The sequence below is a fragment of the Mytilus galloprovincialis genome, chromosome 10, assembly GCF_965363235.1.
Source record: "Mytilus galloprovincialis chromosome 10, xbMytGall1.hap1.1, whole genome shotgun sequence".
Taxonomy (NCBI): domain Eukaryota; kingdom Metazoa; phylum Mollusca; class Bivalvia; order Mytilida; family Mytilidae; genus Mytilus; species Mytilus galloprovincialis.
The window spans coordinates 30,600,785-30,744,963 of NC_134847.1; the positions used below are offsets into that span (position 1 = coordinate 30,600,785).

Sequence of the window (144,179 nt, forward strand, 5' to 3'; positions counted from 1 at the left end):
AATTCTGTGGTATTAAGTCTTTAGGTATAATGCCTTATTTCAGTTAAAACACAAACTTAACATTATAAATGATACATGAAAATAATGTCATGGTCACAAAAATGCTGTCAGATGGACACATTATAAACTAAAGTAATTTTCACTCAAAATATATTGACCTATTTATTATAGTATCAGAGTAACAGACATAACCACGAAACATTGTTGACAAAAGTACCATGAAAATGAGGTGAAAGTCAGATGAACTCTGTGAGACAGATACATGTATCTATTATCATTTTATTCACCAAATATAATTGATAAGGAATAGTTAATGGTATAATGATTGTAATACATGTATACCACATATATATTCATGATATTAATCAACAATACTAAAAAAATAATGTCATATATAAATAAAATGTATGAAAATGAGGTCAATGACGAGAAATATTCAAGATGTGTAAACCTCTCATTTATCATATACATGTATAATACATAGGATTTTAAACACTTCCAACTTCTGAAGCAGGACAAAAAACATTAAAGGTACCAATGTTGGTGCACCAGAATGTCTTCTCATTGAATCTTGAGGCAAAAATATTTGAAAGACAAAAGCTTATTACAAAAATGAAGAGCTTATAAACCATAAAGGACAAAAGGTATATCTAAATTCGGCATAGAAGTTTTATATGAAAAGGATTAGGTTGACTCAACTGACTCAGGGTAAGCAGTCTGTCTCTATGTTTCTCAATATGGGAATTTAAAAAAAAAAAAAATTCTTGGCAAATAAATTTCCATACTAATCCCAGTGCATTTAAAACAAATAAAAGGTATCATATAAGACCTCAAACTGAATTAAGGACAGTAATATTTTGCTTGCATCTTCAAGGATGTCTTAATGAGTCTATTGTTCAATATCAAGAAATTTTAATTTAACGTAGGAAAAAAAACAAGTGTGCACATTGTGAAATGTCTTGCCTGTTTTACTGATCACTAATTTTATGTTGAAAATATCATATGAACTTAATATTTTCAAAGATCCACGAATATATAAAGGTAATGGTAATTAAGATAAATCCTTAGACAGACACGTACACCTTACAATTATTCTGTAATCCAAATATAGTTGATCTATTGATTATAATTGAATAACAAACCAACACTTTGACCAATGAACTATGAAAATGAGGTCAAGGTCAGATGAAACCTGCCAGACTGATATGTACCCCTTATAATCATTCAATACACTACATATACTTGAACTGACCTAATCTCAAAATTTTAACCTTTATCATTGATCCAGGATTTGAGGTTGAGGTCAGGTGAACAATATCTGACAAAACATGTAGACATAGTAAGGAACCCATATACCAAATATAGTTATCCTCATTATAAGGAAGAAATTCACATGACAAAAATAATATTTTAAGCAGTCACTAAACTTTAGAATGAGGTCAAGGACAATAAACATATAACAGACAGGAACTTTGTAACATCAAGTATCTGCATACAAGGTATGAAGCATCCAGGACTTCTTTCTTTTGGTCTAAATTGCCACCACTACAGGATAAAAATAAATATTTATTATTTCTAACTGCTTATTTCGTAATAAGAAGCCCCTAAAAATGAAAGGCAACACCTTGCATAGGCTAGCCCAAATATAATTTAGATGTAAATTAGTAATAAACATGTCTCTGTAACTGTGACTTTCGTAATAAGAAGCCCCTCATAATGAAAGGCAACACCTTACAAAGACTAGCACATACATAATTTGGAAGTAATCCTACAGATTAAATTAAATATCAAGATATCCATGTATAACCTTCTTTTTCACAAGTTAATTCATGTATACAGGTAAGTCTGTCTGCTATACATTGTTTACTGAAAAATGAATCATACATTTCATCCTCCATTAAAAACGACCGTCTGCAATTTTCAAAGATATTTTCATCACCAGCTGGACATTTGACATTAAATGGCTGAGAAGGTTCATGTGTATTGAAAGTCAAACTAAAGTCCTGATTTTGAGTCCGATGTAAGAGAGATGATATGGTTTGTACGTGATGTGGAAGAACTGGCCCCGCCACCTCTAAAATGTGGACTTGTCGTATATTGCCATCAACATCTGGTTGTCTGGCTATGGAATGTTTAACCTAAAAGGTATAAAAGTTCATGAATTGATTATAAAACAAAAATCATTGGTATGTAATGTATCATAAAAGTTTGCATAGAAATAAAAAAAAAATTGCAATATATATTCTGAGAGAGCTTGATTTACTAATCAAATGCTCAGCTTTGGGAAATGACAGATACTGTAAATTCATAAATAATTGCAAGGCTTTTATTATTGCGAAAAATGCAACTGTGTGATAATAGCAATAATATAAATTTGCATTCTGTTATCTGATATATATAAGTGTATGCAGATTTTCTTGAAATTACAATAATCAATCTCACATTTTTGTCTTTTCTTCAAAAATCACAATATTGAAGATGCAATAATTACATTAGATGTATGTTTCATTATAATACGTTATTCTGATTGGCTAACTGCACATCACGTGTTATTCCTTAAGCAAATTGCATTACACAATAAAATCTATCATTCATGATGACACGAGGTCCCACAATAAAGTGCACAGGTGAATTAAATAAAAAAAAATGATAAAAATCGTGTTTTCATGATCCTAGCTAAAAAAATGTAATTATAAGTATTGAATGCTTCTTTTTGTAACTTTATAGGGTTGTAAAAGCGTTGACCGTGCGCACATTTTTAGAATGAAGCGCTTCTACGCTTCATACAAAATGTACTTCGATCAAAGCTTTTACACCCCAATAAATTTACAAAAAGATGCATTTAATTCTTAAATAAATTTCACACTTCCCTTTTGTAACAAATGGTTTGATTAATATTTCGGTTTTCCTTTTAATCATTAAATTTTAAATTTGATATGGACAATGTTTAACATCTTTGTCATTTTGGTCTGTGATGGATTGTTGTTTGATTTACAATCATACCTGATCTCCTTATTTCATATTGATATATAAAAATGTATGTATTTACAACAAAGATGAATATCTTGACTAAAAGACTGTCATGAAATTTGTATACTAGGAATACATTTGTTTTCTTGGCAACCACTTTTGCTGGATTAATGAAAACAAAATATAATTTTGGTGGATATTTGATTTCTTGGTATGGTCAAAGTCGGCATACAAATATGTCAAATATTTGTACTTTGTTGAACATTTAAATTCAACTCTTCCCACAAAATTGGGATCATAAATAATAATGAATCCACATTAACCAATGTTTGATTTACAACAGCATATATATAAGTAAAACAAAGATACTTTGACTAGAAAGGCCTTCAAGAAATTTATAAAATTAAAGGCGGTTCCATTTAAACATGCATAGTACAGTACCCAGGGAAGACACTTTCAAAAAAGTTAGGCCACTCTCTGTGTAAATAAACATCAATCCATAGAGGAGATTTTTAAGTGCCTACCCCAGGTCAATTTCATGTTTTTATGGAACAGCCCTAAGCAAAATTGATATTCAATACTTACATGCTAATTAAGTTTAAAACAACAAGTAGCTACTATATATCGTGGAAAGTCATATCAGCCTTTAACATGTTTAAAACAGATTTAGTATTACTTTAAGACTATTCTCACCTTATGAGACTTTAGAGCAGCTCCTTTAAATGATGAAGGTGACAGTATGGATGGTGGTACTCCTGCTTGTGGACCACTTGTTGCTATGCAACTACGACAGTTCAGCAGAAAATTAAATAGTCCATGCACACTGGTTCCTTCAACATAAACTAAGGATTCTGGACGATTATCTATCACTCTAAAACCTTCTCTTTGTCTGAGTTTCAGTTAAGGTACATTTTTAATATAAATATGGAAAAACATGTAGATTTTGTTGAATTCATTTTATGAAACTCACTTGGCAACAAACTATATACATGTATGTATTTCAATTTTGATAAAAAAAAACAGTATTCAAAATAACACATGTACAGACCTGTGTAGTATTCATTTAAATCGTAGTTCCTTCAAATTTCTCAACATACCTGTCAAAACATTCATAAAGTAACTGAAAAACATTTAAATGTAAAGTAACGCATATTTTTTATCAATATCAGGTTTTTTAAACTGGACTTGGTCCAATTTGGAGCTTGAAACATGGTATAGAGGCTTGTTTTTGTTGATAGCACATTTTGTCCTTTACATGTCTTTTCTTTTTTTTTCTTCTCCTGTTTTATAGTATTACTGTTACATTCTTGTATACAACAAAACCACAAAAGTTAATTCATGATATGTAACGATGATAATTTCTGGTTTTTTTTAACTCATTAGTGACATGCTAGATGTTAAGATACCAGAAATACCATCTAATTTGACATGATTGATTTTTCAGAGTGTTGATTTGCATGGCGGGTGAAAAATGCACAGCCGGAGACATTTACCCTGTCAACACACCCAGTCTCACTCCATTTAGAGTCCAAGGGATTATGTTTGTTATCTAGATTTGTCTACTTAATTGATACCAAGATTTGAGCATCTCTAAAGGGCAGTTGCCTAACCTAATGTTGGCTAAAGTCTGTTTACAATCATTATTTTATCTAGAAGTTATGATATTGACTACAGGATACATTTTCACTTTGTTTGGATCAAGTGATGGAAAAGATTTCTTGTCTAAGCCGATACTTTCTAACCAGACATGTGCACCTTCATCTGTATCTATTAAATCTTCATCTTCTTCTTCCTCATCTTTAGGGTAAGGTGTACTTTTAGATCTGAATCAATAAAATGTTTTTATAAGCAAATTCAGAAATGAGGTTTCATTTATGCAACTGGCTAAATATCGCAATAATAAAAACTCACATTTTAAAATCTGATGCATATATCTCATATGGCGGTTTGCAGCTATTTCTAAAATCACAATAATTAATTTTCTCATTTTTTCCCATACATTTTTGCAATGATAAATGCAAGCAATAATTTTTGAATGTACTGTATTTACATATCATAAAGCATACAAATGCATTGGTTTTGTTGTTTTTTAAAATTGTATAAATTTGCATTTTTTAGGGCTATACCATTAACACTACCAGTCTTTGCTCTTATTCAGAAATGCTGTGTGCTTGAAATGGAGATAAAAATAACCAATATTTGGCCTTTGGTGTGGTTGGTATAAAGGCTTTGGATCAATCCTTACAAGTGCATCCGACAATTTTTGTGGGATTGCTAAATTAAGACTATCAAATCATTTTTTTCTGCTTCATAATTTCTGAAGTTGTTATTTCTTATCTATTTCCATTAAATGAGATTTTTTTCTCTCAAAATCAAAGTAATAGGGATTATTTCTTTTTTTAAATAACACCAATAAAGAAGTTTTACTACCTTGGTTGATTATCCATTGGAATATTTTTATCAACAACATGTATATGCAGGTTTTTTTAATTAATTTCTCTATTTTTTTCTATATTTTCAGATTCCCCAAAGGATTGTGAAAAAATTGTTCTCCTCACTAGATGTCTAGTGAAATATCTATTTTGTGCATATGATAAGTCGAAAATTAATTATGAGCTCAAATTTTCTTTGCTGATCTCAATTTCCTATTAATTTGTAAAGTCCTATAAAAACTGACCATGCCTGCCAAAGTCAAATTTAAAGAATACAACTTTCAGCAAATCTTTGAAAAAAGATTAGAGAAATAGATTCTACCACTATAACTCATGTATCACAATATTTCTCAACTTTCAACTGTTCAATCTTAATGATCTAAAAAGCTCAGCAAGCTTCTTGTTTTGAATATTTAAAAAATTTAACTGTTTTGAGTGAAGAAATTTTGCAATACACTTGTTGCAGTGGTTTAATCTATGTATCAACAATGTTGTAAGTGCTAGAAATACACATTTCATTACATACTTATCAGTTATTTCTTGATTTTCTTTCTCAAGTTCTAACAAACTTTCTGCTGATTTTCTCTTTTTATTATCTAAAACTGGCATAGAAAACTCAATATCTGAAACATAAAGAAGGATAAAATTCAAATAAATGTTCCTGAGAATGTTAGTCTAAAAAAAAAGGAATTAGTGGAGAAAATTACTATAAATAATTTTATTTATTAAATTGTAAGTTTTACCCCCTATAGTGTGTGATAACATTTTGTGAGGTACATGTAATTCAAGGTTTGCCATATATATATACCATTGTCGACTCCAAAGCATTTAATGAAAATACCTCTATATCATTCAGAACAAAATTTTTTGCTGTGTTTTAAGAAATAATTTTACTTTGAAGTCACATATTATATGTGAAACATTTAATGTGAGTATAAAGTTAATGTTTTTTTTATTTCAGCAACATCGCCTGTTAAAAAGTTCATTAATATTAACATTACAAAAACAAACAAAGCGAGAGTTAAAAGTCTTATATGCTGGTGAAATATCTAAAGAAAACCTCTGTTAATTTATATCAAATACATTTAAAAACTATTTGTTTTCGAAAGAAAATCACCTATTTTTGTGATATTAAAATAAGGTGATTCTGTTAAAAAAAAAAAGAAAAAAAAAAGTAAAAGTTTGCTTATCTCCCCTTTAATATGTTTGACCTGTATTGTTTTCCTTTCATGCACATCATTCTTAGTCAGTTTTCTGCTAGTGTGTGAAATTTTTCAACAACATAACAGCCATAAGAGGAGTTTCACTTACAAGGCACATGGAGAGAAGGAGGACAAACAGACGGATTCTGATATACAACCTCCCTTCAACCCTTCCCCTCCAAAAAATGATTATGTAGCCTGTAAATATAAAATTAGCAGCAAAATAATTTCAGCTGAATGAAATTTTACTGAGGGGCAAAATTACAGAAAAGAATGATATGATCTTGAAAGTTTTTGTTATTTTGTTGAAAAATTTCCTGCCATAAAATATATGGAAATGCAACAAAAATATTTCTTTTGTCTAAAATATAAGATAATACATACCTTCATTCTTCAGTGATTCTCTCAACCCTCTTGTAGTTGGTGTGAGAAAAGCACACATAGAGGAACTTCCTGCTATTCCCTTAGCTCTAAACAATACTGAAAATTGATGTGTGCACACATAAAAATACGGACATTGCTGAGCTCTCATTTGGTGAAAAGCTGAAGAAAAACTCTCCGTCCTGAAAACAACAGAATATAATTGAGATAATCTGTAATGTATTTCACGCTTATTTGGCAGCAACATCTGGGGATATTATGATAAAATATAATGTATCAAGGACCCTCACAGTTATTGAAGCCCTTCTGCTGATTACTTCTTTACATATTGATGTAAAAGAGAACATTTCATAATAATTCATTTACAGCAAATCTTTCTTTAAATAATCTACCAGTCCTTTGCTGATAAACCAATACAACGAATCTACAGCGAAAAAAATTTTAACCATGGATTTCAATTTCGAGATATTAGTAGAAAAGTCATATGATTGATTACAAATTTCCTGATTCCATGTGACAAAGACACTTGAAGACGTACAGGAAATTGAACAAGTTTTCAATTATAAAGGGATGTAACTCTAGAACAGTAAAAGCAACGCAAACATAAGTTGAAGTTGATCACTGTTTGGTGCTATAAGTTTGATAACATTTGGTTGAGGCAAACTTAATTTAAAGGGCACAAAAGAAAATTTAGAAATTATCCATTTATAAAGGGACATAACTCATAAACTGTAAAAAATAAATGTGAAAAATGTATTACTTGTGATTTGAAATACCTGTATAAAATTCATTGTAAGGCATGTAAGTTATCAAAATTTTGGCTTGATTATATTATGTACATGGTTGATTACTAGCAAAATGGATAGAAAAATAAATTTTAAGAGTATAAGGTAATTTTAATGTGACACATCATATTTACAATGTCACGAAAATAAAAAATGTATTCACAATATACATGTATTATCAGATTATTACATGGCATTTTTCATATCGCATGTATTATCAGCCCTAGGTTCAATATCAGCCCAAGAGCCGCATGGCTCGAGGGCTGATATTGACCGAGGGCTGATAATACATGCGATATGAAAAATGACATGTTATGATCTTTTTATCATATGCTTCAACAGTAGAGAAAAATAACAGATTCATATATTGATCCTTCTACGTGGTTCCCGAAAAGAAGTTGAAAGAGTAAAAAGTTCACGGACGTTGGACCCAAAATTTGATACATTCAATATGAAATCTTTCTATCATATGCCTCAACTGAGGAAAAAAAAATCATTTAAATATTGACGAATCGACAAAAAATAATTCAACAACATACATAATGAACATTGTTTGGAAAAGTCAACTTTTTTTAAAGTAACTTTCTAAATTATGTTTCAGAAAAACTTAAAAACTGCATTTATTTAATATTTTTTTTTTTTTTTTTTAATTTAATTTAATCATTTTACACAATATATTTTCCACTATTCAAATAATTGTTTTGTACACTACTTTGAAATGTTTTTCACTGAAAACGTAGCATTGAGGTGTATTTTCCGGAATTTGCCGAGTATCACCGGAATGCCATGTGATAACGTTACGGAAAGGCATGTGATAACAATCGAAGCATGTGATAAACTTTTCATATCAGCCCGCTAAGCACCAATTCGGAAAATATGGAAAATACTTTAATTTAATGCTATTATCATACGGTAAAAATCATATGTTATTTAGTCTAAGTATATGATAATCAAATTTATCTGACCTCCTATACATTCAAATTTCAAATGCAGATCCAATACACAATACACCTACCATTCATTCTGAAGTGATTTCTGAACATCATCTTGTAACAAATCTATTGATGATCTTCTGAAAATAAAAAAATTGAAAGAAGGTTAACTTTTCATTAGACTTTTACAAAAAAAAACCATAAAAACATAAATTTTAGAATGTATTAATATTCTTATATTGCAAAAGTCATATATTCAGTCTGCCTCAGGGATGGGCACAATTACTGACAAATGTAATCGATTAATAATCGATTACATGAAGGATTTTTGTGCAATCGATTAATAATCAATTACACTTGTTTTTGTATGTAATCGATTACAAGCGATTACTTTATCAAAAGTAATTACATTACTTTTCAATTACTGTCGATTACACGCTTTAAAATAATGAACAAGGTTTAAACACAATTATGTTGCTCAACTTATTTAGAGTGGAGATTTAGAACATTACAAAAACAGCTTTAAAAGCATGGTTTATAAAATGTTATTTTGACAGTTGTTTTGGAAGCTCTTTCAGAGGGTTTAAACTATTTAAAAAATCATAAGTGAGTGATGATCAACATCAATTCTCTTAATATTGCAGGTAATTTTCACAATGATTTGCAAATTTTTACTGTTATACTGACTTCAGTTTGGTATAATAATAACTTATTATCATCAGATATATTTGAATAAAATTCAATCTTGGCAATGAGAGAGGTTTTCCTCCACTGAAAAAAAAATATAATTTTTTTTTTTTAAATTTAAAAGATGGAAATTTATAATTTATAATAACATGAATGGATTCATCCCTTTGTTTGGATAATCCCCATAATTACACCTGATAAAACTGTCAATGGAGAATAATTTATAACCTAGGGCCATATAGTGAATAAATCTCTCACTTATAATTAATTAGACTTAATTGATATCAAAACAAAGTCTGTGTCTCCTTGATTAGAAGTCTTTGATCATCTCATTAGTAAAAACATGGAAGTATTATATTGACAGGAACTACTACGACCCGACTTCAAACGTTTCATCTGCGATGCCACGCTCAATTTAATGACATGTTAATTAGCTTGAAACATGGCACGTTATTTACATACCAGCGTGTGGTGCCCTTCAATATTGTCATTCTCGGTTGCTTTCGGGACTACGGAAATAAACGAAGAAATCAAAAGTTGTGATCAATTTTTAGGAAACAGCAATCCGCAAACCTCGGCAGATTCCGTTACCTAACTGTGCCGATTGAGTGATTGATGGATTAATGCGAGTCATCATTAATTCTATAGAAAAACACATTGACAATGGAAATTTGTACCAAATTATTGAATAAATGCCTCATTTTTATTGATTTATTTTTTCGGTAGAAAGTGCACTATATGTAATATATATCGCAAGTTGTGATTATATAATAACTACTGTTTACTCCATTGAGTGGCACACATTTCCTGCATATTTAAGACAATTGTAAATGATCGTTCTGATAAAATCAAAAGATCAAAGAGATTTTTAATAAATGTTGGAATTATTAAGCTTCGCTCTAAATCCAGGGTAAGATCATTGGTTGGTATATATACGACTGTTCAGCTGAACCCCGATGCGTTGAAATATTTTTTAGTACTGCGACTCATATCTTTTCTACAGGGCTACCCGGGTTATAAATAAATGCTAATTAATCGTTGTAGTTCCTGTTAATATAATACATCCATGGTAAAAACAAGAAGGTTGTTGAGATTTCAAAATCATAAACAATATACATTTTAGTGGCAAAATTTGAATACATGTATCTATTACTGAATAAAACTTTCAATGCATTGGTTGATTATCAAAATGATTTTGTATTCTTTCCTTAAGATCCACACTGATTTGTACCACAATCGACTGTTTATGAAAATTTGTCTATACTTTAAAAGTTTACAAATATCTTAAAGATTCATACTAATTCAAGTATAAACACTAATATATAACTTCATTTGATGTCATACCATTATGACGAATCAATGGTTATCTATTCTAAGATAAATTGATTGATTAATTGTTGGTTGCTTTTCGCCGCATTAGCACAAAAAGGCTATATCATGGCGATAAGATAAATTGTAACTCTTATTGAAAATTTAGCTTTAAGGAATTTTATAACAATTACACTTACTACTTCAAAGCAGTACATAACTAAACTTAAGACTACATGTAGTTTCCTATTTTGAATTTATTTTTCTTATTTTTAACTTTTTTGTTTATTATATAAAAGGTCTAGAAGTATTGACAAACATCAAAAGTCTTTTATTTCAAATGCTGGAAATATAGTAAATTTTGTAAGAAGATCTGGTTAATCTTATGAACTCTCAAGTACACTCTATTTTATCAGTACTATAAAATGATGAATACATGAAGTTGTCTATTTTCCTTTCAATTATAGGTTTTATTTTATTAAACTATTTTACTAAAGTAATCGAAATGTAATCGAAAGTAATTGATGATTACATCATAATTTTTGCTGTAATCGATTAAATTACGATTACATGTAATCAAAAATATGGTCGATTACAAATTACTGTCGTTTACTTGAAAAAATGTAATCAATTACAATCGATTACGATTACAGATTACGATTACCCCATCCCTGGTCTGCCTCCAGTTGCAAATCAGATGTACTGATGTAAGGTGGTCTATCCTGCATTGTTCAAAGGTGTGCTGTAGTGACACAAAGTCTTGAAAGTTTTAAATGTAGTTCCAACACATCTTTGTATAACACAGATTTAAGATCTGATTAAACTGAAGACAAATGAACTGTATTTCAAGGTGTAAGCTGTCACTTAAGTTTACAAAACTAAACTTTGGCTTCATTTTTTTTGTGGGTATCAATTTTGGTTGATACAGGAAATCTCTATTTTCCTGAATATTTGATTTCATTGCTTACAAATTTCTGCATACAAACCAAGGGTCCGGAAACGGTCATATATGCCAGTCTTGACCTAAACTGAAAGTATTTTGTCCTAAATGAGTAATTGGGATTTAGGACAAATTTTATTTTTATACAGAAACAATTTCGGTCATTTAATGTCATTTCGTTGAGATCGAGTTTCTAACATTGTCTAAATCGCCATTTTGAACTAATTTTTTTGTTTGTTATCCTTTTCCTGTTATATAACTGCCACTCCAGTAAAGTGTTATAATCCTGAGGGCCCTCCTAAAACTATAGTAATGCCTCGGGGAAATATCGGCTAATGATCGCTAATCTCTTTACCTGTGTTTCTAATTAAATTTTCTATTGATCACAAGCTCAAAACTAATTTTTTAAAGAAATTAAAAGTTCATAACAACTGTCTGCATTATTTAATCATTTTCTCAGCTTAGACAATTGTCAATTCTGATTTAAAATTAAATTAAAATTAAATTAATTTACGTAGAACAAAATATTGTTTCACTTCAAACACACGTGCTTTGTTTACTAATACGAATGCTTGAAATGCTCTTCAGAAAATTAGACACTAAATCGTAAATTCAAAATGATTTCATGCTAAATTAAACAAGTCCAACTATTATAATTAATATTCAAACACTATTAAAGGTAAAACAGTTAAAAAGCCGACGATTTCCTGTGAATTTGATAAACAAAACTAATCCCGGAAATGAGTCCGGAATTGGTCGTTTTACTATTGTCGTAAAACATCCGGTTATAATTTTGTCTTAAAAAATGGAAAGAAACGTAAGCGAAGTTTGAGAAATTTACCGTTTTGAACTGTTGCCTTCCTTTTATTGCTCAAGATCGATTTTAAGGAAAATGGTAGGGAAATTTCTGAAGTAAATGCGATGCAACAGTTAAACAAGTTCGTTGATGCTACCAGAGACATATAATACAAAATTGTATTATATGTCTCTGATGCTACGAGTATGACTGTATGAGCATAATACACACAATCTTTGTTTGAAAAAGGGAACCAACTTTTAAGTTATCCGAAAATGACCGAAATTAGGTGAAAAAATTTCCGGATCCTTGATACAAACCCTATAGAAAATGTGTTATTCCTTAAATATTTAAAGGAGTAGGTCCAGTAAGGACGATTTTGGCATCAATTCAGATTCATTTGTTGAAAAGTTTGGGTCACTTTTTTAACTATTTATCTACTTAGGTCGATTCAATAAGTTTATGTGACAGATTTGAACTGATTTTATCAACTGTTTTTTTTTTTCAATGAATTTGTATTTTATACTGGTTTATGTATGATAACTTTGTATTTTGGATTGTATTTACTTTATGTTATTATCTGGTACTATTCTTGGGAACATTTTCATCCATGGAAAGCTTGGATAGATCCAGTAAAGGCAGCAGCTCTGGAACTCTGACTTATCATTGCCAGTAACCTGAAAAAACAATATAAAACAAGTGAATCTGTAAGCTACTCCTCACTAATGATACCCCTGCCCCGCTAAAAGCATGAAGAGTATAAGGTAAACAATAGGTTGCTAAATGATGAATCTGAAAACGCATTTGACGGTATAGCTAACTCATATATACCCTGAAACCAAATTTTAGAAATCTTTGTAATCTAGTTCCAGAGTCTGAGTAAGATGCAATGAAAACTATTCATGGTGTGGTGGGACGGACGGACGGACAGAGGTGAAACAGAATACCCCCTTTTTTTAAAGTGTGGGTAATAAATACTGTTGATTCATTATTATTTGTGTGATACCAATTTCATGGATTTTGTGATAACAGGTGTATCAGGAATTTAAATGTTCAAAAAATATTTTGTTTTTTATAGGCTTGTAGTATGCAAGCATTGGCAAAAACAGGAAATCAAATATCTAGGAAAATACAAAGTTTCTCCACTACACGAAAATAAATGTATCCACAGTATGACACAAAACAAACTAAATATAGCTTATATCTGTGCAATATAAATCTTCATTAATCATGTTGGTATTTCATTATGTTTATGATTATTGTGATATTATGCTTCATGTCAATCTAAAAAGTTACATCATCAAAAATACAAGTCAAATAAAAATCAGTAAATAACCTATTTTGTGTCATGTGTGACAGAGTTCCTATTAATATTTTTTTCTGTGTAACTAGTGTTTTGGGCACTTTTTCTGTATGCTCTTCAATTAAGGACTATATTTGCTATTTTTAACTTTTTTTCATAGCACGTCACTGATAAGTTTGTAGATGAGTTTGGTTTGTTTTCTCAAATGTTCGACGGTGTTGTCAGTCTTTCAAAAATTTTTTTTTTTTTATTTAACTTTGTTGTTTTTCCATTTTTTATGAACATTTATAAATTCAATTATCTCCCCTTGGAAATTAAACTGAATTGAATTGGCAAGGGGAGATAATTTAATTTATGAATGTTCATGATTTTTTTATACAAGTGTTAATGTCAACAAGGTTATTCTTAAGAATCCAAGAATTAAACATGGAAATTCCTTTATAAAATGGCAAAATCAAAAGCTCTAACACCTCTAATGAATGGAAAACAATTGTCATATATATACTCAACTTGGTACAGGTATTTCTTTTATATGGGTCATTTTCAAAAAATGTCGAATTTTGAAATTGAAAAAAATATTAAAAGTTACTTATTCAAACAACCCTCTACATAAGCAAATGAAAACAAACAGTACTTTAAGAACAACATATTAAAAGATGCAATCTTAATGATGTCATACAAAAATATGTTGAAACATTTTTTGATCAGTGGTACATTATTTTGTCTATCCTGTTACCATTTTCAAAAGAAATTTTGGGTTATTAAGAAAAGGTTAAGATAAAATGTTAAGCTTGTTTTACGTAGACAATTAGATGGTTTTCAAGAGAATAAACTTCTATATATATTCATTCTGTAATATGATAGACTATTTGCCAATTTTCCAGGTTGTACTGAAAAATGCCTCTAAAAATTAGTTTTCAAAGGTTGTAAAAATTACCACCAGTAATGCAAGTCTAAGATAGCAATTTATATTGTTCGGCATTTTTTCACCCTTTCAAATAAACCCAACATCAAGTAAATCCCTCATAAGTTAGTTTACTTTTCTCTATATTTCATTGGTAACAGGAACGTACGTTTCTGATATATTACTATATAAAAGTCTATCCTGTTACCTTTTTGTCTATCCTGTTACCGATATCAGTATTGCACCTGCGAATGCTTAATTGGGAAGATTAAGACGTTATAACATTAAGATGACTTCAAACAACGAAATATTTCATTCGTTTTGCACCTATATGTTAAGATAAAAAAATTAACGACGTTTTTGTCTACAATTGTCTATCCTGTTACTGTAACCATAGCAACCATAGTAACAGGATAGACATAACAGGATAGACAAATTTCTTCGTTTTTGATTGCTGTTGTGAAATAACTACTCCCTTTGGTGAAGTGATTATGTTTTTCTATTGTGAATTTGGTTTCCAACACGTTATTACACTTTTTACAGGTATACTGTTGGTGTATTTAATAAAAATTGGTGGTAACAGCATAGACATGAAAAAAAGTACGCTATATTTTTTTCACTAAATGTCTTGAAATTTCTTTTCTCTACACTGTCGTTCAAGAAACGAGGCGTTTTAAATGTAAAGATTACTTTGTACTTTTGAGATCAACACTGACTGATTCAATATTCATAGGGAGAATAATTTAACGGCTGATTTAAGTAGCGGTAACAGGAAAGACATGAACCTCCTGTACGCAGATTCGATTTAGTTTGTAGATAATATGTTACATACAATGATATAGAAGCTACGATTTTTCGTTAAAGTAATATTTAACGTTCTTAAAAAGTCCCTTTTGCAGATATCAAGCCGATCAGAAAATCGCAAAAAAATCATTTGAAATGTGTTTTTCTGACACTGTACGCAGACAAATACCCCCAAAATGGCTCTTAAATGCAGTTTAATCTTATCAAAATAGATGTAAGGTGTGTTTATTATTAATGTTCTGAATCACAAATCTGACAAGCTTTCATTTAAACCATTACAACTGAAATTTCCATTAGAAATAAAAAAGTTAGCATGGGTGTACTGAAAATTCGACATTTTTTGAAAACGACCCATATGAAGAAAATGGTGAATTAAACCTGGTTTTATAGCTAGCCTAACCTTTCACTTGTATGATTGTGCCATATAATTCTATTATATTGCCAATGTGTGAACAAAACAATATCACACATATAGGTAACAAAATTTTGGGTACAACAGTCAGTATTGTAATGTAAATAAATGAATGCCTTTTTTGGATTATGATTTACATGTATATCACATTAATACATGTTTATATAATTACCTGTTTTTGACCAGTAGTAAACTGTGTTACGCCAACTGCCTCCTCCATCGTCTTCAGTTGTGTACACCATGTCAGTGGGGTTGATGAAACCACTCTCATTTTGACCTTTAAACTCCAGTCTACTGGAAAAGTTGACGTACAGACTGGTTCTTCTTTCTTTACTTCTTTCTTACTGACTGGGACAGGTTTCTTATATGAAAGATAAAAAAAACACATTTGATTTGATGAAGGTTTCATGTAGTGATTCTTGGATTCTTCTGTCTTTTAATAAAATTTATTCATGGCTGTGAATTTTCAATGAATGCTGGTTAATAACTCTCAAATTCTGCCTCATAATTCAACAGCTTGGATGACCTTATATAATTACTTGTCTCAGACTATTATTATATTACCGCCGGGTCATTTAATTTTTTTTACATAAAAAAAAATTAATTAAAATTTTTTTTTATTTTCTTTAATGATTAATGCATGTACCCTAAAATATACATTACAGTTTAACACTAATGCAGTCAATAAAAATTATATAAAATCTACAAGAAATGCTTAAAAACAGTTCGAAATAAGTGAGTCTTGATTTGCAACCATTCCAAGTTGAAGGAGGGATGTGTGTTGTATATTTTGTTAACTTTGGGAACAAGTTCATTGAATTCCAATGCACAGATAATTATGCATGGTTACAAAAAAAAAAACCAAAAGCCTGCCTGCTGGGTCTTAAAAATTTTCCCATGTTAGGGGAAACCAACAATTAATTTTCCATGGCCTAAGCACCCCATGTCCACCCAATGTAAATATCTGTGTAAATATTTTAAAACCATATATCCCAAGTGGGAGTGCTCTGATATATATTATACAACAGAGGAAATTACCTGAACAAAACAGACATGATCAACTTGAGTTAATACATTATGTTGGACAGTATATAAATATATATTTTAAATACATTTTGTAGAATACAATCAAAAAGAGTACAACTAGTGCACAGATTGAAATGTCATGCCTGCTTTAATGATCAATATTGAATATGTGTGGAAAACCCTAATAGAAAAAGGTATTACATCCAATTATTTTATAAAATTTACATTATCAATGATCCATGTAAAATTATATGGTCAAGGTCAGATGAACCCTGTCAGACAGACACATAGCTATAGGCCTGATAAATGATAAAAATTAACAATGAAAATGAGGACAAGGTTGAAAGATGAACCTTGTCAAAAGAAAATTATTCATTCCTACTATCAGTTGTACATTGTTATAGGTACCTTATTTTTGTTCGCACTGAAAATCTTTTCAATGAAGGCAAACTGAGACTGACTGTCCTCTTCCTCTCTTAGAAAAACTGGAGTTGGTGTCTTCTCTATTTCAATACCTTTTTCTGCTGACACTGCGCTCGTATTATTCTAGAAATAAAATGATATATTTGTTGATTTACATGCACTATGTTAAAAACTTGTTTTTATCAATACATGCAATATATGTTGAAGGCCATACGATGACCTATAGTTGTTAATGTCTGTGTCATTTTGGTCTTTTGTAGATAATCGTCTCATTGGCAATCATACCACATCTTCTTTTTTATAATATATGTCTTTTTGATGGAGTTAAGCCATTTCAATTGATATTTTATAGTGTATCTTTCTATGTTGTAATGTTAAGCTTCTATTTCAGGTTAGGGTGAATGTTGTCTAGAGACTGTTAAAATGTTTAAACCCACTGCATAATTTTGCATCTGTCTTGAACTTAAGTCAGTAACCTGTTGTTTTCAGTTGTTGTTTGGTGATGTGGTTCATAAGTGTTTTCTTGTTTTTTATATAGATTTATAGACCCCTTGGTTTTGGAGTGTTACACTTCATTTTAAAGTCCTTTTTAGCTTGCTGTTAGGTGTGAGCCAAGACCACACTTACTTAGACCTTTAATTGTTTACTTTTTACAGATCGTGACTTGGATGGAGAATTGTCTCATTGGAACTCAAACCACATCTTTCCCCCAATTACAGATTACAAAAATGTATCTATGATTCTCCTTATAGTCTGATATGAACTCACAAAACATATTACAATTATACTTTTGTTTATGTCACAAGTATAATGTTACTTATATGACAAATAAAGATTATTATTATATAACAAGCTTTGCATTTTAGTTGAAAAGTAAAACATAAAGAATATTTCATACTTCATGTACTTCTCCTATTTGTAGTGATTGCTTCAACACTTTTTTAAAAATAATAAACTATTGTTTACACTATTAAATGTACATGTATATCAGTCAGGGGTACTACTTGTACAAGTGTATTTTATTTACTTGAAGAAGTGAAAAAAAAATATACAAAATAAGTAAATAAATAATGTTTGAATAATCTCCCCTTAATTTTCTGAAAAATTTACTTGTATAAGTAAATTTTTCTTACAATCCCCAAAAAATCCTCAAGTTTTGAGATGTAAAATCATGCCTTTAATGATTTTTCCCAGGTTTGCTCAAATTTTTTCATTAAAGTTCAATGTTTCATCTCATTAATTCATCAAAGAAACTGATTGAGCAAAGATCTTGTATATTTGCGCAAGGCATTCAAAAATTGCTCCTTTGGGGCTTGTAAATGAGCAGTGTTAAGAAGATAACAGCCAAATGGGACTTTCATTGTCCATGAAATTACACTTAAATGATAAGTAAAGACATCTGCAAAGGGTACACAATTTAAAATTCTATTAGAGCAAAGAAATCTTAAGAATTCAAGAAAAGAAGAAAGGATGATTTTTTTACTTATACAAGTAAAAAATTCTGAATGCCTAAAGGACTAAGCCAAATTTTTTTTTACCTATACAAGTAAATAAAATTCACTTGTATAAGTATCCTACAAATTTACTTATATGTGTATATTTTTTTTTACTTCTTCAAGTAAATAAAATACACTTGTACAAGTAGTACCCCTGACTGTATATAAAAGCGAAAATTATCAATTTTATAATATACATGTAAACAAAATTGATTTTAAACCATGATAACATGCAGGGATAGAACTTAAGACTTTGGCAATGGTAGCCCACAGCTTAAATTTTGTAGCCATATATATAGTCCTATACAAGAAAAGCAGAAATTTCAGTAGCCCACATCAAATTTTAGCGGTCCAACGATTTACAGAAAAGAACCGAAAAGAACCGAAAAGGACCAAAAAGAACCGAAAAGGACCGAAAAGAACCGAAAAGAGCATACATATAAATTATTATTTAATATATATACACCAATTTTTTCCCCTCGTAATAAAGGAATGTATAGTTCAAATTTATTTTGAACATTTATAGGGATATGTAGACTTACAAAAAAAGTTAGATTTCCCTGTATCAGATTAAGGCATTCAAATATTTAAAAAAAATTATAAATGTTGTGCACATCACAGTCATTTCATTTCGTCTTTCAGGAAATATAGATAAATGAATAGCGCCAGAGCTCCAGATAAGAATTCACAAATTGGGTTTTTTACCCACCATTTTCTTATACAATTGGGTGATAAAGTTTTTTAATTGCATTATCAATTCATATTCACCCCTCATATTAATATCAAATTGGGTTTTTCACCACCAAGCTCCTTAATGTATTGGGTTTTTTCATCAACACAATATTGAATATTTAGGGAATATCAACCCCAGATTTTTTTCCATCTTAAATATGTTTTCATTATCACTGGACTAGTATATATTTGTTTAGGGGCCAGCTGAAGGACGCCTCCGGGTGCGGGAATTTCTCGCTACATTGAAGACCTGTTGGTTACCCTCTGCTGTTGTTTTTTATTTGGTCGGGTTGTTGTCTCTTTGACACATTCCCCATTTCCATTCTCAATTTTATTCTTTCGTTGTTTATCTGTTTTACTTGGTTGAGGGTTAGGGTCATTTGCTAGCTGTTTCATTTGGTTTATTCACTGAGGAGCAATTGTAGGTTTAATTTGTGTTCCGTTTCAAACCGTCTGCCAGTTTTGTATTTTCTCATATAAACTGATACAAAACGGATATGTGTATTCACAGGCACTCGTCTTATACCTTTATATAATAAATTCTGAGACCAGTGCCTGTGTGTGTATTCATTAATTAACCGTAAAATGAAAAAAAAAAAAAATACTATCTAAACTCTAATTATACTTGAATGTTTTTGTTTTTAATATTCCAATTTTCATAAATCTGGGTTTAGTTGTCTTTTATTAGAACTTTTGGTTTCTGATGCTTTATCATGTCATAATTGATTTGGCCTTTCACTTTTTCCAACTGATTTCGTTTTTGAGGAAACCCCGTTTTCATCAGCAATGTTCTCGTTAAGATACGCACACACACCCGTGTGTTCAATGGACGCTTCCTCAAAACACTGACTGAGTCTTGTTATCATCATAACTCTCCCTCAGCTTTTCAAAAGAAGCAGAAAACATGCTTCTATTCAATATTTTTACCGGACATTCGCTTTCGTTTTAATTCAATGTATGTTATGATAAATCCCGAGCTATGCGAAAAAAATTTGACTACATGACACACGCTAATTGGATAAACGCCGAGAAGATCGAAATGTTTTCAAAAACGTGTACCTGTTTATGTAATATATACGTGTTTCTCGTTTCTCGTTTTGTTTATATAGATTAGACCGTTGGTTTTCCCGTTTGAATGGTTTTACACTAGTAATTTTGGGGCCCTTTATAGCTTGTTGTTCGGTGTGAGCTAAGGCTCCGTGTTGAAGGCCGTACTTTAACCTATAATGGTTTACTTTTTAAATTGTTATCTGTATGGAGAGTTGTCTCATTGGCACTCACACCACATCTTCCTATATCTACCTATTGAGCAACGGAAAACTCTAACAGGGACCATTTCAGTTACTTGATGCAGGGATCTATTTTTAGAACGAAAGGAAATTTCCAATTATGAATATTATAAAAATAGTTTACGCGACGACTGTAAACAGATAAGGGTAAATAACGCAAATGGTAGCCAATAAAAGGGTTGAGAACTCGTGGTTTTGGCATATAATTGGGTTTTCCTTTGAATTAATTGGGTTATTGAACCCTGCAATGTGCAATTGAATTGGGTTTTTTATTATTTGTATTGCGTGATCACGCAAATACGCAGCTTATCTGGAGCTCTGATAGCGCACCCGCTTTCGGTATAATTGATAACTGTTTACTCTTTTATAGGTATAGATTAAAGGGTGTGAAAAAGTTAATGGCCTGTTGATTTCTAATAATTTTATCTTATAAACCATTTAAAACAGCTATGTACATTAGCGAAACGATGTCAGATGGTGATAAAATAAATGTTGGCCTGTGCTAGTATATGTATCTATAGAGAAACTTGTGCATGGAGATAGCGGGACTTTTCCTTGAAGAATTCAAATCCTTGACAGGTTTAACGTGTCAAAGTAACAATTAATGTGTTTTCATTTAACATGTAAGATCAGGGTAGGAATGGGGGTACCTTAATGACGTATAACGGTAAAAATTCTAACCAAAGACGTTAACGATAATTTTTAGTGAATGACGATAACATGTACACTTTCTTTTAGACGATAAAAAAAAATCAGCTGAATTTGACGAATCACGCTATTTTTTCCCAAAAATAACGGTAACGATAATTATTTAAGACATCGGACTAATCACGATAAGGATATTTTGACGAATCACGGTAAAAAATTATACATTTGACGCTTACGGTAGCAGAAAATGACCGTTTGACGCCTGACGGTAAAGGGCATTACCTCCCTCATGTAATACACATACACAAACACAAAAAAAGGACGAAATATTCGTATTTATTCAATAACTACTGTAAAGTTTTCCGTCACGGTATTTTGTTTTATTTTGTTTTTTGTTTGATTGTACGAATGTCCGTGTTATTATATATTCACTGATGAATGGAATATATATACACATTCCAAAAAAATATATATAAGGAACTGTTGTAATGTTCGAAATGAATTAGCGAGATTGGACAAAATAATGACACTTAGCTTATAAATACAATTAATGTGGAACGATTGTTTGACAGTAATGAATAAATATCTTATATGTTCTTTTCTGTTCTATGTTTTCTATTCCATAAGTTAGGCATCCGACCCTACCTATAATTTTTCACATGTACAGTAAGTTATTATATGTAGTCCTGTCGCAGTATAAGGTTTAAAAACCTAATGATAAACTTTTGTCAAAAACATCCTTTCGCTGTTTAATAGACTTAAATAATTTGCAATTTGCTAATTTTCTTCGATTACAAAAAACGTTGATCTCCTTTTCGGTTCTCTTTGGTCCTTTTCGGTTCTTTTCTGTAAATCGTTGCTCTTTTCTGTAAGTCGTCGAATCCAATTTTAGGGGCCATTGGCCTGTGGGCCCCTGCTAATTTCATACCCTGACATGCTTACATAGCATCATGCCATGCAGACTATGCGAAATACGTCGGACCGTCGGACAAATCCGGTGAATAATGGATCGGTCTGGTAAAATTTTGTTGAATTCCGGTCCGAATGTCCGGTGTTTTTTTTTATGGAACATTCTAGCAAAATTGCCAAACGATCTCAAATTCATTTTCATCTTTATTATTCACCACAGCGATGTTTGTTTTGTTCAACCGCTAGCTTTATGCCGAACATCGACAACCAGTAATGTGTAAATCCGGGTAAAAACATATCTGACTGTCAAAAACAACAATGGATGCCATCATTGGCACAACCGGAAATGTAAATAAAACCGGATCAGATTCTGGGAACGGATAAGGATAATTCCGGGTTTGCCGATTTAAATACAATAAATGAATAAAAATCCAAGCAGATCACAAAATTTAGCTATGAAATATAACCACAAGAATTGAAAAATTGAAAGATATATGAAAAAGAAAGAAGAAACAGGAAATAATATTTTATACAGAAACTCTAAATTATGTTTAGTTCACAAACATTGTCAAAATCCAATAAAATGGGACATTACTCTTCACTGAAATGCATTCAAGCAATTGTGCACAACTTTCATAACAATATCCCCTCTTGTTACATCATTTTGTTTTAATTTTTGCATTTCGGGGAGGAGTAGGGCACAACAAAGTCATACATATGTTTGTTGTTTTTTGTCGGATAATATACAATTAGATGTAAAAAAAAATTGGTCTGGTAAAATTTCATTCGGTCTGGTAAAGCTAGGATGCTTACCAGACCGAATGTCCTGTAAAAATAAAATTCATTCGCATAGTCTGGCCATGCATAGTACAATAATGTACATTTAGTGGCAGTGCCTATTCTAATTCATGATAAATTTACTGACTATAGGTGTATGCTGAGACAGTTGCTTTGAGCGACTCTTAAGTTATAGTGAGGCTGTTCAAATTTTAATTGTGTTTTTTTTTGTGGAAAACAAATTGTTGGCGTGTTTGTGTTCTGGAGGAAGGAAATTGGTATGAGTGTGTGTGTGCATATTCTAGGACTGTCTGTGGAGTTGTATTAGTCTGTCTGTTATTGTGATTGCAATGAGATATTATGTGAATTGTGATTAAAATTGAATTTTATAAAACATGACAAGGCGGTGATGTTCATACCGATTCATTAAACATTTTAAAGAAAGAAATCTGATCAACTGAATCATTATGTGGGTCTTCATCGACTGACTTCCTTGGTCGTTTAGAGGATGGTTGTGTATCATCTGATGTGTCTTTTGAAAAGGGGTTACGTCTTTTTGGTTGTGAAGAAGTGTTTGTCATGTCCCCGAAAACTGGATTCGAAAATGAATCATTTGATGGAACTCTTTGCAAGGAAATTCTTTTCTTCTTTCTCATATTCTTCATTATATCTGAAGGTTTCTTCCATTGTGGCGATTCTGCCATTCTTAATATAAATAATAGCGACAAAGAAAGCTCTAAATTCAACAACAAATATTGTATTTGGCGCTTTCAAACCGGACGTTGAATTGATCTTCTAATTTAAACCAATGACGGATTAGTAATGCTACTTTCCGGGTGCAGTTTTCACTTTGGCTTTTTCTCAGGCCTCCTTTATTTATGTCTTTTCCTTTCAGTTTATTACATTAAATCAAACACAATTCCCTGAATGCTGACAGTTTTGCCAATATTTTAGTTCAAAGGGTGTGGAACAGTTACACACCAGCTTGCCTTACTCACTAATCACATTTTAACGGTCATAATATGTTATTTAGTTAGGCAAGGATTTACCATGATACTTGGTTGTTATGTCACTTAAACAAGATATATATACACTATAGTTTGGTTTACCGATTAAGTAGCCATATCAATTTGACTCACCAGAAATTTACTTGTCCTTAATGTAACCAAGGATTTGTATAGTAAGTCTTACTATAATACAAATCCTTGATGTAACAACATCAAAGTCGATATTTTTCTGAAATATCAATTTTCCATATGCAACTATTCCAGTTATCTTGAAAAATATTATCAAATTTTCTGAAAATAGCATATTTTCAAATCAATTTGGAAGGGACATAATAAAAAAGTAAACTATTGTATATACGATATTTCAAATATTTATGAATATAGTAATAAGCACATATGTCCACAATTTTTCCATCTGTTTTGTATAAAATACAATTTTATGTTAAACATGACAGAAAATCCAATATTTATCGAAGTTGTATGATTTAACAGTGTGAACTATCGAGGCAACAAGACACTTTTTCAAAAGCATTTGGAAGGGAGAAGACCAAAATTTAAACTTTTCCAAAAGGCATAAATATATTTCTAAATATATGAAGAATTACTATATATGTCCACACTTTTTGTATCATGATCTAAAAGAAATTTATTTAATCGATTTCCGAAAGTCTGGTTATTTCTATACATTTTACTTGGGCATGATACGGCGGTGATGCGTGACGTCGTCAAAGTCACGCGATGACTGCTAAAGTTGGATATGATCAGGCTAAATATATCTGAGACAATATCTGAAAAAGTCTAATTTTTGGCAATAAGAAAAAATAAAAAAAAAGTCTTTAGACCGCGGTATTATAATACATGTAGTACAAATCGAAGAACACACATTGGGGATCTAGGAACTGTTTTCTGTAATTCAAACAATTGTTAAATGTGGTAACAATTGCAATTTCACAAATGGTACAAAATAATTCCAGTTCTTTCCTGTTACCAAAATGAGTCAATTTTTAAAAAGTTTCTAATGAGAATAAGGAATAAGTTTAAGACACTATTTGTGGTTTACTAGTACATCCTGCAATAGTTTAGTAAATGCCAATTATTGATTTAAGCATTTGTATTACAAAAGGTTTAGAAATATACAAGAATATAGTCAGAGATGCCCGCGGTAACATGAAACAATCTTGAGTAACAGGACAACGGTTACAGGACAAAGTTGGTAACAGAAAGGATTTTTTTCTCCAAAAAATGCTTTATTTTATAGTTTAAGAAAAATACATCATTTCAGATTGGTCACAATTGGAGGATAACAGCATATATATACAATGTCATTTATCCTTTGAAACTGTATTTGCCAGATGAAAAATCTGACTAGGTAATGGAAAATTCTAAAATAAATTCCTTTCTGTTACTATCTATATACTATACTAGAATTGCACAATGTTCTCTGCTGTTATCAAAAGCAAAAAACCTATCTTTTTATTCAATATACTGTATATTACTTTGAAATTTATTTAATATGGTGAAGATAACTTAAATTAAATGAAATGGTTGACATATAGTAGATTAACTTTTTGATTCATCAGTGAAATTGTCTTGAAAATCCTTCCTGTTACTGATTATGGTTATGCTGTTACTTTTTATCAGGTAACATGGCAGAACGTAACAGAAAGGAATTTACGCAGTCATGACTTTTTGTTCATTTACTCGAATTGTGTAGAAGTTTACTTTCATCTACATATCAATTTGATAAGATACTATAAAAACACATGTTCTGTTATGGTGCTGATAATGAAATATTCTCAGAAGGTACACAAAAAGGCTGTAACAGGAGAGAACAACAAAATTATTTTTCTCCAAATTCTGATCTTTGGAGAGTTCAGTTTTTTTAAACTGGCTGCTATTCACCTAAACAAATAGATTCATACATACAGGAAATGATGCTCTTCACATTAGTTTTCAAACGTGTCCATAGGTGGAAAAAACCTAATGGTAACAGGAAGGAAAGTACCCCTGGGGACAACATTCAAAAGACCCTAAAAATGCAAAATTTTCTTACATGCTTTAGTTATAACAAAATAAGACCAGTAATGGAGAAATATATTATATAATCTATCAGATTTGTGAAAATCGGAAGGCTGTTTACTTAATTTATATATTCTTTGAATGATTTAATTTTCAGAAAATGACAGGGGAACATGATTTTTTGGGGGTTGACCATTTAAATATTAGATGAAATATTAAAAAGAATGTTTAATTGGTTGCAGTTGGATCATTATATACTCGAGTTAATACTGAAACTTAAAATTTTCCAAAAAGATGCCTGAATAAAAAAAATAATTGCTCACGGGTGAAAGGCGGGACATTGAAATTATACTTTTTCATATATTGTCTCATCTATAGAATAAGAAGAGGCGGTATGATGGCCAACAACCGGGACACTGGAATGCAACAAAAACAACCGCCAACACACATGTACATAGAAACGAACTATTTGATAACAACTGCTATATTCCTGACTAGGTACAGGACATTCAAAAAATAATAGTGGGTTGAACCTGGTGTAATGGCTGGCCAATCTTCCCGCTTTATGACACTGTTCATGAAAACAAAAATATCGCGGAAATGACAACACTACGTGACAGAAACACAACACAAGTTATAACATTCACAAGAACATTCATCACAGAGTAACGCACAAATAACAACATATCAAAGTCGATACCACATACAAACTGCAGAGCAACAACAAACATGATCTTAAATGACAAAAAAGGTCATGAACATGATCATTTCACTATTAGAATTTAATCTAAAGAAACAGCTGTAATTAAATCTGAGAGAACCAAATAAGTGTTTGTTGTATTTAAATCAAGACATCAACAAGATATAATACAGTGGCGGATCCAGGTGGAGGGGGGTCCGGGGGTTGGAACCTCCCCTTTTTTGGTCGATCAATGCATTTGAATGGGGACATATAGTTGGACCCCCCCCCTTTTTTGTCCTGGGTTAGGAACCACCTTTTTAAAATGGCTGGATCCGCTACTGTATAATATGGAAATGTAGTATGATCTCCAATGAGACAACTCCCCAACAAGAAACCCGCGAAATCGACGTTACAACTAACAACTGTATAGTTCATACAACAGTCTTCAACAATAAACACTGCATGCATATCATATAGCTGTAAGCAGCGACATGACAAAAATGTGAAAAAATGAGTCGAACGAGAAAATCAACAGCCTGATCAGTCGTGTACAAACAAACGCATTTAAAATCATATTTAAATAATTAGAAATATAAATTAACAAACGACTACCACTGAATTACAGGCTTTGTATTTGGGACAAACCGTGACATACGTTTTGGCCGGCTAACATGTTAACGGTAGAGGCCTATAGCTAGCCATCCTATAACATAGGACAGTACGTGATGTAACAGCAAAACATAAAAACAAACTATTAAACTAGTTTAAAGGGGTTTGACTCAATAGATCGATACAAAGCACACACACACACACACACACAAAATAACAAGAAGACCTCGCAGTACGTTACTGAAAGTTATTTGAAATCAAATAACAACTGATACATGAGGGCCCTCATGGGGTTTTTGATTATGTGATTACTTGGCCGTTTTTTTAATGATTATTTGATTATTAAGCCAAATATTTCATGATTATTTGATTACCTAGGACTGTATTTTTAGTTTATGATTATTTGATTACTAAAGATAAGCAAATATTTAATGATTATGTGATTATATTGGCAAAAAAATGGTGATTATGTGATTACTAGGACCCCCCATGAGGGGCCTCATACATGTTATAACAAATTCCTAAAAAATGCCACTAAATCCTGTGTCTCACCTGCTATTGGTGTTATCAATGTAAAGGTCTATAAATTATATATTTACTGTAAAAAGTATCAGTAAAATACATATATTTTTGTTTAATCAAATTTTCTATCTTCATATGCCATTTCTTGATCTTGTAGATCATATATTATATATCATGTAGCTTCGGCTTGTCGCCGGAAGTTTCTTAACAATCGGAATCCATGAATGTTTATACAAATTCATCATTTATAATGTCATACTGTCCAGCAGAAGTTAATTGTCAAAACGAAAAATCCAACTATTAGTAAAATAACAAAACAAAATGAAGCAAAAAAACATGTTGCTGTATATATAGACATTACCATGATTAAGCTAGCCTAGGGTTAGTCTAAAAAAGGCGTAAAAATGGGTTTTGTCAAAGTTTCATAGATTGTATGAAAGTTTGAAACATTAATTAAGTAATTGATGCAAACAAACTGTAATGCCAGACTGTCACCATGGTCACTTTACATGTCAAACTTTTTCATAAGAACACGTAAAATGAGAAATACATTTTTTTTTAATCCTTTTGCTCTGGAGACGAATTTACCTTTGTTTCACTTTTAACGTTGACATTCCGAGTTGTCCTTTCGTGAAATAACCGTGAACACGCACGATTCTTGCGTTATACATCTCTAGCTAAGGGGTTAAATTGAAGCCCACATGGATACGGATTCAAAACCGAATCATATTTCACTTTCATAAATGATTGAACAAACCAAAAAAAAATCATATTTTAGATTTGTTAATACTTGTATATCTCTTAGCTAGTGCCCCTTTAACAGTATATTTGACTTGGATTCCTCTACGAGGGGGTTCAATAATGGCACATTTGTCAGATGCGGATCCAGGAATTTGAAAAGGTGCATGCCATGGGGGCCTTGTTAGGGGACGACCATTTGATATTCTGAGGGGTGAGGGGGAGGGGGGCAGGAGGATTTTTTTTTATCGGTTATTTTTTTTTGTAAACTAAGAGGACAGATTATTCTTTTTCTGCACTATTGAAGCAAGAATTTGTATTTTCATCAAAGCAAGGGACTGATTATTCATTTTCACAACTATATTTATGATGCTCGAAAACATACAATTTTTAAATGATTTGTTTATCATAAATAATACATGTATAGTCAAGTCATTATGCACCATTTAATCAGAATGAATCCTCCTCCTTTGCAAAAATGAATCTTTTTATATTCCAAATTGCGTATTGCATACACACATAGTATTAAAGTTTGTTAGTAACTAAATGCGTCTTTTAAAAGTGTTGGAAATCATATTATTTCACCGAGCGGAGCAAGGCAAATTTTGTTTGAAGGGTTTTGGAGCCACTGATGGCCCAAGAAGCTTTAGAACAAATGATGCAAAATCATGCTTTCTGGGTGTTCCGAAGACCCTTTCTTAATCTGAAAATGCAAGTTTTGTTTTAATAATTTTTTGACAATATTTGGGTTTAAGCGTGACGCGGGATTGTAGAATTTTTGTAAGCGTGACACGTGAAAGTCAAATTATTGTGTGGTGAAAACGGGAAATAAGGTCTAAAAATGTATAAATTCAGCTATGGTTTTTTTTTTCTGTACAAACTTTTTTTTTTGCCTGCGGCGAAAAACAAACTATTTTTTTCACGACAAGTCGAAAACAATTTTTTTCTTTCAATTTTAGCATTACATATAGTGGCAGCTGAGGGTGTAACAAACAATTTTTTTTTTCAGAATTCAAAACAAATTATTTTTTTCTCCAAAAACTGGAAACAAACTTTTTTTTCCCAAAAAAAAACCATAGCCCCCCCCCCCCCCCCCCCCCCCCCGAAAATCAAATGGTTGCTGACTAAGCGTGACACGTGAAAGTCAAATTATTGTGTGGTGAAAACGGGAAATAAGGTCTTGCGGGACCCGGGAAATGACAAAAAATGAGAATTGCTTACGTACATAGGGATACGGGAATCTGACAAAACAGTAAGCGGGATCCGGGATCGGAACCCCCCCCCAATGAGACCCCCATGCAACACTTACAGAATACATAAGGTCAATCAATGAACAAAAGACATATAAATAAGACACATTGATCCCGAAAAATCAAGGCTACGTCTGAGGGAAAACAGAACTTGCTTCTTGCTAGGCACTCGCTGTGAACACAATTTGATCACATTTGATATGGAGACAAGCGTTTGGTTTTGAAATTTCCTACATGAGGCATTTGCCTCTATGTAGTTACGGCCATGTTAATTAAAATAAAAGTGAGGTAAGGTTTCCTGAGACAATATACCTCAAGTTAAATGAATCCAATTTTCAGACATTTAAAGTATATTTAAATAATATTTATACTTTTATTGTTAAGAAAATTGGGAAGTGTTTCCAATTTTTTTTGGGAAAAAAGATGAATTTATGAAGAATCTGGTGCCATCTCATACTTTCGACTCTGCTGAGTTATTTATTTCAGTCAATACATTGCAAGTCAGGTAATTTATTTTCAAACTACCGCAGAATAAACCATTTATTTTTGTTATTATCAAGGCTGAGTTATTTATTACGTATACAAAAAAAAAATCCGGAAACATTTCATGGTTATGCGGACTATTTGTTCTGAAACTTAAGATTCCCCAATGTTTACGTTCGAGTTTTACCTGAACAGGTAAACTATGTTAGTTGACATTTCGCCAGAATTTGGATATGTTATTCTAGTCGCATCATCAACATGGTTTTTAATGAATTGGTTAGAAATGAGGACCCTTTTAGCTCGCTCCGAATATGGAGTTCCGGTAAGTATGCCCTTTCAACTTTGACCTATATGTTGTTTACAATAATCCTATCCTCGTTCAAGATTTAGAACGTCGAGTCAGCATAACTTGATACAAGAAAATCATGGCAGTAACTTTCGCTCTTTCCGCAGATTTTGGATATGTTATCCTTACATCTATTGCTTCTATTTTTGTTTTGATGTGGAAGGGTTTTAAGGTCGGTGAAGCAAGGAAAAAGTATGAAGTGCCGGTAAGTTGATACTCCTACGGATTTGTATAGTAAGACTTTACAAATCCTTGATACTCCTTACTTCATAGAGACCCACCCATTCATTTAATATGACAAATAATCGTGCTTTGCTCATGTTGCTGCATTGCAATGAGACAATTAGTCTTTATTGAAAAAATCCAGAAATAGCCCGCTCCAGTCAGTGCTTCAGTGATTCCCTATATAATCAACAAAATTTTCCCACAAAAGGGGGGGGGGGCTGGGTCCTCCTCCGAAATCCGCCTCTGCTTATTTTTACGCAATTATAAAAAAAAAGAAGATGTGGTATATGATCATACATGTGATGGACTGTGAATCTCAGATCAGGAGATTTGGAAATTTTGGTCAGGAGATTAGGACTCAGATCAGGAGGTTTTTTATCGACATAATTGATAAATTTTGTCGTAAATGTAACCGTATGATGTTGAAATGGTGTTTTTCTTCAAATTTCCATCAAATTGTAATATGTTTATAGTACCCTTATTGCCTTTCTATTTGAATGAAAATAAAATATTAAGAAGAATCTGTTTCTTGTTTTGTTTTGTTTTGTTTTTGATAATTGAGTATTCACTGCTTGCAAATAAATCATTATATTTATTTATCTTATCTGTATAGATTTGTATAGAATGGTACTTACATGTATATTTGCAACATGATAAATTAATAAGAAAAATAACAAACACTAACAATAGTATTGCATGGTTTTTAAGCATTATGAAAGTCATATTTCTAGAAAACTTAAAAGACTCAAACAGTGTAAAATGTTTTGCTATCTTAGCTAATCAATTAAATCTTATATACTGAAATAAACAATTCTCTATCTCAAGGTTTTACTAGGAATTAATTAACCTATTTAGGATTTTTATTTATTAAATATAAAATAAAATATAAGATAAAATGTATATATTGAGAATTCATATCACAATTTTTGTAGAGAGACTTACTATATAAACTATAATTTAATCCTTGAAAAGAAGTCTAGATTGCTAAAATAATTTATAAATTTATATTTTTTTATTTGTCCCAAAACATTTAAATTCATTTAATTACCATCCTTTTATGATAATTTGATTAAAATATTATTCATTTATAGTCTTTTTACAATTTACATTTTTAATAGCAAAATAACTTAAAACAGGATAAATCAAAGGAAAGTAACCAAATACACATACACAGTTTTTTATAACACAACGGCAGTTAGCCAGAGGTAAACATCGTTGATTATCAGTATGTTTGACCACAGGCGCTTGGGTCTATGATACAGATTTTTTTTTTTTTTTTTTTTTTTTTTTTTATTAAAATATTCAATTTTCTATATTTATAATACATATCTATCACTTCTGTGCATGTCTCACCTAGTTTCGAGTGATTTAAACAACCCAGAGAAAATACCCAATTTTACTATCCATACTAAGAAAAAAAATTCTTAGTATGGATAGTAAAATTGGGTATTTTCTCTGGGTCGTTTAAACCACTCGAAACTAGGTGAGACATGCACAGAAGTGATAGATATGTATTATAAATATAGAAAATTGAATATTTTAATAAAAAAAAAAAAAAAAAAAAAAAAAAAAAAAAATCTGTATCATAGACCCAAGCGCCTGTGATTGTACTCCCGTCGGGAGGTTCACATGTATGTATGATTGCCAATGACAGCTCTCCACAAGTGACCAACATGACCAAAATATCACAGAAATTAACAGCTATAGGTTACTGTACGGCCTTCAACAATGAGCAAAGTTAAGTTAAACAAAGTATTAACAAAAACATGAATCAACAAATTCATGATTTATTTGATGGAAACATGCATCTGCTGTAAAGTATGAATTATAAGTAAAACATATTATCTGGGACTATTATACTAATATTATTATTAATTAATTAGTATAATAGTCGTAGATATTATGTCATATACATGAAACATACATAATCATGATAATATGGCTTCAGTACATTTGTAAAGTAACATGCAACTTAGTAAAAAAAAAGTCATTACAGAAATACATGTACATTTAGTGTCAGCCACATGGTAAACAGGGACGGATTTAGTCATTTTAAAAAGGGTTCCAAGGGGGTCTCATTGGGGGGTTCCGATCCCGGATCCCGCTTACTGTTTTGTCAGATTCCCGTATCCCGCTTACACTATGTACGTAAGCAATTCTCATTTTTTTGTCATTTCCCGGATCCCGCAAGACCTCATTTCCCGTTTTCACGACACAATAATTTGACTTTCACGTGTCACGCTTACAAAAAATCGGCAATCCCGAGTCACGCTTAGACCCCAATGAGACCCACTTCCAACCCAGGATAACGGGAGGGTTCCAACCATATCTCATGTATGTCTCTATTCAAAAGCAATTAATGATCCTAAAAAAAGGGGGATTCCAGACCCCACCCTGGATTTGCCACTGATAAATTTTATGAATTAGCATGGAAAAGCTTACAAACTAAAGGTAAAGAAGCATACACCAATGTCATGAATTTACAATATATTCATATTTGTCTATGTTGAATATCATACATTTTGTCATTCATTTAAATTGACAAATGTCAATGGTTGACCGCAATGTCCTGTAAACCAACTTATTTTCTTTTCGCGAGCGATTAATTTTCACGAGTATGAAAATAACACGAATATAAATCGTAGCGAATATGTGAAACTTAGATCTTTTCTTATTAAACTACATTAAATAAAGTAGAAAATTGCCAAATTATATAGCCGCGAAGTGAACGAGAAAAGATCGAACTCGAAATAAAGTATCTGCGAAAATAAGTTGTTTTACAGTATGTCTTTTAGTTGCTTTCCCATTGAAGTAATTACATCAAATTCTTTCATAATATTGCATATGTTTATGTAAGATATTTTTAAATTGATATAATTTATTTTACAGTATCCAAAGATGTACAGCGATGATGATAGATTTAACTGTGTACAAAGAGCTCATCAAAATACGTAAGTCAGCAGAAATTAAAAAAAAAAATCAGTATTACTATCAGTACTTTAAATATTACTGTTGTACATGTTGTAAATATACTGCTCTATGGACCAGGCAGTCCCTATCAATGAGGTAAGTGGCCATTTTCCAAAGTATTTGTCTAACTCATCATAGATCAGTTTTAATTGCATAACAAACATGACAAATATACATTGTTCAAAGAAGTGGAACTGAAAATAATAGAGTTTTTGAAATCAACTTGGATTTGAATATCAACATGTGCAAAAAATTTAGACAGTCTATTGAACTGAGGACAGGGGACTCTTGAAATATTTACTTTTATTATGGAACTTAATGATCTTGTTGTTATTTTTTATTTTCATTTTGTTATGTTGTGTCACATACATGTACTATAAATATGTAGTTTTATGGCAATAAAGATTTGAATATAATGCATTGATAATATATTCCAACATTTTTTTTTTCTTTTTCATGTTTTTTATAATTTTTGTGAAGATCAAAGTGGAGTTGCAGAAACTTTTATAAAACAGCCCTGGTGTAAACTATGTTGAATCTACTGCCTGTCTTTATTGAAAGTGTTTTTGTGAAGAAACATATTGAATATTATTCATATTGTAAAATTTGCTTAAATTTGCTATACACTCGGTGCAACATGAAAATTAATCTTTAAATACCAACTGTGTAAATTGTTATTCAAAAGGTATATTTTGTTTACTTCATCATTGTTCATTGTGTATCATTCATTTCTAAAATAATCCTTTTTATTACAGGCTTGAAAACTATCCACAGTTTCTGATCTTGTTGGTGTTTGCGGGTTTGACATTTCCAGTAAGTAAAACAGATAACAAATTGCTACAAAACATTAAAAGTTTTGACAATAAAAGTTAATTGCCATGCAATATATTAATTCTGATAAATAGTTCATGATATTAACTTGAAATTCTTCCAACTAATAATCCAATGGTTAGGCCTAAAAAAAAATAATGTTGTGTTTCCAATCACCCCCTTGAAATTTTGAAGGGACGGTAGGTAGGGATTTTTTTTTTTTTTTTTTTTTTTAATAATATTATGCTTCATTGCTGTCTCGGTTTTGTTTAAAGGCATGGACACTAGTTTGGGATTTAATAGAAAGAGATTGATTACCCACTTTAAAAATCTCCCTGAGATAATTTTTAGTTTACCCTTTTTAAAATCCCCCTGAAATAACTTAGTTTACCCCCTTTTAAAATACCCCTGAAAAAAAAATAAGTCCAAACCTAAAAAAAATTTGGGCAGCACTTCCCCTAGGAAATTAGCTTTTTAAACCCAATTCCCCTATTTCAGGACCAAAAGTTTGGGATTGTCAGAGAAAGAAATTGAGCAGATGTGGGGCAGATTCATTTATAGGAACATGAACCAAACATCATCCCAAACCTACAGATAGACAAATATATTATATACACTGTACCTGGCAGGACACTTTCTTTTGGCAAAGCATCTGTGGCTTTTCATCAGAATGTCTAAAGTGTTGATTGGCTGACCAGTTTCAGATGGATTAATATCATGTTCATTTTGAAGAAGGGTCTGGCATGAAAATTTGATAAATTTAATTCCAAAAGATTGCATTGTTCCAACAGTTGTGTTATTGTCATCAATCCCCAGTCATTTTTGCCGGTGGCCGAGCACAAAATTTGTGTTGTGTATTTTTTTTCATCGATGTTAGACATTGGATGAATTTCATTGCTAATGTCAAAAAAGGTGTTACTTTCTGTAAAATTTAGAAATATTTTTTTCTCCGCGAAATGGTCACACTTTCCGCGTTCAACATGAATAGGACGCGTTGTGTTGCCATGTTCAAACACTGACAAACGAAAATAACTACTGCGCATGCTCCCGCATATATAATTAGCCAAGAAGATTCCACTTTCCAGTACATTCTAAAAATAAGCCTCGAGTTTAAAATTAGCGTTGTTTTCTTTTGGGGCGATAAAAAGATCGAGGGACTTAGATTTTTTTATTTTCTTTCAGAAAAATCGGTCGGTAGGTATACAAATTATTTTTTTTCCCACATCAGCTTTAAAAACTTTTGAGTCGGGGGTCTGAAGGACGGTCGGTCAGGTGACCGGAAACACAACATTTTTTTTTTAGGCCTTAGCCTAGCTTTCCATCTTAAAAATACTACATGTAAATGTTTATTTTTTAAGATAATCAGATATCATTTCTGCATGTCACAAGATTTTCTAAAAGCTTAAGTGTAAATTTGTTCATATATATCTCTTTTTAATTGTTTAATTTCATTTAAATTATAAATATCTGAATGAATAAATAAAACCTTTGCATTTATGACCTTTGGTACAACTGTCATTTGACTGCAGCAATTATTTTTAAATTTGAATTATCTCCCCTTTTCTATTTCAACCACATGCTTCACTACCCATATACTTATTTCTGTACAGGAAAGTCAAAAGGTTTTAAGTCAAAATAGCTCAAAGGGTTTCTTCTACATGGTCTATGTCTTCTGATATGGAAGAAATTTTTGAAAATTTCAAGGAAAAACTTAGTCTAAAGAATAATTTTGACGTCTTTAAAGGCTTTTTTTTTATTGAACGACTTTAAGCTTCTTTTCAGTGACACCTCCCTGCTCCCTGCATAGAAGGATTGTGTCACAGAAAAAAAATTGTAATAGTCTTTCAAGATGCAAAAAGAGTGAATGGAAACTTTGCCTAATGATGTTTGGCTAAATGTACAGTGGCGGATCCAGAACTTTTCATAAGGGGGGGCCCGCTCCAGTCATGCTTCAATGATTCCCTATATAATCAACCAGATTTTTCCCACGAAAGGGGGGGGGGGGGCGGGCCCCCAGGGTCCCCCCCCTGGATCCGCCTATGATGTATTTTACATTTCAAAAAGGTGTTCTTGATTAACATGCCTAAAATATTTGCTTAATTCACAATTTAATGATTTACATATACTTTTAGAAATTATCAGCTGCAGCAGGAATGGTTTGGATTGTTGGACGTGTTTTCTACGCATTGGGATACTACAGCGGAGGTAACAAATTGACATATTTAATATTACTATCACTTTTTTGTGTTTAAAGTTTTGAAATCTGGACCGTGTTTTGCTGATGTCAAGTCAATGTGAGGTGATAGGAAAATGTGATTTTTAAAAACAAAAGTCAATTTCTTTTTACAGCTTAATTTTGAACAAATAAAGTCTGAGGCAGATATAAGTATACTTTTAATTATAATGTTGCACACATTGAATGATACAAAATGAAAAATGGACAAAAAATATACTTATAGAATACATGGTTTGCAATTTAATTTAATTTGGTGTGTTTCAACTTCATGCCCTTCTGTAAGGTATGGTCTTTACAAACTCTTTGTATTTTCTCCTTGTTTTACTTTGGCATAGCAATTGGGTGATCATGTTTTCATTTTATTAAAGTTATGTTTCCTTACTTGTTCATTGTTGATAAGACAACAAATTTTTATGGACACTCAGGGTGTATAAATTCAGTATAAATGTTATTTTTTTCTCTGATTTTGTTTTCCTTTTTGCAGATCCCAAGAAAAGAATGAGAGGTGTTTTTGCATATATTGGTCTCCTGACACTCCTGGTTTGTTCCATTATTACAGCATTGAAAATGCTTGGATTTGTCAACTTTGTTTAAACAACATGAACAACCATTACTCTGAATTTGTTATACATTGAATAATTACTCATTTAAACATTTAAGATTTATTTGCTTTTTATGTATCATAACTTTTCATGACAGTACAAAGTGATGTAACATTTTTTTTATAAAAGTAATAAATTTGCAAGTTAACAATTTATGTGTTTTTGAATATACATTTTTTGTGAATATGTATATATATCTACGAGTCTCAATTGAAAACTACATTCAAACCTATGATTGCGTTGGATAAAAACCGCAATTTTTATACGTGTTCATGTAAAACAAATTTCGTTGTAGAAGGGTCTAAAAACAGCACAAACAACATTTTCCAAAAGACCAAAAAAGTGAAAAAGTATATTTAAACAAAACGCTTTATATATATCTATATATATGTCTAACATATTGAACAATAAAAAAATACTTATATTTATAAAGTTGCTTTGATTGATGGACCTGATTAAAGAACAAAATAATACAGCAACAAACAACCACTGAATAACAGGCTCCTCACCTGGGACAGGCACATACAGAATGTGGCAGAGTTAAACATGTTAGGGGCCATAGGGGGTGTTGCCTACCCTCCCCTATCTTGGACAGTGCAAGTGGTGTAACAGTGCAGATGAACAAACTAAAAATAATCAGTTAATAAGGGCTTTACTCATCAGATCGATACTAAGCAAAAACAAGTAATAAAACACATAGAGGACGTTGCAGGGTACTTAAACAAAATGTACAACCCCACAACACAAAGACACAAAGTTTAAATCTGAGAGTACTCACAGTTACTGATAACTAGTTCAAAGCCAATATCAACAAACAAAAAAAAAAATCATACTTCTAATATAAAAAAGAAGATGTGGTATGATTGCCAATGAGACAACTGTCCACAAGAGACCAAAATGACACAGAAATTGACAACTATGGGTCACCGTACGGCCTTCAACAATGAGCAAAGCCCAAACCGCATAGTCAGCTATAAAAGGCTCCAAAATGACAATCTAAAACAATTCAAACCAGAAAACTAACAGCCTAATTTATTTAAAACTATATCAATCAGAACACATATAACATCCAATGGATTAAGTTAAATATGTTATTATGAGTCAAGAGATATATGACCATGTACCACAGGTATCACAAGTGGTACTTGGGGACAGGACACATTTTGTTTAGCACTTCCTTTTTTTCCAAAATCTGTAATTTTTTGTTTTCTACTAATTTGAATAATTTCACATTTTTCTGTGTTATAAGAACATAAATATAATCAAACAACTTTTATTTGCTTTTAACTATCAATTCCAAGTTTAGGGAGATCCTAATAAAGAAAAAGACAGGACTAAATAGAGCGATGCAAAATAAAAACTCAGGACAGAGACTACAACTAAGAAAATGCAGATTTTTTTTCATCCTAGAATACATACCTTTCTCATTTGAGAAGAATGCTTTTAATGAGTTGCAGCAAATATATTTGCATTCAGATTTACCAAACGACCATTTAATTAGATAGAAAAAGTTGTGCGGAGGTGTAGTGTAAAGAGTTGAAAAGCCAAAACTGTCAACAGAATCAAAAGGACCACTAAAAGCACGTAGTTTGTCTAAAACATCTAAAGAATAATTAGGTTAGTTTAAGCGGAACCATTTGAGATAAGCCCGTGATGTTTGGTATGCGGTTGTATTAGTATTGACATATCTCATTTCCACGGATATTATAAGGCCCTGAACCATAATGATTGTTCATTAAAAAGATGTGTTTGAATACTTTACATGCTAAAGTATTGACATTTCAGTCCCCAAGTCTATCACGGTGAAAATTCAATGGTATGCGAGACACATTATTCTCTGTGCACGTCAACAAGAATTAATTGGTTCAACTCTTTGTGTGTGGGGGGCAAAGGGTGGTCTTAATTATCAGAAAGACTACATCATTCTGGAATAGTGACTGTTATACTAGCTTTTGGGCTCTCCTTGCTTTCTGACATCATTTGGAGCTAATAACGTCACTGACGTTCATTCGTCGTCTTACACGGTCAACTGTTTAAACTTTTCACATTTTATCATTTGAAACCACAGGCCGTCTTCTGACATCACTGGTATTAACTAAACCTCGGATTAATGATCCCTAAATTATCTGCATTTAGTGATCTTGCAAAACATCTGATATCGCTAACATGAATAAAACAAATAAGCGGAAATGAAAATCATTTTACTAGTAGCTATATTGTGATGTTACACTATTGTTTCAGGAAACGGTGACGGTTGGTACCTATTACAACGTTTCAACCCGATGCATTTGTTGGCACCTGTTTTAAGTAAGATACCTGATGTTCAGTAGTTGTCATTTGTTGGTGTGGTTCTAATTAAGCGTTTCTCGTTATTTATATATAGATTGGCCCGTTGACACTCATACCACATCTTCTTATATCGACAGATCGAAAAGTTATATGTGTTGGTTCTTCTAACGAGCAGATAAGTTAAAGGACACCAGAGTGTGTCCGTATTCTGATCGGAGGTAGCTGTTTAGCAAAACTGATGCTCGTTGTTTTTGTTAATATAACCATTAAAGTAAATATTTTGATATATCACGGCTGGTAATCTACACACGCAGAACATTTGGTTCTGCAATGAAAACCGTGAGAGGATTTTCCGGTTGTGCTTGAGTGGAGTAATTGTCACCGCTTCAAAAGGTATGTACATTTCTAAATCTCAATTTTTTTATTCAACTGATCAAAATATTGAAAATCAAAGAATGCTATGCTGTGGTGAATACTTCAACGAAGAGATACATGTATCATTTACTGTTGTACGTAGAGTTGAACTGCTACAAAATCAGTTGCCCCACGAGAAATTGCCTAAAAAAGTGACATTTCAATTTTGAAATGGTTTTATTTACAGACCTACATGTTCAAATTTAGTTTTTTTAGGGCAATTGGTATGAATGTTGTTTTTGGCGGCGTGTACGCTGTCCGGTGTTGATAGACGTCTTCATAATTCCAAAAACTACATTTTTTCATTAAATCATGCGTGAGTGGATCGGTTCTGATTGAGGACATCGTGAATGCGTGAGGGGAAGTACAAACATTTTTTTTAATCTTTGGCTTTGTGACTTTTGTTGACTCAATAAATGTGACCAATGCTGATTAAAAGCTTAGATTTATCCTTATACATGTACTTTAATAGATAAAAACTGATCACTGATTCAATGAAATCAAACTATTAATTGTTTGTTCAATTTCAGAAAATGTCATTGTTCAAAGGAAAAAGAAAATGAGGACTGAAATTGACTGTCTACAAAAAGCCATGGAGATACAAGTTATCCCTGCCCTCGAAGCGAACTAATCCCTCTGGGAGTAGTCCTGTCGTCAAATATACGTCACAGAGATCACCACATATATTTAAGAAAAGTATATCGCCGATCAAAACTTCAACACCTATATACTATTATACTAGACGTAATCTGTTCACCCAAAATCACGAAATTTTCGAAACAAAAATGGCAGATATACAGAATTTACTATTCACGAACATCGATGAAAGCCAAGATAATCTCGAGGAAGACCATAAGGAAGAGCATGTATTAGACAACGAAGAAGATATAGAAGAAGACATAGAAGAAGATCACGTAGTAGACCACGAGAAAGACCACATGGAAGACCTTGAGAAAGAATATAAAGTTTTTCAAAGTGCTTTAGATAAACTCTCAGACGTAGGGAAAAGGGAAAGATTTTTGATTTTTTTTTATTAGTACAGAGGTGACGTTTTCCTTTTAAATAACATTGCATTAGACCTGTTTTTGGACATTGTTGAGTAGTTTGAAAAGGACGAATCCAGATGAATGAGATACTCACCAACATCTCTGCAGTATTTTTGGTTATCGTTGACAACATTTTTTCTTTTTATTCTTCGTGAAACATTATTAAACCTAGGTTCCCACAATTTATTTCAAAATTCAAATTCAAATATTTTATTGGACAAAGCACATATGATACAATGCGTATTCCAAGATACAAACACATTAAACATGACAATTTATGCAAATACAACATAAAGAAACATTTCAAGTACTTATTATATATATAATATCACAGTATTACTCAGTATTATACTTATGGTAGACCAACTGACATTAGATTTTTATTACGAAGTTCAAAAGCTTGACTTAAATAATTACATATTTGTCTGGTGTCAACCAGATTTACTGGGTTAAGTAAATAAATCGTTGATTTAATATCATCATCATTATTAAGGTTATTGAAAATATCAAACTTCTCTCGAAGGTCTTTATATAGAGGACAATATAAAAGAAAATGAACTTCATCTTCCACTTTATCTTTACAAAGTTTGCAGTATCTTTCACTTGCTAAAATTTTTGGTTTGCTATATCTCCCAGTTTCAATTGCAAGTGAATGTGCACTTATTCTAATTTTTGTAAGCAGTGATCTATCATATTTCTTAATATCAAATCTTAAGTAAGCTTTTAAGTCAAAAGATGAGCACATTTTACTATAAAATCTTAGTTTACCTGTGTTATTAGATTTGATATGCTGAAGTTGACCCAAAATCTTGCATTTATAAAAGTTTTTTAGTGAGTCCTCAAACACATTATGTGATATTTGAAGTGAATCAAAGTTGATTAACTTTTTTAGTTTATGTAATGATTGTACCCAGCAAGAGCTCTTTTGTGTATACAATTTTTTATCTTCAATGAATGCAGATTTTAATAAATCAAATTTTGGGTTGTTTCCAACTTCAATGTCAGTTAATCTAGCATAGTATTTAAACATTAGTTTATATGATATAAAACACACTGGATATAGCTCAAGTTCTGTACGTAAAGCTAAATTGGAAGCCTTACCATGAACACCAAGAATATTTTTCATAATCATATTCTGAACCTTTTCAAATGGCAGTTTATCAGCAGTTTCAAGATTTATATTAAAATCTGAGATCCAAATTTCAGATCCATAAGTCATAATTGGTGAAATTAATGAGTTGAAAAGTCTTACCCATTTTTCCACTGCAATACAATTAGAATATGGTAATTTTGATTTCAAGGCGAAATATGCCTTACGTGCTTTATCAGCAAGATTTTCAGCTGCTATATTAAGTTTACCTCTATTGTTGAAGACTATACCTAAGTATTTATATTCTTTAGCAGATTCTAATGGTTGGGGACCAAAATAAAAATAATGTTTATCTAATAAAGATCTATTTTTACTATTTGATAAAATCATAGTTTGGGTTTTCTTGGTGTTCACATTTAGGCCCCAATCAATACAAAAAGATTGTAAGGCATCCACACAGTGCTGCAAGCCATTAGGTGTTTCTGAAATTAAGATTAAATCATCTGCATAAAGAAGATGACTAAAGTTATTCCAGGGCCGTAACTACATGGAGGCAAATGAGGCAAATGCCTCATGTTGGAAATTTAAAAAAAAAAAAAAAAATTGAATCAAAAGCTTGTCTTCCTATTTAATTGTTTTCCCGGCAAGTGTCTTGCAAGAAGCAAGCTTTCTTCACCCCTGCATGTTTTTCGTGATCCTTGACAAGTTGTTTCTATTTTACTTTTAGTTTTTAGTGTTGATGTCATTATTTGTACCCGGGTTTGTCTTTTGTTCATTTATTGTCCTAGTTTATGACTATTGTCTAAGTGTTGACTTTCATTTGTAAATGTGCGGTTTGGCAATGTTGCATGTCCACCGATGTTCAGACATTGTGCGAGATACGAGATAGTGAACACAGAAAAAATATTCGTTTCTTCAAGGAGAATTGAACTTAATATCAAAGAATACTAAACTGGCTCTTTTTTATAGTTAAAACTAGATAGCTGACGTGGTTTTAACTAAAGTAAAACCACCAATCTGACGGTATCAAATCATTTAAAAACAACAACAATGTTTTGCCATATGATCTTTTACATTGAACAGGGACTTTCTATACTAGGTATAGACTGTCCCTGCATTGAAGGGTTAAACTTGCATTAAGTCATGTTCAGACCCTGTAACAAAAAATCACAGTGCAGAAAATAAAGGAATATGGAGTAAACGTGCACGAAACCTAATCGCACACAAAGTCAATGCATAGAAAAAATACAAATTATCAATGGTCAGGGTTTTCATAATAGTCACTGGAGGGTCTTCAACAATGCAAGAATCATTAATACCATTACACAAGGTCAAGATTGTCCCTAGTATCGACTTAAGCAGTACTAGTACTTAAAAGTATAATACTGCACTGTCAATATATATAAATCCAGTCATAGAAAAATCACCAAAGTCTAAACACAAAACAAGACAAGAACAGACAGCTTCGGTATTAATGATTATGAGAATAACGATGTTTGCTTTATCCTATATATCGACCTTTTGATGTTGTCCCTAAAACCTAAAAGTTTTAAATTACAATCAATCTATACATTTGCTTTGAGACCAGAATTTGTCGAAAAAAATAGCTAAAAGATAATTGCGTTTCAATGTAAGAAAGAGTCCGGGAAACGCTCAGAATGCACGATTTTGCTTTCTTTTTCTCAGAGCTTCTGGGGGCCTTGAGCGGCCCCCAGACCCCTCGCCGAAAATTTTTTATATTTTGCCTCACTTTTAAAAGAGGCTAGTTACGGCCCTGTATTCTGATTTAAATTAACTGGATCAGACAAAACGGGGTTGAAATAGGAATCGATGTCATCAACAAAAATATTAAAAAGGGTGGGGCTAAGACTGTCCCCCTGTTTCACCCCTAAATTAGCATGGAATGATTCACTAATAAATCCATCTGTTTTACAACAATATAATGTATTACTATACATATGTTTTAACAAGTCATAAAATTTCCCACCTATTCCCTTTTTGAGCAATTTATGTAGTAATGCCTTTCTTACAACACTGTCGAATGCCTTTTTAAAGTCCACAAAACAAATGTAAAGATTTTTCTTACACTTATTTAAATATTTATTAATTAAAGTTTTCATTATGAATATATGGTCACTTGTTCTATATCCTTCACGAAAACCACCCTGCTTGGCACTCAACAAGTCTTTAGACTCTATGAACACAGTTAATCTGTTTTGCAGTAATGAAGTAAATAATTTACCTAAACAGCTAGAGACACATATACCTCTATAGTTATTGCAATCATTTGGATCACCTGATTTAAAAATTGAAGAAATATATGACAGATTCCATGATTTTGGAAATTTTCCACATTGTAGTATTTTATTAAAAAGTTTTACTATAACTAGTACCATGGATGAGGCACTACATTTAATAAACTCATTCAATATCAAATCAGGGCCACCAGACTTACCAGATTTAAGTCTAGTGATACCCTTTTTAACTTCATTACAAGTAAATGGGTAATCCAGAGAGCAATGATTGTCCTTTGATGTTTCAAGATCATCAGGAAAATTAAGTTCTGAATCAGAGTTTAATAAGGATTTGTAATGTTCTACCCATTCCTGCTTTGATAATGGACTGGGCGCCTGTTGGTGGTTATTTTTTAGATTGTTAATAGATTTCCAAAAGGACTTAGAGTCTTTGTGTTCTAGGCTATTCAATTTACTAATAAATGTCCTATAAAATTCTGCTTTTAAGCTCTTTTTTTGTTTATTATAATGTTTTACACAATTAGAATATGTTTGGCGCAGGTTAGCATTATTTTTATCCTTTTGGAGTCTTTTACCAAGAAACCTTACTTCTTTCCTCAGCAAAAGACAATCATTGGACATCCATGCTTTTTTTGGTTTAGCTCTTTTTCTCTTATTAGATGGACGAGAACTTTTCTTTTTTAATACTAAAGTTTTTGATGCTGCATTTACATAAATTTTATTAACTGATGAGACAAGAAAATCAATATCATCACAGTTTTCATCATCAATATTGTTCATTAGATCTAATATATCATTTACAGACTCTTTATGTAATAAAGCATCATGATAATTGTCTGACATGGAATGTTCCCATTGAAATTTACCAACATCAGAAAGAGACTCAAGAGTTGTCTCTCTTTGAGTACATGATTTAAAGCATACAGATAATAAACAGTGGTCAGACAATTCCACTGGAGATCTAACAATAAAATGCTGTACACAATAGAATAAATTAGGTGTTGCTAACATATAATCAACTGTGCTTTGGCCATTAGAATTATAAAAAGTAAAAAATCCTAAGGAATCGCCTAGAAATCTCCCATTAAGAAGTCTCAACTGCAAATCTTTACAAAGGGACATAAGAAGAGTGCCATGTATGTTTTTTTCTCTATCCATTTGACGTCTTACTAAGGGAATATCAGGGGAGTAATTAATAGGGACAGGACAATCAATGAAATTTTCATTTCCATCATCATTTTGAATGTAGTCCTGCAGTCTTCCTGTTCGGGCATTAAAGTCACCACAGATTAGAATTTCTCCCTGATGTTTAAACTGCATGATTTCATTTTGAAGCTGTGTAAATATCAATTCTGAATCATCTTTATTCATATATGGTTTTATATAACAAAAACACAAATAAACTGTATAAGGTAGTCCAAGTATTTGCTTATCCAGCTTTAACCAAAGTGAAAATTTTGATCTTTTTATCTCTTTTACTCCCTTTCTGATATGCGGTTTGCAGTATACTGCTATACCACCTGATGCCCTTCCCTTTCTTTTGCGTTTAATAGGTTTTACAGTAAAAGGCATAGAAAAATCTGGGAGATTTCCAGGTGAGTCAGATACTAAAGTTTCAACAAAACCAACTATCTCAAAACTATTTACACAAGTAACAAAATCTACATCTTCAATTTTGTGACTATTTAGGCCATGAGTATTCCAAAAACCTATATTAAGCTTACTCATTTTTTCAAAAAGATATATGTGAGAATAAAAGGGTTATCATAAAATCGATAACTTTGGATTGAATCAATCCGATAGACCTGGTTTGACATCTTTGTTTACTTGTCGACGTCATGTATATACATTGTATGTGTAGAACAAAAATTTTTGGGTTTTTTTTTTGTTTTTTTTTTGTTGTTTTTTCAGTTTTAAGAACTGAATTAATAATTTTAACTTTAATTGAAAATGAAATAATCATTACATTAAAATTGAAAAAAGAAATCAATCTAAATCCTGAAGCTAATCAAAACTGAGGGGGCTATATTTCTCTAAGAAAAAGACAAAAAAGGGGGGGGGGGGCAAATTGAATTACAGTAAAACTATTTTAATATCAATTTTTTGATTTTTTTTCTCATCTTTTTCATTAGGAAGAAATTTTTTTTTTACCATTAGCTGCATTTTGTACATTAGTATTTCAAAAATAACAATTAAACATGTTGGTCCATCTGACCAAAATACAAGCTCAAGTTGCTAGTTATCTTTTACTGAGTCTGTGGGCCATACCTTTTACTTTTTCAAAAATAGGGGGGTTTAAATTACATAAAAGTAATAAAAAGTCTTTATTTTCCTAAAAAGACATAAAATATGATCATTCTAAATAATAAAATAAATTTATAAAAATTAATGTTTATAATTAGGCTACAGTACATTTGTATTTCGAAAATTACAGTTTAACTAGCAAGTTGTAACAGCTGTTGGACTAGCTTGTTGATTTCAAATTCTTTGTTCTTATTTCCATGATAACCAGTGAATTTTCCCTTTTCTGAGTTTTGTTTTGTCACTTTTGATTGTTGAAAAGATCTGTTTTTCTGTGGACGGAAGTAGTCCTCATATGGCTTAAGACCAATGTGCGGGTTAAGATGGGCCTTGATTATTCGCACTAAACTTTTCTTTCCAGTATTACTGAAGTGAATACCATCTGAGAACAGTGATGGATCTAGCGATGATATTAATTTGTTTTCAATGAATTCACACTTTTCATTTTGTGAGCAAAACCATTTAATTTCTGCATTAAAATCTGCACATTTTGAGTTGAAAGTCGCTTTGTTAACCCTTTCAAATGCAGGTAAAACATGGATGGTTGTATCCTTATTCTTTTGAAGAAATGTAAGAATAAAGTACTTTATGTCTGCAATACATGTATCAGTGGGTTTCTTTTCTAAATCATTGTTTCCTACCCCTATAACAAGATGTGTAGGGGAGCTGTGTGAATCACAGTAGTTTTTTGCTCCATTTATGGTTTTTTCTCCTTTTCCCAATATAATTAGTTCTGCGTCTTTGTTTTTATAAATTCTTTTTGGATCTATCCCATTTCCATGGGAATCCATAACAAATCTAATTTCACAATGATGTTGATTAGAGATTGGAGCTTTAAGCTCTGTTTCTTTTTCGTCATTGCTTATGTTGTTATTATGGTCCGCAAGTAAGGAGAATGAATTTGAGGTTGATACCTGTGGGATAACGTCTTGTGTTTTGTGTTCCATTAAGGATTGAATTTTCTCCTCTAACATTTTCAAATTTGATTTCAAGGTCATATTTTCTGACTGCAGCAATTGGTTGTCAGAAATCAGTTGAGAATCTTTGTTTTGAGAAAATTGTGATTCTGGTTGTTTCTCTTTTGGTTGTACAAATGTTGCATGTTCGCACTTTTCTTGAAATATTTCAAACTTGTTTTCAAATTCCAATACTTTCTCTTCTATTTCAGAGTATGTCTTTGTTTCTTGTTTTATTTCTGTTACCTTTAAGTTGACGTAATCAACAATTTTGTTCTCTAAAACATTTAGCCTTTGTTCAAGAGCTGCTGATTGATTGTTTTCGAATTCAAATACTTTCTCTTCTATTTTAGGATATGTCTTTATTTCTTGTTTTATTTCTGTTACCTTTGAGTTTATGTAATCAAAAATTTTGTTTTCTAAGACTTGTAGCCTTTGTTCAACATCTGCTGGTTGATTGTCACTTTTTAATGTCAAGTCTTGTATCAATTGTTCACATTTACTGAGTTTTTCAATTTTTGAATTAATATTGTCTAAATGGGAATCTAGACTTGTTGACATACTACAAATTTTTTCTTCCATTTTCTGAATGGAAAAACAAATGCTCTCATTGTCAGTATGAATCTTTGACTGCGATTTTGGTACAATAATTCGAGGCGAAGAGGCGACTTTGAGATTTGTTTCACTTACGTCATTCTTTGATTCAAGCATTGTAACAAAATGAAGATAGTTATTATCACTGCTGTCAAGGTCATGTGTTAAAAAGTTTTCTGACGGTACAATGCAGTCAGCATCTACGATAGATTTCATATATTTGAATTCATTTTCTGCCCACACAGAGTGAAGGTTACCCTGCACAGTTATGACAAATGTTGTAGGATAAAGGTGGAATGTTAAAAGTTTATTGGATTCAATTTTTGTCTCTTGTTCTGTTCCTTGAAAAATCTGAATAAAAATTTCAACTATTGGACCAGTATCATTGTTTACTTTGTCTACCCAGATACAAGTGTGATCACTCAGTTCCCCTAGTTGTAAATGATATCGATATGCAAATGTTTTTATCCAGGATAAAAATCTTTCAGTGGATCTCACTCGAAACGCTGTCATTCTTGCCCCTGGTATATATAGGTCACCACTACATGTATTGGCATCTTCATATTGTGCATGTAGGGCTTTGCCAGTAGGCTGCTTGGGTAGTCTGGGTAGTTTATATTTGGAGATATCATTTTGTTTTTTCCAAAAAGGAGAGGACAGAACTTGTTCTGGATCTAGCTTCTCTAATTTCGTAAACACCGGATCCATATTTATCATGGCCACGTGGGTCTTCAAACAATGTTATTAATATAAATATCGATAATAGAACACCTTATTCTGATTTTTATGATTACAAATCAGTCATATTGTCTTTCTACAAATTCCATTTTACTCTCACAAATCATTATTTAGCAATCTATGCTTTTGTTTCGACTGCTGTTTTCTTTCCGTCCGTTCATGGCGGGACCGGAAGTAATATTTCATAATTCAGTCTCATAAATTTTTCTAAGCACACATTAATAATTATTATATGTTTTTTCATGAACAATCTATGTAGCCTTATTTAGGTAAGGTTCAACGACTCATAGCTTGAATATAAAGATATGATTAGTACTACTACTTCCCCTCACGCATTCACGATGTCCCCAATCAGAACCGATCCCCTCACGCATGACTTAATGAAAAAATGTAGTTTTGGGAATTATTAAGACGTCTATCAACACAAAACAGCGTACACGCCGCCAAAAACAACATTCATACCAGTTGCCCTAAAAAAACTAAATTTGAACTTGTAGGTCTGTAAATAAAACCATTTCAAAATTGAAATGTCACTTTTTTAGGCAATTTCTCGTGGGGCAAGTGATTTTGTAGGAGTTCAACTCTATGTACAACAGTAAATGATACATGTATCTCTTCGTTTAAGTATTCACCACAGCATAGCATTCTCTGATTTTCAATATTTTGATCAGTTGAATAAGAAAATTGAGATTTAGAAATGTACATACCTTTTGAAGCGGTGACAATTACTCCACTCAAGCACAACCGGAAAATCCTCTCACGGTTTTCATTGCAGAACCAAATGTTCTGCGTGTGTAGATTACCAGCCGTGTATATGGTATTTGAAAATCACAATGATGTTCTCTGCTCATTAAAATCTTTTATGAATATCATACACGTAATTCAAGTAGAAATGTCACATTCCGGCCTTTATAAGACTATACTTGTTTAATCGAGCTCACTTGACAAAAAGCACCTGACATTTGACAAACAGGAAACCAGCAGATTCATATCGGTAACTATTTGTTAATGGTATGGTCTTTGCTCATTGTTGAAGGCCGTACGGTGACCTATAGTTGTTAATTTCTGTGTCATTATGGTCTATTGTGGAGAGTTGTCTAATTGGCAATCATACCACATCTTCTTTTTTATATATATTTAGATGGCTTTGCACTAGCTGTCCGTAACTGGCAGTACTCTCAGATCTGTACTGGGTGTCTTTTGTTTTTGGGATGTATAAGTACATGTGCACATATAAAAAAGAAGATGTGGTATGATTGCAAATGAGACAACTGTCCACAAGAGACCAAAATGACACAGACATTAACAACTATAGGTCACCTTACGGCCTTCAGCAAGGAGCAAAGCCCATACCGCATAGTCAGCTATAAAAGGCCCCGATATGACAATGTTTTTTTTCATTTGAAATAGAGTACAAGAAGTTTCTATAAAGTTTATTTCAATGCAACGATGTCTGGGTATTGAGATTCAGATTATAAAAAATCCTTATGCAGTATTATTTCAATTTCTGAAAAATAACATTTTCAACCCGACTTTATATACCCAAAATTATGCAGTCAATCAAACGCGTGACAATCTTTACAAGTAAGCTTGAAATTTTATTATACAATGTAAATATAAACATTTTTAACAAATACATTTTATTTCACAATCTCATACATTATTTACATGCAAACTTTTTCTCTCTTTATTGTAATAAACTACAACTGTCTCTATAACTAATGATATTTCAAGACACGCGTGTCAACCCTTTTTCAATGACTGGTCTCTTATTCTGTTGATGGCTTTCTCAGCAACTCTCTATAAAATAATATTTTTTTTTTAGTCTAAATACATTACAAGGATATAAAACCAGGATATGACGGTCTTCATGTGGGATCCTTCATTTCTTTTTTTTTTGTATAACTTTTTTCCTATTCTTTATTCGTAATGCCTATTCGTCTCTTTTCTTTATATTTAAGCACTCCGGGTTATTCTCTTTTCTTTCTTTTTTTGCGTATTTTTTCTCTATATTGAAATGTATTGTGTCCCCTTTAATTAGCATATTTTGCCCATAGATGATTATTGTCTATTCTGTCAACCCCATTCAGACCTTCAGATATTTCAGAGATATATCATAAGGGGGAGATTTCCAATCACCCGACACCTCCTGGGTCCGTCAATGTTCTATGATAGCCTTTTTTAAAGATTTTAGAAAATATTTGTTATAGTTAAAACAATTTTTTTTTGTTGCATTGTCTCAAATAAATGCACTACGAAATAACTGTGTTCTCAGGCATATTAATGTTGTTGTCTTCTTTTTTTTTACATTTGAAGAATACAAAGATTACCCATATTTCAAGAAACTAAGCTTATTTCTTGAAATAACAATACAACAAGCACATTTGGATAATAAATATATAACGTCGTTACAAAAAAGATTACCCATATTTATTGATCATTGACTTGATCCCCTGTCCCATCTTGACTCTGTCATTTCCATCAAAGTATTTCTGATTATCAAGCGTTATTTTTGTTACCATTTCATCTGTAAGCTTTCTTCTTGCATCCATCTGCGTTAATGTATAAACCTACAAAATGAAGTCACGTGTTATTAGTTTGATTGTTGTTTTGGTTATTTTTTCATAAATATGGCTGTCCTTAACTTTGGCCAAGAGGAAAAATCTGTGACCTGTCACCAGTCCAAAAAAAAAAAATATTACCGTTTTTCAAAGGCAGAACATGCAAACTAGACATTTAAACTAATAGTTCGAATACAAACTGACAACGCTATAGCAAAAACGAAACATGGTCGAAAGAAAAATAACGGACGAACACAACTAAAACTGCATGGTGTTAATTTCAGGTGCCCGGAAGGATAAACAGATCCTGCTACCAGATTTAACATCCATTTGAATTGGTGATGTAAGTACATGTCGGTGATTATATTCTAATTCGAAGAAAAGAGGACGGGATTTTGAACACGCGCCGTAACCCTTGATTTGAAAGCATCTTTGTTAGCACCAACCCGCAATGAAGGAAATCAAGGCAGGAATTGCAAGCTCTGAAATGTTGTATCAAAAAATGGGAGATAACATATATGTTCTCCATTTACAGACGAGGTTGAAATATTGCTATACATATATAATTATCTTTTTAGTATAAGACCATTATAACTGTAGTAGGAGGTATTTGTTAGTCTGTGATTACAATATACAGCTTTATTAAAATGTATATAACCATACCACACCATCATCTCTTGAAATCAACAACAAGACCAATTGCTTGCAGGTAGCAAAAGATCCCCAGTACATACTTAGATAATAGGAATACACCCTGGCATCTTGTATTATATCTGACATGCTATTTGATGCACTGAAATATAAAATATATTTAGTAAAATTAAATATGTAATGCACTATATATAGGCATTTGAATAATCGATTATTGTTATTAATGACGTCCAGCGGCAAATATTTCAGATGGGGTAAATGCGTTTTTATCTGACAGCAAGACCTGAATAAATTGTCAATCATTAAAGACATTTCAGCATATGTTAACTGAAGATGAACATCAATAATAAAAATGTCGTTACTTTATATTTTATTTTTCCAAATTTTATTGTTTTGCTTTTATATGTATCCATTATAATTGTCTCTTGACAGTTTTGAGTAACATTACACAAATGACTACAAGAGGGCAGTTCTTTTTTTTTTAAATTCAACATCCTTCATTGCAAAAAGTTCTACACTACTTTAATATCTCTAAAAATAGAGAACTATTTTCATTTGAAAAACAAGATGTAATTTACACAAAAATAAATATTTTCATGAATAATATAAACTGTACAGATTAGCAGAGTTCTCGAAATACCCCCCCCCCCTGATGGTCCATGAAGAACATTTGCTGGTTCTTACTTTTATTTCAAAAATGTGTTGGTCCATGCGAATTTTGGTGGTCAAAAGCTTTCGAGAACCATAGTAACGATTTGATGAATTTGTAAAAAGTGAGGCTCCTCATGGGGTTATCCAAATAATCACATAATCACAATGTTTGCCAATATAGTTGTTACATAGTCATTAAGATTGTTTTTTTTTGAAAGATAATCAAATAATCAAAAAGACAGTCCTAGATTATCAAACAATCAAAAATTCAGGAAATATTTGGTCTGATAATCGAATAATCACTATAAAAACAGCCACATAATAATGATAATCACATAATCAAAAAAACCACGAAGAGGCTCAAAAGTGTTCATACTTGATAATCCTATACATTTTGGGCATAATGGCAACCATGACAACATATCCGGTTCTGTTATTGATGCACATTGCGCAGTTACATCTGGAATTGGTATAGATCTCAACAAGCTTGTCGCTGATATCATTAACTGTAACGAAAATCATCTGACTGATTAAATAAATCCTAATTCTGTACTGACTGTTAACATATATATCTGTCAATAAATCAAATAAAAATCATATGTCTTTCGTATCCTTTTTTTTTTGTAAAATCTACGTGTAGAAAAAGTGTTTGTATACATTACATTGCTGGACCCATGGTCGGTCTAGCTTTGAAAATCTGTGGATTCATTACTATTCGTGAACAGACATCAAATATCCACAAAAATGGATGAAAATTTTGTCCTGCATTTGTTTAAGTTGTAATCTCTTCCTTGCTTCTTTTTATTAGTTTATCCTGACTTTTTCCTACATAAATTGTCATCCTTCCTTTCTTTTGCAAAGTGTTCCATCCTGTCCATTTTTTTCACCCAAAACTCCTGTCTTGTAGTTTTTTTTTTAAAACATCCTAGCCAACGCCCCCACAGCCAACCCCACTAGTCCCTATTACAAATCAAATGGTAGCTCCCTTAAGATTATTTATTACTATCATGCCCTCTCTGATTAAGTGGTACCCTGTCTACACGTTAAACAAGCCTGATGAAAACTTTTTGAATGGCATTTAAAAGGCCTGTTACAATGCAAAATATCTATCCATATGCAACGATTTGTTTCTATTGACTATCTAAATTTCTAGCCCTGCCTTCTTGTCTACTAAGCTAGACTTTGCATATTAATGAACCAAACACCCCGACCCCAACTAGTCATATATATATATAAGGGCCGTCAGACGTCAGAACAATCTGGAACTACATTTGTGTAAATCTAAGAAGACAACAATGGAAGATGACCAATAACGATAATTTTTATTGATTTGGATAGTTTCTAAGTATTCGTTAAAAAAAACTATCAAAACGAAAAGTTAAAACCAAAATGCCAAAATGGGGAAAGAGCAGTGAGATTCGGTTCCAAATTTATGGAAAATTTGTACACTCAGTCTTAGGTAAATAATTGTATCAAACATTTGATTTTGCTTATAATATATGCTATGATGTTCATATTCCCGTAGCATGAGCATATAACAACTTTCTGGGTTGGACCCCGTGGGTGAAAAAAATGTAACCATGCATTATACTTTGTACGTCTATATGAAAATATACAAATATTCGTGATCGACCACATATCGTAAAGATATTTGAATATCGGACGTTTTGCTTTCTATAGCAAGTTTCTTTAAAATGCTTACCATGATATCAAATTGGTTTAGCCAATCAAATTCAAGATGTAAATATACAACTGACTTGTTGTTATGAAGATCGAGCATACTCGTGGTTTCTCGTGTTTTCGGTAAATTGATTTTACGAGTAGCAAAGCTTACCGTCTTGCTCTGATATTACTTTGTTTGGATCACATATCCATGATTTTTCAACATCTGCCGACCTTCCGCAATCTTCGACTTGATATATTGGGTTTGGGAATTCTTGAACTTTCCACTGATTTTCTATACCGCTACAAACGGACAATAAACTGACCACCAAGAGAATGCAGTTTGTATACATCTCTGTTATCTAAAACAATTAAGGAAAAAAAAAAAAATTTAAAAGACAATTATAATAGTATTTTAAGGTTAATGATTTGACATTTCAAGACCCCCCCCAGCAAAAAAAAAAAGACACTGAACAGGAATACAATGTTTTATTGAAGATACCTTTAAAAGTCAGTAAATATCAAAAGACAATTTTAAGGCCATGCTAGTAATATTTGAAAAAAAAACCACAAAGTTTTGTGCACTTTTACATTTAAGATACTAGCTACAAATGACGTGAAACATGAAAAAATGTATTTTTCATGTGCATTCACCATGCAAATGCTTTGCACTCTTCAAAGTCACGTGTACATATAAGGAGATATGGTATATTGGAAGTGAACACATCCCGCTTCAAATGTTTGCACCCGTCCTAAGTCAGGAATCTGATGTACAGTAGTTGTCGTTTGTTTATGTAATTTATACTTGTTTCTCGTTTCTCGTTTTTTATATAGATTAGACCGTTGGTTTTCCCGTTTGAATGGTTTTACACTAGTAATTTAGGGGCCCTTTATAACTTGTTGTTCGGTGTGAGCCAAGGCTCCGTGTTGAAGGCCGTACATTGACCTATAATAGTTTACTTTTTTTTAAATTGTTATTTGGATGGAGAGTTGTCTCATTGGCACTCACACCACATCTTCCCATATCTAACAACTGTCATTTAAGAAAGCAATTATGTATAGGCCATTGCTAGTGTAGAAAGATATCAATTTCCGACCTTCTTTCATGTGTTTTTATATATATTTTTCATCAAAACTATCTACTTCACATGTTTCACTCATCTAGTTGATTTAATTGCCTGATTGTATGTAGCGCCTCTTTCAGTACAATTATAGCGGTCAGTTTTTATGGATAGAGAGAATCAGAGCTGTCCGGTGAAAACCACCGACATTCAGATGATATAATTTGGAGACGATCTAACAACGGTGAACCTCAGTGTTGACAGGCTAATGACTACTCTAGATGAACTATCAAGACAATTCGATCAGCCACAAGTGACCTCTCATCTAGTTAAGTTAATTAAGTCCCGTTTGAATGGTTTTTCACTTGTCATTTTTGTGGCCCTTTATTGCTTGCTATTCGGTGTGAGCCAAAGCTTCGTGTTGAAGACCGTACTTCTCATTGTCACTCATATCATATCTTCATATATTTAAGTACCACAGCAAAGCAAACTCAATACTAAACATATACATTTAACATAATGTCATGTTCTATAACCTCTTTGTTTGTTTTTGTTTGTCCTTTTTACGTCTGTTTTGTTTTGTCTTTTCAAGAATTTGCCGTTGATGACAGATTTTTTGTGTGTGCATTTCTGGATAACTGTCAAATATATGATTACCTCACAGATATAACTATTTGCACCTTAAGTTTATTGCCCTGGTTATACATTTTGTTTTGGCACTGCATGCGCCCTTTGTACGTGAAAACGATTGACACTTTCATTATGTCGAGAACATATATACCAAAAATGATTATGTGGTTTTTGATGTTTGTTCTTGCTCTAGATCTGTAAACAGGTTGCAGAAAAAATAACATTAATCGCGGAAAATGATATTTGCAAGGCGTAGCTTTTAACCATCAATTCGTGTACATGTATACTTATTCCGATAAAGATCAATTGAAGACTGTCTTGCATGACTGTCTTAGATTTATATCAGTTTAGGAACATACTTTCATTGTCTTTGGTAAGTACTTTTTGCATAGATCTCGTAAAAAAGCACTGAAGAGAGGACTTTTTGTTAAACAACATGAACACTCATCAACGTATTAATTATTGTGCAGCCTGCACATATCTAATAAATGATAAAACCGGTCATTCAAAGCGACACTTAATCATTTAATAAAATGTATATGTTACATACACTGGTATATTTGAATGAATTTTTTACATTTACTTTTCTCTTTGTCACATTTGAAGTTAATGAATAAAGAAAAAAATTTTGCATATTTTGTTTCTGATATGTTTTCTAAAATAAAGATTTCTTACACTCTAAAGACTTTTAAAAGCTGACATTTTTTTTTTAATTTTAATTTCTAATCCTCGATTCCTCTCTTTTGAAAAAACCGTCAATCTGTATACTGATGGTTGGAATAAAAACTAACCTAGTATATACCTGTGTGGGAGGAGCATAATATGTAATTAATCAGTGATTGTTGTTTGTTGCTGTGTTACATATTTGTTTTTCGTTCATTATTTTGTAAATATTAGTTAGTAAGTTAGTTTTCTCGTTTTAATTGTTTAACATTTGTCTTTTCGGGCATATTATGATATTCCTCATTGTTTAAGGCCGCACGGTGACCTATAGTTATTAATTTCTGTGTCATTTTGTCTCTTGTGAAGAGTTGTCTCATTGGCAATCATACCACATCTTCTATTTTTATATATGTACATGTATATGATGGAATAAATGATAAAAATGGCGTAATTAGTGTACGTATGACTTCAACCCAATCGGAGTATAACTGTGCATTATTCAATAAACATTAATATATCAACATTATATGAGTATCCTTCAAACTAACTTTAAAATTGAATATAATAATTTGATTAAATAACTTACCATTCAAGATTGGCTAAAATCCTTCACTTCATACAGAACGATGTACTAATACTAACTAAATAAGTGTATCAAGGGGCGGAAATTACAGTACAAGTACTAAAAGTATGCAACTATAAGTACTATAACATGTGGAATGTATATAGAAAACACTCTAGACGTTTGTACTAATTAGTAGTTGCATCCATTGTACTGTAAATATACAATCAAAGGCAGGAAGCTGAGCTGGGGTAATTGAGTCACAGCACGTCCTTTGTGCATCTGCTATTGTATTAACTATTCTTAACTGTGAATTAATGACTCGGTATGAAATACCTAAACGTTTATTATAACTTCAAACAACAAAAAAATAAACAATCAAAAAGTACAAAAGTCATGTTATCAAAATACGAGAAAAAAAAAAAAAAAGAAACACAGAAAAAATAAAATTTTTACGTAAATACATGTTATAAGTTATTAAAATAAACAAAAAAAAACAAAAAACAAAAAAAGAAATGCGAATCATTAATGCATTTACGTAAACATTTGATTTGTCAGTACACAAAATAGAATCACATGTTGTTAAGAATTCTAAAACTAGAAAGTACCTCAGGCAAATGAGAATTAGTGCCAGCTATTGAGCAGGATCGTTATAGAAAGATTGAAAAAGATTAAATTAATTTGAAGGAGTTGTAAATTTTGTTCTTTAAATTCAATTGAAAATGAAATTCATTTTCTGATGGAATGTCCAGCATTCGAACAGCAACGATATGTTAGGTTAAATTCTGCGTTTAATATAATGTAATGCTAAATATTTTTTTTTACAGAAAAAGATTTATTTGGATTCGTTCTAGTGAACATGTATTCTTTTCGAACGAGCCTGATTAGGTTGTGTTACATCTTATAAAGTCTATCTAAATCATTCTTATAAAGATCCATCCAAGCCGTTGCTAGGGGCCGTCTTAAACTTGCAGTTTGGTGAGATTTTTTTTTTGCTTTTTGTTGAAGGCTTCACTTTGACTTTGAGATAAAGAACATTTATAAAAACGCTATGACTTTGCTCTTTTGTGGTTTCTTTTTTGCTGCGCATGTATACAGATTTCGACCAGTCAAGGAACAGTAAGACAAATTTTGTACATGATGACGAAAAAGGTGTACCGATAGATGAAATGAGCACCAACAGTTTTGAGTAAAAGCCAATCTTTACAGAACATACCGTTGAACTTAAAAGCACGCAAGATTTTATTATAATAAAAAAACATTAATTGAACATAGTTTTGGTAAGTTATCTTTTAATTGAATCCGTAATCATTCTCAGGCGCGTATCCGGGATTTGATATTGGGGGGAAAGGGGGAGGGGGGGGGGGTGGCGATTTAGAGGACATATTTTGACTTACATATGATGCTTTTTTATGGGAGGTGGAGGGGGACGCCGGATGCACTACATTTGAATTCACGATTGATTCTAAAATTAAAATTGAGAATGGAAATGGGTAATGTGTCAAAGCGATAACAACACGACCATAGATCAAACAGCAGCCGAAGGCCACCAATGAGTCCTCAATGTAGCGAGAAACTCTGTGGTTTTAAAAATCAACATGTAACAAGTAAACGTTGAAGAACAAGGAAATATGGAGCAATATTTCCTTTTAATTCAATATATAATCGAGGTAAATATATGTCCGATGGTGGCTTCATAGTTCCCAGTTTTATGATAAAGGTTATAATAGATCTATGTAAACCAAAATCTGAATGTGCTTAGCATCAATGTTATGCCACTTCATAATGTTTATAGACAAGGTCAACGCAATTTTTGCGTTACGTAACACAAGCTAGAGATTGAGGTATGCGAAATGATTCAAGTATGTAGATATATAACCCTTGATCAAGGTCAAATCTCTTAAATTTGGACTAACAGTATCGTATCTTCATCTTAAAGTGTCAAAAGACTGGACAATAAAGAAGCTAATTAAATGACGAGGATGCCTAGAGTAGAAATGGCATGCATAAGCTAGGATAGAGAAACTGGAAACATATCTTGGAAAAAATGAACCCGAATGACATACCAGACCCTGAAACACTACAAGAAAATACTGATAGTTTCTTTAACAGTTTAGTTGCGGGACCAGTAGATGACAAAAATGCAGTCAAAAAGAAGAGCAACGGACAAACAGTTATGGATAACACAGATACTAACAGTTTAGTTGCGGGAACAGTCGAACACGAAAATGTAGTCGAAAAGAAGTGGAGCGAGCAAGGGGATAATTTAGTTATGATCAGTAATAAAGATATAAACGCTGACGGAGAAAAATTGCATACAACTAGCAGTTATATTCACAGCCCTGACTTAGTTGTGAATGAGAAAATCATTCTTTCAATGAAAGATGGTGACAATTTTTTTACTCAAAAGTCAAATACCGATGCACCAGTAGTCGACAGTGACAGTGCCGAACTAAAGGATTCCGTAATTCATAAGTCTGGGGAAAATAATGCAGCATTAGAACACGATGACGACAGAGTTTTTCCAACAGACGATGGGAACAAACAAGGTTTTGATTCCGAGAAAAAGTCAAATATTTCAGAAAATACCGAAGAATTTAAAAGCCCGTCAGATTGTATAAATGATGTCCCATCAAATGGGCACATTAATGGTGAGTTTTTGACGATTTGCAAAATACATTTAATATATAAAATCGCTAGTCGTTTATATTTCTAATTTAAAAGAGAGTATAATCAAATATCTGCAATCAACATCTAATACTGTTAACCAAATATTTCCCATTATTGTTACGATTTTCACGAGAAAAAAATAACGAGAAATAAATCGTCGCCAATATGTGATAAAAATATACCCTTATATTTAGACGTTTCAATGAAGTTAGAAAATCGCAAGAAAGTAAAATGTCGCGAACTCCAAACAGATAAACACGAACAAGTTTTCTTGACAATTAGTTAAAACTTCTTTTTGGTGGAAGCACACATAATATTTTGTTGTGACCACAACCCTGTCATCTTTCCGATGAATTTGGCATCCCCGACTGAAAATTAACACCAAATTTGTACATACAGAAGCAACACGACGGATGCCAAATGTGGAGCAGTATTATGATGTTAACCAATTCGGAGAACCTGAGATAACCACCGCTTTTTGGTGGGGTTCATGTTGCTCAGTTTTTAAGTTTTCCATTTTGTGTTTCTATACTATTTCATGTCTTTTCGTCAGTCGTTTTACTTTTTCCCGGCATGCATTGCATTGTCAGTTTGTCTTCGACAAAGGAGTTTTAACAACATTATAGTATCTTCCGCTTATAAAATATATTACAATTGGAACATTGATTGGCTAATGGCTATACAAATCTTGTTCCAATAATTGAGTTTCAGTGAAATATCTGAAAAAATAATGGAATATTCTAATTCTTTATATACCGTACGTTCAGAAAAGTTAATTTTAAATTACAATCTCAGATTACAACTGTTTGCGTACCTTTGGTTCAACTAAATTGTTAGCATACAATCATTCATGTTAATTTTATATTTTTAAAGTTCAAAGAAGAGGTTAAATTGTAATATACAACATGTGAAGTTTGAAAGTTTTGTGTTTTGTTCTGTAAGATAACAAATACATACGTGTACTTCATATGTAGATCAATGTAAGAAAATTGGGGGTGTCCTTAATTTCTGTATATTCCTTAATGTATTTAGATCATTTAAATTTAGCGTATAAAAAAAAGAATTCTTTTAAATTCTCAAGAAAATGAGTTTACTATTAAATTTTTCTGTCATAATACATGTAATATACTACGTTCTAGTAATTTCTTTATTCTGTACATCGTTTATCTCTGTATTATATGACCTTATTCTTTTATTTTCCATCATTTTTTTTTATACTTTAGCAGCTATTATTCTCTATTTTTTTGTATTTTTTGCTAAATGTTCTCAAGGCATTCTCTGTTCCGGACCCTCTTGTATGCATTTGAACAAAGAAAGATAACTCAATATGTCACATTTATTTGTTTCTTTCTAACCATTGAATATTAATATAATTTACTACGACGGCCGCGACAGTAAAAAATGAATAAGTATTCATTTATATTATACTTCTGAATGGAAATGGGATGTCATATTTGTTTGAAAAACAGCTTACAGTTGCAACTGCTTGACAGCGTTGCATTTAACTTATACTACGTATTTAAACAGTATAAGTTATTTTATACTGTATTAAATTCAAAATGCATTTTTAAAAAGGATATACGTGACCAGATTAAATGGACACTGAATAAAATTTAAATGATTAAAGTATTTAATTCTGCATTGACACACTAACGCGGATGTAGGTTGTATCGAACTCCTATTGGAAATCTAAATACACAGCAGCGAGGTCAATGAACGCGTTGCCAATGTTTACAATTGTAAAATGGCTACCACTACGTATCTTTAGACTAGCAGTCGATTCCAATCTGTGATACGTTTCAACAGAAAATGGAGGATGATGAAAATATATAGAGTATTGCAGTAGATTTTTCATATATTTGAAGACTGTTATAATATATAATTAATCAAAATGAGTTCTCATTCAGGAATGCTAGGTAAGAAAAACTTTATATATGAAATTATACTCATATACGTTATGTTTATCTTCAAATAGAAATTAATTATTAGTATACATGGTATATGCATTTTTACTTTCTTTCATTATTTTTTTAAGATAGTGTTTTTAAATATAAACATGCATTGAAATTGATTAAAAATAGATTGACATCACAAGTTGCGACCCGTTGCTAATTTTAAATTTAAAAACTTGTACTTTGAACTGTAAAATGACAGAAAACTATAATACATATGATTGTCTCAATGGGGGTCTTCAGTTTTCTATTTTATTTAATGTCTCACCTATGGGCATTATGTGTTCTTGTCTGTGCGTCCGTTCGTCCGTTCGTCGACACGTTCGTGCGTCCGTCTGTTCCGCTTCAGGTTAAAGTTTTTGGTCAATGTAGTTTTTGATGAAGTACACATGCATGTTCCTATGGTATGATCTTTCTAATTTTAATGTCAAATTACAGTTTTGAAATCAATTTCCGTGACGGTCCATGGCCTCTGAACATAGAAAAGGATAGTGCGAGCGGGGCATCCGTGTACTATAGACAAATTCTTGTTAAAACCTATTTTTCTCTTTTCTTTTCTTTATTTCCTTTACTCATTTTCTCTTTTCTTTATCTCTACCTCCCCCTTTTCTCTCTGTATTCATTGCTATAATGCTATTTTCCTGTGATAATTGCATGGTCCATTTTCTGTTCTGCAAACTGCATACAGGCCCTCATATACCTTGGTGCTTAGTCTGATTGATGTTCCACTATTTTGTCATATTCAGCAGGTACAATTTGTGTATTATGTAATGTTGATTAATACTATAAAATGAAAAAACAGGAAAATATTCGTAGTTTTATGCAAATTAACACATGCACATATACATGCAATTATCGTCGGACTCCATTGTAATAAATTAGGTCGACATACTTCGTCGGTGTCTCAGACATCACTTAAGTTTTTGTGCATTTGTCTGTCAAATAAAATAAACAAAGAAGGATCAATATTTTAAACTAAAATATAAAGATGTATAAATATGTCTAATTATATACATGCAATTATATTTCGTAGTCAAAAAAAATTCGGTCGAAGTACTTCGTCTGTGTATCAGCTATCACTGGTTTTTGTGCATGTTTCTGTCAAATAAAATAAACACAGGCGGATCAATATTTTAAACTAAAATACAAAGCTGTATAAATATGTCTAATAAATCTGCCATCCTGGTGTTATATTATTTATAGGGTCATCGATCTGTACTAAGACTCGCTTGGTTTTTTTTTTGTATCATCGATTGAAAGCTTATCCTAAAGAATCCAGTCGCAATATTCCGGTCACGCATATCACTCGTTGACAATTAACACGAGAAACGGTATTTCGTAGACGGATAGATAGATTGATTGATTGATTTTTGGTTGCTTAACGTCCAGTGGCAAATATTACATGTAGAATCAAGACGAGAACTATAAGTACAAATAGATATAGGTCACGTAATAGAGGTTTTCCGGGATAAGGTCGAAGACATTTAGACTGCCACTCCAATATGAGGTTACATTGGAAAGGGACAACAATTTTCATTGCAACAGGCGATTTACGGATCCCGTTTAGAGTTGTTTCAACCGTTCTCAAGGTACAGAGAGCATATGGCAATCTTTTTACACGAGTTATCGGAATAAACGTCTACTTTCTAACAGGACGTGACTGCGTACATGAAAAACTTGCTGCGACAACCAAACGGTAATGCATGGTACTTTTATTGCATGGACTGTGAACAAGACAAGGGTTCGGAAACCGAGGGTGACCTATAAACAGTGGCGGATCCAGAAATGTTCATAACAGGGGAGAGGGGCACTGACTGCGAAAGAGGGGCCCGCTCCAGTCATGATTTAGTGATTCCCATTTATAATCAACCATTTTGTTTGCACAAAAGGGGGGGGGGGGCAACGGAACTCCCCCTTTAATTCCGCCTCTGATAAAGTGTTAATATTGAGGGAAAGTGTAGTTGAGGTTCAAAAATATGAAGAAATTGTCAAACTTTGTTTTTGAAGAATCTTAAATGACAGAAACAATTAAAAATGCAGAAATGAAGGACCCTCATAATACGAATAAACAAAAAAGACAGACAATGTTTTTAGTACACGGTATAAACATTGTATAAACTATGTCATAATACAAAAATGTACTAGTTAGCTATAGGAACATTGTGTTCGAATGGACTTTGAACCTCACAGACGACTACCTTCATACTGATTTCAACGCTGATTATATTATGGCATTGTTTGTAGTATAACTGTGAATGTAGACCAACCATTGTGTACATTTCAATATCTGTCTGTTAAAATAAAATAGAGATACTTCGATTAATTTATATTGAATTTTAACATGAGACTTATTATTGAATTAATAAAATTAACCATTTTAACATATGTTACGTATTTACGTAAAAAAATAGCATTTTAAAAAATGATTTTTTTTACAATTTAGTTAAAACATATCATAAGTCCAAGTTCATGTGGTAAGAAACTTGCAAATACTTTTTAAGGATTTCCTCTTTTATAGCTTAGTTGTTTAATTATATCGATATTTACATTAATAATAAGAATAGTATTTTTCCTTTTTTACTTCTATAAATTATGATAGAGCACAAAATAATTCAAATTAGAGAAATGATTCAAAGATATTTATTAAAGATCAAAATGAATCTGGTTTTTCTTTATTATTTCAAACTAAAATAATTGACGTTTAGTAAGCATACTAGTGCTTTGTAAGTTTTACCGTTCAAAAACGTTTCTAATGAACAATTGAGTGAAAATGCACGCACCTTTAGCATGTTTAGGAGAATAGAAAGAAAAGAATAGCAGGAGACAGTATGTTCTTTTGATCGCGCACTTTTGTTCTATTATTATCCAAACATATATACAGCGAACAATATCTTATTCAATGGACTTTGTACCTTCTTATTATAAATTCAGTGCAGATTATATTTCATGTATATTATCTAACACATGAGGGTATGGACTGGAGGGAGCCTTCATTTCTGTATTTTTTTTTATTTTAAAAATATTTTATGTAATTTTTCTCTATACTTTATATTTGTTTCCATTTTTTCTCTATTTTCTATTTGTATATCTATTATTTATCTGTCTATTCAATTGTTTTGATTCATTACTGTAGCATTGGCCAATCCATATCGTCTCCCATGATGTTTTAACAACGTTGTGTATGTTAACCTCCGTATTAAAATAATTTGTGTTGATGAAAATAGAAATAAAAAATACAAAATATAATTTCAGAATTCGGTTAACATGGTTAACACGTTTTGCATTGTAAATATTTTCACTTGTATACACAGGTACTTTAATATGCGCACTTTCAATTGCTTAAAACGGTTATAGATATTCTAGTGCTTTTTTCCGTACTTCAAACATGTCAAAATTATAGTAAAATTTCATAGTATTGGATTGGCACTTGAACATTTTGAAATCGAACGTATCGGTTTCATACTTTTAAAGTGAAGTAAAAGTAAATTTAATGTACATGGTTTTGGTTCATGACCATATATTATTGAATTTTCAAAAAAAAAACCATAGCCCCCCCAGAAAATCAAATGGTTACTGCCTAATTAGTTTATCTTCATAGAACTATTTAACGAAGGTTCACATCTAGTACTTCATATTTTGCAGTACAAATCTAGTACTTGTAATAAATTTCAGAAGTACTATATCATCTCTATATTATTTTGTTAGTTCATAAAACTATAAACTAATAGCACTTGAAGAAAACATATGCACAAGAAGCTGCGTAGTTGAGTACTATCGTTGTATTGAGGCCTGGACTACATGTATATAACAAAGGTACACATTTGATAAAAATGTATGATTCTCGATTTAATTTCTCATCTCTCGCGATCGGAAGTTAAGAGAGCCAAAACATAAAATGTTTGAACAAACCGCCAAACAGTTGTGACGTTGATACTGGTTCGAATTAAAAAAAAATATAATAAAGTTATAACAGCTGAATGGCATATACCAAACAAAGAAAGCCATCTTTGGTAATTTAATTTAATCTAAACCTATGTATTTTTAGTGGATTGGAAAACCGGTTTTGCAACTTATATTTAATTTAATTCCTTTCCACTTTGACGATGCGAGTGCTGCCTTGTAGGGGCATTAGCCTGCTCCTTTTCGAAATCTACAAGGGTGTCTTTAACGTGCAAGAGATATGACTCTCTCTCTTAACACGGGTCAGCCATTTATCATCCCCTTCCGACGGACTATCATAGTTTCCTCAAGACCATACTCGCAAATGGTGTCAAGGGAGAGCCGAAAATTCAGTTCCTGAAATATTTTCATCCCGGAATGGGAATCGAACCAGGAACCTTTGAGTTATAAAGTCTGATGCACTAACCACTACACCACGGCTCTCATTCACCTTTTAAAAGATATACACATGTTACTATATTTTTAAGTATTAAGTTGATGTAAATTTTTAACAGACGGTCGGACATTTTTGAGCTTAAGTATAAAATGTAGAGCTCGTCGAGAGGAACATTTTATTCTCAGTATGTATGCAGCAAACTCTTATCGTTTTCTTAATATGCAAGCTTGAAATTGCAGCGTAATTTTGTTTGGCACTCGGTGACCTTTGACCTTGGGTGCAAATTAAAGGTCACATGAACTTAAGATTATTGGTGTAGGTCCCAAGACACTACGGCTTCTGATTCTCGAAATACATTTTTTTTTAAATTGTGTATATTTTTTCAAAGGAAATAACTCCTTATAAGGACTACAACACGGCTCTCTACTGGTTATCGTTTGATAAAACAAGCACACACAAATTTAAATCAAGCCAATGCAATAGTCAAATTAACTTGCATAAAAACAGAAATCCTATTGAAACAGTATAAATCTTTTATATGAATTGCTTTTTAAAAATCAGTACACATGACTTTAGAGGTCAAAAGTTTAATGTACTTACATTTTATTTCAACTTTATAAATATAAATGTATCAATCAGTGATGCAAATATCACAAAGGACAAGTCGCTGACACTAAACACTAAATTTAAATTAGAATGTCAGAGTAAAAACATGACATATAACACTATAATCATGATAAACTAGCCAACATTCGGAAGTAACTTGTTTTGTAGCTTTTTTGTATACTGTAACAGTTGTAAAGTTGTTTTTCAATTATATGGTAAGTCTTGGAAATTATCTTATTGGCAAGCACAGGACGTGTCCTTATTTTTGTATCATATGATGAATAAATGACAATTTATTAATCAATATTATGATATTATTTTTGTGAACAAAGACGGCAAGTGAACACCCGATTTCAGCTCTACACATTGCTTTCAAATATAAACCCTTTAAGAGGATTCTAAAACTGTCATTAAATGAAATTAATTTGCTGAACATAATATGAAGCTAAAATGATTGCATTCGCCTCAGTGTAACCATCAGTATGTTGTTTGTATAAGAAATGTAGGACTTATCATGTTTAAGATCCCAAATAAACAAACACAGAATGATAAATTTTGTTGGAATATTAACAAACGATTGTATAACTTCTGTAAGATTTATCTGTTTTTATCTAAACACAAACAGATCCATTGACCTAAAGACGGTGAACCTTTATCAGTTATCTGACCAAAAGAAAACATTAGATATACTCAATCGGCCAAGGTCTTAACAATTTTGCTTTTCTTTTAGGTAAAGCGTTGAGTCGCAGCGGCGATTTAGCAACAATGGAAGTCCAAGCGAAACCAATTCTTCCTACAACAGAAAAAGACCCATCTGATTTGGATCAGCAACCACGTGTTTACAAGAGACGATGGATGATTGTGTTTTTGTTCGCCTTCTACTCTCTCAGTAACGCATACCAGTGGATACATCTAAACATTATAGGCGATGTGATATTAAAATATTACAATGCTAGCATGCCAGAGGATCAATTTCAAAGGGAAACCACACTAGACTGGTTATCTATGGTTTATATGCTAGCATATATACCGTTGATATTTCCCGCCACGTGGCTACTTAACAAAAAGGGCCTCCGCGTTGTTGCGATTTGTGGTTGTTTTCTTAATGCACTTGGGGCATGGCTCAAAGTAGCATGTGTGAGTCCAGACAGATTCCCAGTACTTATGTTTGCTCAAACAATATGTGCCATTGCTCAAATATTTATACTTGGACTTCCAGCTAGGTTAGCGGCAGTGTGGTTTGGACCGAATGAGGTGTCAACAGCGACATCTATTGGGGTTTTCGGAAATCAGGTGAGGCTTTGTTTATCTTTTTTTCGCGATACATTAATATGTGGAATAACAACGAGATTTTTTCGTTTTCATTCTATTTATTCGTTAGAGGCATTTGGGATATGTTCCGTATTTGTAGCAAATAATAATAATACGACAAGTCAACTTTCCAGCGAGATGCGTATGCCTATTGCTTAGAACATGAGGCAACTTGAAGAGGGTGGTAAAGGCTTATTTTCGTGCAACGTGTTTTGCCATTTTTATTTCACGTACAGCCGATAAAAAGGTTAGTTATTCACCGTGTTTCGTGAAATTGGTAAAAAGATCAACGTGAAAGACATTTCTAATTGCTTGTTCATCGTGAAATGGCAATTTTATTTCGCGTTCTTCCGTATAGATACCCCCCTTTACGCCCCTCCTTGAAAATGAGATGATTCTAATTAATGAACATGAGACAAACTATCGTATCTATTATAAACTTTATCCAAAAAGATGACAAAATTATTGGTATTTTATGCTGAAACCAGGTTCGGTAAACATTTGCAAACGATTACTTTATAATTATTTCTCTATTCTATACTTTCAGGTCGGATGTGCCGTTGGTTTTCTGTTGCCTCCAGTATTAGTACCTTATAGTGAAGATTTAAACCAGATAGGAAAAGATATGGGTACCATGTTCTATATGGGAGCTGGTGTAACTACGTTCTTCTTCATAATGGTTATATTAAGTAAGTCTAGCTTACACCCATAAAATTCACATATAGCTGTGTTTATCAAAACTTTCGGAAATTTCGGACCTTTAAGCAGTTTCGTTCTTATTTTGGCATATCAATTTGTTTACCCGATTGTCGCTGATACGTCTTTTGAAGACGAAACTACCGTCTGGTGTCCAACATTATACGCCTGCTATCTTCGATGATAATTTGTTTGATGAATACACTAGTTGTAAATCTTTTTTTTAAAATACAAAATTCCATGGACAATTCAAAAAGGTAAAAGTCCATGAAACTTAAGAATTAAAATAATTCAATATTCATGGAAAGATATAAATAATGAATGAGAATATTTCTGACAACACATATTAATATTTCGTCACAATATATCACATCATTGTATCACATAAAAAATGAGAATGGATGACATTGTTCTTTATTCAGAAACAAATGAAATTTTCTTGATCGTAACTGCAATGTAAGTCCACAAACACATAATTCTACTATCTATAACTTTTGTTTTTGATTACTACTGGACTACATGTGTAAACTACTACACTTGAGGAATAATACGCGTTTTAATGGCGATAGATTCACAAGGGTGCACAAGTATTGACAAAGATGAAGACCATTGAAAACTAACCATTCAAAATGGTTGTGTCAAATCTCGCGAATGCAAGTAAAATTTTGCATAAAATGTTTATTAATCTACAAGTATGTATTGGCAAAGTGATAACGTTACAGTTAACAATAATGTAACTTTTATATACAGTCAATAAAAAATCTACCACTGGAAAAACTAATCGAAGACACTAGGCTAACAGTTAAATACACCAGTTGCACGATCCTTCTAAATAAACTCATTAGCGACATGTACTCTAATTTTAAAAAAGGATTGGAAGGCCGAAACACTCACGAATGAAAGCACATTCTAAGCCAACAATTCCGAAAAGTTTTTTCAAATCTGGCTTAGGCCATCTGTGCCTGACGGTTTACATACCTTGATGTTTTGAATGATAAACAGAAAATTTACTTAACTATCCCCATGTCAAAATAGTTCTCGTTAAAACAGGGGCACTAACTACTGTGCTGATAAAACCCAAGGGATCTAAACGTTCATCGGCAGTGATCATGACATATACCCAGTGGTTAAAAAACTCACCAAAGATTATAATGCGCGCAAGTTATCTATATAAATAGATAGCAGAGATATCTGGTTTAAACTTCTGTACAGTACGCCAGACTTGTGTTTCGTCTACAAACGACATATTCGTGATTCTCGAATAAAAAATGTTAGAAATGCATAATAAAGTAAGAAGTTGAAGAGCATTGCAGACTAAAATCTATAAGATTCCCCAGAAGTTGGAATCAAAAACCAATTAACGAACTTGATATGAATGGCAAACCATATGAAAGAAGTATAAAATCATCTTTTTCTTATTAAAAATTGAAACAAATAAACTTACAGCGAAGATTACTTGAACTGCAAACGGAAGAACATATCTTATTGCAACATGGTTACAATATCTTTCAAAATGGACCAATAACCAGATTTTGTAAACACTGATTCGGTAAACACTTAAAGTGTAAAGGCTTTTTCTTCAGTTTGTCTTTTATTTTTGCTTATGTGCTTTGTATATATGCCCTTTTGTGTTTCTTTTTTACATATTTGTTTGATTTTATAGGCAGATTATAACACAATGTTGACTGTTGTACTCCTATTTTGACATTTTTACCTATTATGCGTGTTTGTTTTGTTTACACATCGTTTTCAAAATAATGAAATTGTTTGCGACTGTCATCCAAGTAAGAGGTTTAGATAGCTACAAAACCAGATTTAATCCACCATTTACTACATAAGAAAATATCTGTACCAAGTCAGGAGTATGAATATTTTATCCATTCATTTGACGTGTTCGAGCTTTTGATTTTGCCATTTGATGAAGAGACTTTCCATCTTGAATTTTTCGCAGAGTACGGTATTTCTGTGATTTTCATTTTTAGTAGAATTATGAACATGAAAATGAAAAGACTTGATTAGAAAATGAACACAACGATCCATTAACATCAAGCTTTATATTTCAAAAATACAATAATAAGTCAATAATGCATACAACAATTTGGTATATCGATGTTTTACACAGTGACATATAAAATTGAAGAACCTAGGCAAAGAGAACGTTAAAACGGCATCACTGAACGCATACAATTTTATATGAAATATTTAAAAACAACATGGAGCCGAACTCTTTAGTTTATTAACAAGACACATTTACAAATTGGTAACAATAAAGATGTGTCAATGGATAGGATTGATGGCGATCATTGTATAAGATACCAGATATCTAAACGAGTTTAAATAAAGTGTTTGTGCACGATGATAACGGGAGAAAAATGTATTTCATATCGGTAGTAAAGATATAAAATGTCCTTCAACACAACAGATGGTGTGGGGGTGATACCAATAGGTGTTAAATTTTTTTTGTTAGTTTTAAAAGCAATGTAACATCTTTTGAATAATTACGCCTACCCTCAGTATCAGAAAAGGATACGGTATCCAATCAATTCAAGTGCATGTCCTGTCATAGCGTAATGTATACGCTAGTCAACCTGGTAGGAGTACTGAAACTTTCCCAACGATATTATTTTTTATTTGGAATCGATGCGAAAACAAATGCAACGCATGCAATTGACTGCATAACTGAACTGAAAATTTAGTTACCAATTATCTTGAATATTATGGTAATAGATACATATAACGTCTGATGTAGAAATTGTAAGCATAATGAGCTTTTTAGAACCACGTGCACTTGGTCAATGACATTAATAGTCTTTCACACCCCAGTGGTATTTTTTGTTGCTAGACATAAAAAAGATATGAAACTATTTTAATTTTCTTCAAATTAACTTTTCATTATTATTATAATCACTCGAAAAATATTTTTATTTGCACAAGTGCTTTGACTTTTCTTTGTGATTTTGCCCAGTACATTTTTACAAAAGAAGATATCTGCCAGTCTTGTTATAATCCTGGCATATGTGATTAGTTTTATTCACTTTAGGTGCAATACCACCAATTAAAAGTCCCTATCTGTTCAACCAACTTTTGCAATTTTCACAGCTTTCTAAATATTTTACCTTAAGTTTAACTTCATAGGAACCAGGTATATCCTGAATTGTACATGTATCAGCTTTCTACATTCCAATTTTCACCATACCTTTAAAGCCTTCTAACAAAATAATTGACCTTCGAACAGAGGTACTCCAAAAATAACCCCTGGTTTTCTGGAAATCGTAAATTAGTATACTATGGAGCGCATTAATCCTCAATTTTTAATGCAAACTCATAGACAAGTAAATTTTTAATCAAAATGGTCTAGATATATTTCTCTTTCACCAAAAGTATCATTTCTGCCAATTTGTTGGTTAGTTTAAGTAAACAACGACATCAAATGCACTATTTTTTGTCCTAGTAGGCCTACTTTCATTTAAATCGGAGGAAGTAATTGGTGGTGTGACACCGAAAAGGTATAACAGATCTTGAATATAGGCGAATTTACCTAAATAAGCAATCAGTGTTTTTGTCAAAACTATATACATTTGTTGAGTAATTGTCATTATGTTTAAAGTTCAAGAATACCACGGTGGCTATGTCTTGTAAGGTTGTGACAGAGTTATCAGGTTGTAATTGGTACTGATAGGAAATGTACACTTAATATATTTTAATGTTCAATATTCCTCTGTTTACATAATTTATAACATACCTTTCTCAATTTTATAACATACCTTTCTCAATTTTATAACATCCCTTTCTCAATTTTATAACATACCTTTCTCAAATTCGCTGGCATAATGCTACTATATGTATTCCAGTATTTGCTCATCCTTGAATTCATCAGATGGTTAAAATGTAAGGTGTTTGCTATAAGTAATCTACTAATAATTGATAGATTTGAAACATTACTCATGCCTAATCGTTGCATTTGTATATGTACCTTCATATCAAACGATCCACACACTGAGTGTTACTTCCGCCTTTGTTCACCGGTCACTCGTTTCTTATGACTTAAAAAATCTGTAGAACCAAGCGTCTTTGATAAGGCATTTGTAGACAATACGTCTGGCATACACAATTTAAAGGCTGGTACATATTCATTGGTATCAAATTAGTTTTAGGGAACTCTAATTAAACTTTGAAGGGGGGGGGGTAAAAAAACAATTCTGATCCCAAATTTGATGAAAAAAATATTCTGGTCAAGCAGATTACAATAAAAAATATTCTTAATGTAGGCTTCCCCCATATCGTATTGTCAGTAATTAAAAAAAACAAAAAAAAAAACATAATGACAGCGTTAAAAAAAAATCTAAATAAAAAAAAGTCCATTACCCCTCCTCCTTGTTGAAGTTATAACGGTTGCTCTTTTTGTAATAATTAAACCTGTGTATCGATATGGTGCTATGCAAAAATAGAAATTTTGATAATTATTTAATATACATGTTAAGATATATATTTATCACCAAATAAGAATTTGACTGTATACGAATTAATGGTTTTTTTTTCAGTTTTCAAAAATGCTCCACCTATGCCACCGAGCAAGGCACAGATGTTGTCAGTTCAAAATGCATCGAATGAACACTATGGACAATCGTTACTTCGGTTGGTCAAAAATAGAGGTTTTATACTGCTGACATTAACTTATGGTAAGTACAAGATTAAGTGATTGGTAGTTAGACTTAAATGTTAAATTATATATAACGGGGTAAACCTTAGTAAAAGTACACAAGACATTTATGGCATTTTTTCATAAAATAAATCTTATAAGGAACCCATATTTTTGTTATGTTACGTATTTTCGATTTTTACACCAAAACGCGGAACAAATTAGATAATAAAGTTGCAATGTTGAGGCTATATGGCTTCAATAATGTATGTATTCATGTATGTACCATTACCTTCATAATTGCACTGTACTTGATGTTGTGACAGTCTTATATTGGAAGTAAGAACCAGACCCGTTACCCTTCATTGAAGTCCCTTAAATGACTAAGCGCTATGAATATTTATTTGTTTGTTTTTTGTATTTAGTTGATGACTAGAATTACTACACTATATATATTTCGCTTAATTATGCTTCATTTATGGGACATGCTTTCTGGTCTGTGCGTCCGTTCGTCCGATCGTCTGTTCTTCTTCAGGTTAAAGTTTTTGATCAAGTGAGTTTTTCATGAACCTGAAGTTCAATCAACTGGCCATATGTTCCCTATGATATGATCTTTCTAATTCTAATGTCAAATTAGAGTTTTGACCCCCAAGTTCACAGTCCACTGAACATAGAAAATAATAGTGCGAGTGGACATCCGTGTACTATAAACACATTGTTTTTGTTTTAAATATGCTAATGAATGTCCTACTAAACGATGGTCTAAATTCATGTTTTTATTGTAATACAACGTTTTTTTTATATTCAATTAGCAGATCCATATTCAAACGTTTAACCGATAGTTCACGAGAGTATCAGCAGCCCAGTAGCCGGCCCTTTTTTTACTGGCATGAACATACGGATTTTATGTTATTTGCTGCTACAAAAGTTTGGATATATTTAAACTGAGGAATGTGTCTCCCTCATGCAATGCTCTGGTTCCATGCCCTTCTTTTGCTATTCGTATTGGCCCTCTTTTGTTTATAGATCTTTATATTTTTAATAAGCTATAGATGTTCAAATAAATTTGGCCTCGAGCATCAGTGATTGGACATGAATTGTCTAAATGCGCCTCTGCTGCAGAACAATAGGTATTTTTAATGTGATTCAATAAAATTAACGGTACCAATTTTCTTGCACCAGATGCGCATTTCGACAATACATGTCTCTTCAGTGATGCTCGTGGCCAAAATATTTGAAATCCAAAGCTTATATAAAAGATGAAGAGCTATAATCCAAAAGGTCCAAAAAGTATAGCCAAATACGTGAAAGGAATCAGAGCTTTGCATGAGGGAGATACATTCCTTAATTTATAATAATTTCTTTCATTTTGTAACAGCAAATTTTAATAACACAAAAAAATCCGTATTTTCATGCCAGTACCGAAGTACTGGCTACAGTACCGAAGTACTGGCTACTACTGGGCTAGTGATACCCTCGGGGACTAATAGTCCACCAGCAGAGGCATCGACCCAGTAGTAGTAAAAAAAATAACGGTACCAATTCAACAGTTCGTCAAGGAATATTAACGAAGTTTTCTGTCAATTACAGGTATCAACACCGGATCGTATTATGCAATATCAACCCTGCTCAATCCAATTGTATTGTATTATTTTGAGGTTAGTATTTATACGAATTTAAGTATTATGTCAATACCCAAATAAGTTTCATTAATCACCATTTGTTTATAAAAAAAGTTCTTCGACGTTGAAATATTTTGTTAATCATCATAATTTAAACTAGAGATTTTATATGATTTTTATCGTAATTACCTTAAAGTTTATCTTCATTTTGTCAATACTTATACATGAAATAGAAAATAAAGATTCAGCTTACATTTAGTTGACTAGTCCACTGTAGGGTACTAATCAAATACCGTTTATATTTTTGTAAGAATAAACAATCAAATGGTGGTTAAATGTAATACATATATCATATGTATGTAAAGTTTTTATATAAGTCCGGATAAAAAATCTGTTGCATTTTTGTCGTATGCTGATTTGTGTTTTGGCATGCTACACTGAAAATATATTTAGGTTTGATATAACTGTAGTATTAAAAGTGAAATCTTATTATAATTTTTTCAAACGTGTTTTAATTTAACCAAACAAATGAAAATGTTCATTTTTTTTGTGCCCCATTTATGGGCATTATGTTTTCTGGTCTGTGCCTCCGGTCGTCTGTTTGGTCGTTCGTTCGTCCGTCCGTCCGTTCGTGCCGCTTCAGGTTAAAGTTTTTGGTCGAGGTAGTTTTTGATGAAGTTGAAGTCCAATCAACTTGAAACTTAGTTAACATGTTCCCTATGATATGATCTTTCTAATTTTAATGCTAAAGTAGAGATTTTATTCCATTTTCATGGTCCACTGAACATAGAAAATGATAGTGCGGATGGGGCATCCGCGTACTTTGGACACATTCTTGTTCATATTTATTTTAACAAATTTCATGTACAGTAAATGGGACATATTTTTTCTAGCCTTAACAACATGTTATTTATTATCCTATGTGTTTAATATACTGATGTTGTCAATCGTTGACAGTTCAACAAATTATTACATGTAGCCTCATTTACCATTTTATGTTAAATATCTGGTAGTTCAACCAACTGGTGTATGTAAATCATAAACCTAATGAACATTTGTCAAGATCTTTTGTTTTAGTTTCCCTTCTGATTTTCCAACATGTTTTTAGTAAAAAAAAGTAATGCATTCGAATATTTTTTTAGCTGACGGTACTATAAGCTATAGATGTTTGGTTATATATAAATTGTATGATAACATTTACTTTATTGCCAACATACAATCATTTTTAATTGGCCTAATATCTATATATATATTCATCTTTAATGGCTGATATGATTAGGAAAACAAGAAATTCAAACATTTATATTTCATATGTTGTTGAAACATATTTTTTTAATTACTGACGAAAAGGATTTATTTAGTTACATACTAATTATAATGGGGAGGTGTGGGATATTTTCATCTTATCAAAGGATTGTCATTACATTGATCATATTTACTTAAATGGGAAATTCTGAATAGATATTTTCTTGTTTAATGTTAACAACAGGGTCACCAGAAAGACGCTGGTCAGATAGGTCTAACTATCGTTTTGGCTGGCGTCGTTGGTTCCATAGTGGCTGGTGTGTGGCTTGACAGGACCAAAACGTTCAAGTAAGATAGCCATTCAATGCAGTGGCTAAAGAACACGTACACGGTGGCTTCAATTATACGAAACCTTTCTTTAATGGAACAATATTTATGTTTTCAGCTTGAATAGAAAGAGGGTTCAAAATGGTTTTGAGTCATTAGACAGGAAGTCCATTCTTTATTACTTTTCATCCTGACAAAGCGATAGATAAAAAGTGTGGTGCAATTGTAGTCAAAAGACTAAAATGAAAAATCATAATTAAGATTTTAGATACGTTGAAATATTTTTTATCATGTTAACAACACTTTTGTTGTAAGATTTTTTAAAAATTGTTCACAAGGTGTTCTAATTGTCATGGATTATATTTGTAGCCAAAAATCAATTTTTGCTTTTGCTTGTTCTGTAGATTAAAATCGTTTTAAGAAACTTAGTTTGAAAAATTCTATAAAATTTATTTATAAATTGAAAAGCTACAATTAGATTGTTTTGCACTAAAACAAGGATTTTGATATAGTGCGTACCTTACTATTTGCATATGTTCACTAGAAAACTTTCCTGGAAATCAGTTTGAACCCTCTATTACCCTATTTAGTTTTTTTTTGTCTGACAATTTTATGCATACATCCTTTTTTGTACATCCTTTGTTTGTTATGACGAAGTGCAGTCATAACATATTTTATGTCTGGGAACTTTTGTTTATGTTATTATATTTTGACAAATTGCTTGGTTTTATATCAACCCTATTAAGTGCAATTTGACTTTATACATTTATGCAAAACCAAAACGCAGGCAATTATACTTGTTAAAGATACAATTTTGTTTTCAATTTCTTCACAAAGTGTTTTCAGACATGTAAATAGAGTCTTCTAAAAAAAATATACAAAATATGATAACAATGTTTTTTAAAACCGAAGATCTAATTTATAGAAATCAATCGTTCGTCTTTTTTGAATAATGACTAAATTGGGACCACCCTTTTATATCTCAAACTTTCAGTAATTTAAATACTTAATTGGTTAAATTGCATTTGATATAGAATACACATTTAAAAAAACAATTCTCATTGCTTGCATAACAAACAAAGATTTATTTAGCTAGTATATTTGCCCGAATAATACGTCACATAATGACTTTCAGTTTGAAATATTTCTTGAAGTTGTTTTTCATTAATTCTTATTATTATATTTTATTATCCATTTCTATATGTATTACTATTGATTTCTGTTTAATCGTTAAAATAAAAATTAAATAATGCAACTGATTGATAAATTTAAAAAGAAATTAAATACAACCAATATTTGAATTGGTCATTAAGTCGACTATGACAGAAAATTTGTCCCCTTAATATTGCCCCACACGTACTAGGAAACAAACCAATACAATTAGCAAGCATATTATCTCAAGCATATCTTGCGGACTAATATCTGAAGCACCATGCAAACGACACAGATATACATATTTTAGATAATCAAAGTTTAAGTTCAAGGATGTTAAAGCGGCTTTATGACTGTCTTTTTTAGCCTTGAGTAAAAAAAAGCTGGTTAAAAAAATTGGTGCAATATTTGTACCAGAAAATTCTCGAGTCAATTTGATGGAAGTCGAGTCCCACGGGTGCTATTTGTGAACTATATAATTATATAGTTTTGTTTTGTCCTCGAACAGTTTAATTCCCAATATCAATTTAAATTCATAACAAACACCACAGAAGGCGATGCATCATCTAACAAGAATGCATTTTATAAAAAATCTTTGTTTGCGTACGATTTAAATATGTATTAACCAAATACGCGATACACGTGAATACAAAATGTCAACGTTGTTTAAATAGGTTTCAAAGTTTAAACTGCTACCTAATAAGATGCTACTTTTTCTTATCTGAACAGCAGACTACAAATATATATGGTTCGAGTATCCACTTCATAAAACCTCTTAAAAATGCACATACCCAGTGAATTCGATAATTATTATTGTAAGGATACATACATTTTTTTATGTTTTCTTGTCTCTACATTGAAGATTGGTGTTAAAACACGCATCATTATAGGCAAGTATCCTCACCCCCCTTAACTATTATAAAAACGAAGATATGAATTAATAATAACAGATTGTTTTCTTTGGTACAACTGTATCCTTATGTGACGTTTTACACAGGCATTTATCTGTTATTCTACTGCTTCATAAAATATGAATATGCTAGTATTGTTCATCAAGGAAACAACTATGGATGCATTACATATAGAATCGTCAAATAGTTTAAGAATATTCTTAGAATTATTAGGTTCATAGGGGCAAAAGATGTCCGTCTCTGCTATATTGACAATGTACGAAAATGTAAAACTGTATACATCTCTAATTGTTTCCTTAAGAAAAAACAAATGACGTTCTGTTTGTATTCAAGATAGCATCAAATAAACATAAAAAACATAATTTTGTAAAAAATTCTAGATTTGAAACTGAGAGCAAAGTTTTGTTCTTTTACTTCGAAAAAAAGATTAAATGCTCATATTGAAGTTGATGTGTGCAAATTATATATGAAAAAAATATGAAAAAAACTGGTTCAAATGAGAAAAAATAAATAAATTGTTTCTAATCAAATACCAATGTGCTCATTCTTACACCATGAATGTTTACTTTTAGGGGAACAACTGTTGGAATCTACTTCTTGTCGATGGCTGGAATGATTGCATTTACATTCACATTGAAATTAGATATTCTATGGGTAGTTTATCTATGTGCTGGAGCTCTAGGGTACGTATACATGGTATACTCAAATGAATGAATAAATAAACACATACATACACGCATTTGCGCTTGAGTTTTGTATCATACTGTCAAAATGATTATCCTAAATGGACATTCATTGGCTAGTTTTTGGAAGTCCGCGTACATTGAAAGGAAATAAAAACGTGAACAAAAGCAAATACATTGAGCAATTCTAGAGTAAAGACCAACACCAAATTGATATATTGTTGATGTTATATCACAATACATTTCAACACAATATGAACAAATGTTTGCACCTGTCCTAAGTCAGGAATCTGATGTACAGTAGTTGTCGTTTGTTTATGTAATTTATACGTGTTTCTCGTTTCTCGTTTTTTTTATATATATTAGACCGTTGGTTTTCCCGTTTGAATGGTTTTACAAATATTTTGATATGAGCGTCACTGATGAGTCTTATGTAGACGAAACGCACGTCTGGCGTACTAAATTATAATCCTGGTACCTTTGATAACTGTTTACACCACTGGGTCGATGCCACTGCTGGTGGACGTTTCGTCCCCGAGGGTATCACCAGCCTAGTAGTCAACACTTCGGTGTTGACATGAATATCAATAATGTGGTCATTTGTATGAATTTCCTGTTTACAAAACTTTGAATTTTTCGAAAAACTAAGGATTTTCTTATCCCAGGCATATATTACCTTAGCCGTATTGGGCACAACTTTTTGGAACTTGGATCCTCATTGCTCTTCAACTTTGTACTTGTTTGGCTTTATAAATATTTTGATATGAGCGTCACTGCTGAGTCTTATGTATACGAAACGCGCGTCTGGCGTACTAAATTATAATCCTGGTACATTTGATAACCATTTACATCACTGGATCGATGCCGCTGCTGGTGGACGTTTCGTCCCTGAGGGTATCACCAGCCCAGTAGTCAATATTTCGGTGTTGACATGAATATCAATAATGTGGTCATTTGTATGAATTTCCTGTTTACCAAACTTTGAATTTTTCGAAAAACTAAGGATTTTCTTATCCCAGGCATAGAATACCTTAGCCGTATTTGGCACAACTTTTTGGAATTTGGATCTTCATTGCTCTTCAACTTTGTACTTGTTTGGCTTTATAAATATTTTGATATGAGCGTCACTGATGAGTCTTATGTAGACGAAACGCGCGTCTGGCGTACTAAATTATAATCCTGGTACCTTTGATAACTATTTACATTAGTAAAACCGAATAGCTTGTTGTTCGGTGTGAACCAAGGCTCCGTGTTAAAGGCCGTACATTGACCTATAAGGTTTACTTTTTGAAATTGTTATTTGGATAGAGAGTTGTCTCATTGGCACTCACACCACATCTTCCTATATCTGTATGTCTTTACTGTAGACATGGTAGAAAAAGCGACAAATGAAATAACTTGTATCACATGCTAAGAGAATAATGAATAAATGACTATTCTCATACACGAATATATATATATATACACGTATAACCTAATTGAGATGCAAAAGTTATCCTATTTAAAATAAGAATTCTTGATATGAATGATATCAATAAATATCTACGCAGTTTCTGGGTTTTTTTTTGTACCAAAATAACCAAGGGTTTGTGTATTGTTTTATTCATATAATTATAACTCTTTCTTATGATTTGTTCAGTTTTTTTATGACTGGATATCTACCTGTTGGATTTGAATTTGCTGCTGAAATAACTTATCCAGAATCTGAAGGTACATCCTCGGGTCTACTGAATGCCTCTGCACAGGTAAATTATTCTTATTTAAAGTAAAAATATGTCGTTGATCGGTAATTTTTGCAAATTTTCATATTTCCACACAACATTCACAATCAGTAACAAATACTAGCAATTTATTTCATTTTAAAAATATTTGAATTTAAAAGAACGACAACTGTTGTGTAAATTGTTTTTCCAAAACTTGTATGCATTATAGAATTGACAGGTGCATCCGGCCTTGAAATCAGAAAATTTCTAGCGCAAAATTCGTACTCTGACTCGGACATTAACTATTCAAAATTCTGTTATGATGTTCACATCTTATAATCCGAGAACAGAGTGAAGTTTTATGACCAAGAGAAATGATACGTACATAGAACTTATCAAATAATAGAGGTCTTGTGGATGTATAAAAACTAAAATAAAACGTAATGACAAAATAGACATCAAACGAGAAATTAATATCTTTAGTATATTGGTACTTTTTATCAAATATGTTAACGAGGATGTTTGTAATATCTTTTTTCCCGTTTGTTTTTGTATGTTATTTTTATGGTTTCATGTATTCATACATTTCTAGTCCATTTTTACTGATTTCATTAATAAATTGATAAATGTGGATGATTTAGATCTTGTCGTACATTAACGACCTTTCTCGATCGGAGAGATATTTTCTATTTTTTTTTGTGCTTGCATACCCCTTGTTTTTTGGTCTTTTTCAGTTGATTTGTATCGTAAATTAAACTGTATATTGATTTCTGAATTAATACAAGTTGTGAACTATTTGTTTTAGACTTTTGGCATTATACTGACCATTGGTATGCGAGCTATGTTGAACAACATCAGTATTCTGTCTGCCAATATAACTATATGTGTAGCCCTACTGATAGGTACAGTTATTACAGGTAAGGCTTTGACTTACTATGCACAAGTGATAAGTGTGTGATTTGTTTTTGTGTGACCAAGTTTTTCGTGGGGTTCGCGTTGCTAAGTCTTTAGTTTTCTATGTTGTTTCTTGTGTTTGCCTGTTTGTCTTTTTCTTTTTTAGCCATGGCGTTGTCAGTTAATTTTCGACTCGTGATTTTAAACCCCCCCCCCCACTTTTTAGTAAGGTTTCTTGGAAAAAAAGAATATATTTCATTGGTTTCGTTAAAAAATTTGACGAGAAATGGGCACTTATCATTGTTGAAAAAAGATCATAAGTCTATGAAAATTTACATTGCCGGAACAATTTATCGATGTTACATTTTACATCACCTAATAACATATACGATTATCATCAATAATTGGTTTATGCATTTTCAACAGAAAGTGTGAGTTAAATCGATTTTCTAAGTCCCCTTGTTTTTACCGTGAATTTGACGATTATCACGACAACTACTAAACGTAGTTCTGAAATATATGCAAGTGGTTTCATGATATGTACTCTATCTTTTACGAAATGAAACCTAATGATTTACTTTGTATGACACCATATGTTAAACAGGTTGAATATATTCTGACTTTTCATCGCATACAGTTCTTGTTCAATGCCCAAAATATATTTAGACTTTGTCAAACAAGGAATGAAAACACCGAAACATACCTGCATTATTTTGAATATTACATATGAAATTAGAATGACTATCAGTGCTATGTTACCGGATTTAAATTCATACTATTTGACAATAGAGTACTCAAAGTATGTAAGCATATATATTTTTGTTTTATGTTTTTAGCCTTTATTGGTGCAAATTATAAAAGACAAGAGGCAGGGAGAGAGGTATATTTTTGTTTCGTATTTTGTTAACGTATTTGAACATATTGAACATGATAAAAATGATAATTTCTTGTCAAATTTAAAGTGACATCATATGAAAATAGGCAATTTTTTATTTTATTCGCGATTTGTATATGACACGACAGCTAAAGATAGAGAATCAAACACCATATGATTTTTTTTTTCGCATATTCAAAATCCAACACATTATCACCAAGTTAGGAACTTATAAATTTGACTTTCCCGTCGACTTTTGTATCTTTTTTCCTCATTACAGAACATTTATATCTGCTCTTTCGTTTGTCATCTGTTTTAAGATTTTGCAAAAAAGACACCATCAAAACTTGTATGTTAAAATACAATTTAGGAAGATGTTTCAGTGAAAGACACAAGTATTTGAGATGATTCAGAGGTATTGTCACCTTGGATAATAAGACTTTTTTAAAAATGTTATCATAATGCATGATTGTTCAATTTATAGAATGAATATCAATGCAGACTTATCATCAAACAAATCTTTTAAATTGTAGATGATGGCAAAAATAGATCAGCTAGAGTACATTGTAGATGAAAAATCCCAGATGGCGGACCAATCTATTTAAGCGACATCTAGTAATGTGTTACAATAATGTGAACAATGTAAGATGCTGAATATTTCGCTTTTGATGATATAATTTCAACATCTATACAGTTTTGAGGCCAAATGATCCTTTAAGATGTAAGGTCTTCCAAGCATGCATGTGTAAAGACAGTTATAAAAAACTGATACAAGCTATGTAAGCAGTAACAAAACCGTACGATAGGAAATCTACTTTAACTTATTATTTTCTTAATGGCATCATGGATTTTTTTTCTCGCAGATTTGTAAACATTAAAGATCATAAATAATTCAAATTTTAATTATTAGAATAAAAATAGTTACTTAAATCGATGAAAACTTATCATGAAAAAAGAGATGTTCGATTTAATTTCAACTTTGTTTTGTTGCTAGCCATTTTACAATTATAGCAATGATATTAGGTTTTCATCTTTGAGAATTTTAAATGTGTGTCTTTAAGGACGTTTCGTTTATTGTATAGCGTTTGTTTCATGGGATTTTAAAAGCGTTTTAGATATATTCAAAAGATGTCAAATATTCTTTTCATAAACTAATTACCATTGAAGATGTAAATTACAAAAATCGATTTGCTGTCTTGTTACGATTGGATGCTTAAGACTAAATGTTCATCACAATGTGTGTTATGTTTTTAGGTATACATATGATCATCTTCAATTCTTCAAATTTTCATTTGGTGAATAATTAACGCATGACATGTCATGAATTCCGACAAGCCTTAATATTATTAAGAAATGACTATAATATTTTTTTAGTCTATGAAGAAATAACATAAATAATGTGGTGCACACTGAATAACACGCGTAACAGGATATTATTAAGTGTGCACCACATTTTTTATATGATTTTGAATAGACGAAAACAATATTACAGTCATTTCTTATAATTTAATTTTAAATTCCATTTTCAACCGTCGTAAATCAATGAAAAACGTTGATGACGTCACGGCACGGTCACTTTTTTTTTTATGAAATTATGTCTATGAGATGATAAATGAAACACTGTCAGCCAATCAGAAGACATGTTACATCCCAAATTAAGTTATTGTTATATAATTTCTAGTTTTTAACATTGTTAATTTTGAATTAAGTGTTTATTTGTTTTATGTATCTTTAATTGTTTAATGACTAAAAACATGACAGATTGTGCGTTTGTTTTAACTTGACGATGTATATATTTTATCTATTTAGTCATGTTTTTGTCCTTGTTTTAAAGAAGTTAGATTATTCCAAACCAGACAAAATAAGGGTAATGAAAATACGTATGCAGTTGGTTTTTACTATTTAAACGGGAAATTAAAGCATTCTTATACTCATTCATATCACATCAATTTAAGGAAAAGTATGTACTAAGTGATATAAAAACGAACTACAATTTATTTTTTCTTTCTATAAGCATATGGCTCAAATATTGTCAAAGTGGGAGGAGAACCTGCAACATTATATCTCGGCATATTAATTTTGTACAGACATGTACAGCATATTTCACATAAAGCTATTTGATATTTTTAGCATTGGTGGATAATATCAGAATGAAAGCTCACTTTACAAGATCGTGTTTAAAAGTTATAACCAAACGTGGTTTGTAAGAATGACTGAGTTTGAACAAAAAAGTACTTTCATCCTTTTTTAAAAGTACTCTCTAATTTATATTTCTGAAACCGTACACAATGAGATGTTTCATTTAAGAATTGAATGCTTCTTTTTGTATAAAAAAATATATATAAAATTCGTGTTTCCATGATCATAGCTAAAAAATGTAATTATAAGTATTGAATGCTTCTTTTTGCAACTTTATTTGGGTGTAAAAGCGTTGACCGAAGTACATTTTGTATTTCTAAACATGTGCGCACGGTCAATGCTTTTACAACCCTATAAAGTTGCAAAAAGAAGCATTCAATACTTATAATTACATTTTTTAGCTATGATCATCGAAACACGAATTTTATATATATTTTTTTATTTAATTCACTTTTGCACTTTATTGTTAGACCACGTGTTATCATGGATAAAAAGTTGTATTGAGCAATGCAACTGCTTACGGAATAACACGTGATGTGCAGTTAGCCAATCAGAATAAAGTATTATAATGAAACATACATTTAATGTAATTATTAAGAAATAAAACACAAGTCTATGATAAACAAATTGCAATTCAAAGTAGGCTATAAGCATCTCACTTATACAAAGTACAAAATTATGTCTAGTTATCTAATTGTTCTTTTTGCATAAGAACAAATACTTTGAAATGATAGCTGCACACTAGCTTATTCTTTCATTTTGCTTGTAAATTATATTATACATATTAATTTGTATATTTGTAAATTATATTCATTTTCAAACATTGTCCAATCAAACAACACATTTAATTTGTTTTGTTGACTATTTTTATTTTATAAATATAGTTTTGCAATTATGGTGATATTTTGTGATTTGAGCTAACTTGGTGTGATTCCATGCAATCATTAAAAATATAGGCGTTATTGTGAAATGTCTTAACGAATTAAATGAATGCATTTTAAATGTATAAACCAGTTGTTGGCATGACACGGGTTATATTCTTCTCATATATGTTATGATGGTATGATACTAAACCCCTAACGGGAAGGATTGTGCCTGATGTTCATATGATTAAATCATAATCTTTCAGTCAATTTAATTGAAGTGTGGAGCTGGCATGTCAGTTAACTGCTAGTAGTCTGTTGTTATTTATGTATTATTGTCATTTTGTTTATTTTCTTTGGCTACATCTTCTGACATCAGACTCGGACTTCTCTTGAACTGAATTTTAATGTGCGTATTGTTATGCGTTTACTTTTCTACATTGGCTAGAGGTATATGGGAAGGGTTGAGATCTCACAAACATGTTTAACCCCGCCGCACTTTTGCGCATGTTCCAAGTCAGGAGCCTCTGGCCTTTGCTAGTCTTGTATTATTTTAATTTTGGTTTCTTGTGTACAATTTGGAAATTAGTATGGCGTTCATTATCACTGAACTAGTATATATTTGTTTAGGGGCCAGCTGAAGGACGCCTCTGGGTGCGGGAATTTCTCACTACATTGAAGACCTGTTGGTGACCTTCTGCTGTTGTTTTTTTCTATGGTCGGGTTGTTGTCTCTTTGGCACATTCCCTATTTCCATTCTCAGTTTCATTATAGTTGCTTTATTGTGCTGTCTGAGAGATGAATTTATATCATGGGGATATATTCTGTTATTCATGTTATTGTTTGGCTTCTTCAAATGGTGTTATCCCGCATTGAATCGATAATACATCAACAGAACAGCAAAACAGGGACGAAACATACCAGCTGTCCATTTAAACACAAAGATCAAACACAAACTGACAACTTGTTAAAAAAGAAAAAAAGACGAACAGACAAATAGTACACAAGACACAAAATAGAAATCTAAAGATTAAGCAACACTAACCCCACCAAAGACTGGGAGTGATTTCAGGTGCTACGGAAGGGTAAGCTGATCCTATTTAACTTATAGCACCCGTCGTGCTGCACAAGTTATAAAAAATTCGGTAATAGTCTATTTCAACTATGCTCTTCAATTTTGTACGTGTTTGGCTTTATAAATATTTTGATATGAGCGTCACTGATGAGTCTTGTGTAGACGAAACGCGCGTCTGGCGTACTAAATTATAATCCTGGTACCTTTGATAACTATCAGTAGGTCAAGTTGTTGAAAAGGGACCGGAGTTAGAGTTACTACATATGGAACATATTCGTCATCATCTGTGAAACCCATATTCCGTAGCGGTCAACAATGACAAAAACAGATTATGATATGACAAAAAAAAAAATCCGTTATCAAACGGAGAACAAGTGGGACAAGAATATTGGTTAACGAGATCAATTCATAAAAACTACAGTTACTAAATAAATCATGTAGCTCGCCGGATATAAAATAATGATATTATTTAAAGGCAGCATGGACAATGACGTGTCATATTATTACTTAACATTGTATCATGCGTGTTGGTTTCTGCTGTTTATCTTGTGTCCTATTTGTAATATGTTTTTATTGCTATTTATAATAATAGTATTTATTTGCTTTTTGCAACTAGATAAATTCATTTTATGAAGATTGAATGAACTCATATTCCTGACTTGGTACATGCATTTTCTTAAGAAAATGATTTCATGAATTATACTACAAGAACATAAGACATGAAGTTATGATATTTGATTTATAATTTGCTTTTACTTGGGATTCAACGATATTTGCTTTTTAAATCAATTGACGTTGATGGTTTTTGTTTATTTATTTTCATGCTATATTAGAAGTGGGTAAATTAAAGGAAGACCTTTAATAGATAATCTCCTTTATAATTTCTTCGGTTGTTTGTATTGATGAATTGCTGTCATTTTGGCCTTTAACTACTCTCTATAATTCTCCATGTGGAGAAAGTACATTAAATCCATCATCACCCGTCTAAAAATTAGGATGTTAAAACATGCGAGCTTCATGTTTAGTACTTACGTTAAGATTATTGATGATAAAATGGGTATACTCATACATGCAGTTGTAGTTCTGTGACTGCTATTAAAATATTCTCAGATTTGGCGTTATTCAATATATTCTCTAGATCATATCAGTAGTCAAACCTACCGATGGGGATCTTTCCATGTCTTGATTTGGACAATGGTTGTTATATTTTGTCGAACACTTAAATTCGTGGATAAAGTCATTCACGTAAACCCCGAAAATTGTAAAAAAAGTAAAAGATAACTATAAATTTTTAAAATATGGTCCGCGAACACAAGACTATATTCCCTAGTGTGGACAATGTGTTAAGCGCATGTAGGATTTCTTTTTCTTTTCATTTATTTCTAAAAGAAATGCACTAACTGTGTTCTCGGACCTATGTATGCTGTTTTCTTTATTTATACAGACATTCGTTTGTAGACCGCTTATAAACAATCTCTTGATTTTTTTTATGTCAATAAGCTGCTGCTTTTAAACAGAAATACATTCTACATCTTCTTGCATTAATCTGTTATAATATTGACCAGAATATGTCTATTTCTACCAGGTTGTATTAGTCTCCATTACGATTCAAGGTTGACAAACGTAACACAAACACGTCATCATAAGAACAGCCAAACCGAGTACTGATTAGAGGAAGCTGCAAATTCAGTTTTATTTCCTTTACATATGATATATACTCAGAAGAAAACCATACTTCTGAAAGTTGTCAACGTTCGGTATTTACTGATTGACTGGTAACAGTGCATGGTTGACTGATTTTAATAAATATATCTACAATACGCGCAGGAGTTAGAAGTATAAAATAAAAATCAAATACGATCGCGATCTTGGTCGACAAGAGTTGTAAGTTTTGCCGGGTTCTGTGGTTTTCTACAACAATAAAACTGGTCGCCTTGAAATAGCTGTTCGTCCTTTACTTGGGGTTAAATCCTTTTCAAAAACAATGCAATATATTTTTTTAAAATAACTCAATGTTGTTATTTTTAAAAACCACACACAGACATAAATTTGTTCTCAAAATGTTTTTAATTTTGATCTATCATATCAAAAATCAATGAGGAAAACGCTGTTTGGTTGAGTTTATCAGAGCTGTACATTGAATGATACAATGGCCAGTTTCAAACGACAATTTCCGCGACGATGAACAAGCAAGCAGTGAATGTTCAATTCTGTTAGCCAAAATGTTTACTACAAGAACAACATTTAAATAAAGAACTCTCAAATTTATATTGAATGATTTAGATTTAATTAAGTGTTATAATAAAAAAAAAGATAAGCAGATATACACATATACAAGCACAGATATGTTCTTATGGTAAAATAACACAATGTTTAGTAACAGTCTGAATATAAAACATACATTTTGTACTATTTTTACTGTACCAAGTCAGGAAAATGGCCATTGTTATATCATAGTTCGTTTCTATGTGTGTTACATTTTAATGTTGTGTTTCTGTTTTGTCCTGGTCTTCCTCTTATATTTGATGTTTCCCTCAGTTTTAGTGTGTAACCCAGATTTTTTTTCTCAATCGCTTTATGAATTTTGAACAGCGGTAAACTACTGTTGCCTTTATATTTACATCATTCCCAAACAAAATCCCAAATGCCGAGTGTTTGTTGAAAAACAATTCATCCAAGCTTAACAAATATGCTGTCAATCACGAAATCAAGCATATTGATAATGTCAGTTACAATAATTTTTTTGTTTGAATCAGAGCGATTTTTTGTACAAAGTCACTTGGAGGTTGCACTTTGTAAATACAGCTGTTTCTCAAAACACGCCTCTTTTTGGGACATTTAGAATATTCATAGAAAATTAATTTTGTTTACATACTGGTTCCAAGTTATGCTCTCTGTGTTCCATCTCATAGAAACATAACTTGGGAATGTTACCAGTAAATATAATTGTGCATGTTATTTACATTTAAATCTGTGGTAATCTTTCATTCAAGGTAGGGGTAGTTAAGAAAATTAGTGTTAGTTTAAACTCTGAAAAGTTCAGGGCATATAAACGTTGAAAATATTCCGCACAACCCTATATTTTGACCTTTGAGAAAAGTTGTAGTGCATATGAATTTTCAATTCTAGGATTAGATTTTTTTCAAAAATTCATAGTAAATGTGGTACAGTTTTAGCCATAAAAGGAGTTCCTATGGGAAATTGCATTGTCAATATTTACAGAAATGTAAACCATACAACATGTACAATGTGATATCCAATTGTTAAAAATCGTTACAATTAAAACCAAAGTCTAAATCAAATATTTGTATATGTCATAGTATTTCGTACAGGTTTTGAGTAGTTTGAGATAATGATCGAATATTTAATCACCGTATCATGTAAACATACGGTGAATCCGAGTTCATCCGTATTAGCCGTATAGCCTCAAATTTCAGTTTTATGTGTAATGTTTTGCTAGTTATGATTTTTAAAAAGTTTTATAGTTTTCATGGCTATAATATTCCAACATTGTTGTTTATGTAGTGGACTTTAAAATAACTATCATACGAGTAAAATAGGGTATAAGTAGATATACACATTTTCAACATAAGAAATAGCCTGTACCATGTCAAAATTATTAGCTGTTTCACGTTCATTTGATGTGTTTTAGCTCTTGACATCTTGATAGCTCGTTTGTATGAAACTTTGAGTATAAAATATATGTTTATCAATCTAGTATAAAATAGGAAGGAATGCAATACCAATTTCATTTTTAATAATTCCTTGATATGAAAAAACGCTACCTGATGATAGCGTTTATTTGTTTACATTGCATATGACATCATAACTCTTAAAAAACTTCACAACTAAAATCCCTAACAACAGAACCAAAATCGGAAACGTTACGGTATTTCCGTTTCTTTTTTTAAACATGTATTTAAGTTACAAAAAAATAATTCATACAGACTTCGTCCCCATTTACAGGTAATGCCTGCCTCATATTACTTTTTGAAACGTCATCACTGTTAGAGCAAAGAATTAATTAACGAGGGGTGAGTCAAAAAACGTCTCGTCTTTTTATTAAAAAGATCATCAGAAGGAATATACCAATAAAACTCATCATAGATGCACAAACATGTAACAAAATTGTATTTTAATATTTGCGCCCGACGCGCGTTTCGTTTACAAAAGATTCATTCGTGACGGTAAAGACATTATTGATGTATATTCCAAAATATTTACTTCACAAATAAAACACGACGATCTTGGGGTATATATTCTGGGTACAAACATTGTGTTTATAGCGTATTCTACTATTCTTTTATATGTCTTTTTTTAATATTACGTCAACTGTTTTGTCTATTGTTAATGATATCCATTTGACGTGACTCGGTCAATAGATCTCACAACTTGTCAATATAATGGAAATTATGATAAACTTCTTTTTTTATGGCAAAGGGCCATGATATGTTTTTCATCTTTAATGTTGAAAAATTAAGTTGTCATACCAAACGTTACGGGTCCAATTACAAAACATTTTCACTTTGTATGTTTGATGATATTTATAGTAATGATAGATCCATTATAACCTGTTAATTTAGCAAAGAACGAATTTGATTGTACAAAAATCTCAATTAGCGTGAAAACATGAAAAATTTAAAGTTTTGTATTAAGATCGCACGATATTATTTTTCTTCAAAGAAATCTTAATACTTATTTCTTCACTCGAGATACATTCGTACGATTGATTGTTTTAAATGACTGAATATCTCTGATGTACATTCTAAATGTCTAAGGAATGTTGTTTCATATCAACCCTTCCATTCCCCTTTTCTTAATAAGAAAAAAAAACCAGAACTTTGTAATCAGGCTCATAGTGTCTATTAATTCATTTACAGACATTTATTCTAGTTGATTTTTCTGATCATCATTACAGATTGGATGTATTTAATTCTCATCCATCTCATTTTTGACTTGTTTAAATCAAGATTCAGGGAAACATTACTGCAGCTGCCATTCCACCAGGGCCCAAATTGGAAATTTGTAGCACAATTGACACTACTGGAATCATTGTCTTGGTCCTTGGTGCTGAAGTATTTACCATTGTTGTAACTCAAGTAATCTCCTAAAATATTTATGATACATGCAAAATATGTCATTTAAGAATTTTTTCTCATTTGTTACGTAAATTATTGATACATTTCGACGGTAATTCATAAAACATCATTTTCCTACAAGAAAATGAACGCCAGCCATTACAAGGAAATATCTTAAACCAAAAGTAAGTGAATGTTCTACAGAATTATCGAATTCATTTTTTGGTTTGGAAATGAGGTCAAATCTTCAGAAAATCGTAAATATCATATTCCCGGTTGTAAGATTTCGAATGAATGTGTAATGCATGCAAAACAGGAGACACTCGCACTGCTTCGTCCCCGGCTCACTCCTTTTGTAGTTCATGCTAATACCCCCTTTTTGTTAAGATGTCCCGCAGCAAGTCAGGAAAATGGCCTTTGTTATATTATAGTTCTCTTATATTTGATGTGTTTCCCTCAGTTTTAGTTTGTAACCCGGATTGTTTTTTTCTCAATCGATTTATGAATATCGAACAGCGGTATACGACTGTTGCCTTTATTTGATTGATATCTTTATTCATCCTTTCTCAGTCGATTTAAGAGATATCAACATAAACAGCTATAGCCGTTATTACACAGATTTCATCTTTTAGTCAGTAGACTTGAATATTACAGAGATTTAGCCGTTCAGGGTGTGTTTCTGTTGTGTAAGATTTTAAAATAAACACTGTAATGTAATTCCTGAATCTAACACTATTGTTAAATGCAATGCTTCGTCTTATCCTTAATCATACGTTGTTATATAAGAGATTCTATATAAGTCAGAGCGGTAAATGTATACTAGTAAAATAAATCTTTTCCGTACATATTTTTGGTAAATTATTGTATATCATTCAGTATTATGATGGTAAAGTTTACTTCAGACGATGAGTAAAATTGAAAAAAATCTTAGTAATAAAAAAAATAAAAGTGATTATTTATCAAATTTGCCAAAACAAAATATTGTATTTCGTTTTATTTGATTTTGAATTGTTTTTATTTAAAACAAAATGAAATGTATAATCCATGAACACCAAGTGCGAAATTATAAGAATGGTGGATCTTTTGAAGCGAGAATAAAGCATGAAGGATATATGAAATTTTCTTAAAGCAGCAACAACGATTCTTTAACATAAGCATAAGTCTACATCTACATACCTGCATTTCCTTTGTAATCACCAACAGTTAACTTGAACTTTGAACTTTCATCACCTACACCAAATTTCTTATAAACTGCATATGTCTTTTTATTATTGGCATCAACCAAGTCCACTCTTAGTTCATATTTACCACTGGATGTCAGGATGTTCAGATATTTGTTACCGGTTTCATAAAATTGGTCAAGTTTACATTGAGTTAAATGAATCTTGCAAATTAACTGAATTGTATTAGTACATGAATCAGTGGCTTTTGAAATGAGTAAACAAGACCCGTACAAAATTCATGTATACTCAATAATTTTCCACAATAGAACATAAGCTCTTAAAGTAATCAATAGTTTTCCTGGTTATCTTTTTTTTTTATAGCTGACTGTTAACATGGTAAAGTATAAGTTGTGATCATTGTTGATGGCCATTAGATGACCTATAGTTGCCTTCATCAATTTGAAATCAGTAACTGTTGTCACAATGGAAATCATATCATATACCTTCTTGTTCATGTTGATTTGTGTGATGTGATATCATTTTGTATTTACCCCGAGAGTTAAACGTTTGTGTCTGACTGAGTATGTTAAAGTAAAATATTAGGTTTAATCTTGATACAGTGTTTCAAATAAAAGAGATTTCAACTAGTACTTGCGTATTACTCTGTAGTACCAAGTATCGAATACCAACATGATACTCAAATAATCGGTTTCATGTAAGATCAATGCCCCTCCTTTCCATAAACAGATTTGTTTGATAACGCCAGGGAATTCAAAAGAAATCACTGGACAATCATAAAAGTCATTCTAAACGTTTTCGAGATTTTTCACTTCCAAAATAATCGACAGCGTTTCTGAATTTGTAAATTGTGCATAAACTAATTTGTTTCTTATTTATTAGACAAGCTGTGATTGACAATCAGGTGACCCAACTATTTAATATTTTACAGGATACGATATCAACAAACTCGTTAAACCCGACTTTTACTTCTCATTATCGCTAATTTGAGCAGTTTTCCTTTGATCTTTTTTTGTGATAATTTTTCATATCATGCTACTCGCTTGCGATGGAAAATTATTGTTAGAAATTAAGCAGGCACGCGGCGTTGCTAACGAAATTGACACGAATTCCTATTTTTAGGGACTGACAGTAATCTGTAGTTCCAAACATTTGAAATAAAGTCAAAACTTTTAAATCAGATTTTGTCAGATGTCTTATTAATGAATGAGTTTTGATGTGTTGTGATACAGAATAAATTACCGGACGTTGACTTACCTAGCCAGTATTCTTTTTCCACCTCACCAAATCCTTCTTTATATTCATGCCAAGTACTACCGAAAAAGTCCGTAGACCCATCGATTCTTCTTTGAATTACCTATTAATAAACATTTCTTTTAAAGAGCTATGCAATTATATATAACAAACTAATTACCAAACTTTCGCAAAATATCATTCAATAATTGCGTTCCTGAAATTTCTCTTTGAAGAAAACCCCTATTCGAAATATAAGATGAAGTTTGACATATATACAATCCCCTCAAAATAAACCAGCCAAGAAATAAGATGGAATTAAAACTTTATTAGTTTTATTTTTGTTATAATTGTGTAAACATGTATTATACTTATTTCTTTACCGCTTCTGACATCCCTTGAACTTCATTTTACTGTGCGTATTGTTATGCGTTTTTTTTTCTACATTGGGTAGAGGTATAGGGCAAGGGATGAGATCTCAAAAACATGGTAAACCCCGCCGCATTTTTGCATCTGTCCATGGTCAGGAACCTCTGGTTTTAAGTTAGTCTTAATTTCAGTTTCTTGTGTATAATTCGGAGTTTAGTATGACTTCCACTATCACGGTACTAGTATAGATATTTGTTTAGGGGCCAGCTTAAGGACGCATCAGGGTGCAGTTTCTCGCTGCATTGAAGACCTATTGTTGACCTTCTGCTGTTGTCTGTTCTATGGTTTTCTGGATACTTTATTTCGCGTATGGACCCTGCTAACACAGCGCGGCGATTTTCAAATGTTTTCGTTATATATCTAAATTTTTCGAAATCCAATTTTTACATTTTTTTCTCGGCGATTTATATCTGTGTTAAAGTCGCGAAAACTAGTTGGTTTACAGACTATCAAGAATTTCCTTTAATAAGAATTAAGGTTTTTTTATCGAATACATTGTGTAAAGCGATGACTTATACATGTACATTTGAAAAGAATATGAAAAAGGCAAGAACACTGAATTGTTCGAAATAAATTGGGGCTGTGCGACCACAGAAACGGTAATACCAATTAACTGAACATTCGTAGCACATATATTTGACAAGAAAACAATTTATTGACATAGGTTAATTTACGTACATAATAAATATGTTGTCCGCCAGACAAAGCCGGAAATGTATTTTGTGTGAATCCGTTTATCAAAAATACTTGATAACACATTACTGCAATTTACTTAAACCTCAACTCAACCTTAACGACCCTGCATACGGAGTATATATCTCCCAATTAATACAATATTTCCAGGGTTGTATTCCTATCAAGATTTCCTTGAATGAAGTTATTAAATAAAGAGTTAAAAAAAAGTGAAGTTGAAATCATTCCTTCGTAAATTTTACGGCCGCCATCACGTGTTGAATGACTGCTATGGAATAACCGTTTCAAAGATGGTATCAGATATGTTATTTCGTATCTAAAATACCCTTCCCTTTTCATGAATATTATACCATAACACAAGTAACACGAAGGGTGCCACATGTGGATCAGGATCTGCTTATCCGTCCGGAGTTTGACTGTTCCTCTGGTATCTTTCGCTTTTCTTTTAACGTGCATGATGTAGAAAATCGAAGAGACCAAACAAGTAAATACGCAGGGTACCATAAGCGAAGGATATTACAGATAAAGAAAATAAATAAAAAAGACAACGTTTAGTTTTTGCAATAACACTTGAGCAGCTCAGCTGAAAGAGTAAAAGAGTAGTAGCACATTTCTACCATCAACGTCTTTTTTATACATATAAAAAATGTTATGCCAAAACAATGCTGTGCATTTCAGTAATGTTTTTATTTATTATGAAAGATTATGGGAGATTATGTCAAACAAAAGAATCTTACAACAATAAGAAGGGGGTGATTGCAGAATTGAAATCTTGGCACTAAAACGTTGGAAGTAAAGAATCACTACGCTCTCCGATTTTCCAGACCTGTCTTAATCTTACCTCAGATCCTGAACCTGCGTATTGTTTTCTTCTTCTTCAAACTTTTTTGTGATATATATTCCTAATGAGTAAATGTTTAAACGAACATATTTCATAGAAAACAAATCAGTGGACTGCATGTTAATGTTATTTACAGAATGTGTGAAAGGAAAAAGTGACTTACAGTCCAACCTTTTCCATCTGTCATTTCACAATAAACCTTAATTCCTTTTGTTTTCTCTGGATATATTGTATAAATTCCACTTTCTTGTCTTTCACTACTTATTTCACTACAATCCCTGTACTTTTTCATGTTCTTGGAAACACATACATCTGGTTATGAAAAAAAAATCATTTAGTTAATACATATTTGAGCGCATTGATTGTTTAAGAGACAACTATTCATTGGTATGAAAAATAAGATTTTTATTTAAATAAAAAATATAACATAATTATATGGAACTATCTCCTATCCGCCTAGTTTCTGATGACAACGTTTAGCTCAGTAGTCTGTAATTTAGGTCCTCAGTGCTCTTCAACTATTTTGATCTGAGCGTCTTTAATGAGTCTTATGCAGACGAAACGCGCGTCTGGCGTATAAATTACAAACCTGACCTTGCAGTCACAAAACTTTCGAGTAATTTTTTGTACTTATACTCCAAAATGAACCAATCAAAATGCTTGATTTCATGTTTTGAGCATGATTTTGTTCAGCCGAGCACTGAGCAAAGTTTCATGACTTCAACCCCAGGTACCATTGATAACTATTCACTTACCTCTTACACCTTTTTTGATCAAATCAACAATTCTGGAAGTTTCTCTTTGACCTTTAGTTTCTACAAGTAAAGGATTTGAAGTCATTCAATATGCATTTACATTTCGTTTGAATCTTATAATATGACAAATACACGTGTCCGTTTATATGATTAGAAACTATAAATAAATATAGATTCTACCACTGCATCGAGTGTAATACGATATTTATCCACTCGAGACAGTTAAATTTTCAAATTTAAAACGCGAGGCTTGCCCGAATAAATGAATATGAAAACGAAAAAACGCATGATATTTATAACTTGTGATGTTAAGTTTTTTTAATATGATTTACTTGATTAGAAATAGCTTAATATTGTAAAAACTGGGTTGAAGATACCAAGAGACAATAACACAAAATAGTGAGTCTGAAAAATTTAGAACTGTTAGGTAAACATAACCATTTCTATTTCCTGATATATATTTAGTTTAAAAAAACCTTTAACTGTTAAACATAACTATTTCTATTTCCTGATATGTATTTAGTCTGAAAACTTAAATGTTCATCTTTTTTATTTTAGCCTTGGCGTTGTCAGTTTGTTTTCGATCTATGAGTTTGAATGTCCCTCTGGTATCTTTAGCCTCTCTTTTATAACTGTAACGTTAAACATAACTATTTTTTTTCCTGATGTATTTAGTTTAAAAACTTATAACTGTTAAACATAACAATTTTAATTCATGATATGTATTTAGTCTGTACTCAACATGCAAACCAGTCTTTTAGAAAGTGTTTATTACTGTTGAGTTTTATCAATAAAAAACCGAACTGAAACAGAAATTAGCTAAACTGTCAATGTTTTCTCTTGTGTGTCTACATTTTTTTTATTTTTGTAAGAATGGCATTTTAAAACAGCTTAATGAGTTTCTGTGTAAAGTATATACATGTACACACAAACCTGTATCATTTAAGAGATTCTAACTTTAAAAGTTCCGTTCTATAATATATTGTAGTTGGTGTGTACCAATGCAAATGTTTAGGTTAAAATACCTTCAATAATCCACTTCAGCTCTTTTCTTAGCATCTTATTCTTCTTCACGACTTCTTTATATACATCTATATCTACAAATTCAAATTCAAACAGGTAAACATTAACATTGCAAAAAAAAAAAAAATCAAAAATCAAATTTAGTTAGTATGCAGCTATCCTTTAATCAACTTCATCAATTTGTCTTACACTAAAAGTTTACTTGTTCATTTATTACCTTATTTAATTAGAAATAGATGTCACTTAAAGAAAAGTAAACTAGTATTCAATTGCACTTAATAAGCGTGTAGGGATTTACGGTCATATTCTACGGCGTATTATGTCTATTTGTGATAATTTGGCTGTGTGGCAATTGGCTTGCCGGGTAATGCATGCATAACAAGAAAAAGCTTAAACATTCGACACCTCTGGAAGTAATGCTTTTGGAGTTCATACGAATTTTGGTTTATTTTCTTTTGAATTAAAAATTTTGAAATTAAAGTTATGTATCAAAAAACATTAATGAAATCAAAATCAAAATTTAACAATGAAAACACTCTATGAGTTATGTACATACTTTTAAGAATGATGTCTGTATCCTTCAACAGTTGTTTAACAGTCTGATCGGGATTTTCATGTACACATATACCTGAAATTTAAATTAACATATCAAGCATTAGACACATGTTAAACAATATGAAATTATTTCATACCCAATATTGAATTTGATTTACTATATCGTAAATAAAAACGTACTGAAGGATTTTGTCATTTAAAAAAAAATAAAAATTCTGCAAAGCTGCTGACTTTTCCCATCCTATATATTAAAATTTTTCCAATATACACGGGTTTTTGACTCCACCTGAAAACACTTCAAATGAACATTTCTTTTATAGTCTACCATAATATTTTTAAACATCTGAACATAAAGGAGTAGGTTCAGTAAGACCCCTTTTTGGCCCAAAAATTAAGCAGTTTTGCAAAATTGTGAAAATGTAATCTTTAAGCTATTTTTTTGGAAAGTAAAATGCTTCTGCTACATAAATATGTGCTGTTTTTGACAATACAATGTACATATATCGTGTACTAGCATCATAAAGTCATGCTAAATTTCTGAAATCTTCACAATTATAGCATTTTAGTTAAATTTTAGACGGTTTCCGTCTTAAATGAAAGTGGCCGCATTCGTGTTCATTCATAATATTGATATGTAAGTTGTATTTGATGATAATACATAACATATATAAAGGTTGAGGATGAACACGGATGCGGCAACTTTCATTTTTGACGAAAACCATCTGAAAAGTGACGTTTTTTGGCATATTTGTTAGATTTTTCATATTTAAGCTTCAATCGGAGCGTTTTTGATGACTGAATCAGTTAAAATCTTTATCAGAAACTAATCGAATCACTTGAAATAGACACTTAAGTGTTTAAAAAGTGTCCTAAATATCTCGTTAGATGAAACTGAAATTTGGGGCCAAAATCGGCCCTTACCGGACCTACTCCTTTCTTTTTATACATTTTATACCAGAAAAATCCTGGGACCTGTTCCTGTCAAAAAATCCAATATAAAGGAAAACCAATTTAGAGATCATCACAACATATATTCATAGTGAATAATAAATTCGAATATTTTTTTAGAAAAATAAAATATTATCACGTAGATTTTGAAATTGATCTTTCATTTTTATATGTTGGTCTCCAACATCCTTGACAATGATTCCCCGATGAATTGATATTGGAATAGTCATTTACAGACTATATATGATGAAAAAATCGGTTAATGAGACATACCACTAATATAAATGAGAGAAAAATTATTTCAAACCATGTTGGTAGTCATTATCAATTGTAACGAAGAAAAACATAAATAAAGTTACATCTACAGTTTTTGAGCTGGATAATTTGAAGAATTTGCATAAAGATTGATGTCCTGCCCTTGTGTTAAAAATAATGTCAATAGTTAATTAAGAATTGAATGCTTCTTTTTGTAAATTTATTGGGGTGTAAAAGCGTTGACCGAAGTACATTTTGAATTCCGCGCTTCATTCTAAAAATGTGCGCACGGTCAACGCTTTTACAACCCTATAAAGTTACAAAAAGAAGCATTCAATTCTTATAATTACAGGTTTTAGCTATGATCATGAAAACACGAATTTTATATATTTTTTATTTAATTCACCTGTGCATTTTATTGTTGGACAATGTGTTTTCATGAATGAAAAGTTGTATTGAGCAATGCAACTGCTTATGGAATAAGATGTGATGTGCAGTAAGCCAATCAGAATAAAGTATTATAATGAAACATACATCTTATGTAATTATGTGTAATTAAAATTAAAAACAAATTATCCTGTAATGATCAAATGGAGAGAATTATTTTGAATTTGATAGAACAATTTGTGTTTTGTGGATTTAAAAAAATAAAGCTCATTAAGGCTATTTTTGTTTGATATTTTGGAAGTATATATGAAAAGTAATTAACTTATTGAATTTAAACCAAACCTGTTGTGAATTTTGTTTTAGACAAATTAAGTTTCCCATATGCAACCCATAGACAGAAGATGTGATTTTGTTAGTTTAAATGCATTTTGACAAATAAAAAACAATGCCCATTACAGCTAGTTTTTAACGAGTAGAACACTAGCGTGTGTTTTATCATTGACATTTAACAGAAAGTCCAAGAATTTGCTTTGGAACATGTCGGGTTAAACAAATTATTTTGTATTATCAAATTTCTTTACATGTAGTACAGAGATACTACATATACAAAAAATAACTTATTGAAATGAAAGCAAAACATCAATTTAATGGACAATAAGTAATAATATTTTGTATGAATATAAAACTATTTTTCATTTCTTTTTTTTTGTGTTGGAGAGAAAGAAAACAAAGTTTGAAATTGGTCTTATTTTTTTATTATCTCTCAATAATACTTATTTTTTTCACACGGTCACTCAAAATGGCCATTTAAAGAATGAGTCTTACTGAGAAAAGAAAGATTGTTTACGCACAGTTTCCTAATAAAAAAGTAAACCAAACATACACGTCTCGTAGTGACAAAATAAATACATCTGTGAGAAATGATAAGTGTTACTTTATTTGCTTTAATTTGTTCCACGAAGGTTTCATCTATTTTAAAGGGATACTTTTGTTCCGCGCTTTACATGCTTGAAAAGAGGAAAAAGCAAAGTAAAAAATTGAATTAATTTCCTAGCTAAATCTAGGAATTTCAATTTTCCATGTCTCTCCATCCAGATTGAATCAATGTGCTAGTTTTAGTTTGAATAGACATTTTTATGAACATCTTTAAACCGTGCGGTTTAATATTTAGTCGAACAAAACACTTTTAGGGATGGCAACAATTTCCTTTAATATGCACACCTTTCTTATGTTAACTTTTAAATCTTGGAGAGAAAGACATGCACTAGGTTATAATACAAATTATTCTAGTAAGAATTAAATAAGTAACGATAGAATTTGGTTTTAATTTGTTCAACGATTGTTTATCTACTTTCTAGAATTTCGTCTTTAAAAGACATGACAAGAAGGATAAAAAATCTAATGAAGATTTAACAATTATATTATTCGAATTTAAATAACCTTATGTCACTTCGCGAGGTTTCTCTAAAAGAGGGACGAAAGATACCAGAGGGACAGTCAAACTCATAAATCGAAAATAAACTGACAACGCCTGGCTAAAAATGAAGGAAGACAAACAGACAATCAATACATGACACATAAAAAACTAAAGAATAAGTAACACGAACCCCACCAAAAACTAGGCGTAATCTCAGGTGCTCCGGAAGGGTAAGCAGATTCGCTCCACATGTGTCTAAAATAAACTTTTTACATAAGCAAGATTTGTCTATACCCCAAGAGACTTGAATAAACTAACCTTGCAATATGCCCATCAATTCGTCTACCTTGCTGTCTTCCACAGACAATTCATCTTTGTTCCTTTTTCCTACAATGAATGCAATATTTTGAAAATATTTTCTGTTTAAGTATCTCTTCATAGATTAACTGTATAATTATAAAAATTTTATTCAATATATAAATCAGCCTTCAAAATAATAAGGAGTTATGAGTCTTTAAAAGTCTTAAATATGATAACCATAATCTTCCTAAAGGTTTACTTAAGTTATAATTTTAACTCAAAATAATAAGAGAGAAAGACATGCATTATATAAGAATAATATGATCTACAGTTGGAATAAATTTTCAAAAATATATAAATTAAATATATTATATGTCCAACTCAAGAACAGTGTAAAACTTAAACAATTCACATCATTGGATGACTTTATTTTTAATTGTTTAATGACTGCATTACATCTAATAGATGTACCCGCAAAAGGAAAAAAAATCGTTTAAGTATATAAACAATCGTTGAACAAATTTAAAGCAATTCCAACCGTTACTTGTATATTTCTAAATTGAATAGTTTGATTATAATATAATGCACGTCTTTATCTATTATAATTGTGAAGTCATTAAAGTAATAAAAGATAAACTAACTAACTGAATGACATGAATTGTTTAAATTTAACACTGTTATTGAGTTTTACATAAAGGATATTATGTAAATTGCATATCTTTTTAAGAAAATTTATTCAATATCTAAAAATATGATAATGTTTCTTAATTTTGTATCCCTCTGATGACCTCAATGGATTTCTTTTGTACATAGAGGTCAATGAATATTTTACTCTTTAGTCTTGTTTTGTCACTCCTGTCTTATTTTACAGATATTTATTTGGCAAAAACCTCATAAAAGTCAAAATTTACTATTAATATGAATTAAGGGTCAATGTGATTGTGCAATCTGCATTCAGAATTCAATCGATTCAAAATGAAAATTTAAAATAAATAGTTTATGCATATTTTACTCATTTAATAAACATTTTATATTATTATGACACATGACCATAATCATTGATAATCTGGTTAATATGATTTTGTATGATTGCTTTTGAGATATTTATTACAAAACTAAATGTATGACTTAGATGTAAGAAAATTAAAGGTTCCAGGTTCTTAAACTTATTTTGTTTGGTCAGAATATAAAAAAACACATAACTAAAGCAGGAACCTTAGTGCGAATTCAAGGATTTGAGAAAATTGGGCGTACACTCAAAATGGAAAAAAAACATATGGAATTTGTACTACTCGAACTTTCACATGAGTTTCAACATTTCAAATGGACTTATTTTATATAAAAAATCACAAAAAAAGGCAGTTCCTTATAAAGAACATGCAACTCTTAAAAAAGTTTATAAAAAGCCAAATGTATAATCTATAAATTATGCAAGGAAAACATTATGATGACTGGACAAAGGCATGTACAAACTGGAAAATAAGACATATGCGAAATGTGAAAATACAACGGCAAAATTTATACAGTAGCGTGATGTAATTATTTTTTAGTAACTGTAAAATAATAGCAGGAGCATATTTAAATTAAAATGAAGCATATTTAATTGAAATCGTACATAATACCCTGAAAGTTAATCATAATGGATAATCTGATGGTAACGAATAATCATATTTGTATTTGCCTTTTTGTTGAATATAAGCTTTTGAGATTATACAAAATATAATTCGAGTTGAAAGCCGTAAAATGATTTTGATTATAAATTAACTGATTTAAGAAACTTTTTTATTTGAGCGTCACACATGAGTCTTTTGTAGACGAAACGTTGGTCATAACAACTAATATTTCAGCTATCTCTTCAAATTGTAAAATAATCACAGTTATCAATCTTTGCTAATAAAAGATATTTTTTTTTCTCATTTCATCTTCACTGATTTTACCTGTAATAATTAAAAATAGGGTTTGTCCTTTTTGATGTTTGTTAGGCGTAAAAAAATAAATGATCTGACATAACAACCGAGTTTATTAAGTAGAACCCAACCACAACCTAATTCCGAATATCTAATATTTTCTGCCTTTAGCGCATTTGTAGCCTTTGACATGGTGAATCACGAATTTTGATTTTGCATGATAATTCCGTAGACTACTATAAATAGCTAATAATCATTATCTTTTTCATGTAAGTATGTAAATAAAGAAAAATTGCAAGTATATAAGTACTGCAAAAAATATAGTATTAAGATTTAAAGACGACTATAATTAACGAAACAAAATGTCAGATTAAATGGAACAAATACCACTGAATCGCGGACTTTTTATATGCAATATAAGGTTACGAACGTGCTGCTCGGCAAGTTTCATCTATCATGTAGTGTATAGAGATAATATGTGGTATGATTACCACCAATGAAACAGCTAACCAAAAGAGTTGAAAATAATGTAAGGTAACTCTATTTTGAAAGAGAACACCGTGAGCACGACATATTATAAAATTTACGGTAAAATGCTCAATACTGGCCATCTAAGTCGTGATGATGGCGGCTACATATCTTCCTTATATATAACAAATGTCTACCCATTACAAACGCGCTATTGGTATGCAGCTATTGGAATAAAAAAACCACAATGGTATCCGTGCAGTCATCTCTTTTGTTGTAATCTAAAGTAAGAGGAACAACAACTATGTTGCAAATTATAATCTGTTACACAAAACTCTTCGTACACGCATTGGTAGAAAAACAAAACAGCGGTTTTATGGCTGTTCTTTATCTCATAAAGTATTTCAAACTCGACTTTCGATTTCTTAGCACAAATTAAAGCAAGGATCAGTATACCTGCTGGTATGAGCGGTATGAGTGACGCATTTATATACTGAATAGTCTTCCAATAAAAAGTCGACCTTGCCATGAGCACCCATTCTTTATAGAAATGATTTTTGATAATTTATTTCCTCGTAAGAGGACCATACCCGCTTTTGTAATAAGGATAAACCTTATCATTTTTGTAAAAAAAGCACTACTGGTATTTGATCATAGATGACATATTGCACAAATCTAGATACACAATAATGTATAAGTATACTAAAACAATTAAAAATTGCTTACCTCTTACATTAACCTCGTTATAACAGCATACTGTTACAGCGGTAATGAATATAACCAACAAAGAATAACAAATCGACATGCTGAATGAACGTGTTGATCCAAATGTTTGTTCGTCGATTCGTACGAAAACAACACCACAATATTAAAATAATGCTTGCGTGCAACTGAAATTTTGATATTAGCGTTAATATATTGCTACACCTGTCGCAGCTAAATGCAATATGATATTGAAAATTACTTTTCAAATTCCCATATAGAATCTAATACGCTCGATAGCATACCTCTTCTTTTTTCTTAACAAACGACTCGCTGTGATTGAGGAAACTGTCTAATATTCGTCGCTAGATTTTTCTTGAACACTTGTTAAGGAATTCTTGGTCCTTGTCTTTTAAAGTAATTTATAACAAGGGGGTCATCTCATTCTTTTCTTTTTTTATATAGATAAATCAAAATTAACAAATTCAGTTATTTTATACATGTTATGTGGGTTACATGTACATGTTGTTTATACAATAATATATGTTTCCTTACTGAGGAAGCATTAAACAAATGCATTGTTTCAGATTCAACGAGATAACTGCTTGGAATAGATAAAAACCTTCGATATATCAAAAATAAACAGATGGTAAAGGTTTTATTTTCTTGAAGAACAAAAACCAATCGTCTTATAAAAATCAAATATAATTATCTGCCCTTGATTTTAAAAGGATTTTCTTTTCTTTACAGTTTAAATATACTTAAAAGACACAAACAAATCATACGTTTATCTAATATTTCAAGTTGAAAGTAAACTATGATACATTATGTTTAACCAATGTTAAATATGTCAATATAGTATGGTTAAGAAAAAGGACAACCAATATAGATTAAGCAGAAATTGCAAGCCTCATTAATAAAGAAATCAAAAGATATTACCTGTATCAATGTATCAAAATTTATATAACCTTCGGATTTCATGAGATATCATGCAGTATGGATGTTCGACAAATCTAGGATTAGGCTATTGCCACATTTTGAACTCTCGAACACCAGCAGTAGCTTTGTCCTAACGCGATCTATTTTCTTGCGATGTTTTATAAGAAGATGATAATGTGAGTTTTTTTCAGTACGGCGATTGCTTAAATTTGATACTTTACTGAATATTGTGTCCTAAAATCAAACATGTTAAATTATGGATGTCTTATTGCAACACTGAAATCTATATACAAATAAACCGTTGAGGATCATGATAGGCCCTGGGCATATTGTGTAGACACTTATCTATACCTTAAAACCTTGCGTTGTCTTTTTAGAATGATTAGATGTACATTGTTTGCTGTTGTTAAGTTGCAGTCAAATTGACATAGATCCAAAATCTCCTTTTAATAATTTCACATTTCTGAGTTATTGGCTCTTTATGTTGTTTACATCGTATATATTCATTTAAGTACACATCTCTAGTTTATAGTTTTAATATATAATTAAGAATAGAGAAGGGTTGGATATGGTTAACAGAACAGAGACAATTGGATAAAACTATCAAGAATAGAAAAGAATAGGAAAATAGGAAAACTCATAAAAAAGAGCGGCGAAAGAAACAAAAGTGTTTTACCATTTGATAAGGAACTTTCCGTTTTGAATTTTTCCTCGGAATTCTTTATTTTTATATTTTACTTTTTACCACCAATCTATAGATTACCAATAGCAAAGCCACGGTACAGGCATAGATTACCTTAGCCGTATTTGGCACAACTTTTTGGAATTTTGGATCCTCAATGCTCTTCAACTTTGTACCTGTTTGGCTATAAATATTTTGATATGAGCGTCACTGATGAGTCTTATGCAGACGAAACGCGCGTCTGGCGTACTAAATTATAATCCTGGTACCTTTGATAACTATTACCACTAATGTCCAACTTGGTTTATAGTCCGGATTCGTGTGGTTAACGGAATGTTGTTAGTCTTTTCTCGACATTTGATCGTCTTTGTCATGGTATAGTCTATTTTTCGTCTTCTTACGGCTTTGAGATAATATCCTTCTCTTTTTAATGTGTATCTTGAGATAACTTAAGAAAGCAGTTAACTATGCAGTTAAAACATTGAATAACAAAAAGAAGATGTGGTGTGACTGCCAATGAGACAACTCTTAACAAGAGATTAATGACACAGAAATTAACAAATATAGGTCACCGTACGACCTTCACCAATGCGCAAAACCAATTCTGCATTGTAAGCTATACGCAAATTTGTATTGTCCATGTTTATATGACTAGTTTTACATCATTTATTTTTCTGCAATGAAAACAGAACCCGCATAAAAGCACAGTATTGATTACATTACATTGATAAAAAGAGGCGGAAGATACCAAAGGAACAAATGAGTCGAAAATAAATGAATTTCATGAAAACAAAGTATAACGACAGAAAACGGAAGTATCAGCAACACGAACACCAACAAAAAAGGGGTGACCAAAGGTACACCCAGAAAATTAAGCAGATCTTGTTCAGATTTGGACCAAATCGTGTAAATTCAATAGAAATGTTTTGTTTTATAGGACTTTCACGATGTTTTGCCTCACACGGTTAACATGTTATTTCATCATTGGATCCAAAGTGCATAACAGATCTCTTTGTGTTATGTTTATTTTGCTACTTGCGCTCAATCCGAGACATTATAATTTTTATAATGATAATTTGTTCACAGCCCTATTTATTTTCAGAAATAAATATAGGAAGTACACTTCTAATAGAATATTAAGACATTGTTGTTATGTTATAAACGTATTGATGTGACTCAGTAGTCGTTCAGCTACATTGAAATGTGTGGGTTAGTACCCCTCTTGTGAAGATTGCGTTCGACTACGATTTATGACGAGGATTGCCATTTTTGTTGCCGAATGTGGATGGATCATTCGTATAATATTCAAAACTGGCCACCATGAAATACCCGAATGAATCATAAATGATGCCTTTTGTAAACGTTATAGGACTGTATAAACAACTTATGTATGGTATCAGTTACGATTGGTATTTTAAAACGTCAATTTGAATGTAGCATACGATGAACAGATACACGTTTGTGTGTAACTCTCCTTACCCGAAGGTAAACTGTGAGAATGTCATAGAAATAAATAAATGTATAAAGAAAAGTTTGAATTTAATTAAATCTAGTAAATCTAATGAAAGAAAAACATCTTGGTACACAGAAAAGTAATACAATGTTTTATACAATAATGGCATGCTGATATTCTTGAAAAATATAAGTTAGCTAACAAAAATACCAGGAAAATTCAAAACAGAAAGTCCTTTTAAAGAAGACAAATTCAAAATATCAAACACTTCAACATGTTAAAACGAATTGAAAAAACTTGTAATATTCATGTCTTCATTTCAGATATTTCCCTCTGCATAAATGGTGGATTAAACCTGATTATATAGCTAGCTACACTCTCACCTGTATGACACATGTGAGAATCGAATATAATTTCATTATTGTGTGAAAAAGGTCAATCATTAGGATACAGTCAAAAAAGAGTTCTAACTTTAATGACTAAAATACAGCAGATGATGAATTGAACCTCAACCGGGAAAAGAAGATGGGTTTCTTATCGTGAATAAATATTTGGTATCCTTATAATTTCATACAGTACAGTACAGAAAGAAAGTGTCAGTCTAAAAAAGAAACAAATTTCAAACCAATTTACGCTACCAATATGAACAAAACACAAATATCCATGACAACCAATGATTACTGCTGAATTTCAGAATCCTGACTATAACGACAGTCATTTACAGACATAGTATAACACAAGAACAAACCATCAAAAACAGAATGAAATGTCATTATCAATTTCGGTTTGTGGCTTATATTTGTTTCAGTGATGTCTAGTGAACAGCGGTATTATAATATTGACTTTATCGTCATTCATCTGAAAGGTGTTTGGCCCGAGGAAAAGGAACTGCAATGACGATTGTTTTCTTTTTTTAAAGAAGTAACTAAGACAAGATATTGTACAGGCAATGCAATGTGATATCCAGTTTGTTAGAAATTGTAACAAGTGCTACATGTACAACTGAATTCCAAATCAAATCTTTGTATCTTAGACATTATTTTGTAAAGGATTTAAGTAATTTAGAGGAACAAAATCGCCGATCTAATAATTAACCACTAATTTCACGTATCAGATATACTTACTGAAGACCTTAGGTCATCCCTGTTATTGGTTGTTTTTCGTACAGCTCAATCTTCAATTTTCTGTTTAAAGTTTTGTAATAATTGTATTGTTCAGATTTTGTGCACAGTTATGGTCCTGTGACTTCGAAAATTCATTAATAAAATCAGTTTTTCGCATGTATTGTCATTCTTGAAGAAATTGATTTAATAATTGGTGTATAGTTTTATCATGACAAGTTGCAGTTCAACACTTTTTTTGCGATATGCTTGCAGATATTGAATTGATAATTTTTATTACATAGTTTACACCATGACAAGCTATAAATTAAGTTGCCATGCAATATTCATAGAACGTTTGTTATTTTCACATTTTTTAAGAGTGCATACTTGAAAGGTAGACCTATATAGGTTATATTGCTAAAAAATAACTGAAACATTTTGTTCCTTTATAATTTCGTCGGTTGTTGTTAGTATCGATGGATTGCTGTCATTTTCACCTTTAACATGTTTAACTGACATCTCTATTTCTCCATATTGAGATAATACAATAATTTCCCCGTTTTCGTCTCGTCTTCAATTTAAAAGTTATAAACATGCAAACTCAATGTTTTGATGTTGGAAACCACAATTAGCGCTTTATGAATTATGATACAGAAAACATGAAATAAAAGGAGTACAACTGTATATTGTTTTAAATAAAATGCTTCAAATACGGTGGAATTCTCTAAAGCCGCGTTCAGAGAAATGCGAATTGACACACTGATATAAACCAAAAGCACAAATTCCCTTTTGAAAGGGGAACAAATATAACAGCCCTTTTAAGAATCAAAATAGCAGGATCAGATATAGAATGCCATGTAGAAAAATTCCAGCGAGTAATTCATCTCCAAGAAGTTTCAGAAAGACAAAATGACGCTGACATCAACGTTGATGACGCTAGTCGACAAATGTGAGACCAAGGTTTTTTTTGCTATGTAATAATAAGTGTGGACAAACAAACCAATGACCAAAATTCTGTTTAGTGCTGACTGAGGCTCACAGACAGAGCTGCATAAAGAGATACGACCAATATCGAAGAACATAACTGAAATTTCTTTCTGATATAACACAAATAAAGGCAACAGTAGTATACAGGTGTTCAAAAGTCATAAATCTTTTGAGAGAAAAAACAAATACGGGTCACAAACTGAAACAAAAGGAAAGACTTCAACCACAAGAAGACAACAAAAGGACAACAGGAACACTGAAGTACATCTTAAAAATTCAACGAGTTTTCAGTTATTATAAAGAATTAAGCATTTTTACTTTTTTTTAAATCGATGAGATAAAGTATTTGGGAATCGAAAAGATAAAGAATATTATCGTAACAAAAAATAAAGATTCTTTATAAATTTGTTCGAGGGATTAATATTGATAGGACGTAAAGGGGTTTCCTAAGAAGATATATTTGACATTATATTGATTTAGCACTATGCTTGGGAGAATGCCCTGTTTCAAGAAATCATTTTGCCTAGTGCAAGAAGATGTCAGTACCTCACTAAATGTTGTATAAGTTCCATCTGTAACTTGACGTTATACAATAAATAATTATCATAAAAAAGAACAAAGAATCAAGAGGTTATATTTTGTGTAGTGACCTATACATATAATTGAAACATCATAGTTACGAAGAGAATGCAATATTTTATGCTTTTTTGTTAACAAAATTATTCATGAATTTTATACAACATTTTACGATTTTGGTTAGGGGTATATGGTATATGACAAAAGCATACCTAACGTACTGCAACGCGTTCAATCAATTTCACTGCATGTAAGTTACTAATGAATGTTTTAAGGGTAATTACTCCTGAACCTCTTTATAAAAAAAAACTGCTTAAACATGAAATCCTTCAGTCCAAAGGCAGAACCTGACCTTGATGATTTAAAAGACAAAAGTGTTAGTATTCCTCAATTTGATTGCAGTATTTTTAGAATATGAAATCATATAAACATTGTAGAAGTTATGGAAAGAGTTAACAAGTCGTATTAGAGGAAGTCGTTTTCTATAAGTTGCTTTTATAAAAAAAATCCTAGTAACTTTTTAAATGGATATTTGTCGCTTTTAAGACAATGATATCCTCTTTTCAGTTTTTCTTAAATCCTATTCAGGTGAAGTTATTGCCATGTCTCATAATTGTTTAAACCGTATAAAATAAAGTCTTTGCGGACCTGTTTTTGTATTGTTATGAGTTACAATTTATGACAAAAATAAGCAAAGACCCATCGAAACAACATCTGATAAACAAATTTAATAATACTTTTAGATATTTGGATGATATTTTGGCTGTCAATAATGACGACTTCAGTATGTATATTAATGCAATTTATCCTGTTGAACTTACTTTAAATAAAGCTAATACTAACAATGACCACTGCCCTTTTCTTGATCTTGATATCTATATCACTAATGGAAAGCTGAATACTAAAATTTATGATAAAAGGGATGATTTTTCATTTCCTATCGTTAATTATCCGTTTTTAGATGGTGACGTTCCCTTGTCACCATCTTACGGTGTTTATATATCTCAACTTGTATGATTCGCTCGTGTATGTAACAATGTTTTCGATTTTAACGAGAGAAATTTATGTATTACTGAAAAATTATTACACCAGGGTTTTCGATATCACAAACTAGTCAAAACATTTACTAAATTTTATCATCGGTATAAAGACATCATTCGTAAATATAGCTCAACATGCAGACTTCTAATACGTTCAGGTATTTCACATCCAATTTTTTATGGTAATATTCTTTATAAAGCACAAAGGTGTCAGTATTCACCTCAGAAACTTACAAAACCTTTGAATAGACTTATTAAGAAGGGATATAATTACGATACTGTTGTCAAGTCATTAAAGATTGCATATTTTGGCGTTAATATTGAGTCACTGATAAGGTCTTTGCATCGGAACTAAACACATTTATTCTAAAATACAGTTGTTGGCATGACACGGGTTATGTTCTTCTCATATATGTTATGATGGTATGATACTAAACCCCTAACGGGAAGGATTGTGCCTGATGTTCATATGATGAAATCATAATATTTCAGTCAGTTTAATTGAAGTCTTGAGCTGGCATGTCAGTTAACTGCTAGTAGTCTGTTGTTATTTATGTATTATTGTCATTTTGTTTATTTTCTTTGGTTACATCTTCTGACATCAGACTCGGATTTCTCTTGAACTGAATTTTAATGTGCGTATTGTTATGCGTTTACTTTACTACATTGGTTAGAGGTATAGGGGGAGGGTTGAGATCTCACAAACATGTTTAACCCCGCCGCATTTTTGGGCCTGTCCCAAGTCAGGAGCCTCTGGCCTTTGTTAGTCTTGTATTATTTTAATTTTAGTTTCTTGTGTGCAATTTGAAAATTATTATGGCGTTCATTATCACTGGACTGGTATATATTTGTTTAGGGGCCAGCTGAAGGACGCCTCCGGGTGCGGGAATTTCTCGCTACATTGAAGACCTGTTGGTGACCCTCTGCTGTTGTTGTTTTTTATTTGGTCGGGTTGTTGTCTCTTTGACACATTCCCCATTTCCATTCTCAATTTTATTTTAAATAGGGAGTGCAAATCAATGTCTTGTCAAACAGCAAAGCCGATGAAAATTCGTAGATTACGGGTTCCTGGTTATGCGCATCCATATAAAGACAGTGGTGTAAGAAAATAACTTAAGAACAAACTGTAAAAAATCTAATTAAAATGTCTTTATTGATCAGACAGGAACTAAACACCGGAACAAGAACTAAAAAGGCAAATGACACAAAGAATAAATCTAAGAAACCCTGAATCATTGAGAGTTTATGTATCATTGTCATTCTGTTTAGTTTCTTTTGTTACCTATTTGACATCGGTCTAGGATTTATTTTAACTGAGTTTACTGTGCGTATTGTTGTGGCTTTTTTCTACATTGGCTAGAGGTATAGACGATGGTTGAGATCTCAGAAAACATGTTCACCACAGCGAGTTTTTGCGTCTGTTCCAAGTCAGGAGCCTGTAGCCCTTGTTAGTCTTGTATGATTTTTAAATTGGTTTCTTGAGTATGTTTCGGAGTTTAGTATGACGTCCATTACCACTCAACTAGTATAAAGTTTGTTAAGGGACCAGCTAAAGCACGCCTCCTAATGCAGGAGTTTCTCGCTAAGTTGAAGACCCAACGGTGGCACTCGGATGTTGTCTGCTTTTTGGTCGGGTTGTTGTCTCTTTGACACATTCCCCATTTCGATTCTCAATTTTACAACGAAAAAAATTATATTTTGAAGAAAAGTAAGTTTATATGGACCTTGTCTTAATTTATGAGACCTACTAAGAACATAACAAATTAGTTAGAATATGACATTCCCTTTTCAACATTTTTGTACAGTTACACCCAATGAAATATCTATAAAAGTTTTTTATAGGTTACAAGTAATTTGTGATACAAGAGTTATAAAATACAAAAGGAAGAAATAAACATATAAATCAAAACAACCTGAAAAAGCCATGAAAAAACTAAACACGGAGAAACAGAATAAATAAATAGAAAACACAACATAGAAAACTTATCACTGATCAACAGGAACCCCACGTAAACTCTGGGTTGACCTCAAGTAAATTAGATAGGTAAGCAGAGCCTTTCCATATGTGTCAACCGTCATGTTGCTCATTTAAAAGTACAAACCCAGTAATACATTTATAAAGATTAATACGGTAGGTTAATATTCGAATTTTCTATTATATAATATGGTGCTAACAACAAACAAGTACTTTGTAATAAAGAGGCAGAATACACCAAGGCTTCATAAAAAAGATCAGTCGAGAAAATTGACAACGTCATTGCAAAATGAAAAACAACCAATAGGTAAAAACATAAAGATATACATTTAAAATATCTTGCGAATGTTGTCTCTTATTAATTCTTCTATTTAATCTTTCGGAGAAAAACATTAACAAAACTCGCATCTAGTATTTATTGATTTATTTACATAATTTCTCTTAATTGATTTTTCTGATCTTCATTACAGCTTTGATGAACAGTCTAACATACCATTGCATTTTTGTTTTTTTAAGGTCAACATTAAGGTAAACATTACTGCAGTCGCCGTGCCACCAGGGTCCATGGGTATAATGAGAAGCACAATTTCCACTATTTGAATCATTGTCTCTGTCCTTTGTGGTGAATGATCTACCATTGTTGGAGTTCATTCTATCTCCTAAAATTTGATACATGACTATTACATGTACTAATTAACGAATTATTTAATAATTTTAATCACACATGTTCGTGAAATAATGGTATGGTTGTGTTTGCAAATTTGACGGTAAGGTTATAGGCTTTGCTCGTGAGTATTGACGGTGTTTTCCGAAGGTCCTCTGTCAGTTTAATACTTAATAGTTGTTTAATGTCCATGAGGGTTGTTTATGAAATATTAATTTTCGTGCAACATGTTTGCTGCTACAAACTCAAGACTTTTTAACAAAAATGTATTGAAAATGAAATGAAACATTTACATAATTGTGAGACCAATAGCAAAAACGAAACACGCAATAAATACACATAAACATACAGAAATGAGCTTTAGCCGTGACGAATTCGAAGAAGAGATAAAACCCAAACAGTTTTTATATCGATTTCGTTTCTTGGTCCGAAATTCAGGAAACTTAATAAATTCTGCAAATCTTTAAAACCCTTTTACCGATTGTAATATTTCGACTAAGTGTGAATTCGAATGGCGGGTAATGCACCCAGAACAGGAGTAACTAATCAAATCGACACAACAGGTCGTGTAACTTGTTGAGTGCATGTGATTCCCTCAGTTATTAATTGATACTTTGGTATGTCTGTTGTTCATTGATTAACGAGATTTCAACATCGGTGAACTTTTATTTCCTTAATTGGACAGTGTTCAGAAAATAATCTGATTGATGTTTAACTTTGATAAAACAATTTTGAGGAATTTTTAAAATCCATTCGTTGCAGAGACACAGCAAATTGCCTAATCGTATTCGGAAAATTTTCCAGTTTGCCCGACAATAGTTTTGGTAGTCCATACAAAACTATACCAAACTTTGGTAAAAGATCACAAAGCATAAACTCAAATGACCTTGTGCAATGGCAAGATATAGGAATCGAAAGATTGTAGATCCATGAACGTGCATAAAATTAGCTTTTTCATAAACATAAAGAGGGAGCCATGGTGTAGTGGTTACTATTAACTTGCGGACTACTAACACAAAGGTTCCTGGTTCGATTGTGACTGAATTTTCGGCTCTCCCTTGACACCATTTGCGAGGACATGTTGATAGTTCATCGGAAGGGGACGATACATGGCTGGCCGTATTAAGAGAGAGTCATATCTCTTGAACATAAAAGACACGCTTGTAGTTTTCGAAAAAGAGCAGGCTTATGCTGCTACCAGGCAGCACTTGCAAAGTTAAAAGGGAGTAATATAAGTTGCGATATCTTCTGTCCTAATCTACTATTAACATAATTGTGTAAAAAAAACCAAACATGAGCCTTTATCTACATACCTGCAGTTCCGGTGTAATCACCAATAGTTAACTTGTACTTGGAATTTTCATCACCAACAACAAACGTCTTATAAACTGCATAAGTCTCTTTGTTACTGGTATCAACCAAGTCAACTCTTAGTTCGTATTTACCACTGGATGTCAGGATGTTAAGATATTTGTTACCTATTTCGTAAAATTCTTGAAGTTCAGTTTTTGGTATTTACATATATGTACATGATTCTTACTAAACAAATTGAAAACAACACGTTTTATAATTTCATGCGTGCGAAGTGCTTATCGGGATTTACCTACATCAGAAAAGCTCAAAGCTAAACATTTGAAATCCGGGAATGAATAAGTACCGAAACCGTTGAAAAGCTATATGACAAATATACCTAAAATAAATAACCAATTCATCTTAAATCAACGTTGCCTAGGGGAGTTGAAACCTTAGTTTGTATATAATTTAAAAATTTATAAATTAACGGAATTTACTAACTGGATTGTTTTAGTCCATGCAACAACTGCTTTTTAAAAGGGCTTAAAAGAATTGTGCAAAATGTATGTACAATTTATTATCTTCAACAAAAGAACGTAATCTCTTTAAGTAGTACATAGCTTCCTTTGTTATATATTTTTCTTTTGTAGCTGACTTTATAGTATACAATTTTCTCATTGTTGAAAGCCATTAGATGACATATAGCTGTCTTCATAACCTTCCTGAAGTCAGTTTATGTCCAAATGGCAATCATGTCATATATGTTTATGTTCATGTTGATTTGTATGATGTAATATAATTTTTTGGCCTCGAATACGTTTGTATCTGACTGAGTATGTCGAAGTGAAATTTTGATTAATCTTATACAATATTTCAAATAGAGATGATAACGAATACTCGAGTTTCGCTCTGTAGTACTGACTGACGAATACAAATCTGTTACTCAATTATTCGGTTTCAAGTTAGGACAATGTCCCCTCCTTTCCATAAATTGATTTCCCGAAGAACATCAGAGAATTCAAAAGAAATCACTGAACTATCGTCATTAAAACCTAAATCCGAAAATACTCTACGAAACATGTAGTATCATGTTAGAGCGATATAGTATCTGATAAAAAAAGTAATATTAAAATGGACTATCTGTCATCATATCGGTCACTTCTTATCATATAACACCTTTGTAAATATATTTGCTTGATGATTATTAAATGTGACCGTTGAATATTCGATGAGTAAATAGTACATTTTAACATCCCAGTTATAAAGGTTTAATTAATTGATATCGTGGTTTTTCTGTTACACTATTTTCCATTCACAAATTGTATCACGTAAAATAGATTTGACATAGAACAATAGTCGATTATTACAAATGTGATTCAATGGGAATATTGTGTGTATGTCAGGTCATAAAGTTGTTAATATAGATTTTTTTACAATTTATTACGACCCTCGGAGATACCTCCAGATACATTTTAATCGAATGTTAATCTAATTTTTTGCAATAGATTATTTTGGTATGACATACATATATATATATATATAAAATTGAGATTGGAAATGGGGAATGTGCCAAAGAGACAACAACCCGACCATAGACCAGACAACAGTAGAAGGTCACCAACAGATCTTAATGCAACGAGAAATTCTCGCACCCGGAGGCGTCCTTCAGCTGGCCCCTAAACAAATATATATGTATCACCATAACTGCTGGTGATCCGATGGAATATATATATATATACAACTCGTCTAAACATCAACATATATATATATATATATATATATATATATATATATATATATATATACGAGTCTAAATTGAAAACTACAATCAAACCTATGATTGCATTGGATAAAAACCGCAATTTTTATCGTGTGCATGTAAAACAAATTACGTTGTAGAAGGGTCTAAATACAGTACAAACAACATTTTCCAAAAGACCAAAAAAGTGAAAAAGTATATTTAAACAAAACGCATTTGACTTACAGGTCGAACAACTGAGTGATGTTAGGGATCGAAACGGTATTTGGAAGGCCATATAAAATGTACCCTAATTTTTAGATAGACTCTTGAATTTTAAGAGTCAATATAGGATGAACGGATAATATAAACCGAAGAGAAATTATGATACAAGCCCAAACGAAAACATATAAACGAGTGTAAATTGAAAACTACGTTCAAACCTATGATTGCGTTGGATAAAAACCGCAATTTTTATACGTGTGCATGTAAAACAAATTTCGTTGTAGAAGGGTCTAAATACAGCGCAGACAACATTTTCCAAAAGACCAAAAAAGTGAAAAAGTATATTTAAACAAAACGCCTTTGACTAACAGGTCGAACAACTGATGTTCTTTAACCCTGCTGACTGCCATTGGCTACTGCCAAATAAAATTGATCACAAAATGTAACAAAATGGATCTTAATATAAATTCAATACTAAACAGAAAACAATTAACGTGTGGCCACGATGTTATGCCACAAACATAAGGTGTCAATATATACTTTTTTTTGCACACCAGATCCGAATTTCGACAATAAATGTCTCTTCAGTGATTTGGGGATCGAAACGGTATTTGGAAGGCCATATAAAATGTACCCTCATTTTATATATATATATATATATATAAAGGTATCACCATCACTGCTAGTGATCCGATGGATTAATCTGTTGTAAAGTTGTCACTGATTCAGACGTACTTATGAATATAACTATATCTGTAATTGTATCTCACATTAGTTTGTAGGATCCTTTACTATAGATATTTAAACTGATCTGTAACTATTCAATCTTCATGCCTTATATTATATATCATGTACTGTAGTACGACGCTAGATAAAAACTGGCGTGAAAAGGTAACACCCGGCCACCGGAAGCCCAGGTGGTTGAGTGGTCCAGCGCACCGGATATAGTGCAGGCGATTTGTTGTCACGATATCTCAGTAGCATGAGCTCGAATCCCAGAGAGGGAAGAACAAAACATTTGCGAAAGCAAATTTACAGATCTAACATTGTTGGGTTGATGTTTAGACGAGTTGTATATGTATATATATATACATTTATACATTAACTTATATGATCCTTTACTATAGATAATTTAGCTGATCTGTAAAAATAACATCTTCATGCCTTTTATAGCATGTACTGTAGTACGACGCTAGATTAAAACTGACGTGGAAAGGTAACACCCGGCCATTGAAAGCTGCATTTTGTGAAACCCAGGTGGTCGTTTGGTTACAGTGCTAGCGATTTGGTGTACCGATATCGCAGTAGCATGGGTTAGAATCCCGGCGAGGGAAGAACAAAAAATTTGCAAAAGCACATATAAAAAAGCTATAATTGACATTAAATTTTGACTTTTAATTAGAAAACGTTCCTCACATATTGTTGGTAAAAAGGAGATTATTGAAAACGTGGTTAATGATAGAAAATAATTACAGCATCCGTTAATAGATATCATATTGCATTGGCGTGAAACGATGTCTTTCCTAATTTCTGGAGATCTGAATAATCGAAACAAGGTATGAATTTTTAAATCAAAGCTTGGAAGAGGATTTTAGCCATAATCTGCTGAATGACTTTTGAAATGTCTATTTAATATGCAAATTAACCAACAGACATTGACTTACCAAACCAGTATTCTTTTCGCACATCACCAAATCCTTCCTTATACTCGTTCCAAGTTCTTGCAAAGTCCGTTGAACCATCGATTTTTCTTTGAATTACCTATTACATGTAAAAGTATCATTTTCTTTGAAGGAGCTACTCTATTAAATTAAACAATTCTTCTGTTCAATGTCATGCGTAATTATATTTCCAGACATTTCGCTTTTTCTTCAAAGATTACGAAAAACAAAAGTCAAGAACGCTGAAGTCGAAGCAGATTGATTAACAAAGGTTTTACTATTGTGGCTTATTTAGGGAACTGTATATTTTTAGGAATGCGTGGTGTGAAATCAGACACGAAGCCATGATTTTTCAAGGGTGGGAGGTGTGGGTATCGACTTGCGACAAACAAAATCTTAACTTTAACATTCACAAATCAAACAGAACTTCGACTTCAATAATGTGTACTAGTATTTGTTTTCAAATGGGTTTAGTACCAACCCCTCGAACCCCCTGGAAACGGGTCTTGATCGCTCCAATAAAATCTTTAAAAAATATTTTTTGGCAAAAGATCAAAGTAAAGCATCACTTCGTTCTCTGATTTTATGGACTTATCGCTACCTAAACTCAGATCCTGGATTCGCTTAATATATTATTTTATATAAAAAAGACTGCAATCCGATTATTAATTTCACAGAACAAGTGTATAAAAACACATTTCTAATACAAAAAATCAATGCATCTTAATAATTATAGATTATAGTAACTTACAGTCCAACCTTTGCCATCAGTCATGTCACAGTAAACCTTAATTCCTTTTGATTTCTCTGGATATATTGTATATATTCCACTTTCTTGTCTTTTACTTTTCATTTCACTACAGTCCTTGTACTTCTTAGAAATACATACATCTGTTTAAAAAAATCCCATCATTTTGTAACTACATATATTGATTGTTTAAGAGAATTTTTATTTTTATTTTTTAATAAATGTTAAAGTCAATGGCATATAAGAAATCATCTACACGTAGTATCAAACGAATTCCTGATGAACGCGTTCACTTACCTCTAACACCTTTTTTGATCAGATTAACAATTCTGGAAGTTTCTCTTTGACCTTTTGATTCTAAAAATAAAGGATTCGAAGACATTCAATATGTACTTACAGTTAGTTTGAATCTTTTAAAAACGAACAAAAGCATGAAGATTCCTTACAACAGTTGTCTGTTTATTAATTAAGGAATTGTAAAGAAACTGATGTTACAAATCCCTTAAGCACTATTTGTAGGTACATTTTGTATGAATTAAATATCAACGAGTTTAGAGTCCGCCATCTTGGGCTGTGGGTAACTTAAGTTACCCACAGCCGTTTAAGCACAGTGTATTTGTAGGTCCTTTTTGAGTATAGCTTTCCTGGTGAAGACTAGTCAAGAAAAGACGAATGAAATTCATAACGTGTTGTTTTTATGTTTTACATACCTGAGTCGATAATACTGCTGGTAGACTATCAATTTTTCTGTGTCTCATCAGCTAAGTATTCTGTTCTTTTCGTATTGACATGATTTATAACAATCCTATCTTATTTTTGCGATTGTAGATTTATAAATTATAGAGAAATATAAGGTTCTCACTCCTCAGCCAAATACGGGGTAGGCTATCACATAGATATAATATATCCCCCTTTTTGTTATTGCATGAAAATCAATTTACAGCTAAAAGCGTTTTATGTAAACTGTGTAAATATATATTCGTATTACTTCAGAACCTTTCTATAATAATCATAATTGTGTCTTACTAATTTACATTTATTGTCTAAAATACCTTCAATAATCCACTTCAGTTCCTTTCTTAGCATCTTGTTCTTCTTCACGACATCTTTATACACATTTATATCTACAAGTTAAAATAAAATTCAAATGCCAATTAAAGTAAAATAAAAGGCAATCATAAACATTCCAAAAACAATAACATTTGGTTAACATGCAGCTATCCTGGGATTCTGCATCATCAATTTGGCTTACACTAAAGGGTTACTTGTTCATTAATTACCTCATTAAATAAGAACTAGATATAATTTAAAGAAAAGTAAACTAGTATTTAATTGCTTTCAATAAGCGTTCAGGGATTTCAGCCCATATTGTACGGTGAAGTATGCCTATTTGTGAAATTTTGGCTGTGTTAAAAATTGCTTGCGGGATAATGTACACATAATGAAGAAAAGTTTAAACATTTCACGGCTGAAGTCACACTGCTTTTGAAGTTTATTCAATTCTTTTTTTTGCTTGAATTTGTTCTTATAAATCGATCTAAGAACTTTGAATGAAGAATTTTTTAACTGAAGTTATATTTATATAAAAAACATTACTGAACATTAGTTCATTCGAAATAAAGCAGGAGAGAAAATCTATGAGATATGTACATACTTTTAAGAATGGTGTCGGTATCCTTCAACAGTTGTTCAACAGTCTTATCGGGATTTTCATGTACACATATACCTGAAATTTCAACAAACATTCCTAGCATTAAAGACATCTTAAATTATATGAAATTCATTCATACCCAATAATTGATTTAATTTATGATATCGTATATAACAACGTGCTGTATTGTTTTGGCACTTTTTTAAATTGAAATTCTGCTATGCCGCTGACTTTTACCATCCTTTATATTCAAAGTTTCCCCAAGACTCCACCTCAAAACACTTCCAGTGAATTATGCTTTGAATTTCTTTTATTTCCTACAATGATTTTTTTTAAACAGCTTAACATTTATTCTTTTTATACATTTCATACCAGTACAGTTTCCTAATAAAAAGTAATCAAACACACGTCACGTAGTGACAAAAATAAATACATCTGTGAGAAATGATAAGCATTACTTTATTTGCTTTAATTTGTTCCACAAAGGTTTCATCTATTTTAACGACATACTTTTTTTCGCGCTTTACATGCTTGAAAAGAAGAAAAGGCAAAGTAAAAAATTGAATATATTTCTTAGCTAAATCTAGTAATATCATTTTTCCATGTCTCTCCATCCAGATTGTCTCAATAAACTCATTTTACTACGAATAAAATTTAAATGAACTCCGTTTAACTGTACGGTTTAATATTAAGTCGTACGAAACATTTTATGGGATGACAGCAATTTACTGTAATATGCACACTTTTTTTATGTTAACTTTACAATCTTGGAGAGAAAGACATGCACTATATTAGAATACAAATTATTCCAATAAGAATTAAATTAGTAACGATAGAATTTAGTTTTGATTTTTTCAACAATTGTTTATCTACTTTCTCGAATTTCGTCTTTAAAAGACATGACAAGAAAGATAAGAAATAAAATGAAGATTAAACAATTATATTATTTGGATTTAATTTAATTTGTTTATGTCATTTCAAGAGCTCTCTCTAAAATAGACTTTGGAAGTAAAACCTTTTACATAAGCAAGATTTGTCTTTACCGAGAGCTGCTTGAATAAACTAACCTTGCAATATGCCCATCAATTCATCTATCTTGCTGTCTTCCGCAGACAATTCATCTTTATTCCTTTTTCCTACAATGAATGCAATATTTTAAAAATGTTTTCGGCTTAATTATCTCTTCAAAGAATAACTGTTTAATTATAAAATAGTTATTCAATATATTAATCAGCCTCACATTATGTATCTATGTGTCTGTCCCAAGTCAGGAGCCAAAAATTCAGTGGTTGTCGTTTGTTTATGTGTTACATATTTGTTTTCGTTCATTTTATTTTACATAAATAAGGCCGTTAGTTTTCTCGTTTGAATTGTTATACATTTTCATATCGGGGCTTTTTATAGTTGACTATGCGGTATTGGCTTTACTTATAGTTGAAGGCCGTACGGTTACATATAGTTGTTAATTTCTGTGTCATTCTGGTCTCTTGTTGAGAGTGGTCCCTTTGGCAATCATACCACATCTTTTTTTTATATTTGAAATAATTAGGAATAATGAGTCTTGAACAGTCTTAGATATGTTAACCATAAGGTTTACCTAAAATATAATTTTAACTGAAAATGATAGGAGCGAAAGACATGCATAATATAGATATTATATTATCTAAACATTTAATAAATATCAAATTTACAAAATTACTAAACATTATCATATTTAAATACTGATTTTGTTTTCTTTAAAAATATTTTAATTTGAATATTTTTTATGTCCAACTCAAGAACAGAGGGGAAATATATATCACAATGAATACCATAAAAACATATAAAATATAACAGTCAATAAAAAAAATAAAGAAAAATAATGATGAACATTATAAGTATTTACATTCCCTGCGGTATATACACAAGTAGAATCTTTAAAAATTTGCATAAAAGGATTAATTCACTTAGCTAAGAGAAAATATAAGGTAGAAATTTAACAGTTAAAAACAGAGAAAAAATAAATAAAACTGTCTATTAAATAAAATCTTTAAAACTAAAAATTTAAATAAAATAAAAATAAAAAGGCCCTATCACTTAAACTTTTAGAATAATAAATAAATATCACAGTTCTTATCTTCTCATATTGTTTGTTAAATTATACAAACAATCGTTGAACACATTAAAACAATTCCAACCTTACTAATATATTTCTAATTTGAATAGTATTTGTTATACTATAACATGTATAATACATGTCTTTTTCTCTTACTATTTTGAAGTCATTATAAAATAAAAGATACACTCACTCAATGATATGAATTGTTTAAATTTTACACTGTTCTTGAGATTGACATCAAAGATATTAGAGAAAAAGAAATCAATATTTAAATAATATGACAATGTTTATTAATTTTGTATCCCTCTGATGACCAAATTGGAGTTCTTTTGTAAATAGAAGACAATGCATAATTTTACTCTTTAGTTTTTAATTGTCATTCCTATCTAATAGATATCCATTGAAAGACGAGTTAAAAAGTTTACCGATATATTTGTTGGCAGAAACCTCATTGTCCATTTGTTTTTTATGTGTTTTATCATTTGATTTTGCTATGTGATTAGGGACTTTCTGATTTGATTTCCCTCTGAGTTCAGTATTTTTGTGATTTTACTTGTTTTTTTTTTTTTATAAAAGGTCACAATTTACTATTAACATGTATTAAGGGTCTATTTGACTGTGCAATCTATATTTATAAAGACAATTCAAACGTTGAACTTTTTTTGTTTCAAAATGAAAGTTTAAAAAAATTAATTATGTTTTACCCCTTTAACTAACAATTAATATTATTATGACACATGACCATAACCATTGATAATCTGGCTAATAGATAATAAAAAAATGGGGAGATTTTGTATGATTGCTATTGAGACATTTATAACTAAACTAAATTAATGACTTAGATGTAAGAAAATTAAAGGTCCATGGTTCTGAAACTTGTTTTGTTTGGTCAGAATATAAATAAACACACACTTAAAGCAGTAACCTAATTGCGAATTCAAGGATTTGAGAAAATAGGGCGTACATTTAAAATGAAAAAAAAACAAGAATGGAAATTTGTACTACTCGAGCTTTAACATGTAGTTTCTGACGGACTAATTTCATACAAAAATAAATCACAAAAATTAGTTCCTTACAAAGAACATGCAACTCTAAAAAAAGTTTATAAAAAGCCAAATGTCTAATTCATAAACAATGCAAGGGAAACGTAATGATGAATGAAACTGAAAATCAATACATGCGAAATGAGAAAATGCAACGGACATATTTATATATTAGGGTAATGTAAATTTTTTTTAGTAATTGCAAAATAAAAACAGGAGCACATTTAATCTAAAATGACGCATTTTTAATAGAAATCGTACATAGTAACCTGAAAGTTACTTATAATGGATAATCTGATGGTCACGAATAAACATTTTTGTATTTGCCTTTTTGTTGAATATAAGCTTTTGGAATATATGCACAATCTTTTTCGAGTTGAAAGCTGTAAAATGATTTTGTTTAAATATGAACTGATATAAGAAACAGTTTTTTTTATTTGAGCGTCACACATGAGTCTTTTGTAGACGAAACGTGGGTCATAGCAACTAATATTTTATATATCTCTTAAATTTGTAAAATGTTTGACAGTTGTCAATACTTGCTTATAGTTATTTTGTTTTCATTCCATTTTCACTCATATTACCTATAATAACTAGAATAGGGGGTTGACCGTTTGATGTTTGTAAGGTGTGAAAAATTCAATGATTTTACATAACACCCGACGCCAAGAATTGAAATTGAATAAATGATTGAGCGCAACCAAACCCTTACACCAACCCGAATATCTAATAGTCGCTACCTAATCATGTGTAGCCTTTGACATGGTAAATCACGCATCTTAATTGTGCACGATTGTTCCTTGACTACTCAGAAACTGTGTCATGTGACATGATGAACAAAGTATGTGTTTCATTAAGTTTCTGCTGTCTCGTTACATCAATATGCGTAGCGTCCCGGGCGTGACAGATTCTGATAACTGTTAAACTTTAATTACTTTTCCAACCAATGCAATCTTCAATTACCAATTGAAATGGGAAGACATTTTGTTTTCTGTGTGTCATTGGATTAGCCGTCTTGTATTTTACAGTAGTTTTCCAACAGAAAAATTAATATGATTAGACCAATAAAAACCTTTTTTTTTTCTTTATGTAAGTATGTTAGTAAGGAAAAGGTGCAAGTACGGCAAAAATTATAGGATGATTGAGATTGAAAGACGACTATAATCAACAAATAATACCACAGAAACAAGGACTTTTAATTCATATGCAATGTAATGGTATGAAATTCCTGCTCTGCAAGTTGCATTTGTCATGTAATTTGAGAATAGGAATATGTGGAATGATTGCAAATGAAACAGCTTACCAACAGAGTTAAAACATAATGTGATAGAAACTCTCTTTTAAACCAGAACACTGTGACCACGACAAATTGTTAATATCTATTTACGGCAAAATGCTCAATACTGGCTATGTAAGTCGTGATGATGGCGACTACATATCTTCCTTATATATTACAAATGGCTACCAATAACATGCGCGCTATTGGTATGCAGCTGCAGCTATTGAATAAAAATGCCAAAATGTTTTTTGTGCTGTCTTCTCTCTTTTTGTAATTTCAATTAAGGGGGAACCACAAGTCTCTCGTAAATTATAATCTATTAAACAAATATCCTTGTACACACATAGAGAGGTTCTTTATCTCATAAAGTATGTCAAACAAGACATTCGATTTTTTAGCACAAATAAAAGCAAGGATCAGTTTAACTTCTGGTAACAGAAGTATGAGTGACGCATTTATCTACTACGGAATAATCTGCCATTAAAATGTCGACCTTGCACCTATTCTTCATAGAAATCTTTTTACATTAAAACATTCATAGGATATTTTTTCCATGTAAGAGGACCAATCCGCTTCTGTAATAAGGATAAACCTTATCAGTTTTTTAAAAAGCACTACTGGTATGTGATCATAGATGACATGTAACACAAATGGAGATACACAATAATGTATAATACTAAAAACAATTCAAAATTGCTTACCTCTTACATTAACCTCGTTGTAACAGCGTACAGTTACAGCGGTAATGAATATAACCAACAAAGAATAACAAATCGACATGCTGAATTAACGTGTTGATCCAAATGTTTGTCCGTCGATTCGTACGAAAACAACACCACAATATTAAAATAATGCTTGCGTGCAATTGAAATGTTGATATCAGCGTTCTGAATATATTGCTACACCTGTCGCAGTTAAATGCAATATGATATTGAAAATTACTTTTCAAATTCTCAAATAAAATCTAATACGCTCGATAGCATACCACTTCTTTTTTATTAACAAACGACACGCTGTGATTGAAGAAACTGTCTAATATTCGTCGCTAGATTTTTCTTGAACACTTGTTAAGGACTTCTTGGTCATTGTCTTTTAAAGTAACTTATAACAAGGGTGTCATCCCATTCTTTTCTTTTTTTATATAAATAAATCGAAATGAACAAATTCAGTTATTTTATACATGTTATGTGGGTTACATGTACATGATGTTTATACAATAACATATTGTAGAGTACGACGACTAGGGTACATGTATTTTCATGTATTTTATTATGACGTGTGATAGACATGTAAGATATTTTTGATGTATGTTTTAAATTGGTATTAATAAAGCATACTGTTTAATATTCTGTATTTTTTATGAAATTTATTATGTAGGAAACAGTAACTGTGTGAAATAACTTGTATTATACTACTTGTAATGCTTGTAGTCTGGAACATATAATAATTGAAGCAAATAAGTTTTAATTAACATTTAATAAGTACAGTTAGAACAATGTTATGAGTTTTCTAAAAATATTGAATTACTGTCGTTTGCATATATTTGATAAACCAGTTGAAGTTCATGTAATAATTTACCAGTTCATAGTAATAATCCACTGAATAATCCAACTGTATGTCTTGTATTTTTGTGATGATCCAATTATTGTAGCAACTGTAGTAGATCGTAGTAAATTTCACGCACCTGTACTAGAATTTTATGAATGAAATGTACTGACATGCGCAGTAAAACCCATTTGTCACTTGGGACGATTGTTCAATAAAAACACTATTTTTACGTGTTGGCAACTGTTTTCACATACTTCTTGTAATTCCTTTTAGTATTTATAGTCAACGTCTTCAATGTTTTGTAGATGTTAATGCTCACTATCCTTGATATTTATCATTTTTGTCCGCCGGTGACACACATAACTTTTCGCAAGGTTGTTTACGTATTGTGACTTCCGGTGGCGCTGTATATATTGTTGTATTTTTAGTTACGATAGAAACTTGTTTAGTACCATGCAAACTTTGTTTATTATATAAAGGTTACTTAAATTGTATATTATTGTGATTTTTGTAATTTATTTAAGAATTCAAATATTTGGTTGGACGGCAAGCGCGCGATCCAACAATCCAACCATCCAACCATCCAACCATCCAACCATCCAACAATCCAACAGTGACGTAATTTCGACGCTTGGTCGTCAGTTCTGCTAAAACTTTTGGTTCTTACAGTTGGTATTTTTATTTGCTCGTTATTTATTTTAGTCAAAATGGTTAATTTTTCTTAGAAACTTATTATTTTTAAAAGGTTAAATTGTAAAGGAAAATAGTAAAGTTAGCGCTTTCAAAGTTTAAAAGGAATATTTCATTTTTAGCGGACTCTTTTAAAGCTTTATTTCTACTTTATCTTTTAAAGTTAGGATTATTTAAATTGTTCATTGAAGTTTATATTTACTGTTAACGGTTGTCATTTTATATTAAATAATATTAAATAGGAAAACATTAGGCAAGTAAGGGATAATTTCCTAAAGGTCTGGAAATTATGATAAACAAAACAGTTGTTAGTTATTCAGGAAAGGTTCTGAATATAACTAATAATAATAAACATGTTTTATGTAACTGGTGAGGTATCAGTTACAACTATATACAAATATGTCAGAAAGAGGTCTTCTGACTAAATTCACTTCAAGTTAGGATTTTCTCTTAGGGTAATTTATTTTCTTAGTAAGATAGCAGGACTCAGCCTTTTTATGTATTTTTCTGACACACCAACATATTATCTCTTGAGTGTAGAGATAAGTTAATAAATATCTCTTGAGTTTAGAGATAAGTTAATGAATATCTCTTGAGTGTAGAGATAACTTTCTACATGTATCATACTGAATAGATTCTTGTCATATCATTTAAGTCTATAGTTTAAGTATATTACTAGTTAAAATTGTTGTTTATCTGGAATATAAATGAAAATATATGATTCTAGAAATGAATAAAAGATAGAAACTTATTTACGTGACTTTTAGCAAATGCCTATATTATACTGACCATCTCATATCTTGTCATACTGACTTTGTTATTTACAAACTACTCATAAAATTTGAGTAAAAACTCTTGGGTCGAAGCATTTCAAGCCCCTGCCCGCTACATAATTTTGGCATCCTCGGTGGGATTCATTAAACTTTATTGGATCCTGTGATACGAACCTTTCGAAGTGTAATAGATAAACAGTGCAATGGGTAAACCAAGGTCTGTTCGTTCAAGAAAGACCGACACATATATTAATAGGGGACATAGTAGCCAATATGACACAGAAGACAGTGAAATTAATACTCTCTATACCACTGATGATGAACCATGTCATTCTGAAAGTGACCAAGTTAATGAAGTTTCTAATGACTTGTCTTGTATTGAGACTGAAGAAGAAGAAACAATAGTCTTAAGACCCAAATCGAAATTGAGTAAGAGGCCAAGTCCTAGAAAAACTGGCTCTCCAAGAAGGTCCTCCAGATATCAAAAGCAAAATGATATAGAAAACAAGTCTGAACCTCAAAATCAAGGTGATTCTGGGGTATATGACAGTATAAAAGTAGTGATACAAGATATGACTGGTCAAGTAGTATCAGCCATTCAAAATGCTTTTACTGGCATTACCAAACAATATAGGCATAATAATGCTTCAAGTCAGCAACAAAAACATGCTAAAAGTACAACAATTGCTAATAATAGCAATTCTATATCTAAAGTTAGAAAAAGTAAACCAAGTTTTACATCTTATAGTAATTTAGATTTCACATCAGCATCTGAGTGTGATGAATCTGATGATGAAATATTTAGTGATGCATGCTCTGATATGGATACAAATAGTATTGATACAGATGTAATAACCCAAAGTAAACGGTCAAAATCAAAATTTGGGTTTTCCAATGCCAAACTCCCTTCTTTCACAGGAAAAGAAAAATGGGAGGTCTGGATAAATAGATTTGAGGCAGTTGCAAATCTTCAAAATTGGGATAACAGAACTAAATTGGGGGAATTGTTAACCAGACTTCAAGGGGAAGCTGGTGATTTTGTGTTTGATCAGCTTAATAGTAAAACATTAAAGAATTATTCAAAATTAGCCACAGAACTTAGGAATAGATTTGGGGTTTTTGAAAATAAGAGAGCATTTAAGGTACAATTTAATAGACGTACCCAAAAACCTAATGAAGACACTGCAGACTATGCAGCAGAATTAAAACGAATATATGATAAGGCGTATTCCAACAGACAGGCAAAAATTAGACAGGAAGACTTGCTCCAAAGATTTTTGATGGGACTGTCGGATACTGAAGCGAGAATTTATCTTGAGCTTCATAAAGACCCAAAAACTATAGAGGAAGCAGTCCAAGAGGTCATTACTTATAAGGAGATAACTTCTGAAACACATGAGGGCATTAATTCAGTAAAAAATTCCAAAGTAAGGCAACTAAAGAAAGAGAACACCAATTTCAACAGGCAAGATTCCACAAGTTCTGAAAAAGATGTAATTTCAGTAACCAAGGATGAATTACAGAAGATGGTTAATCAAATGTACCTAGACAAGAAAAGAAATGATGAGATACAGTTTGACAGACAGCCCTTCAATGTCAACGCCCCACCCTATGTTCCTAATGGGAATTATAGGAATAACAATTGTGACAGAAACAATAACCCAGAAAACATCCCAAAATGTTACTATTGTGGTCGACCCGGTCATTATGCAAGAAAATGCTATAGCATCCCAATAGGCAATCAGATTATAGAAATAATATGGCTATTAATCCTCCAAGACAGATGAATATGCCTTACACTCCCCCCAACAGTAGTATGTCACAAGGTGAAGTTAAATCAGATGGATATACATTAAACTAGAACGGGTTAACCCAGTTGACCAAAAGTTAGCCCTTAAGTTTAATGAAAACGGTCATAAATTGGATAATATTCATGACATTGGTGTATGTGAACCAACAAGCAGTATAACTTTTAGTAATAGTAAAGAGAAACATATTTGCAAAAGTAATAGTAAAGAGGAAACTAGTAGTAATAGTTATAGTAAAGAGGAAACTAGTAGCAATAGTAATAGTAAAGAGGAAACTAGTAGTAATAGTAATAGTAAAGAGGAAACTAGTAGTAATAGTAATAGTAAAGAGGAAACTAGTAGCAATAGTAATAGTAAAGAGGAAACTAGTAGTAATAGTAATAGTAAAGAGGAAACTAGTAGCAATAGTAATAGTAAAGAGGAAACTAGTAGTAATGGTAATATATCTTCTGTCACTTTAGAAGATACAAATTTAGTTTGTTCTAAACCAATTTTAGGAAGTGAACAATCAGTTGCAAGTAATGTTATTGCAAGACAAGTACTCCGAAGTGATGGAGTCTATGTCGAAGGACATATCCAAGGGTCTGAGGTTAATTTTACTGTAGATACAGGGGCAGTCCGGACAGTGTTATCCGTGTATGCCTTTAATAAAATTCCTCATGTTAATAGACCAATCTTGGAAAAGTCTAATACTTTAGCTTGTGCTGATGGCAAACCCCTAAAGGAGCTAGGGAAAGCTATTTTTAAAATTAAATTAGGAAATTTATGTTTTGATACAGAAATGATAGTTGCAAATATAGAAGACAAAGCTTTGTTAGGACTAGATGTGTTGATGAAATCTCAGTGGGGTCCTGCTGACATAAAGTTAACAGAAGGAATTATACTGCTCGGTGGTCATGCTGTCCATTGTACACAAATTGGCCAAAGAAATGAATTTATACGAAAAATTTATGGGGAAGCTTACTATGAAATTCCCCCAAGGTCTGAAAATTTTGTTGATGTTTTCATTGACCGACTTGATGATGATTGTCCTGAAACAGTTCAAGATTGCATTTTACAACCCACTGAGAAATTTTCAGAACGATTTCCATTAGTAATGGCACCATGTTTAGTTAATAGTAATAGTAGCCAAGCTAACATAAGCCAAGATGTTACTTGTAATACTAGTACATGTAGTATAATGAACCCATACATGTATGATCAAGATACAGTAATTGGTTCAGCAGAAGTTGTTGAACATGAACCAAAGATGCTATTAAAATGTGAAGACACATGTGATGTAAATAACCAAATTGCAATGAGAAGACTGCAATTTCATTACTCAAATTTAGAGTCTGGAAAGGGGGTATCCGAAGAAGAAATAGGTAGACATTTGACTACTACAGAAAAAGATCTGACACCAGAACCACCCCCTACAATACATTTTGTACATGTAGCAACAATGCTCCAGTTGCACGAAAGAAACAGAAGAAGTCCCTGGTAGCTACATGTACATGAACGTCATGAAGAGACATTTAATTTAAGATTGAATAAAGATGTACATGTAATTTAAATTTTTAATAGAAATGTTATGGCAATGTTATGGTATTGTTTATTTGAATTGATAATATCAAAAGTAATTTAAGGTTATTATATATAAGATTAAAAGTTATTGAAAAAAAATAATTTAGACTGGAAATTTATTTTGGAAAGTTGAAAAGTTAAAAAGTTATTTATATTAGATATAGTCAAAGCTGTTAAAAGTTAAATTTTGGGTGTATTTTTGAACTTATATTTAAATATTTTGGTACTGTTTGCATGATAACTAAAATTTTCCTTCAGAAACCTCTGGTTCTTAGCCATGTTCCAGTTTGTTCATAACGTTCAGTAATTTTCCACATTCGGTACATATATATGTCTGTTTGGTATCTACTGCCCTCGTGCTGATGGTCATAATGGAGAAACTTCAGGTGTATCTGTAAAATATAATATAAAAAGAAAATAATCATGATAATTATGTATAATTTTTACATATTTGGTATTATATTATGATGTATTTGTGTTATAATCATAGATTGTATTAATAAGAAAGCTAATTTCATCCAGTTTTAGAAATAATTTCTTTTTAAGAAGAATATGTATTCAAGACATAAAAAAATTTGAAATGGAATCTTTTGCAAAAGTTTAAAGTATTTGCGGGGACGCAAATAATGGAAAGGGGGTAAAATGTAGAGTACGACGACTAGGGTACATGTATTTTCATGTATTTTATTATGACGTGTGATAGACATGTAAGATATTTTTGATGTATGTTTTAAATTGGTATTAATAAAGCATACTGTTTAATATTCTGTATTTTTTATGAAATTTATTATGTAGGAAACAGTAACTGTGTGAAATAACTTGTATTATACTACTTGTAATGCTTGTAGTCTGGAACATATAATAATTGAAGCAAATAAGTTTTAATTAACATTTAATAAGTAAAGTTAGAACAATGTTATGAGTTTTCTAAAAATATTGAATTACTGTCGTTTGCATATATTTGATAAACCAGTTGAAGTTCATGTAATAATTTACCAGTTCATAGTAATAATCCACTGAATAATCCAACTGTATGTCTTGTATTTTTGTGATGATCCAATTATTGTAGCAACTGTAGTAGATCGTAGTAAATTCCACGCACCTGTACTAGAATTTTATGAATGAAATGTACTGACATGCGCAGTAAAACCCATGTGTCACTTGGGACGATTGTTCAATAAAAACACTATTTTTACGTGTTGGCAACTGTTTTCACATACTTCTTGTAATTCCTTTTAGTATTTATAGTCAACGTCTTCAATGTTTTGTAGATGTTAATGCTCACTATCCTTGATATTTATCATTTTGGTCCGCCGGTGACACACATAACTTTTCGCAAGGTTGTTTACGTATTGTGACTTCCGGTGGCGCTGTATATATTGTTGTATTTTTAGTTACGATAGAAACTTGTTTAGTACCATGCAAACTTTGTTTATTATATAAAGGTTACTTAAATTGTATATTATTGTGATTTTTGTAATTTATTTAAGAATTCAAATATTTGGTTGGACGGCAAGCGCGCGATCCAACAATCCAACCATCCAACCATCCAACCATCCAACCATCCAACAATCCAACAGTGACGTAATTTCGACGCTTGGTCGTCAGTTCTGCTAAAACTTTTGGTTCTTACAGTTGGTATTTTTATTTGCTCGTTATTTATTTTAGTCAAAATGGTTAATTTTTCTTAGAAACTTATTATTTTTAAAAGGTTAAATTGTAAAGGAAAATAGTAAAGTTAGCGTTTTCAAAGTTTAAAAGGAATATTTCATTTTTAGCGGACTCTTTTAAAGCTTTATTTCTAGTTTATCTTTTAAAGTTAGGATTATTTAAATTGTTCATTGAAGTTTATATTTACTGTTAACGGTTGTCATTTTATATTAAATAAGATTAAATAGGAAAACATTAGGCAAGTAAGGGATAATTTCCTAAAGGGTTGGAAATTATGATAAACAAAACAGTTGTTAGTTATTCAGGAAAGGTTCTGAATATAACTAATAATAATAAACATGTTTTATGTAACTGGTGAGGTATCAGTTACAACTATATACAAATATGTCAGAAAGAGGTCTTCTGACTAAATTCACTTCAAGTTAGGATTTTCTCTTAGGGTAATTTATTTTCTTAGTAAGATAGCAGGACTCAGCCTTTTTATGTATTTTTCTGACACACCAACATATTATCTCTTGAGTGTAGAGATAAGTTAATAAATATCTCTTGAGTTTAGAGATAAGTTAATGAATATCTCTTGAGTGTAGAGATAACTTTCTACATGTATCATACTGAATAGATTTTTGTCATATCATTTAAGTCTATAGTTTAAGTATATTACTAGTTAAAATTGTTGTTTATCTGGAATATAAATGAAAATATATGATTCTAGAAATGAATAAAAGATAGAAACTTATTTACGTGACTTTTAGCAAATGCCTATATTATACTGACCATCTCATATCTTGTCATACTGACTTTGTTATTTACAAACTACTCATAAAATTTGAGTAAAAACTCTTGGGTCGAAGCATTTCAAGCCCCTGCCCGCTACATAATTTTGGCATCCTCGGTGGGATTCATTAAAATTTATTGGATCCTGTGATACGAACCTTTTGAAGTGTAATAGATAAACAGTGCAATGGGTAAACCAAGGTCTGTTCGTTCAAGAAAGACCGACACATATATTAATAGGGGACATAGTAGCCAATATGACACAGAAGACAGTGAAATTAATACTCTCTATACCACTGATGATGAACCATGTCATTCTGAAAGTGACCAAGTTAATGAAGTTTCTAATGACTTGTCTTGTATTGAGACTGAAGAAGAAGAAACAATAGTCTTAAGACCCAAATCGAAATTGAGTAAGAGGCCAAGTCCTAGAAAAACTGGCTCTCCAAGAAGGTCCTCCAGATATCAAAAGCAAAATGATATAGAAAACAAGTCTGAACCTCAAAATCAAGGTGATTCTGGGGTATATGACAGTATAAAAGTAGTGATACAAGATATGACTGGTCAAGTAGTATCAGCCATTCAAAATGCTTTTACTGGCATTACCAAACAATATAGGCATAATAATGCTTCAAGTCAGCAACAAAAACATGCTAAAAGTACAACAATTGCTAATAATAGCAATTCTATATCTAAAGTTAGAAAAAGTAAACCAAGTTTTACATCTTATAGTAATTTAGATTTCACATCAGCATCTGAGTGTGATGAATCTGATGATGAAATATTTAGTGATGCATGCTCTGATATGGATACAAATAGTATTGATACAGATGTAATAACCCAAAGTAAACGATCAAAATCAAAATTTGGGTTTTCCAATGCCAAACTCCCTTCTTTCACAGGAAAAGAAAAATGGGAGGTCTGGATAAATAGATTTGAGGCAGTTGCAAATCTTCAAAATTGGGATAACAGAACTAAATTGGGGGAATTGTTAATCAGACTTCAAGGGGAAGCTGGTGATCTTGTTAAGGACTTCTTGGTCATTGTCTTTTAAAGTAACTTATAACAAGGGTGTCATCCCATTCTTTTCTTTTTTTTATATAAATAAATCGAAATGAACAAATTCAGTTATTTTATACATGTTATGTGGGTTACATGTACATGATGTTTATACAATAACATATTGTAGAGTACGACGACTAGGGTACATGTATTTTCATGTATTTTATTATGACGTGTGATAGACATGTAAGATATTTTTGATGTATGTTTTAAATTGGTATTAATAAAGCATACTGTTTAATATTCTGTATTTTTTATGAAATTTATTATGTAGGAAACAGTAACTGTGTGAAATAACTTGTATTATACTACTTGTAATGCTTGTAGTCTGGAACATATAATAATTGAAGCAAATAAGTTTTAATTAACATTTAATAAGTAAAGTTAGAACAATGTTATGAGTTTTCTAAAAATATTAAATTACTGTCGTTTGCATATATTTGATAAACCAGTTGAAGTTCATGTAATAATTTACCAGTTCATAGTAATAATCCACTGAATAATCCAACTGTATGTCTTGTATTTTTGTGATGATCCAATTATTGTAGCAACTGTAGTAGATCGTAGTAAATTCCACGCACCTGTACTAGAATTTTATGAATGAAATGTACTGACATGCGCAGTAAAACCCATGTGTCACTTGGGACGATTGTTCAATAAAAACACTATTTTTACGTGTTGGCAACTGTTTTCACATACTTCTTGTAATTCCTTTTAGTATTTATAGTCAACGTCTTCAATGTTTTGTAGATGTTAATGCTCACTATCCTTGATATTTATCATTTTGGTCCGCCGGTGACACACATAACTTTTCGCAAGGTTGTTTACGTATTGTGACTTCCGGTGGCGCTGTATATATTGTTGTATTTTTAGTTACGATAGAAACTTGTTTAGTACCATGCAAACTTTGTTTATTATATAAAGGTTACTTAAATTGTATATTATTGTGATTTTTGTAATTTATTTAAGAATTCAAATATTTGGTTGGACGGCAAGCGCGCGATCCAACAATCCAACCATCCAACCATCCAACCATCCAACCATCCAACAATCCAACAGTGACGTAATTTCGACGCTTGGTCGTCAGTTCTGCTAAAACTTTTGGTTCTTACAGTTGGTATTTTTATTTGCTCGTTATTTATTTTAGTCAAAATGGTTAATTTTTCTTAGAAACTTATTATTTTTAAAAGGTTAAATTGTAAAGGAAAATAGTAAAGTTAGCGTTTTCAAAGTTTAAAAGGAATATTTCATTTTTAGCGGACTCTTTTAAAGCTTTATTTCTAGTTTATCTTTTAAAGTTAGGATTATTTAAATTGTTCATTGAAGTTTATATTTACTGTTAACGGTTGTCATTTTATATTAAATAAGATTAAATAGGAAAACATTAGGCAAGTAAGGGATAATTTCCTAAAGGTCTGGAAATTATGATAAACAAAACAGTTGTTAGTTATTCAGGAAAGGTTCTGAATATAACTAATAATAATAAACATGTTTTATGTAACTGGTGAGGTATCAGTTACAACTATATACAAATATGTCAGAAAGAGGTCTTCTGACTAAATTCACTTCAAGTTAGGATTTTCTCTTAGGGTAATTTATTTTCTTAGTAAGATAGCAGGACTCAGCCTTTTTATGTATTTTTCTGACACACCAACATATTATCTCTTGAGTGTAGAGATAAGTTAATAAATATCTCTTGAGTTTAGAGATAAGTTAATGAATATCTCTTGAGTGTAGAGATAACTTTCTACATGTATCATACTGAATAGATTCTTGTCATATCATTTAAGTCTATAGTTTAAGTATATTACTAGTTAAAATTGTTGTTTATCTGGAATATAAATGAAAATATATGATTCTAGAAATGAATAAAAGATAGAAACTTATTTACGTGACTTTTAGCAAATGCCTATATTATACTGACCATCTCATATCTTGTCATACTGACTTTGTTATTTACAAACTACTCATAAAATTTGAGTAAAAACTCTTGGGTCGAAGCATTTCAAGCCCCTGCCCGCTACAATATGTTCCCTTACTGAGGGAGCATTAAACAAATGTATTGTTTAAGATTCAACGAGAGAACTGCTTGGCAAAGATAAACACCTTCGATATATAATAAAATAAACAGATGGTAAAGGTTTTATTTTCTTGAAGAATAAAAACAAATCGTCTTATAAAAATCAAATATAATTATCTGCCCTTGATTTCAAAAGGATTTTCTTTTCTGAACAGTCTAAATATTCTTAAAAGACACAAACAAATCATACGTTTATCTAATATTTCAAGTTGAAAGAAAATTATGATACATTATGTTTAACCAATGTTAAATATGTCAATATAGTATGGTTAAGAAAATGAACAACCAATATATATTAAGCAGAAATTGCAAGCCTCATTAATAAAAAAATCAAAAGATATTACCTGTATAAATGTATCAAATTTTATACCATCTACGGATTTTATGAAATTATCATGCAGTATGGATTTTCGACAAATCTAGGATTAGGCAATTGTCACATTTTGTACTCTCCAACACCAGCAGTAGCATTGTCCTAACGCGATCTATTTTCTTGCAATGTTTTATAAGAAGATGATGATGTGAGCTTTTTTCAGTACGGCGATTGCTTAAATTTGATACTTTACTGAATATTGTGTCCTAAAATCAAACATGTTAAATAATGAATGTCTTATTGCAACACTGTGGGAAATCTATAGAAAAATAAAGCGTTGAGGATCATGATGATAGATCATGATAGGCCCTGAGCATATTGTGTAGACACTTATCTATACCTTAAAACCTTGCGTTGTCTTTTTAGAATGATTAAATTTACATTTTTTGCTGTTGTTAAGTTGCAGTCAAATTGACATAGATCAAAATCTCCTTTTAATAATTTCACATTTCGGAGTTATTGGCTCTTTATGTTGTTTATATCGTATATATTCATTTAAGTACATATCTCTAGTTTATAGTTTTAATATATAATTAAGAATAGAGAAGGGTTGGATATGGTTAACAGAACAGAGACAATTGGATAAAACTATCAAGAATAGAAAAGAATAGGAAAATAGGAAAACTCATAAAAAGAGCGGCGAAAGAAACCAAAGTGTTTTACCATTTGTTAAGGAACTTTACGTTTTGAATTTTTCCTCGGAATTCTTTATTTTTATATTCTACTTTTTACCACCAATCTATAGATTACCATACAATAGCAAAGCCACGGTACAGGCATAGATTACCTTAGCCGTATTTGGCACAACTTTTTCGAATTTTGGATCCTCAATGCTCTTCAACTTTGTACCTGTTTGGCTTTATAAATATTTTGATATGAGCGTCACTGATGAGTCTTATGCAGACGAAACGCGCGTCTGTCGTACTAAATTATAATCCTGGTACCTTTGATAACTATTACCACTAATGTCCAACTTGGTTTATAGTCCGGATTCGTGTGGTTAACGGAATGTTGTTAGTCTTTTCTCGACATTTGATCGTCTTTGTCATGGTATAGTCTTTTTTCTTTTACTTACGGCTTTGATATAATATCTTTCTCTTTTTAATATGTATCTTGAGATAACTTAAGAAAGCAGTTGACTATGCAGTTAAAACATTGAATAACAAAAAGAAGATGTGATGTGAATATCAATGATCGAGACAACTCTTCACAAGAGATTGATGACACAGAAATTAACAAATATAGGTAACCATACGACCTTCACCAATGCGCAAAACCAATTCTGCATTTTAAGCTATACGCAAATTTGTCTTGTCCATGTTTATATAACTAGTTCTACATCATTTATTGGGTTTTTTTTCAGCAATGAAAACAGATGCCACATAAAAAGCACAGGTATTGATTACATTAAATTGATAACAAGAGGCGGAAGATACCGAAGCAACAAATGAGTCGAAAATAAATGGATTTCATAAAAACAAAGTATAACAACAGAAAACGGAAGTATCAGCAACACGAACACCACCAAAAAGGGGTGACCAAAGGTACATCCAGAAAAGTAAGCAGATCTTGTTCAGATTTGGACCCAATCGTGTAAATTCAATAGCATTGTGTTGTTTAATAGGACTTTCACAGTGTTTTGCCTCACACGGTTAACATATTACTTCATCATTGGATCCAAAGTGCATAACAGATCTCTTTGTGTTAAGTTTATTTAGCTGCTTGTGCTTAATCCGAGACATTATAATTTGTATAATGATAAGTTGTTCACAGCCTTATTCATTTTCAGAAATAAATATAGGAAGTACACTTCTAATAGAATTTTTAAGACATTGTTGTTATGTTATAAACTTATTGTGGCTCAGTAGTCGTTCACCTACATTGAAATATGTGGGGTAGTACCTTCTTGTGAAGATTGCGTTCGACTACGATTGATGACGAGGACTGCCATTTTTGTTGCCGAATGTGGATAGATCGTTCGTATAATATTCAAATCTGGAAACCATGAAATACCCGAATGAATCATAAATGATGCCTTTTGTAAACGATATAGGACTGTATAAACAGCTTATGTATGGCATCATTTACAATTGGTATTTTAAAAAGTCAATTGAATGTAGCATACGATAAACAGATACACGTTTGCGTGTAACTCTCTTTACCCGAAAGTAAACTATGAGAATGTCATAGAAATAAATAGCATTCAAATGTATATAGAAAAGTTTTGATTTAATTAAATCAAGTAAATCTAATGAAATAAAACCATCTTGGTACACAGAAAAGTAATACAATGTTTTATACAATAATGGCATGCTGATATTCTTGCAAAATAAAAGTTAGATAACAAAAATACCGAATCAGCAGGAAAATTCAAAACAGAAAGTCCTTTTAAAGAAGACAAATTCAAAATCTCAAACACTTCAACATGTTAAAACGAATTGAAAAAAATTGTAATTTTCCTGTGAGAATCGCATATAATTTCATTATTATGTGAAAAAGTTCAATCATTAGGATATAGTAGAAAAAGAGTTCTGACTTTAATGACTAAAATACAGCAGATGATGAACTGAACCTTAAACGAGAAAAGAAGATTTATTCAAAATCCAGTTGTTGGCATGACACGGGTTATGTGCTTCTCATATATGTTATGATGGTATGATACTAAACCCCTAACGGGAAGGATTGTGCCTGATGTTCATATGATGAAATCATAATCTTTCAGTCAGTTTAATTGAAGTCTGGAGCTGGCTTGTCAGTTAACTGCTAGTAGTCTGTTGTTATTTATGTATTATTGACATTTTGTTTATTTTCTTTGGTTACATCTTCTGACATCAGACTCGGACTTCTCTTGAACTGAATTTTTATGTGCATATTGTTATGCGTTTACTTTTCTACATTGGCTAGAGGTATAGGGGGAGGGTTGAGATCTCACAAACATGTTTAACCCCGCCGCATTTTTGCGCCTGTCCCAAGTCAGGAGTCTCTGGCCTTTGTTAGTCTTGTATAATTTTAATTTTAGTTTCTTGTGTACAATTTGGAAATTAGTATGGCGTTCATTATCACTGAACTAGTATATATTTGTTTAGGGGCCAGCTGAAGGACGCCTCCGGGTGCGGGAATTTCTCGCTACATTAAAGACCTGTTGGTGACCTTCTGCTGTTGTTTTTTTCTATGGTCGGGTTGTTGTCTCTTTGGCACATTACCCATTTCCATTTTCTTTTTTAAGTTTAAATATTTGGTATCCTTATAATTTCATACAGTATTTTTATATAAGAAAGAAAGTGTCAGACTTACAAAGAAACAAATTTAGAACCAATTTACGCTACCAATATGAAAAAAAAACACAAATATCCATGACAACCCATGATTACTGCTGAATTTCAGAATCCTGAATATAACGACAGTCATTTACAGACATAGTATTACAAAAGAACAACCATCTAAAACAGAATGAAATGTCGTTATCAATTTCGGTTTGTGGCTTATAGATTTGTTTCAGTTATGTCTAGTGAACAGCGGTATTATAATATTGACTTTATCGTCACTCATCTGAAGGTATTTGGCCCGAGGAAAAGATATTGTACAGGCAATGCAATGTGATATCCAGTTTGTTAGAAATTGTAAGAAGTGCTACATGTACAACTGAATTCCAAATCAAATCTTTGTATCTTAGACATTATTTTGTAAAGGAATTAAGTAATTTAGAGGAACAAAATCGCTAATAATTAAGCACTAATTTCACGTATCAGGTATATTTACGGAAGACCTTAAGTCATCCCTGTTTTTGGTTGTTTTTCGTAAAGCTCAATCTTCAAATTTCTGTGTAAAGTTTTGTTATAATTGTATTGTTCAGGCGTTTCTTTTTGAGCTGTTGCCTGTTTTATTTCAGTTATTTTGTTTCTTGCCCTCTTGATATTGGTTTTTTGACATTCTGATATACATCACGTAAATTGATATATTAAACTTTACTACAAACACAGGAATGGCAAACGACTCATTAAGTCTACAGAACGTAAGAAAATATCATGCACTAAGATTGTGAATTGAAACAGAAAATGTGTCAAATAAACATTAATCCGTTTGAAGAGAAGAAACTGTCATACTCCATATGGAAAGAACCAAAGTATTGGATATTCGCATACATCACAATGTAAAAAATATTACTTATCAATGATATTGTGACCTGTTCTTAAAGAGTCATCTTAGTTTTAAATGCAAATACCGAAGAAGGGACATAAAATAACATGCGAGAAAATAATAGCAAGAAAGGGACTTTTCTATAAGGTAACGGTGTAATATATCACCAATAAACAAATATGAAGAAATTGTATTCATGAATGTAATTGTTAGTTATAATTCAGATTGCACTTTAAAATATTCATTCATTCATTCATAACTTAGAAAACTAAAGACTAAACAACACGAAGACCTCCAGAACTGGGGGTGATTACAGGTGCCCCAGAAGGGTAAGCAGATCCTGCTCCACATGTGGCATCTGTCGTGTTGTGCCTTTGCCGTTTGGATATTTGATTTATAATTTGTTTTTTTTTCTTGTGATGCCACGGTATTCACTTTTTAACACAATTTATGTTGTTTGTTCTGTGTTCACTACTGACGAAATCTGTCTTATATGTATGTCTGTCTGTTTGTCTGTCCAATCGTCAGTCCGACAAATCAGTTTTCCACACTTTTTTCTTAATACTTTGAGATATTAATCTGATATTTAGCGTATTGTTTTATCACGACAAGTTACAGGTCAAGTTCGAATTTTGTTCGGGTCTAATGATTTTGTGCAGAGTTATGGTCCTTTGACTTCGAAAATTCATTAATAAAATCAGTTCTTCGCACTTGTACTGTCATTCTTGAATATATTGATTTAATAATTGGTGTATAGTTTTATCATGACAAGTTGCAGTTCAACACTTTTAATTTTTTTTCTTGCGATGCCACGATATTCACTTTTTATGTCTTCGGTGTTGACATGAATATCAATAATGTGGTTATTTTTATAATCATGTTTACAAAAATTTGAC

General features: G+C 31.5%; 6 protein-coding genes across 13 annotated transcripts; 2 read left to right on the forward strand and 4 right to left on the reverse strand.

Moving 5' to 3' along the window:
- Window positions 1–789: 789 nt before the first annotated feature.
- LOC143047359 (protein downstream neighbor of Son-like) lies at window positions 790–23,938 on the reverse strand. Its single transcript, XM_076220389.1, has 10 exons — window positions 23,576–23,938; window positions 17,291–17,428; window positions 16,029–16,217; window positions 13,001–13,110; window positions 8,786–8,842; window positions 6,989–7,167; window positions 5,929–6,025; window positions 4,650–4,793; window positions 3,664–3,859; window positions 790–2,138 (listed from the first exon to the last, which is right to left on the reverse strand). The coding sequence occupies exons 1-10, from the start codon at window positions 23,858–23,860 to the stop codon at window positions 1,788–1,790; spliced, it is 1,746 nt and encodes a 581-aa protein (XP_076076504.1). The 5' UTR covers window positions 23,861–23,938; the 3' UTR covers window positions 790–1,787.
- Window positions 23,939–30,628: 6,690 nt separating this feature from the next.
- On the forward strand, window positions 30,629–37,806 carry LOC143047360 (glutathione S-transferase 3, mitochondrial-like). Of its 2 annotated transcripts, none has more exons than XM_076220392.1 (5): window positions 30,629–30,788; window positions 33,927–33,988; window positions 34,763–34,820; window positions 36,950–37,022; window positions 37,538–37,806. In XM_076220392.1, the coding sequence occupies exons 1-5, from the start codon at window positions 30,669–30,671 to the stop codon at window positions 37,645–37,647; spliced, it is 423 nt and encodes a 140-aa protein (XP_076076507.1). In that variant the 5' UTR covers window positions 30,629–30,668; the 3' UTR covers window positions 37,648–37,806. The 2 variants fall into 2 exon arrangements, with proteins under 2 accessions (XP_076076507.1, XP_076076506.1); XM_076220391.1 differs by lacking the exon at window positions 30,629–30,788 and adding an exon at window positions 30,836–31,017.
- A 13,109-nt stretch (window positions 37,807–50,915) lies between these two features.
- Window positions 50,916–57,948, reverse strand: LOC143047362 (uncharacterized). Its single transcript, XM_076220397.1, has 6 exons — window positions 57,804–57,948; window positions 55,036–55,225; window positions 53,578–53,707; window positions 52,563–52,692; window positions 51,763–51,908; window positions 50,916–51,138 (listed from the first exon to the last, which is right to left on the reverse strand). The coding sequence occupies exons 1-6, from the start codon at window positions 57,804–57,806 to the stop codon at window positions 51,108–51,110; spliced, it is 630 nt and encodes a 209-aa protein (XP_076076512.1). The 5' UTR covers window positions 57,807–57,948; the 3' UTR covers window positions 50,916–51,107.
- A 1,773-nt stretch (window positions 57,949–59,721) lies between these two features.
- LOC143047361 (choline/ethanolamine transporter flvcr2b-like) lies at window positions 59,722–85,165 on the forward strand. 5 transcript variants are annotated; one of them, XM_076220393.1, is made up of 11 exons: window positions 59,727–60,430; window positions 68,074–68,636; window positions 69,202–69,343; window positions 73,892–74,029; window positions 75,580–75,647; window positions 77,101–77,204; window positions 79,819–79,929; window positions 81,569–81,674; window positions 82,438–82,549; window positions 83,363–83,406; window positions 83,934–85,165. In XM_076220393.1, exons 1-11 carry the CDS (start codon window positions 59,827–59,829, stop codon window positions 84,003–84,005), a joined length of 2,064 nt encoding a protein of 687 aa, XP_076076508.1. In that variant the 5' UTR covers window positions 59,727–59,826; the 3' UTR covers window positions 84,006–85,165. The 5 variants fall into 5 exon arrangements, 4 of the variants coding, with proteins under 4 accessions (XP_076076508.1, XP_076076509.1, XP_076076511.1 ...); XM_076220394.1 differs by lacking the exon at window positions 59,727–60,430 and adding an exon at window positions 61,911–62,365; XM_076220396.1 differs by lacking the exon at window positions 59,727–60,430 and adding an exon at window positions 64,861–64,875.
- A 7,152-nt stretch (window positions 85,166–92,317) lies between these two features.
- LOC143047363 (fibrinogen-like protein A) lies at window positions 92,318–105,814 on the reverse strand. 3 transcript variants are annotated; one of them, XM_076220399.1, is made up of 9 exons: window positions 105,674–105,814; window positions 102,591–102,659; window positions 99,267–99,338; window positions 98,713–98,784; window positions 97,688–97,738; window positions 97,096–97,244; window positions 94,990–95,093; window positions 93,732–93,892; window positions 92,318–92,584 (listed from the first exon to the last, which is right to left on the reverse strand). In XM_076220399.1, exons 1-9 carry the CDS (start codon window positions 105,750–105,752, stop codon window positions 92,367–92,369), a joined length of 975 nt encoding a protein of 324 aa, XP_076076514.1. In that variant the 5' UTR covers window positions 105,753–105,814; the 3' UTR covers window positions 92,318–92,366. The 3 variants fall into 3 exon arrangements, with proteins under 3 accessions (XP_076076514.1, XP_076076513.1, XP_076076515.1); XM_076220398.1 differs by having other exon boundaries at window positions 97,688–97,747; XM_076220400.1 differs by lacking the exon at window positions 97,688–97,738.
- An 8,992-nt stretch (window positions 105,815–114,806) lies between these two features.
- Window positions 114,807–127,653, reverse strand: LOC143047365 (ryncolin-1-like). The gene is made up of 9 exons (XM_076220401.1): window positions 127,506–127,653; window positions 123,452–123,520; window positions 122,388–122,459; window positions 121,786–121,857; window positions 121,031–121,090; window positions 120,737–120,876; window positions 119,989–120,085; window positions 116,382–116,546; window positions 114,807–115,063 (listed from the first exon to the last, which is right to left on the reverse strand). Exons 1-9 carry the CDS (start codon window positions 127,582–127,584, stop codon window positions 114,846–114,848), a joined length of 972 nt encoding a protein of 323 aa, XP_076076516.1. The 5' UTR covers window positions 127,585–127,653; the 3' UTR covers window positions 114,807–114,845.
- Between the last annotated feature and the right edge of the window lie 16,526 nt (window positions 127,654–144,179).

Bases quoted from the DNA above. Each gene is read 5' to 3' on its own strand.
- LOC143047359 (XM_076220389.1), bottom strand. From the start codon at position 23,860: ATGGCAGAATCGCCACAATGGAAGAAACCTTCAGATATAATGAAGAAT. The intron at 13,111-16,028 runs GTAATTATATAA...TTGTTTTTTCAG, and splicing joins TTACTACTGGTCAAAAACAG to GTTACTGGCAATGATAAGTC. The intron at 7,168-8,785 runs GTAGGTGTATTG...TGTTGTTTTCAG, and splicing joins AAATCACTTCAGAATGAATG to GACGGAGAGTTTTTCTTCAG.
- LOC143047360 (XM_076220391.1), top strand. From the start codon at position 30,892: ATGGCAGTAACTTTCGCTCTTTCCGCAGATTTTGGATATGTTATCCTT. The intron at 33,989-34,762 runs GTAAGTCAGCAG...TTTTTATTACAG, and splicing joins CAAAGAGCTCATCAAAATAC to GCTTGAAAACTATCCACAGT. The intron at 37,023-37,537 runs GTAACAAATTGA...TCCTTTTTGCAG, and splicing joins ATTGGGATACTACAGCGGAG to ATCCCAAGAAAAGAATGAGA.
- LOC143047362 (XM_076220397.1), bottom strand. The intron at 53,708-55,035 runs GTAAGCTTTGCT...TTTTCGTTACAG, and splicing joins AGTAATATCAGAGCAAGACG to TTAATGATATCAGCGACAAG. The intron at 51,139-51,762 runs GTAATCTTTTTT...ATTATTTTATAG, and splicing joins TCAATGATCAATAAATATGG to AGAGTTGCTGAGAAAGCCAT.
- LOC143047361 (XM_076220393.1), top strand. From the start codon at position 59,827: ATGAACCCGAATGACATACCAGACCCTGAAACACTACAAGAAAATACT. The intron at 79,930-81,568 runs GTACGTATACAT...TGATTTGTTCAG, and splicing joins CTATGTGCTGGAGCTCTAGG to TTTTTTTATGACTGGATATC. The intron at 81,675-82,437 runs GTAAATTATTCT...TATTTGTTTTAG, and splicing joins TACTGAATGCCTCTGCACAG to ACTTTTGGCATTATACTGAC.
- LOC143047363 (XM_076220398.1), bottom strand. From the start codon at position 105,752: ATGTCGATTTGTTATTCTTTGTTGGTTATATTCATTACCGCTGTAACA. The intron at 97,245-97,687 runs GTAAGTGAATAG...TTTCATAACCAG, and splicing joins GATCAAAAAAGGTGTAAGAG to ATGTATGTGTTTCCAAGAAC. The intron at 92,585-93,731 runs GTATGTAGATGT...TAAATATTTTAG, and splicing joins TGATTACAAAGGAAATGCAG to GAGATTACTTGAGTTACAAC.
- LOC143047365 (XM_076220401.1), bottom strand. From the start codon at position 127,584: ATGTCGATTTGTTATTCTTTGTTGGTTATATTCATTACCGCTGTAACT. The intron at 123,521-127,505 runs GTAAGCAATTTT...CATTCATTGTAG, and splicing joins CAACGAGGTTAATGTAAGAG to GAAAAAGGAATAAAGATGAA. The intron at 120,086-120,736 runs GTAAGTTACTAT...TACATGTAATAG, and splicing joins CTGATGGCAAAGGTTGGACT to GTAATTCAAAGAAAAATCGA.